Consider the following 142,498-nt stretch of genomic DNA (forward strand, 5'->3'; position numbering starts at 1 on the left):
AATATACCTGTAGCTGAGAGAAGCCTCCTCTTGAGTTGCTTGTGGAAAGTTGGTATTCCTCTTGAGTCTCAGCCAGGGACTAAGCTCTCATCTCGAGTTGATTTGGGGTCCACGGAGCCCTTTCCTGTTGGTCCAGTGAGCTCAGGATCCCTCTGGACTTGAGACAGTGATCTTGGGTTTTCTCTGGAGTGCCATCAAGGAAATCAAGGCTCCTTTCACGTTTGATGTGGAACATGGAATTGCTCTGCATGCAGTGCAGGGGAATCGGGCCTCATCTCGCGGCGAGGGGGAAATCTCATGTTTTTTCTCGAGTTGCGGCCCGAACCTGGGGTATATTCTCGAGTTACGACGGGGAGGGCCCTTCCAGACACGTGTTTGTTCAGCGATGTCAGGACTCCAGCCTAGGTGCGAGGGACACCTCGGGATTCTCCTCGAGTCTTGGCATGGCAACTGGGACGCGTCTCCACGTGAGGCGGGAGACCCAGGGTCCCTTTCCACGTGCCACAGTGATCCTGGGACTCCTATCCATTTTCAAGAGGAGTACGGCATCGTCTACTTTGGAAGCATTGATCTCCGGGGACCTCTCGAGATTTCAAAGGATGTGAGGCATCCGGTCGCGATGAGGTGGAGAACTAGGTCTTTCTCTTTGGTCTCCAAAGGGTATTCAGACATCCATTCGTCTTGGGAGATGCAAGACGAGCCTGCATTCAATTCACTGCAGGGATATCCGGCCTTACTTCGAGTCAGAGCATCTCGATGTCCATTCCACTTGAGGCCACAAAATCAGGGTCCCTCTCACATACCTGTAGCTGAGAAAATCCACCTCTTGACGTGCCTGTGGAAAGTTGGTATTCCTCTTGAGTCGAAGCCAGGGACTAAGCTCTCATCTCGAGTTGATTTGGGGTCCACGGAGCCCTTTCGTGTTGCTCCAGTGACCTCAGGATCCCTCTAGACTTGAGACAGTGAACTTGGGTTTTCTCTGGAGTGCCATCAAGGAAATCAAGGCTCCTTTCACGTTTGATGTGGAACTCGGAATTGCTCTGCACGCAGTGCAGGGGAATCTGGCCTCTTGTCGCGGCGAGGGGGATGTCTCATGGTTTTTCTCGAGTTCCGGCCGGAACCTGGGGTATATTCTCAAGTTACGACAGGGAGGGCCCTTCCAGACACGTGTTTGTTCAGCGACGTCAGGACTCCTGCCTAGGTGCGAGGGACACCTCGGGATTCTCCTCGAGTCTTGGCATGGCAACTGGGACGCGTCTCCACGTGAGGCGGGAGACCCAGGGTCCCTTTCCACGTGCCACAGGGATCCTGGGACTCCTATCCATTTTCAAGAGGAGTCAGGCATCGTCTCCTTTGGAAGCATTGATCTCCGCAGACCTCTCGAGTTTTCAAAGGATGTGAGGCCTCCGGTCGCGATGAGGCGGAGAACTAGGTCTTTCTCTGTGGTCTGCACAGGGTATTCAGACATCCCTTCGCCTTGTGAGACGCAAGACGAGCCTGCATTCAATTCAATGCAGGGATATCCGGCCTTACTTCGAGTCAGAGCTTCTCGGTGTCCATTCCGCTTGAGGCCACAAACTCTGGGTCCCTCTCACATACCTGTAGCTGAGAGAAGCCTCCTCTTGAGGTGCTTTTGGAAAGTTGGTATTCCTCTTGAGTGGAATCCAGGGACTAAGCTCTAATCTCGAGTTGATTTGGGGTCCACGGAGCCCTTTCGTGTTGCTCCAGTGTCCTCAGGATCCATCTAGACTTGAGACAGTGATCTTGGGTTTTCTCTGGAGTGCCATCAAGGAAATCAAGGCTCCTTTCACGTTTGATGTGGAACACGGAATTGCTCTGCACGCAGTGCAGGGGAATTGGGCCTCATCTCGTGACGAGGGGGAAGTCTCATGGTTTTTCTCGAGTTGCGGCCGGAACCTGAGGTATATTCTCGAGTTACGACGGGGAGGGCCCTTCCAGACACGTGTTTGTTCAGCGACGTCAGGACTCCTGCCTAGGTGTGAGGGACTCCTCAGGATTCTCCTTGAGTCTTGGCATGGCAATTGGGACACGTCTCCACATGAGGCGGGAGACCCAGGGTCCCTTTCCACGTGCCACAGGGATCCTGGGACTCCTATCCATTTTCAAGAGGAGTCAGGCATCGTCTCCTTTAGAAGCATTGATCTCTGCGGACCTCACGAGTTTTCAAAGGATGTGAGGCCTCCGGTGCAATGAGGCGGAGAACTCGGTCTTTCTCTGTGTTCTCCACAGGGGATTCAGACATCCCTTCGCTTGGGAGATGCAAGACGAGCCTGCATTCACTTCACTGCAGGGATATCCGGCCTTACTTCGAGTCAGAGCATCTCGGTGTCCATTCCACTTGAGGCCACAAACTCAGGGTTCCTCTCACATACCTGTAGCTGAGAGAAGCCTCCTCTTGAGGTGCTTGTGGAAAGTTGGTATTCCTCTTGAGTCGAAGCCAGGGACTAAGCTCTCATCTCGAGTTGATTCGGGGTCCACGGAGCCCTTTCCTGTTGCTCCAGTGACCTCAGGATCCCTCTAGACTTGACACAGTGATCTTGGGCTTTCTCTGGAGTGCCATCAATTAAATCAAGGCTCCTTTCAAGTTTGATGTGGAACACGGAACTGCTCTGCATGCAGTGCAGGGGAATCGGGCCTCATCTCGCGTCGAGGGGGAAGTCTCATGGTTTTTCTCGAGTTGCGGGCGGAACCTGGGCTATATTCTCGAGTTAAGACGGGAAGGGCCCTTCCAGACATTTGTTTGTTCAGCGATGTCAGGACTCCTGCCTAGGTGCGAGGGACACCTCGGGATTCTCCTCGAGTCTTGGCATGGCTATTGGGACGCGTCTCCACGTGAGGCGCGAGTCCCAGCGTCCCTTTCCACGTGCCACAGGGATCCTGGGACTCCTATCCATTTCCAAGAAGAGTCAGGCATCGTCTCCTTTGGAAGCATTGATCTCCGCAGACCTCTCGAGTTTTCAAAGGATGTGAGGCCTCCGGTCGCGATGAGGTGGAGAACTAGGTCTTTCTCTTTGGTCTCCAAAGGGTATTCAGACATCCATTCGTCTTGGGAGATGCAAGACGAGCCTGCATTCAATTCACTGCAGGGATATCCGGCCTTACTTCGAGTCAGAGCATCTCGATGTCCATTCCACTTGAGGCCACAAAATCAGGGTCCCTCTCACATACCTGTAGCTGAGAAAATCCACCTCTTGACGTGCCTGTGGAAAGTTGGTATTCCTCTTGAGTCGAAGCCAGGGACTAAGCTCTCATCTCGAGTTGATTTGGGGTCCACGGAGCCCTTTCGTGTTGCTCCAGTGACCTCAGGATCCCTCTAGACTTGAGACAGTGATCTTGGATTTTCTCTGGAGTGCCATCAAGGAAATCAAGGCTCCTTTCACGTTTGATGTGGAACTCGGAATTGCTCTGCACGCAGTGCAGGGGAATCTGGCCTCTTGTCGCGGCGAGGGGGAAGTCTCATGGTTTTTCTCGAGTTCCGGCCGGAACCTGGGGTATATTCTCAAGTTACGACAGGGAGGGCCCTTCCAGACACGTGTTTGTTCAGCGACGTCAGGACTCCTGCCTAGGTGCGAGGGACACCTCGGGATTCTCCTCGAGTCTTGGTATGGCAACTGGGACGCGTCTCCACGTGAGGCGGGAGACCCAGGGTCCCTTTCCACGTGCCACAGGGATCCTGGGACTCCTATCCATTTTCAAGAGGAGTCAGGCATCGTCTCCTTTGGAAGCATTGATCTCCGCAGACCTCTCGAGTTTTCAAAGGATGTGAGGCCTCCGGTCGCGATGAGGCGGAGAACTAGGTCTTTCTCTGTGGTCTGCACAGGGTATTCAGACATCCCTTCGCCTTGGGAGACGCAAGACGAGCCTGCATTCAATTCACTGCAGGGATATCCGGCCTTACTTCGAGTCAGAGCTTCTCGGTGTCCATTCCACTTGAGGCCACAAACTCTGGGTCCCTCTCACATACCTATAGCTGAGAGAAGCCTCCTCTTGAGGTGCTTTTGGAAAGTTGGTATTCCTCTTGAGTGGAATCCAGGGACTAAGCTCTAATCTCGAGTTGATTTGGGGTCCACGGAGCCCTTTCGTGTTGCTCCAGTGACCTCAGGATCCATCTAGACTTGAGACAGTGATCTTGGGTTTTCTCTGGAGTGCCATCAAGGAAATCAAGGCTCCTTTCACGTTTGATGTGGAACACGGAATTGCTCTGCACGCAGTGCAGGGGAATTGGGCCTCATCTCGTGGCGAGGGGGAAGTCTCATGGTTTTTCTCGAGTTGCGGCCGGAACCTGAGGTATATTCTCGAGTTACGACGGGGAGGTCCCTTCCAGACACGTGTTTGTTCAGCGACGTCAGGACTCCTGCCTAGGTGTGAGGGACTCCTCAGGATTCTCCTTGAGTCTTGGCATGGCAATTGGGACACGTCTCCACATGAGGCGGGAGACCCAGGGTCCCTTTCCACGTGCCACAGGGATCCTGGGACTCCTATCCATTTTCAAGAGGAGTCAGGCATCGTCTCCTTTAGAAGCATTGATCTCTGCGGACCTCACGAGTTTTCAAAGGATGTGAGGCCTCCGGTGCAATGAGGCGGAGAACTCGGTCTTTCTCTGTGTTCTCCACAGGGGATTCAGACATCCCTTCGCTTGGGAGATGCAAGACGAGCCTGCATTCACTTCACTGCAGGGATATCCGGCCTTACTTCGAGTCAGAGCATCTCGGTGTCCATTCCACTTGAGGCCACAAACTCAGGGTTCCTCTCACATACCTGTAGCTGAGAGAAGCCTCCTCTTGAGGTGCTTGTGGAAAGTTGGTATTCCTCTTGAGTCGAAGCCAGGGACTAAGCTCTCATCTCGAGTTGATTCGGGGTCCACGGAGCCCTTTCCTGTTGCTCCAGTGACCTCAGGATCCCTCTAGACTTGACACAGTGATCTTGGGTTTTCTCTGGAGTGCCATCAATTAAATCAAGGCTCCTTTCAAGTTTGATGTGGAACACGGAACTGCTCTGCACGCAGTGCAGGGGAATCGGGCCTCATCTCGCGTCGAGGGGGAAGTCTCATGGTTTTTCTCGAGTTGCGGGCGGAACCTGGGCTATATTCTCGAGTTACGACGGGAAGGGCCCTTCCAGACATTTGTTTGTTCAGCGATGTCAGGACTCCTGCCTAGGTGCGAGGGACACCTCGGGATTCTCCTCGAGTCTTGGCATGGCTATTGGGACGCGTCTCCACGTGAGGCGCGAGTCCCAGCGTCCCTTTCCACGTGCCACAGGGATCCTGGGACTCCTATGCATTTTCGAGAGGAGTCAGGAATCGTCTCCTTTGGAAGCATTGATCTCCGCAGACCTCTCGAATTTTCAAAGGATGTGAGACCTCCGGTCGCGATGAGGCAGAGAACTAAGGCTTTCTCTGTGGTCTCCACATTGGATTCAGACATCCCTTTGCTTGGGAGATGCAAGACGAGCCTGCATTCAATTAACTGCTGGGATATCCGGCCTTCCTTCGAGTCAGAGCATCTCGGTGTCCATTCCACTTGAGGCCACAAACTCAGGGTCCCTCTCACATACCTGTAGCTGAGAGAAGCCTCCTCTTGAGGTGCTTGTGGAAAGTTGGAATTCCTCTTGCGGCGAAGCCAGGGACTAAGCTCTCATCTCGAGTTGATTTTGGGTCCACGGAGCCCTTTCTTGTTGCTCCAGTGACCTCAGGATCCCTCTAGACTTGAGACAGTGACTTTGGGTTTTCTCTGGAGTGCCATCAAGGTAATCAAGTCTCCTTTCACGTTTGATGTGGAACTCGGAATTGGCTGCACGCTGTGCAGGGGAATCGGGCCTCATCTTGCGGCGAGGGGGAGTCTCATGATTTTTCTCGAGTTGCGGCCGGAACCTGGCGTATATTCTCGAGTTACGACGGGGAGGGCCCTTCCAGACACGTGTTTGTTCAGCGACGTCAGGACTCCTGCCTAGGTGCGAGCGACACCACGGGATTCTCCTCGAGTCTTGGCATGTCAATTGGGATGCCTCTCCACGTGAGGCGGGACACCCAGGGTCCCCTTCCACGTGCCACAGGGATCCTGGGACTCCTATCCATTTTCAAGAGGAGTCAGGCATCATCTCCTTTGGAAGCATTGATCTCCGCGGACCTCTCGAGTTTTCAAAGGATGTGAGGCCTCCGGTCGCGATGAGGCGGCGAACTAGGTCTTTCTCTGTGGTCTCCACAGGGGATTCAGACATCCCTTCGTCTTGGGAGATGCAAGGCCAGAATGCATTTAATTCACTGAAGGGATATCCAGCCTTACTTCGAGTCAGGGCATCTCGGTGTCCATTCCACATGAGGCCACAAACTCAGGGTCCCTCTCACATACCTGTAGCTGACAGAAGACTCCTCTTGAGGTGCTTGTTGAAAGTTGGTATTCCTCTTGAGTCGAAGCCAGGGACTAAGCTCTCATCTCGAGTTGATTAGCGGTCCACGGAGCCCTTTCCTGTTGCTCCAGTGACCTCAGGATCCCTCTAGACTTGAGACAGTGATCTTGGGTTTTCTCTGGAGTGCCATCAAGGAAATCAAGGCTCCTTTCAAGTTTGATGTGGAACACGGAACTGCTCTGCACGCAGTGCAGGGGAATCGGGCCTCATCTCGCGTCGAGGGGGAAGTCTCATGGTTTTTCTCGAGTTGCGGCCGGAACCTGGGCTATATTCTCGAGTTACGACGGGGAGGGCCCTTCCAGACACGTGCTTGTTCAGCGACGTCAGGACTCCTGCCTAGGTGCGAGGGACACCTCGGGATTCTCCTCGAGTCTTGGCATGGAAATTGGAATGCCTCTCCACGTGAGGCGGGAGACGCAGGGTCCCTTTCCAGGTGCCACAGGGATCCTGGGACTCCTATCCATTTTCACGTGGAGTCAGGCATCGTCTCCTTTGGAAGCATTGATCTCCGCGAACCTCTCGAGGTTTCAAAGGATGTGAGGCCTCCGGTCACGATGAGGCGGAGAACTAGGTCTTTCTCTGTGGTCTGCACATGGTATTCAGACATCCCTTCGCCTTGGGAGATGGAAGATGAGCCTGCATTCAATTCACTGCAGGGATATCCAGCCTTACTTCGAGTCAGAGCATCTCGGTGTCCATTCCACTTGAGGCCACAAACTCAGGGTCCCTCTCACATACCTGTAGCTGAGAGAAGCCTCCTCTTGAGGTGCTTGTGGAAAGTTGGTATTCCACTTGAGTCGAAGCCAGGGACAGAACTCTCATCTCAAATTAATTTGGGGTCCATGGAGCACTTTCGTGTTGCTCCAGTGACCTCAGAATCCCTCTAGTCTTGAGACAGTGATCTTGGGTTTTCTCTGGAGTGCCATCAAGGAAATCAAGGCTCCTTTCAAGTTTGATGTGGAACACGGAATTGCTTTGCACGCAGTGCAGGGGAATCGAGCCTCATCTCGCGGCGAGGGGGAAGTCTCATGGTTTTTCTCGAGTTGCGGCCGGAACCTGTGGTATATTCTTGAGTTACGACGGGGAGAGCCCTTCCAGACACATGTTTGTTCAGCGACGTCAGGACTCCTGCCTAGGTGCTAGGGACACGTCGGGATTCTCCTCGAGTCTTCGCGGCAATTGGGACGCGTCTCCACGTGAGGCGGGAGACCCAGGGTCCGTTTTCACTTGCCACAGGGATCCTGGGACTCCTATCTATTTTCAAGAGGAGTCAGGAATCGTCTACTTTGGAAGCATTGATCTCCGCAGACCTCTCGAGTTTTCAAAGGATGTCAGGCATCCGGTCCCGAAGAGGCGGAGAACTAGGTCTTTGTCTGTGGTCTCCACAGGGGATTAAGACATCCCTTTGTCTTGGGAGATGCAAGACGAGCTGCATTCAATTCACTGCAGGGATATCTGGCCTTACTTCGAGTCAGAGCATTTCGGTGTCCTTTCCACTTGAGGCCACAAACTCAGGGTTCCTCTCACATACCTGTAGCTGAGAGAAGCCTCCTCTTGAGGTGCTTGTGGAAAGTTGGTATTCCTCTTGAGTCGAAGCCAGGGACTAAGCTCTCATCTCGAGTTGATTTGGGGTCCACGGAGCCCTTTCGTGTTTATCCAGTGACCTCAGGATCCCTCTAGACTTGAGACAGTGATCTTGCTTTTTCTCTGGAGTGCCATCAAGGAAATCAAGCCTCCTTTCATGTTTGATGTGGAACACGGAATTGCTCTGCACACAGTGCTGGGGAATCGGGCCTCATCTCACGGCGAGGGGGAAGTCTCATGGTTTTTCTCGAGTTGCGGCCGGAACCTCGGGTATATTCTCGAGTTACGACGGGGAGGGCCCTTCCAGACACGTGTTTGTTCAGCGACCTCAGGACTCCTGCCTAGGTGCGAGGGACACCTCGGGATTCTCCTCGAGTCTTGGCATGGCAATTGGGACGCGTCTCCACGTGAGGCGGGAGACCCAGGATCCCTTTCCAAGTTACACAGGAGTCCTGGAACTCCTATCCATTTTCAAGAGGAGTCAGGCATCGTCTCCTTTGGAAGCATTGATCTCCGCGGTCCTCTCGAGTTTTCAAAGGATGTGACGCCTCCGGTCGCGTTGAGGCGGAGGACTAGGTCTTTCTCTGTGGTCTCCACAGGGGATTCAGACATCCCTTCGTCTTGGGAGATGCAAGACGAGCCTGCATTCAATTCACTGCAGGGATATCCGGCCTTACTTCGAGTCAGAGCATCTCGGTGTCCATTCCACCTGAGGCCACAAACTCAGGGTCCCTCTCAAATACCTGTTGCTGAGAGAAGCCTCCTCTTGAGGTGCTTGTGGAAAGTTGGTATTTCTCTTGAGTCGAATCCAGGGACTAAGCTCTCATCTCGAGTTGATTTGGGGTCAAAGGGGAAATTTCGTGTTGCTCCAGTGACCTCAGGATCCCTCTAGACTTGAGAGAGTGATCTTGGGTTTTCTCTGGAGTGCCATCAAGGAAATCAAGGGTCCTTTCACGTTTGATGTGGAACACGGAATTGCTCTGCATGCAGTGCAGGGGAATCGGGCCTCAACTCGCGGCGAGAGGGAAATCTCATGGTTTTTCTCGAGTTGCGGCCGGAACCTGGGGTATATTTTCGAGTTACGACGGGCAGGGCCCTTCCAGACACGTGTTTGTTCAGCGACGTCAGGACTCCTACCTAGGTGCGAGGGACACCTCGGGATTCACCTCGAGTCTTGGCATGGCAATTGGGACGCGTCTCCACGTGAGCCGGGAGAGCCAGTGTCCCTTTCCACGTGCCACAGGGATCCTGGGACTCCTATCCATTTTCAAGAGGAGTCAGGCATCGTCTCCTTTGGAAGCATTGATCTCCACGGACCTCTCGAGTTTTCAAAGGATGTGAGGCCTCCGGTCGCGTTGAGGCGGAGGACTAGGTATTTCTCTGTGGTCTCCACAGGGGATTCAGACAACCCTTCGTCTTGGGAGATGCAAGACGAGCCTGCATTCAATTCACTTCAGGGATATCCGCCCTTACTTCGAGTCAGAGCATCTCGGTGTCCATTCCACTTGAGGCCACAAACTCATGGTCCCTCTCACAAACCTGTAGCTGAGAGAAGCCTCCTCTTGAGGTGCTTGTGGAAAGTGGGTATTCCTCTTGAGTAGAAGCCAGCGTCTAAGCTCTCATCTCGAGTTGATTTGGGGTCCACGGAGCCCTTTTGTGTCGCTCCAGTGACCTCAGGATCCCTCTAGACTTGAGACAGTGATCTTGGGTTTTCTCTGGAGTGCCATCAAGGAAATCAAGGCTCCTTTCACGTTTGATGTGGAACACGGAATTGCTCTGCACGCAGTGCAGGGGAATCAGACCTCATCTCGCGGCGAGGGGGAAGTCTCATGGTTTTTCTCGAGTTGCGGCCGGAACCTGGGGTATATTCTCGAGTTACGAGGGGGAGGGCCCTTCCAGACACGTGTTTGTTCAGTGACGTCAGGACTCCTGGCTAGGTGCAAGGGACACCTCGGGATTCTCCTCGAGTCTTGGCATGGCAATGGGGACGCGTCTCCACGTGAGGCGGGAGACCCAGGGTCCCTTTCCACGTGCCACAGTGATCCTGGGACTCCTATCCATTTTCAAGAGGAGTCAGGCATCGTCTCCTTTTGAAGCATTGATCTCCACGGACCTCTCGAGTTTTCAAAGGATGTGAGGCCCCCGGTTCCGATGAGGCGGAGAATTACGTCTTTCTCTGTGGTCTCCACAGGGGATTCAGACATCCCTTCGTCTTGGGAGATGCAAGACGAGCCTGCATTCAATTCATGCAGGGATATCCTGCCTTACTTCGAGTCAGAGCATCTCGGTGTCCATTCCACTTGAGGCCACAAACTCAGGGTCCCACAAATATACCTGTAGCTGAGAGAATCCACCTCTTGAGGTCCTTGTGGAAAGTTGGTATTCCTCTTGAGTCTAAGCCAGGGTCTAAGCTCTCATCTCGAGTTGATTTGGGGTCCACAAAGCCCTTTCCTGTTGGTCCAGTGACCTCAGGATCCCTCTAGACTTGAGACAGTGATCTTGGGTTTTCTCTGGAGTGCCATCAAGGAAATCAAGGCTCCTTTCACGTTTGATGTGGAACACGGAATTGCTCTGCATTCACTGCAGGGGAATCGGGCCTCAACTCGCGGCGAGGGGAAAAGCTCATGGTTTTTCTCGAGTTGCGGCCGGAACCTGGGGTATATTCTCGAGTTACGACGGGGAGGGCCCTTCCAGACACGTGTTTGTTCAGCGACGTCGAACTCCTGCCTAGGTGCGAGGGTCACCTCGGGATTCTCCTCGAGTCTTGTCATGGCAATTGGGACGCGTCTCCACGGGAGACGGGAGACCCAGGGTCACTTTCAACGTGCCACAGGGATCGTGGGACTCCTATCCATTTTCAAGAAGAGTCAGGCATCGTCTCCTTTGGAAGCATTGATCTCCGCAGACCTCTTGAGTTTTCAAAGTATGTGAGGCCTCCGGTCTTGATGAGGCGGAGGACTAGGTCTTTCTCTGAGGTCTCCACAGGGGATTCAGACATCCCTTCGTCTTGGGAGATGCAAGACGAGCCTGCATTCAATTCACTGCAGGGTTATCCGGACTTACTTCGAGTCAGAGCATCTCAGTGGCCATTCCACTTGAGGCCACAAACTCAGGGTCCCTCTCACACACCTGTAGCTGAGAGAATCCTCCTCTTGAGGTGCTTATGGAAAGTTGGTATTTCTCTTGAGTCGAATCCAGGGACTAAGCTCTCATCTCGAGTTGAATTGGTGTCAAAGGGGAAATTTCGTGTTGCTCCAGTGACCTCAGGATCCCTCTAGACTTGAGAGAGTGATCTTGGGTTTTCTCTAGAGTGCCATCAAGGAAATCAAGGCTCCTTTCACGTTTGATGTGGAACAGGGAATTGCTCTGCATGCAGTGCAGGGGAATCGGGCCTCAACTCGTGGCGAGAGGGAAATCTCATGGTTTTTCTCGAGTTGCGGCCGGAACCTGGGGTATATTTTCGAGTTACGACGGGCAGGGCCCTTCCAGACACGTGTTTGTTCAGCGACGTCAGGACTCCTACCTAGGTGGGAGGGACACCTCGGGATTCACCTCGAGTCTTGGCATGGCAATTGGGACGCATCTCCACGTGAGGCGGGAGAGCCAGTGTCCCTTTCCACGTGCCACAGGGATCCTGGGACTCCTATCCATTTTCAAGAGGAGTCAGGCATCGTCTCCTTTGGAAGCATTGATCTACGCGGACCTCTCTAGTTTTCAAAGGATGTGAGGCCTCCGGTCGCGTTGAGGCGGAGGACTAGGTCTTTCTCTGTGGTCTCCACAGGGGATTCAGACAACCCTTCGTCTTGGGAGATGCAAGACGAGCCTGCATTCAATTCACTGCAGGGATATCCGGCCTTACTTCGAGTCAGAGCATCTCGGTGTCCATTCCACTTGAGGCCACAAATTCAGGGTCCCTCTCACATACCTGTAGCTGAGAGAAGCCTCCTCTTGAGGTGCTTGTGGAAAGTGGGTATTCCTCTTGAGTAGAAGCCAGCGTCTAAGCTCTCATCTCGAGTTGATTTGGGGTCCACGGAGCCCTTTTGTGTTGCTCCAGTGACCTCAGGATCCCTCTAGACTTGAGACAGTGATCTTGGGTTTTCTCTGGAGTGCCATCAAGGAAATTAAGGCTCCTTTCACGTTTGATGTGGAACACGGAATTGCTCTGCAAGCAGTGCATGGGAATCTGGCCTCATCTCGCGGCGAGGGGGAAGACTCATGGTTTTTCTCGAGTTGCGGCCCGAACCTATGGTATATTCTCGAGTTACGACGGGGAGGGCCCTTCCAGACACGTGTTTGTTCAGCGACGTCAGGACTCCTGCCTAGGTATGAGGGACTCCTCAGGATTCTCCTTGAGTCTTGGCATGGCAATTGGGACTCTCTCCACATGAGGCGGGAGACCCAGGGTCCCTTTCCACGTGCCAAAGGGATCCTGGGACTCCTATCCATTTTCAAGAGGAGTCAGGCATCGTCTCCTTTAGAAGCATTGATCTCTGCGGACCTCACGAGTTTTCAAAGGATGTGAGGCCTCCGGTCGCGATGAGGCGGAGAACTCGGTCTTTCTCTGTGATCTCCACAGGGGATTCAGACATCCCTTCGCTTGGGAGATGCAAGACGAGCCTGCATTCACTTCACTGCAGGGATATCCGGCCTTACTTCCAGTCAGAGCATCTCGGTGTCCATTCCACTTGAGGCCACAAACTCAGGGTCCGTCTCACATACCTGTAGCTGAGACAAGCCTCCTCTTGAGGTGCTTGTGGAAAGTTGGTATTCCTCTTGAGTGGAAGCCCGGGACTGAGCTCTCATGTCGAGTTGATTTGGGGTCCACGGAGCCCTTTTGTGTTGCTCCAGTGACCTCAGGATCCCTCTAGACTTGAGACAGTGACTTTGGGTTTTCTCTGGAGTGCCATCAAGGAAATCAAGGCTCCTTTCACGTTTGATGTGGAACACGGAACTGCTCTGCACGCAGTGCAGGGGAATCGGGCCTCATCTCACGTCGAGGGGGAAGTCTCATGGTTTTTCTCGAGTTGCGGCCGGAACCTGGGCTATATTCTCGAGTTACAACGGGGAGGGCCCTTCCACACATTTGTTTGTTCAGCGATGTCAGGACTCCTGCCTAGGTGCGAGGGACACCTCGGGATTCTCCTCGAGTCTTGGCATGGATATTGGGACGCGTCTCCACGTGAGGCGCGAGTCCCAGGGTCCTTTTCCACGTGCCACAGGGATCCTGGGACTCCTATCCATTTTCGAGAGGAGTCAGGCATCGTCTCCTTTGGAAGCATTGATCTCCGCGGACCTCTCGAATTTTCAAAGGATGTGAGACCTCCGGTCGCGATGAGGCGGAGAACTAAGGCTTTCTCTGTGGTCTCCACATTGGATTCAGACATCCCTTCGCTTGGGAGATGCAATTCAATTCAACGAGCCTGCATTCAATTCACTGCAGGGATATCCGGCCTTCCTTCGAGTCAGAGCATCTCGGTGTCCATTCCACTTGAGGCCACAAACTCAGGGTCCCTCTCACATAGCTTTAGCTGAGAGAAGCCTCCTCTTGAGGTGCTTATGAAAAGTTGGTATTCCTCTTGAGTCGAAGCCAGGGACTAAGCTCTCATCTCGAGTTGATTTATCGTCCACGGAGCCCTTTTGTGTTGCTCCAGTGAGCTCAGGATCCCTCTAGATTTGAGACAGTGATCTTGGGTTTTCTCTGCAGTGCCATCAAGGAAATAAAGGCTCCTTTCATGTTTGATGTGGAACACGAAATTGGTCTGCAAGCAGTGCTGGGGAATCGGCCTTAATCTCGCGGGCGAGGGGGAAGTCTCATGGTGTTTCTCGAGTTGCGGCCGAAACCTGGGGTATATTCTCGAGTTACGACGGGGAGGGCCCTTCCAGACCCGTGTTTGTTCAGCGACGTCAGGACTTCTGCCTACGTGCGAGGGACACCTCGGTATTATCCGCGAGTCTTGGCATGGCAATTGGGACGCGTCTCCTCGTGAGGCACGAGACCCAGTGTCCCTTTCCACGTCCCACAGGGATCCTGGGACTCCTATCCATTTTCAAGAGGAGTCAGGCATCGTCTCCTTTGTAAGCATTGATCTCGGCGGACCTCTTGAGATTTCAAAGGATTTCAGGCCTCCGGTCGCGATGAGGCGGAGAACTAGGTCTTTCTCTGTGGTCTCCACGGGGGATTCAGACATTCCTTCGTCTTGGTAGATGCAAGACGAGTCTGCATTCAAATCACTGCAGGGATATACGGCTTACTTCGAGTCAGAGCATCTTGGTGTCCATTCCACTTGAGGCCGCAAACTCAGGGTCCCTCTCACATACCTGTTGCTTAGAGAATCCTCCTCTTGAGGTGCTTGTGAAAAGTTGGTATTCCTCTGGAGTCGAAGCCAGGGATTAAGCTCTCATCTCGAGTTGATTTGGGGTCCAAGGAGCCCTTTCGTGTTGCTACAGTGACCTCAGGATCCCTCTAGACTTGAGACAGTGATCTTGGGTTTTCTCTGGAGTGCCATCAAGGAAATCAAGGCTCCTTTCACGTTTGATGAGGAACACGGAATTGCTTTGCATGCAGTGCAGGGGAATCGGGCCTCATCTCGCGGCGAGGGGGAAGTCTCATGGTTTTTCTCGAGTTGTGGCCGGAACCTGGGGTATATTCTCGAGGTACGACGGGGAGGGCCTTTCCAGACATGTGTTTGTTCAGCGACGTCAGGACTCCTGCCTAGGTGCGAGGGACACCTCGGGATTCTCCTCGAGTCATGGCATGGCAATTGGGACGCGTCTCCACGTGAGGCGGGAGAGCCAGTGTCCCTTTCCACGTGCCACAGGGATCCTGGGAATCCTATCCATTTTCAAGACGAGTCAGGCCTCGTCTCCTTTGGAAGCATTGATCTCCGCGGACCTCTCGAGTTTTCAAAGGATGTGAGGCCTCCAGTCGTGATGAGTCGGAGAACCAGGTCTTTCTCTCTGGTCTCCACAGGGGATTCATAAATCTCTTCGTCTTGGGAGATGCAAGACGAGCCTGCATTCAATTCACTGTTGGGATATCCGGCCTTACTTCGAGTCAGAGCATCAAGGTGTCCATTCCACTTGAGGCCACAAAATCAGGGTAACTCTCATATACTTGTAGCTGAGAGAAGCCTCCTCTTGAGGTGCTTGTGGAAAGTTGGTATTCCTCTTGAGTCGAAGCCAGGGACTAACCTCTCATCTCGAGTTGATTTGGGGTCCACGGAGCCCTTTCCTGTAGCTACAGTGACCTCAGGGTCCCTCTAGACTTGAGACAGTGATCTTGGATTTTCTCTGGAGTGCCATCAAGGAAATCAAGGCTCCTTTCTCGTTTGATTTGTCACACGGAATTGCTCTGCACGCAATGCAGGGGAATCGGGCCTCATCTCGCAGAGAGGGGGAAGTCTCATGGTTGTTCTCGAGTTGCGGCTGGAACCCGGGGTATATTCTCGAGTTACAACGGGGAGGCCCCTTCCACACACGTGTTTGTTCAGCGACGTCAGGACTCTTGCCTAGGAGTGAGGGACAACTCGGGATTCTCCTCGAGGCTTGGCATGGCAATTGGGACGCGTCTCCACGTGAGGGGGGAGACCCAGGGTCCCTTTCCACGTGCCACAGGGATCCTGGGACTCCTATCCATTTTCAAGAGGAGTCAGGTATCGTCTCCTTTGGAAGCATTGATCTCCGCGGGCCTCTCGCGTTTTCAAAGGATGTGAGGCCTCCGGTCGCGATGAGGCAGAGAACTAGGTCTTTCTCTGTGGTCTACACAGGGGATTCAGACATCCCTTCTTCTTGGGAGATGCAAGACGAGCCTGCATTCAATTCACTGCAGGGATATCAGGCCTTACTTCGAGTCAGAGCATCTCGGTGTCCATTCCACTTGAGGCCACAAACTCAGGGTCCCTCTCACATACATGTAGCTGAGAGAAGCCTCCTCTTGAGGTGCTTGTGGAAAGTTGGTATTCCTCTTGAGTCTAAGCCAGGGACTAAGCTCTCATCTCCAGTTGATTTGGGGTCCACGGAACACTTTCCTGTTGCTACAGTGACCTCAGGATCCCTCTAGACTTGAGACAGTGATCTTGGGTTTTCTCTGGACTGCCATCAAGGAAATCAAGGCTCCTTTCAGGTTTGAGGAGGATCATGGAATTGCTCTGCACGCAGTGCAGGGGAATCGGGCATCATCTCTCGGCGAGGGAGAAGTCTCATGGTTTTTCTCGAGTTGCGGTTGGAACCTGGGGTATATTCTCGAGTTACCACGGGGAGGGCCCTTCCAGACACATGTTTGTTCAGCGACGTCAGGACTCCTGCCTAGGTGGGAGGGACACCTCGGGATTCTCCTCGAGTATTGGCATGGCAATTGGGACGCGTCTCCACGTGAGGGGGGAGACCCAGGTTCCCTTTCCACGTGCCACAGGGATCCTGGGACTCCTATCCATTTTCAAGAGGAGTCAGGCATCGTCTCCTTTGGAAGCATTGATCTCTGCGGTCCTCTCGAGTTTTCAAAGTATGCGTGGCCTCCATTCGCGATGAAACGGAGAACTAGGTCTTTCTCTGTGGTCTCCACAGGGGATTCAGACACCCCTTCTTCTTGGGAGATGCAAGACGAGCCTGCATTCAATTCACTGCAGGGATATCCGGCCTTACTTCGAGTCAGAGCATCTCGGTGTCCATTCCGCTTAAGTCCACAAACTAAGGGTCCCTCTCACATACCTGTAGCTGACAGAAGCCTCCTCTTGAGGTGCTTGTGGAAACTTAGTATTCCTCTTGAGTCGAAGCCAGGGACTAAGCTCTCATCTCGAGTTGATTTGGGGTCCACGGAGCCCTTTCGTGTTGCTACAGTGACCTCAGGATCCCTCTAGACTTGAAACAGTGATCTTGGGTTTCCTCTGGAGTGCCATCAAGGAAATCATGGCTCCTTTCATGACTGATGTGGAACACGTAATTGGTCTGCAAGCAGTGCTGGGGAATCAGCCTTAATCTCGAGGGCGAGGGGGAAGTCTCATGGTGTTTCTCGAGTTGCGGCCGAAACCTGGGGTATATTCTCGAGTTACGACGGGGAGGGCCCTTCCAGACCCGTGTTTGTTCAGCGACGTCAGGACTTCTGCCTACGTGCGAGGGACACCTCGGTATTATCCGCGAGTCTTGGCATGGCAATTGGGACGCGTCTCCTCGTGAGGCACGAGACCCAGTGTCCCTTTCCACGTCCCACAGGGATCCTGGGACTCCTATCCATTTTCAAGAGGAGTCAGGCATCGTCTCCTTTGTAAGCATTGATCTCGGCGGACCTCTTGAGATTTCAAAGGATTTCAGGCCTCCGGTCGCTATGAGGCGGAGAACTAGGTCTTTCTCTGTGGTCTCCACGGGGGATTCAGACATCCCTTCGTCTTGGTAGATGCAAGACGAGTCTGCATTCAAATCACTGCAGGGATATCCGGCTTACTTCGAGTCAGAGCATCTTGGTGTCCATTCCACTTGAGGCCACGAACTCAGGGTCCCTCCCCCATACCTGTTGCTTAGAGAATCCTCCTCTTGAGGTGCTTGTGAAAAGTTGGTATTCCTCTGGAGTCGAAGCCAGGGATTAAGCTCTCATTTCGAGTTGATTTGGGGTCCACGGAGCCCTTTCGTGTTGCTACAGTGACCTCAGGATCCCTCTAGACTTGAGACAGTGATCTTGGGTTTTCTCTGGAGTGCCATCAAGGAAATCAAGGCTCCTTTCACGTTTGATGAGGAACACGGAATTGCTTTGCATGCAGTGCAGGGGAATCGGGCCTCATCTCGCGGCGAGGGGGAAGTCTCATGGTTTTTCTCGAGTTGTGGCCGGAACCTGGGGTATATTCTCGAGTTACGACGGGGAGGGCCCTTCCAGACACGTGTTTGTTCAGCGACGTCAGGACTCCTGCCTAGGTGCGAGGGACAACTCGGGATTCTCCTCGAGTCTTGGCATGGCAATTGGGACGCGTATCCACGTGAGGCGGGAGACCCAGGGTCCCTTTCCACGTGCCACAGGGATCCTGGGACTCCTATCCATTTTCAAGAGGAGTCAGGCATCGTCTCCTTTGGAAGCATTGATCTCCGCAGACCTCTCGAGTTTTCAAAGGATGTGAGGCCTCCAGTCGCGATGAGTCGGAGAACCAGGTCTTTCTCTCTGGTCTCCACAGGGGATTCATAAATCTCTTCGTCTTGGGAGATGCAAGACGAGCCTGCATTCAATTCACTGTTGGGATATCCGGCCTTACTTCGAGTCAGAGCATCAAGGTGTCCATTCCACTTGAGGCCACAAAATCAGGGTAACTCTCATATACTTGTAGCTGAGAGAAGCCTCCTCTTGAGGTGCTTGTGGAAAGTTGGTATTCCTCTTGAATCGAAGCCAGGGACTAACCTCTCATCTCGAGTTGATTTGGGGTCCACGGAGCCCTTTCCTGTAGCTACAGTGACCTCAGGGTCCCTCTAGACTTGAGACAGTGATCTTGGCTTTTCTCTGGAGTGCCATCAAGGAAATCAAGGCTCCTTTCACGTTTGATTTGTCACACGGAATTGCTCTGCACACAATGCAGGGGAATCGGGCCTCATCTCGCAGAGAGGGGGAAGTCTCATGGTTGTTCTCGAGTTGCGGCTGGAACCCGGGGTATATTCTCGAGTTACAACGGGGAGGCCCCTTCCACACACGTGTTTGTTCAGCGACGTCAGGACTCTTGCCTAGGAGTGAGGGACACCTCGGGATTCTCCTCGAGTCTTGGCATGGCAATTGGGACGCGTCTCCACGTGAGGCGGGAGACCCAGGGTCCCTTTCCACGTGCCACAGGGATCCTGGGACTCCTATCCATTTTCAAGAGGAGTCAGGCATCGTCTCCTTTGGAAGCATTGATCTCCGCGGGCCTCTCGCGTTTTCAAAGGATGTGAGGCCTCCGGTCACGATGAGGCAGAGAACTAGGTCTTTCTCTGTGGTCTCCACAGGGGATTCAGACATCCCTTCTTATTGGGAGATGCAAGACGAGCCTGCATTCAATTCACTGCAGGGATATCAGGCCTTACTTCGAGTCAGAGCATCTCGGTGTCCATTCCACTTGAGGCCACAAACTCAGGGTCCCTCTCACATACATGTAGCTGAGAGAAGCCTCCTCTTGAGGTGCTTGTGGAAAGTTGGTATTCCTCTTGAGTCGAAGCCAGGGACTAAGCTCTCATCTCCAGTTGATATGGGGTCCACGGAACACTTTCCTGTTGCTACAGTGACCTCAGGATCCCTCTAGACTGGAGACAGTGATCTTGGGTTTTCTCTGGAGTGCCATCAAAGAAATCAAGGCTCCTTTCATGTTAGATGTGGAACAGCGAATTGCTCTTCACGCAGTGCAGGGGAATAGGGCCTCATCTCGCGGCCAGGGGGAAGTCTCATGGTTGTTCTCGAGTTGCGGCCGGAACCTGGGGTATATTCTCCAGTTACGACGAGGCGGGCCCTTCCAGACAAGTGTTTGTTCAGCGACGTCTGGACTCCTGCCTAGGAGTGAGGGACACCTCGGGATTCTCCTTGAGTCTTGGCATGGCAATTGGGATGCGTCTCCACGTGAGGCAGGAGACCCAGGGTCCCTTTCCACGTGCCACAGGGATCCTGGGACTCCTATCCATTTTCAAGAGGAGTCAGGCATCGTCTCCTTTGGAAGCATTGATCTCCGCGGGCCTCTCGCGTTTTCAAAGGATGTGAGGCCTCCGGTCGCGATGAGGCAGAAAACTAGGTCTTTCTCTGTGGTCTCCACAGGGGATTCAGACATCCCTTCTTCTTGGGAGATGCAAGACGAGGCTGCATTCAATTCACTGCAGGGATATCCGGCCTTACTTCGAGTCAGAGCATCTCGGTGTCCATTCCACTTGAGGCCACAAACTCAGGGTCCCTCTCACATACCTGTAGCTGAGAGAAGCCTCCTCTTGAGGTGCTTGTGGAAAGTTGGTATTCCTCTTGAGTCGAAGCCAGGGACTAAGCTCTCATCTCGAGTTGATTTGGGGTCCACGGAGCCCTTTCGTGTTGCTCCAGTGACCTCAGGATCCCTCTAGACTTGAGACAGTGATCTTGGGTTTTCTCTGGACTGCCATCAAGGAAATCAAGGCTCCTTTCACGTTTCATGTGGAACACGGAATTGCTCTGCACGGAGTGCAGGGGAATCGGGTCTCATCGCGCGGCAAAGAGGAAGTCTCATCGTTTTTCTCGAGGTGCGGCCGGATCCTGAGGTATATTCTCGAGTTACGACGATGAGGGCCCTTCCATACACGAGTTTGTTCAGCGACGTCAGGACTCCTGCCTAAGTGCGAGGGACATCTCGGGATTCTCCTCGAGTCTTGGCATGGCAATTGGGACGCGTCTCCACGTGAGGCGGGAGACCCAGGGTCCCGTTCCACGTGCCACATGGATCCTGGGACTCCTATCCATTTTCAAGAGGAGTCAGGCATCGTCTCCTTTGGAAGCATTGATCTCCGCGGACCTCTCGAGTTTTCAAAGGATTTGAGGCCTCTGGTCGCGATGAGGCGGAGAACTTGGTCTTTCTCTGTGGTCTAAACAGGGGATTCAGAGATCCCTTCATCTTGGGAGATGCAAGACGAGCCTGCATTCAATTCACTGCCGGGATATCTGGCATTACTTTGAGTCAGGGCATCTCGGTGTCCATTCCACTGGAGGCCACAAACTCAGGGTCCCACTCACATACCTGTAGCTGAGAGAAGCCTCCTCTTGAGGTGCTTGTTGAAAGTTGGAATTCCTCTTGAGTCGAAGCCAGGGACTAAGCTCTCATCTCGAGTTGATTTGGGGTCCACGGAGCCCTTTCGTGTTGCTCCAGTGACCTCAGGATCCCTCTAGACTTGAGACAGTGACTTTGGGTTTTCTCTGGAGTGCCATCAAGGTAATCAAGGCTCCTTTCACGTTTGATGTGGAACTTGGAATTGCTCTGCACACAGTGCAGGGGAATCGGGCCTCATCTCACGGCGAGGGGGAAGTCTCATTGTTTTTCTCGAGTTGCGGCCGGAACCTGGGGTATATTCTCGAGGTACGACGGGGAGGGCCCTTCAAGACACGGGTTTGTTCAGCGACGTCAGGACTCCTGCCTAGGTGCGAGGGACACCTCGGGATTCTCCTCGAGTCTTGGCATGGAAATTGGGATGCCTCTCCACGTGAGGCGGGAGACCCAGGGTCCCTTTCCACGTGCCAGATGGATCCTGGGACTGCTATCCATTTTCCAGAGGCGTCAGGCATAATCTCCTTTGGAAGCACTGATCTCCGCGAACCTCTCGAGGTTTCAAAGGATGTGAGGCCTCCGGTCACGATGAGGCGGAGAACTAGGTCTTTCTCTGTGGTCTGCACAGGGTATTCAGACATCCCTTCGCCTTGGGAGATGCAAGACGAGCCTGCATTCAATTCACTGCAGGAATATCCGGCCTTACTTCGAGTCAGAGCATCTCGGTGTCCATTAAACTTGAGGCCACAAACTCAGGGTCCCTCTCACATACCTGTAGCTGAGAGAAGCCTCCTCTTGAGTGCTTGTGGAAAGTTGGTATTCCTCTTGAGTCGAAGCCAGGGACTAAGCTCTCATCTCCAGTTGATTTGGGGTCCACGGAACACTTTCCTGTTGCTACAGTGACCTCAGGATCCCTCTAGACTGGAGACGGTGATCTTGGGTTTTCTCTGGAGTGCCATCAAGGAAATCAAGGCTCCTTTCATGTTAGATGTGGAACAGCGAATTGCTCTGCACGCAGTGCAGGGGAATACGGCCTCATCTCGCGGCCAGGGGGAAGTCTCATGGTTGTTCTCGAGTTGCGGCCGGAACCTGGGGTATATTATCGAGTTAAGACGGGGCGGGCTCTTTCAGACAAGTGTTTGTTCAGCGACGTCTGGACTCCTGCCTAGGTGTGAGGAACACCTCGGGATTCTCCTCGAGTCTTGGCATGGGAATTGTGACGCGTCTCCACGTGAGGCAGGAGACCCAGGGTCCCTTTCCACGTGCCACAGGGATCCTGGGACTCCTATCCATTTTCAAGAGGAGTCAGACATCATCTCCTTCGGAAGTATTGATCTCCGCGGTCCTCTCGAGTTTTCAAAGGATATGAGGCCTCCGGTTGCGTTGAGGTGGAGGACTAGGTCTTTCTCTGTGGTCTCCACAGGGGATTCAGACAACCCTTCGTCTTGGGAGATGCAAGACGAGCCTGCATTCAATTCACTGCAGGGATATCCGGCCTTACTTCGAGTCAGAGCATCTCGGTGTCCATTCCACTTGAGGCCACAAACTCGGGGTCCCTCTCACATACCTGTAGCTGAGAGAAGCCTCCTCTAGAGGTGCTTGTGGATAGTTGGTATTCCTCTTGAGTCTAAGCCAGGGACTAAGCTCTCATCTCGAGTTGATTTGGGGTCCACGGAGCCCTTTCCTGTTGGTCCAGTGACCTCAGGATCCCTCTAGACTTGAGACAGTGATCTTGGGTTTTCCCTGGAGTGCCATCAAGGAAATCAAGGCTCCTTTCACGTTTGATGTGGAACACGGAATTGCTCTGCATGCAGTGCAGGGGAATCGGGCCTCAACTCGCTGCGAGGGGGAAGTCTCATGGTTTTTCTCGAGTTGCGGCCCGAACCTGGGGTATATTCTCGAGTTACGACGGGAAGGGCCCTTCCAGACACGTGTTTGTTCAGCGACGTCAGGACTCCTGCCTAGGTGCGAGGGACACCTCGGAATTCTCCTCGAGTCTTGGCATGGCAATTTGGATGCATCTCCACGTGAGGCGGGAGACCCAGGGTACCTTTCCACGTGCCACAGGGATCCTGGGACTCCTATTCATTTTCAAGAGGAGTCAGGCATCGTCTCCTTTGGAAGCATTGATCTCCGCGGACCTCTCGAGTTTTCAAAGGAAGTGAGGCCTCCTGTCGCGATGAGGCGGAGAACCCGGTCTTTCTCTGCGGTCTCCACAGGGGATACAGACATCCCTTCATCTTGGGAGATGCAAGACGAGCCTGCATTCAATTCACTGCAGGGATATCCGGCCTTACTTCGAATCAGAGCATCTCGGTGTCCATTCCACTTGAGGCCACAAAATCAGGGTCCCTCTCACATACCTGTAGCTGAGAGAAGCCTCCTCTTGAGGTGCTTGTGGAAAGTTGGTATTCCTCTTGAGTCGAAGCCAGGGACTAAGCTCTCATCTCGAGTTGATTTGGGGTCCATGGAGCCCTTTCCTGTTGGTCCAGTGACCTCAGGATCCCTCTAGACTTGAGACAGTGATCTTGGGTTTTCTCTGGAGTGCCATCAAGGGAATCAAGGCTCCTTTCACGTTTGATGTGGAACACGTAATTGCTCTGCACGCAGTGCAGGGGAATCGGGCCTCTTCTCGCGGCAAGGAGGATGTCTCATGGTTTTTCTAAGTAGCGGCCGGAACCTGGGGTATATTCTCGAGTTACGACGCGGAGGGCCCTTCCAGACACGTGTTTGTTCAGCGACGTCAGGACTACTGCCTAGGTGCGAGGGACACCTAGGGATTCTCCTCGAGTCATGGCATGGCAATTGGGACGCGTCTCCAAGTTAGGCGGGAGACCCAGTGTCCCTTTCCACGTGCCACAGTGATCCTGGGACTCCTATCCATTTTCAAGAAGAGTCAGGCATCTTCTCCTTTGGAAGCATTGATCTTCGCGGACCTCTCGAATTTTCAAAGGATGTGAGGCCTCCGGTCGCGATGAGGCGGAGAACTAGGTCTTTCTCTGTGGTCTCCACAGGGGATTCAGACATCCCTTCGTCTTGGGAGATGCAAGACGAGCCTGCATTCAATTCACTGCAGGGATATCCGGCCTTACTTCGAGTCAGAGCATCTCGGTGTCCATTCCACTTGAGGCCACAAAATCAGGGTCCCTCTCACATACATGTAGCTGAGAGAAGCCTCTTCTTGAGGTGCTTGTGGAAAGTTGGTATTCCTCTTGAGTCGAAGCCAGGGACTAAGCTCTCATATCGAGTTGATTTGGGGTCCACGGAGCCCTTTCGTGTTGCTCCAGTGACCTCAGGATCCCTCTAGACTTGAGACAGTGATCTTGGGTTTTCTCTGGAGTGCCATCAAGAAATCAAGGCTCCTTTCAAGTTTGATGTGGAACACGGAATTGTTCTGCACGCAGTGCAGGGGAATCGGGCCTCATCTCTGGGCGAGGGGGAAGTCTCATGGTGTTTCTCGAGTTGCGGCCGGAACCTGGGGTATATTCTCGAGTTATGACTGGGAGGGCCCTTCCAGACACGTGTTTGTTCACCGACGTCAGGACTTCTGACTAGGGGCGAGGGACACCTCGGGATTCTCCTCGAGTATTGGCATGGCAATTGGAACGCGTCTCCAAGTGAGGGGGGAGACCCAGGGTCCCTTTCTACGTGCCACAGTGATCCTGGGACTCCTATCCATTTTCAAGAGGAGTCAGGCATCGTCTCCTTTGGAAGCATTGATCTCCGCGGACCTCTCGAGTTTTCAAAGGATGTGAGGCCTCCGGTGGCGATGAGGCGGAGGACTAGGTCATTCTCTGTGGCCTCCACAGTGGATTCAGACATCCCTTCGTCTTGGGAGATGCAAGACGAGCCTGCATTCAATTCACTGCAGGGATATCCGGCCTTACTTCGAGTCAGAGCATCTCGCTGTCCATTCCACTTGAGGCCACAAACTCAGGGTCCCTCTCACATACCTGTAGCTGAGAGAAGCCTCCTCTTGAGGTGCTTTTGGAAAGTTGGTATTCCTCTTGAGTCGAAGCCAGGGACTAAGCTCTCATCTCGAGTTGATTTGGGGTCCAAGGGGAAATTTCGTGTTGCTCCAGTGACATCAACATCCCTCTAGAGTTGAGACAGTGATCTTGGGTTTTCTCTGGAGTGCCATCAAGGAAATCAAGGCTCCTTTCACGTTTAATGTGGAACACGGAATTGCTCTGCACGCAGTGCAGGGGAATCGGGCCTCAACTCGCGGCGACGGGTAAATATCATGGTTTTTCTCGAGTTGCGGACGGAACCTGGGGTATATTCTCGAGTTACGACGGGGAGGGCCCTTCCAGACACGTGTTTGTTCAGCGACGTCAGGACTCCTGCCTAGGTGCGAGGGACACCTCGGGATGCTCCTCGAGTCTTGGCATGGCAATTGGGACGCGTCTCCACGTGAGGTGGGAGACCCAGGGTCCCTTTCCACGTGCCACAGGGATCCTGGGGCTCCTATCCATTTTCAAGAGGAGTCAGGCATCGTCTCCTTTGGAAGCATTGATCTCCGCGGACCTCTTGAGTTTTCAAAGGATGTGAGGCCTCCTGTCGCGATGAGGCGGAGAAGTCGGCCTTTCTCTGAGGTCTCCACAGGGGATTCAGACATCCCTTCGTCTTGGGAGATGCAAGACGAGCCTCATTCAATTCACTGCAGGGATATCCGGCCTTACTTCGAGTCAGAGCATCTCGGTGTCCATTCCACTTGAGGCCACAAACTCAGGGTCCCCCTCACTTACCTGTAGCTGAGAGAAGCCTCCTCTTGAGCTGCTTGTGAAAAGTTGGTATTCCTCTTGAGTCGAAGCCAGGGACTAAGCTCTCATCTCGAGTTGATTTGGGGTCCACGGAGCCCTTTCGTGTTGCTCCAGTGACCTCAGGATCCCTCTAGACTTGAGACAGTGATATTGGGCTTTCTCTGGAGTGCCATCAAGGTAATCAAGGCTCCTTTCACGTTTGATGTGGAACACGGAATTGCTCTGCATTCAGTGCAGGGGAATCGGGCCTCAACTCGATGCGAGGGGGAAATCTCATGGTTTTTCTCGAGTTGCGGCCGGAACCTGGGGTATATTCTCGAGTTTCGACGGGGAGGGCCCTTCCAGACACGTGTTTGTTCAGTGACGTCAGGAATCCTACCTAGGTGCTAGGGACACCTCGGGATTCTCCTCCAGTCATGGCATGGCAATTGGGACAAATCTCCACATGAGGCGGGAGACCCCGGGTCCCTTTCCACGTGCCACAGGGATCCTGGGACTCCTATCCATTTTCAAGAATAGTCAGGCATCGTCTCCTTTGGAAGCATTGATCTCCGAGGACCTCTCTAGTTTTCAAAGGATGTGAGGCCTCCGGTCGCGTTGAGGCGGAGAACTAGGTCTTTCTCTGTGCTCTCCACAGGGGATTAAGACATCCCTTCGTCTTGGGAGATGCAAGACGAGCCTGCATTCAATTCACTGCAGGGATATCTGGCCTTACTTCGAGTCAGAGCATCTCGGTGTCCATTCCACTTGAGGCCACAAAGTCAGGGTCCCTCTCACATACCATTAGCTGAGAGTAGCCTCCTCTTGAGGTGCTTGTGGAAAGTTGGTATTCCTCTCGATTTGAAGTCAGGGAATAAGCTCTCATCTCGAGTTGATTTGGGGTCCACGGAGCCCTTTCGTGTTGCTCCAGTGACCTCAGGATCCCTCTAGACTTGAGACAGTGATCTTGGGTTTTCTCTGGAGTGTCATCAAGGAAATCACGGCTCCTTTCATTTTTGATGTGGAAACGGAATTGCTCTGCACGCAGGGCAGGGGAATCGGGCCTCATCTCGCGTCGATGGGGAAGTCTCATGGTTTTTCTCGAGTTGCGGCCGGAACCTGGGGTATATTCTCGAGTTACGACGGGGAGGGCCCTTCCAGACACGTGTTTGTTCAGCGACCTCAGGTCTCCTGCCTAGGTGCGAGGGACACCTCGTGATTCTCTTCGAGTCTTGGCATGGCAATTCGGACGCGTGTCCACGTGAGACGGGGGACCCAGCGTCCCTTTCCCCGTGCCAGAGGGATCCTGGGACTCCTATCCATTTTCAAGAGGAATCAGGCATCGTCTCCTTTGGAAGCATTGATCTCCGAGGACCTCTCGAGTTTTCAAAGGATGTGAGGCCTCCAGTCGCGATGAGTAGGAGGACTAGGTCTTTCTCTGTGGTCTCCACTGGGGATTCCGACATCCCTTCATCTTGGGAGATGCAAGACGAGCCTGCATTCAATTCATTGCAGGGATATCCGGCCTTACTTCGAGTCAGAGCATCTCGGTCTCCATTCCACTTGAGGCCACAAACTCAGGGGCCCTCTCACATACCTGTAGCTGAGGGAAGCCTCCTCTTGAGGTGCTTCTGGAAAGTTGGTATTCCTCTTGAGTCGAAGCCAGGGACTAAGCTCTCATCTCGAGTTGATTTGCGTTCCACGGAGCCCTTTGGTGTTGCTACAGTGACCTCAGGATCCCTCTAGACTTGAGACAGTGATCTTGGGTTTTCTCTGGAGTGTCATCAAGGAAATCAAGGCTCCTTTCACGTTTGATGTGGAACACGGAATTGCTCTGCACGCAGTGCATTGGAATCGGGCCTCATCTCGCGGCGAGGGGGAAGTCTCATGGTTTTTCTCGAGTTGCGGCCCGAACCTGGGGTATATTCTCGAGTTACGACGGGGAGGGCCCTTCCAGACACGTGTTTGTTCAGCGACATCAGGACTCCTGCCTTGGTGCGAGGGACACCTCGGGATTCTCCTGGAGTCTTGGCATGGCAATTTGGACGCGTCTCCACGTGAGGCGGGAAACCCAGGGTCCCTTTCCACGTGCCACAGGGATCCGGGGACTCCTATCCATTTTCAAGAGGAGTCAGGCATCGTCTCCTTTGGAAGCATTGATCTCCGCATACCTCTCGAATTTTCAAAGAATGTGAGGTCTCCGGTCGGGATGAGGCAGAGGACTAGGTCTTTCTCTGTGGTCTCCACAGGGGATTCAGACATCCCTTCGTCTTGGGAGATGCAAGACGAGCCTGCATTCAATTCACTGCAGGGTTCTCCGGCCTTACTTCGAGTCAGAGCATCTCGGAGTCCATTCCATTTGAGGCCACAAACTCAGGGTCCCTCTCACATACCTGTAGTTGAGAGAAGCCTCCTCTTGAGGTGCTTGTGGAAAGTTGGTATTCCTCTTGATTCGAAGCCAGGGACTAAGCTCTCATCTCGAGTTGATTTGGGGTCCCCGGAGCCCTTTCGTGTTGCTCCAGTGACCTCAGGATCCCTCTAGACTTGAGACAGTGATCTTGGGTTTTCTCTGGAGTGCCATCAAGGAAATCAAGGCTCCTTTCACGTTTGATGTGGAACACGGAATTGCTCTGCACGCAGTGCAGGGGAATCGGGTCTCATCTCGCGGCGAGGGGGAAGTCTCATGGTTTTTCTCGAGTTGCGGCCAGAACCTGGGGTATATTTTCGTTTTACGACGGGGAGGGCCCTTCCGGACACGTGTTTGTTCAGCGAAGTAAGGACTCCTGCCTAGGTGCGAAGGACACCTCGGGATTCTCCTCGAGTCTTGGCATGGCAATTGGGACGCGTCTCCACGTGAGGCGGGAGACCCAGGGTTCCTTTCCACGTGCCACAGGGATCGTGGGACTCCTATCCATTTTCAAGAAGAGTCAGGCATCGTCTCCTTTGGAAGCATTGATCTCCGCGGACCTCTCGAGTTTCAAAGGATATGAGGCCTCCGGTCGTGATGAGGCGGAGGACTAGGTCTTTCTCTGTGGTCTCCAAAGGGGATTCAGACATCCCTTCGTCTTGGGAGATGCAAGACGAGCCTGCATTCAATTCACTGCAGGGATATCCGGCCTTACTTCGAGTCAGAGCATCTCGGTGTCCTTTCCACTTGAGGCCACAAAATCAGGGTCCCTCTCACATACATGTAGCTGAGAGAAGCCTCCTCTTGAGGTGCTTGTGGAAAGTTGGTATTCCTCTTGAGTCGAAGCCAGGGACTAAGCTCACATCTCGAGTTGATTTGGGGTCCACGGAGCCCTTTCGTCTTGCTCCAGTGACCTCAGGATCCCTCTAGACTTGAGACAGTGATCTTGGGTTTTCTCTGGAGTGTCATCAAGGAAATCAAGGCTCCTTTCAAGTTTGATGTGGAACACGGAATTGCTCTGCACGCAGTTCAGGGGAATCGGGCCTCATCCTGCGGCAAGGGGGATGTCTCATGGTTTTTCTCGACTTGGGGCCGGAACCTGGGGTATATTCTCGAGTTAAGACGGGGAGGGCCCTTTCAGACACGTGTTTGTTCAGCGACGTCAGGACTCCTGCCTAGGTGCGAGGGACACCTCGGGATTCTCCTCGAGTCTTGACATGGCAATTGGGACGCGTCTCCACGTGAGGCGGGAGACCCAGGGTCCCTTTCCCCGTGCCACAAGGATCCTCGGACTCCTATCCATTTTCAAGAAGAGTCAGGCATCGTCTCCTTTGGAAGCATTTATCTCCGCGGACCTCTCGAGTTTTCAAAGGATGTGAGGCCTCCGGTCTCGATGAGGCGGTAAACTAGTTCTTTCTCTGTGGTCTCCACATGGGATTCAGACATCCCTTCGTCTTGGGAGATGCAAGACGAACCTGCATTCAGTTCACTGCAGGGATATCCGGCCTTACTTCGAGTCAGAGCATCTCGGTGTCCATTCCACTTGAGGCCACAAACTCAGGGTCCCTCTCACATACCTGTAGCTGAGAGAAGCCTCCTTTTGAGGTGCTTGTGGAAAGTTGGTATTCCTCTTGAGTCGAAACCAGGGAATAAGCTCTCATCTCTAGTTGATTTGGGGTCTCCAGAGCCCTTTCATGTTGCTCCAGTGAACTCAGGATCCCTCTAGACTTGAGACAGTGATCTTGGGTTTTCTCTGGAGTGCCATCAAGGAAATAAAGGCTCCTATCATGTTTGATGTGGAACACGGAATTGCTCTGCACGCAGTGCAGGGGAATCGGGCCTCATCTCGCGGCGAGGGGGAAGTCTCATGGTTTTTCTCGAGTTCCGGCCGGAACTTGGGGTATATTCTCGAGTTAAGACGGGGAGGGCCCTTCCAGACACGTGTTTGTTCAGCGACGTCAGGACTCCTGCCTAGGTGCGAGGGACACCTCGGGATTCTCCTCGAGTCTTGGCATGGCAATTGGGATGCGTCTCCACGTGAGGCGGGAGACCCAGGGTCCCTTTCCACGAGCCACAGGGATCCTGGGACTCCTATCCATTTTCAAGAGGAGTCAGACATCGTCTCCTTCGGAAGTATTGATCTCCGCGGTCGTCTCGAGTTTTCAAAGGATATGAGACCTCCGGTTGCGTTGAGGTGGAGGTCTAGGTCTTTCTCTGTGGTCTCCACAGGGGATTCGGACAACCCTTCGTCTTGGGAGATGCAAGACGAGCCTGCATTCAATTCACTGCAGGGATATCCGGCCTTACTTCGAGTCAGAGCATCTCGGTGTCCATTCCACTTAAGGCCACAAACTCGGGGTCCCTCTCACATACCTGTAGCTGAGAGAAGCCTCCTCTTGAGGTGCTTGTGGAAAGTTGGTATTCCTCTTGAGTCTAAGGCAGGGACTAAGCTCTCATCTCGAGTTGATTTGGGGTCCACGGAACACTTTCCTGTTGCTACAGTGACCTCAGGATCCCTCTAGACTTGAGACAGTGATCTTGGGTTTTCTCTGGAGTGCCAACAAGGAAATCAAGCCTCCTTTCACGTTTGATGTGGAACACGGATTTGCTCTGCATGCAGTGCAGGGGAATCGGACCTCAACTCGCGGCGAGGGGGAAATCTCATGGTTTTTCTCGAGTTGCGGCCCGAACCTGGGGTATATTCTCGAGTTACGACTGGAAGGGCCCTTCCAGACATGTGTTTGTTCAGCGACGTCAGGACTCCTGCCTAGGTGCGAGGGACACCTCGGGATTCTCCTCGAGTCTTGGCATGGCAATTTGGACGCGTCTCCACGTGAGGCTGGAGACCCAGGGTCCCTTTCCACGTGCCACAGGGATCTTGGGACTCCTATCCATTTTCAAGAGGAATCAGGCATCGTCTCCTTTGGAAGCATTGATCTCCGCGGACCTCTCGAGTTTTCAAAGGATGTGAGGCCTCCGGTCGCGATGAGGCGGAGAACTCGGTCTTTCTCTGAAGTCTCCACAGGGGATTCAGACATCCCTTCGTCTTGGGAGATGCAAGACGAGCCTTCATTCAATTCACTGCAGGGTTCTCCGGCCTTACTTCGAGTCAGAGCATCTCGCTGTCCATTCCAATTTGGCCACAAACTCAGGGTCCCTCTCACATACCTGTAGCTGAGAGAAGCCTCCTCTTGAGGGGCCTGTGGAAAGTTCGTATTCCTCTTGAGTCGAAGCCAGGGACTAAGCTCTCTTCTCGAGTTGATTTGGGGTCCACGGAACCCTTTCGTGTTTCTCCAGTGACCTCAGGATCCCTCTAGACTTGAGACAGTGATCTTGGGTTTTCTCTGGAGTGTCATCAAGGAAATCAAGGCTCCTTTCATTTTTGATGTGGAATACGGAATTGCTCTGCACGCAGGGCAGGGGAATCGGGACTCATATCGCGGCGAGGGGGAAGTCTCATGGTTTTTCTCGAGTTGTGGCCGGAACCTGGGGTATATTCTCGAGTTACGACGGGGAGGGCCCTTCCAGACACGTGTTTGTTCAGCGAGGTCAGGACTCCTGCCTAGGTGCGAGGGACACATCGGGATTCTCCTCGAGTCTTGGCATGGCAATTGGGACGCGTCTCCACGTGAGGCGGGAGACCCAGGGTCCCTTTCCACGTGCCACAGGGATCCTGGGACTCCTATCCATTTTCTGGAGGTGTCAGGCATCGTCTCCTTTGGAAGCATTGATCTCCGCAGACCTCTCGAGTTTTCAAAGGATTTGAGGCCTCCGGACGCGATGAGGCGGAGGAGTACTTCTTCCTCTGTGGTCTCCACAGGGGATTCAGACATCCCTTCGTCTTGGGAGATGCAAGACGACCCTGCATTCAATTCACTGCAGGGATATCCGGCCTTACTTCGAGTCAGAGCATCTCGGTGTCCATTCCACTTGAAGCCACAAACTCAGGGTCCCTCTCACATACCTGTAGCTGAGAGAAGCCTCCTCTTGAGGTGCTTGTGGAAAGTTTGTATTCCACTTGATTCGAAGCCAGGGACTAAGCTCTCATCACGAGTTGATTTGGGGTCCACGGAGCCTTTTGGTGTTGCTCCAGTGACCTCAGGATCCCTCTAGACTTGAGACAGTGATCTTGGGTTTTCTCTGGAGTGCCATTGAGGAAATCAAGTCTCCTTTCACGTTTAGTGTGGAACACGGAATTGTTCTGCACGCAGTGCAGGGGAATCGGGCCTCATCTCGCGGCGAAGGGGAAGTCTCATGGTGTTTCTCGAGTTGTGGCCGGAACCTGGGGTATATTCTCGAGTTACGACGGGGAGGGCCCTTCCAGACACGTGTTTGTTCAGCGACGTCAGGACTCCTGCCTAGGTGCGAGGGACACCTCGGGATACTCCTCGAGTCTTGGCATGGCAATTGGGACGCGTCTCCACGTGAGACGGGAGACCCAGGCTCCCTTTCCACGTGCCACAGGGATCCTGGGACTCCTATCCATTTTCAAGAGGAGTCAGGCATCGTCTCCTTTGGAAGCATTGATCTCCTCAGACATCTCGAGTTTTCAAAGGATGTGAGGCCTCCGGTCGCGTTGAGGCGGAGGACTAGGACATTCTCTGTGATCTCCACAGGGGATTCAGACATCCCTTCGTCTTGGGAGATGCAAGACGAGCCTGCATTCAATTCACTGCAGGGATATCCAGCCTTACTTCGAGTCGAGCATCTCGGTGTCCATTCCACTTAAGGCCACAAACTCGGGGTCCCTCTCACATACCTGTAGCTGAGAGAAGCCTCCTCTTGAGGTACTTGTGGAAAGTTGGTATTCCTCTTGAGTCGAAGCCAGGGACTAAGCTCACATCTCTAGCTGATTTGGGGTCCACGGAGCCCTTTCCTGTTGGTCCAGTGACCTCAGGATCCCTCTAGACTTGAGAGAGTGATCTTGGGTTTTCTCTGGAGTGCCATCAAGGAAATCAAGGATCCTTTCACGTTTGATGTGGAACACGGAATTGCTCTGCATGCAGTGCAGGGGAATCTGGCCTCATCTCGCGGCAAGGAGGATGTCTCATGGTTTTTCTAAGTAGCGGCCGGAACCTGCGGTATATTCTGATTTACGACGCGGAGGGCCCTTCCAGACACGTGTTTGTTCAGCGACGTCAGGACTCATGCCTAGGTGCGAGGGACACCTCGGGATTCTCCGCGAGTCTTGGCATGGCAATTGGGACGCGTCTCCACGTGAGGCGGGAGACCTTGGGTCCCTTTCCACGTGCCACAGGGATCCTGGGACTCCTATCCATTTTCAAGAAGAGTGAGGCATCTTCTCCTTTGGAAGCATTGATCTCCGCGGACCTCTCGAATTTTCAAAGGATGTGAGGCCTCCGGTCGCGATGAGGAGGAGAACTAGGTCTTTCTCTGTGGTCTCCACAGGGGATTCAGACAACCCTTCGTCTTGGGAGATGCAAGACGAGCCTGCATTCAATTCACTGCAGGCATATCCGGCCTTACTTAGAGTCAGAGCATCTCGCTGTCCATTCCACTTTGGCCAAAAACTCAGGGTCCCTCTCACATACCTGTAGCTGAGAGAAGCCTCCTCTTGAGTGGCCTGTGGAAAGTTCGTATTCCTCTTGAGTCGAAGCCAGGGACTAAGCTCTCATCTCGTGTTGATTTGGGGTCCCCGGAGCCCTTTAATGTTGCTCCAGTGACCTCAGGATCCCTCTAGACTTGAGACAGTGATCTTGGGTTTTCTCTGGAGTTCCATCAAGGAAATCAAGGCTCCTATCATATTTGATGTGGAACACGGAATTCCTCTGCACGCAGTGCAGGGGAATCGGGCCTCATCTCGCGGCGAGGGGGAAGTCTCATGGTTTTTCTCGAGTTGCGGCCGTAACCTGGGGTATATTCTCGAGTTACGACGGGGAGGGCCCTTCCAGACACGTGTTTGTTCAGCGACGTCAGGAGTCCTGCCTAGGTGCGAGGGACACCTCGGGATTCTCCTCGAGTCTTGGCATGGCAATTGGGACGCGCCTCCATGTGAGGCGGGAGACCCAGGGTCGCTTTCCACGTGCCACAGGGTTCCTGGGACTCCTATCCATTTTCAAGAGGAGTCAGGCATCGTCTCCTTTGGAAGCATTGATCTCCGCCCACCTCTCGAGTTTTGAAAGGATGTGAGGCCTCCGGTCGCGAGAAGGCGGAGAACTAGGTTTTTCTCTGTGGTCTCCACAGGGCATTCAGACATCCCTTCGTCTTGGGATGTGAAAGACGAGCCTGCATTCAATTCACTGCAGGGATATCCGGCCTTACTTCTAGTCAGAGCATCTCGGTGTCCATTCCACTTGAGGCCACAAACTCAGGGTCCTTCTCACATACCTGTAGCTGAGAGAAGCCTTCTCTTGAGGTGCTTGTGGAAAGTTGGTATTCCTCTTGAGTCGAAGCCAGGGACTAAGCTCTCATCTCGAGTTGATTTGGGGTCCACGGAGCCCTTTCGTGTTGCTCCAGTGACCTCAGGATCCCTCTAGACTTGAGACAGTGATCTTGGGTTTTCTCTGGAGTGCCATCAAGGAAATCAAGTCTCCTTTCACGTTTAGTGTGGAACACGGAATTGTTCTGCACGCAGTGCAGGGGAATCGGGCCTCATCTCGCGGCGAAGGGGAAGTCTCATGGTGTTTCTCGAGTTGTGGCCGGAACCTGGGGTATATTCTCGAGTTACGACGGGGAGGGCCCTTCCAGACACGTGTTTGTTCAGCGACGTCAGGACTCCTGCCTAGGTGCGAGGGACACCTCGGGATACTCCTCGAGTCTTGGCATGGCAATTGGGACGCGTCTCCACGTGAGACGGGAGACCCAGGCTCCCTTTCCACGTGCCACAGGGATCCTGGGACTCCTATCCATTTTCAAGAGGAGTCAGGCATCGTCTCCTTTGGAAGCATTGATCTCCTCAGACATCTCGAGTTTTCAAAGGATGTGAGGCCTCCGGTCGCGTTGAGGCGGAGGACTAGGACATTCTCTGTGATCTCCACAGGGGATTCAGACATCCCTTCGTCTTGGGAGATGCAAGACGAGCCTGCATTCAATTCACTGCAGGGATATCCAGCCTTACTTCGAGTCGAGCATCTCGGTGTCCATTCCACTTAAGGCCACAAACTCGGGGTCCCTCTCACATACCTGTAGCTGAGAGAAGCCTCCTCTTGAGGTGCTTGTGGAAAGTTGGTATTCCTCTTGAGTCGAAGCCAGGGACTAAGCTCACATCTCTAGCTGATTTGGGGTCCACGGAGCCCTTTCCTGTTGGTCCAGTGACCTCAGGATCCCTCTAGACTTGAGACAGTGATCTTGGGTTTTCTCTGGAGTGCCATCAAGGAAATCAAGGATCCTTTCACGTTTGATGTGGAACACGGAATTGCTCTGCATGCAGTGCAGGGGAATCTGGCCTCATCTCGCGGCAAGGAGGATGTCTCATGGTTTTTCTAAGTAGCGGCCGGAACCTGCGGTATATTCTGAGTTACGACGCGGAGGGCCCTTCCAGACACGTGTTTGTTCAGCGACGTCAGGACTCATGCCTAGGTGCGAGGGACACCTCGGGATTCTCCGCGAGTCTTGGCATGGCAATTGGGACGCGTATCCACGTGAGGCGGGAGACCTTGGGTCCCTTTCCACGTGCCACAGGGATCCTGGGACTCCTATCCATTTTCAAGAAGAGTGAGGCATCTTCTCCTTTGGAAGCATTGATCTCCGCGGACCTCTCGAATTTTCAAAGGATGTGAGGCCTCCGGTCGCGATGAGGAGGAGAACTAGGTCTTTCTCTGTGGTCTCCACAGGGGATTCAGACAACCCTTCGTCTTGGGAGATGCAAGACGAGCCTGCATTCAATTCACTGCAGGCATATCCGGCCTTACTTAGAGTCAGAGCATCTCGCTGTCCATTCGACTTTGGCCAAAAACTCAGGGTCCCTCTCACATACCTGTAGCTGAGAGAAGCCTCCTCTTGAGTGGCCTGTGGAAAGTTCGTATTCCTCTTGAGTCGAAGCCAGGGACTAAGCTCTCATCTCGTGTTGATTTGGGGTCCCCGGAGCCCTTTAATGTTGCTCCAGTGACCTCAGGATCCCTCTAGACTTGAGACAGTGATCTTGGGTTTTCTCTGGAGTTCCATCAAGGAAATCAAGGCTCCTATCATATTTGATGTGGAACACGGAATTCCTCTGCAAGCAGTGCAGGGGAATCGGGCCTCATCTCGCGGCGAGGGGGAAGTCTCATGGTTTTTCTCGAGTTGTGGCCGGAACCTGGGGTATATTCTCGAGTTACGACGGGGAGGGCCCTTCCAGACACGTGTTTGTTCAGCGACGTCAGGACTCCTGCCTAGGTGCGAGGGACACCTCGGGATTCTCCTCGAGTCTTGGCATGGCAATTGGGACGCGCCTCCATGTGAGGCGGGAGACCCAGGGTCGCTTTCCACGTGCCACAGGGTTCCTGGGACTCCTATCCATTTTCAAGAGGAGTCAGGCATCGTCTCCTTTGGAAGCATTGATCTCCGCCCACCTCTCGAGTTTTGAAAGGATGTGAGGCCTCCGGTCGCGAGAAGGCGGAGAACTAGGTTTTTCTCTGTGGTCTCCACAGGGCATTCAGACATCCCTTCGTCTTGGGATGTGAAAGACGAGCCTGCATTCAATTCACTGCAGGGATATCCGGCCTTACTTCGAGTCAGAGCATCTCGGTGTCCATTCCACTTGAGGCCACAAAATCAGGGTCCTTCTCACATACCTGTAGCTGAGAGAAGCCTTCTCTTGAGGTGCTTGTGGAAAGTTGGTATTCCTCTTGATTCGAAGCCAGGGACTAAGCTCTCATCTCGAGTTGATTTGGGGTCCACGGAGCCCTTTCGTGTTGCTCCAGTGACCTCAGGATCCCTCTAGACTTGAGACAGTGATCTTGGGTTTTCTCCACAGTGCCATCAAAGAAATCAAGGCACCTTTCACGTTTGATGTGGAACACGGAATTGCTCTGCACGCAGTGCAGGGGAATCGGGCCTCATCTCGAGGCGAGGGGGAAGTCTCATGGTTTTTCTCGAGTTGCGGCCGGAACCTCGGGTATATTCTCGAGTTACGACGGGGAGGGCCCTTCCAGACACGTGTTTGTTCAGCGACGTCAGGACTCCTGCCTAGGTGCGAGGGACACCTCGGGATTCTCCTCGAGTCTTGGCATGGCAATGGGGAAGCGTCTCCACGTGAGGCGGGAGACCCAGTGTCCCTTTCCACGTGCCACAGGGATCCTGGGACTCCTATCCATTTTCAAGAGTAGTCAGGCATCGTCTCCTTTGGAAGCATTGATCTTCGCGGACCTCTCGAATTTTCAAAGGATGTGAGGCCCCCGGTCGCTATGAGGCGGAGAATTAGGTCTTTCTCTGTGGTTTCCACAGGGGATTCAGACATCCCTTCGTCTTGCGAGATGCAAGACGAGACTGCATTCAATTCACTGCAGGGATATCCGGTCTTACTTCGAGTCAGAGCATCTCGGTGTCCATTCCATTTGAGGCTACAAATTCAGGGTCCCTCAAATATACGTGGTGCTGAGAGAAACCTCCTCTTGGGGTCCTTGTGCAAAGTTGGTATTCCTCTTGAGTCTAAGCCAGGGTCTAAGCTCTCATCTCGAGTTGATCTGGGGTCCACGAAGCCCTTTCGTGTTGCTCCAGTGACCTCAGCATCCCTCTAGACTTGAGACAGTGATCTTGGGTTTTCCCTGGAGTGCCATCAAGGAAATCAAGGCTCCTTTCACGTTTGATGTGGAACACGGAATTGCTCTGCACGCAGTCCAGGGGAATCGGGCCTCATCTAGCGGCGAGGGGGAAGTCTCATGGTTTTTCTCGAGTTGCGGCCGGAACCTCGGGTATATTCTCGAGTTACGACGGGGAGGGTCCTTCCAGACACGTGTTTGTTCAGCGACGTCAGGACTCCTGCCTAGGTGGGAGGGACACCTCGGGATTCTCCTCGAGTCTTGGCATGGCAATGGGGACGCGTCTCCACGGGAGCCAGGAGACCCAGGCTCCCTTTCAACGTGCCACAGGGTTCCTGGGACTCCTATCCATTTTCAAGAGGAGTCAGGCATCGTCTCCTTTGGAAGCGTTGATTGCCGCGGACCTCTCGAGTTTTCAAAGGATGTGAGGCCTCCGGTCGCAATCAGGCGGAAAACTAGGTCTTTCTCTGTGGTCTGCACAGGGTACTCAGACATCCTTTCGCCTTGGGAGATGCAAGACGAGCCTGCATTCAATTCACTGCAGGGATATATGGCCTTACTTCGAGTCAGAGCATCTCGGTGTCCATTCCACTTGAGGCCACAAACTCAGGGTCCCTCTCACATACCAGTAGCTGAGAGAAGCCTCCTCTTGAGGTGCTTGTCGAAAGTTGGTATTCCTCTTGAGTCCAAGCCAGGGACTAAGCTTTCATCTCGAGTTGATTTGGGGTCCACGGAGTCCTTTCGTGTTGCTCCAGTGACCTCAGGATCCCTCTAGACTTGAGACAGTGAACTTGGGTTTTCTCTGGAGTGCCATCAAGGAAATCAAGGCTCCTTTAACGTTTGATGTGGAACACGGAATTGCTCTGCATGCAGTGCAGGGGAATCAGGCCTCAACTCACGGCGAGGGGGAAATCTCATGGTTTTTCTTGAGTTGCGGCCAGAACCTGGGGTATATTCTCGAGTAACGACGGGGAGGGCCCTTCTAGACACGTGTTTGTTCAGAGACATTAGGACACCTGCCTAGGTGCGAGGGACACCTCGGGATTCTCCTCGAGACTTGGCATGGTAATTGGGACGCGTCTCCACATGAGGCGGGAGACCCAGGGTCCCTTTCCACGTGCCACAGGGATCCTTGGACTCCTATCCATTTTCAAGAGGAGTCAGGCATCGTCTCCTTTGGAAGCATTGATCATCGCGGACCTCTCGAGTTTTCAAAGGATGTGAAGCCTCCGCTCGCGATGAGGCGGATAATTAGGTCTTTCTCTGTGGTCTCCACAGGGGATTCAGACATCCCTTCGTCTTGGGAGATGCCAGACGAGCCTGCATTCACTTCACTCCAGGGATATCCGGCCTTACTTCGAGTCAGAGCATCTCGGTGTCCATTCCACTTGAGGCCACAAACTCAGGGGCCCTCTCACATACCTGTAGTTGAGAGAAGCCTCCTCCTGAGGTGCTTGTGGAAATTTGGTATTCCTCTTGAGTCGAAGCCAGGGACTAAGCTCTCATCTCGAATTGATTTGGGGTCCACGGAGCCCTTTCCTGTTGCTCCAGTGACCTCAGGATCCCTCTAGAATTGAGACAGTGATCTTGGGTTTTCTCTGGAGTGCCATCAAGGAAATCAATGTTCCTTTCATTTTTGATGTGGAATACGGAATTGCTCTGGAGGCAGTGCAGGTGAATCGGGCCTCATCTCGCGGCGAGGGGGAAGTCTCATGGTTTTTCTCGAGTTGCGGCCGGAACCTGGGGTATATTCTCGAGTTACGACGGGGAGGGCCCTTCCAGACACGTGTTTTTTCAGCGACCTCAGGACACCTGCCTAGGTGCGAGGGACACCTCGGAATTCTCCTCGAGTCTTGGCATGGCAATTGGGATGTGTCTCCACGTGAGGCGGGAGACCCAGGGTCCCTTTCCACGTGCCACACGGATCCTGGGACTCCTATCCATTTTCAAGAGGAGTCAGGCATCGTCTCCTTTGGAAGCATTGATGTCTGCAGACCTCTCGAGTTTTCAAACGATATGATGCCTCCGGTTGATTTGAGGTGGATGACTAGGTCTTTCTCTTTGGTCTCCACAGGGGATTCAGACAACACTTCGTCTTGGGAGATCAATGGCGAGCCTGCATTCAATTCACTGCAGGGATATCCGGCCTTACTTTGAGTCAGAGCATCTCGGTGTCCATTCCACTTGAGGCCACAAACTCAGGGGCCCTCTCACATACCTGTAGTTGAGAGAAGCCTCCTCCTGAGGTGCTTGTGGAAAGTTGGTATTCCTCTTGAGTCTAAGCCAGGGACTAAGCTCTCATCTCGAGTTGATTTGGGGTTCACGGAGCACTTTCGTGTTGCTCCAGTGACCTCAGGATCCCTCTAGACTTGAGACAGTGATCTTGGGTTTTCTCTGGAGTGCCATGAAGGAAATCAAGGCTCCTTTCACGTTTGATGTGGAACACGAAATTGCTCTGCATGCAGTGCAGGGGAATCGGGCCTCAACTCACGGCGAGGGGGAAATCTCATGGTTTTTCTTGAGTTGCGGCCAGAACCTGGGGTATATTCTCGAGTAACGACGGGGAGGGCCCTTCTAGACACGTGTTTGTTCAGAGACATCAGGACACCTGCCTAGGTGCGAGGGAAACCTCGGGATTCTCCTCGAGTCTTGGCATGGTAATTGGGACGCGTCTCCACATGAGGCGGGAGACCCAGGGTCCCTTTCCACGTGCCACAGGGATCCTGGGACTCCTATCCATTTTCAAGAGGAGTCAGGCATCGTCTCCTTTGGAAGCATTGATCTCCGCGGACCTCTCGAGTTTTCAAAGGATGTGAGGCCTCCGGTCGCGATGAGGCGGAGAACTCGGTCTTTCTCTGTGGTCTCCACAGGGGATTCAGACATCCCTTCGTCTTGGGAGATGCAAGACGAGCCTGCATTCAATTCACTGCAGGGATATCCGGCCTTACTTTGAGTCAGAGTATCTCGGTGTCCATTCCACTTAAGGCCACAAACTCAGGGGCCCTCTCACATACCTGTAGTTGAGAGAAGCCTCCTCCTGAGGTGCTTGTGGAAAATTGGTATTCCTCTTGAGTCGAAGCCAGGGTCTAAGCTTTCATCTCGAATTGATTTGGGGTCCACGGAGCCCTTTCCTGTTGCTCCAGTGACCTCAGGATCCCTCTAGAATTGAGACAGTGATCTTGGGTTTTCTCTGGAGTGCCATCAAGGAAATCAAGGCTCCTTTCATTTTTGATGTGGAATACGGAATTGCTCTGCACGCAGTGCAGGGGAATCGGGCCTCATCTCGCGGCGAGGGGGAAGTCTCATGGTTTATCTCGAGTTGCGGCCGGAACCTGGGGTATATTCTCGAGTTACGACGGGGAGGGCCCTTCCAGACACGTGTTTTTTCAGCGACCTCAGGACACCTGCCTAGGTGCGAGGGACACCTCGGAATTCTCCTCGAGTCTTGGCATGGCAATTGGGATGTGTCTCCACGTGAGGCGGGAGACCCAGGGTCCCTTTCCACGTGCCACACGGATCCTGGGACTCCTATCCATTTTCAAGAGGAGTCAGGCATCGTTTCCTTTGGAAGCATTGATGTCTGCAGACCTCTCGAGTTTTCAAAGGATATGATGCCTCCGGTTGCGTTGAGGTGGATGACTAGGTCTTTCTCTTTGGTCTCCACAGGGGATTCAGACAACCCTTCGTCTTGGGAGATCAAAGTCGAGCCTGCATTCAATTCACTGCAGGGATATCCGGCCTTACTTCGAGTCAGAGCATCTCGGTGTCCATTCCACTTGAGGCCACAAACTCAGGGTCCCTCTCACATACCTGTAGCTGAGAGAAGCCTCCTCTTGAGGTGCTTGTGGAAAGTTGGTATTCCTCTTGAGTCGAAGCCAGGGACTAAGCTCTCATCTCGAGTTGATTTGGGGTCCACGGAGCCCTTTCGTGTTGCTCCAGTGACCTCAGGATCCCTCTAGACTTGAGACAGTGAACTTGGGTTTTCTCTGGAGTGCCATCAAGGAAATCAAGGCTCCTTTCACGTTTGATGTGGAAAACGGAATTGCTCTGCACGCAGTGCAGGGGAATCGGGCCTCATCTCGCGGCGAGGTGGAAGTCTCATGGTTTTTCTCGAGTTGCGGCCGGAACCTTTGGTATATTCTCGAGTTACGACGGGGAGGGCCCTTCCAGACATGTGTTTGTTCAGCGACGTCAGGACTCCTGCCTAGGTGCGAGGGACACCTCGGGATTCTCCTCGAGTCTTGGCATGGCAATTGGGACGCGTCTCCACGTGAGGCGGGAGATCCAGGGTCCCTTTCCACGTGCCACAGGGATCCTGGGACTCCTATCCATTTTCAAGAAGGGTCAGGCATCTTCTCCTTTGGAAGCATTGATCTCTGCGGACCTCTCGAGTTTTCAAAGGATGTGAGGCCTCCGGTCGCGATGAGGCGGAGAACTCGGTCTTTCTCTGTGATCTCCACAGGGGATTCAGACATCCCTTCGTCTTGGGAGATGCAAGACGAGCCTGCATTCAACTCACTGTTGGGATATCCGGACTTACTTTGAGTCAGAGCATCTCGGTGTCCATTCCACTTGAGGCCACAAACTCAGGGGCCCTCTCACATACCTGTAGTTGAGAGAAGCCTCCTCCTGAGGTGCTTGTGGAAAGTTGGTATTCCTCTTGAGTCTAAGCCAGGGACTAAGCTCTCATCTCGAGTTGATTTGGGGTTCACGGAGCACTTTCGTGTTGCTCCAGTGACCTCAGGATCCCTCTAGACTTGAGACAGTGATCTTGGGTTTTCTCTGGAGTGCCATCAAGGAAATCAAGGCTCCTTTCACGTTTGATGTGGAACACGAAATTGCTCTGCATGCAGTGCAGGGGAATCGGGCCTCAACTCACGGCGAGGGGGAAATCTCATGGTTTTTCTTGAGTTGCGGCCAGAACCTGGGGTATATTCTCGAGTAACGACGGGGAGGGCCCTTCTAGACACGTGTTTGTTCAGAGACATTAGGACACCTGCCTAGGTGCGAGGGACACCTCGGGATTCTCCTCGAGTCTTGGCATGGTAATTGGGACGCGTCTCCACATGAGGCGGGAGACCCAGGGTCCCTTTCCACGTGCCACAGGGATCCTTGGACTCCTATCCATTTTCAAGAGGAGTCAGGCATCGTCTCCTTTGGAAGCATTGATCTCCGCGGACCTCTCGAGTTTTCAAAGGATGTGAGGCCTCCGCTCGCTATGAGGCGGATAATTAGGTCTTTCTCTGTGGTCTCCACAGGGGATTCAGACATCCCTTCGTCTTGGGAGATGCCAGACGAGCCTGCATTCACTTCACTCCAGGGATATCCGGCCTTACTTCGAGTCAGAGCATCTCGGTGTCCATTCCACTTGAGGCCACAAACTCAGGGACCCTCTCACATACCTGTAGCTGAGAGAAGCCTCCTCTTGAGGTGCTTGTGGATAGTTGGTATTCCTCTAGAGTCGAAGCTAGGGACTAAGCTCTCATCTCGAGTTGATTTGGGGTCCACGGAGCCCTTTCGTGTTGCTCCAGTGACCTCAGGATCCCTCTAGACTTGAGACAGTGATCTTGGGTTTTCTCTGGAGTGCCATCAAGGAAATCAAGGCTCCTTTCATTTTTGATGTGGAATACGGAATTGCTCTGCATGCAGTGCAGGGGAATCGGGCCTCAACTCGCGGCGAGGGGGAAATCTCATGGTTTTTCACGAGTTGCGGCCGGATCCTGGGGTATATTCTCGAGTTACGACGGGGACGGCCCTTCCAGACACGTGTTTGTTCAGCGTCGTCAGGACTCCTGCCTAGGTGCGAAGGACACCTCGGGATTCTCCTCGAGTCTTGGCATGGCAATTTGGACACGTCTCCACGTGAGGCGGGAGACCCAGGGTCCCTTTCCACGTGCCACAGGGATCCTGGCACTCCTATCCATTTTCAAGAGGACTCAGGCATCGTCTCCTTTGGAAGCATTGATCTCCGCGGACCTCTCGAGTTTTCAAAGGATGTGAGGCCTCCGGTCGCGATGAGGCGGAGAACTCGGTCTTTCTCTGTGGTCTCCTCAGGGGATTCAGACATCCCTTCGTCTTGGGAGATGCAAGACGAGCCTGCATTCAATTCACTGCAGGGATATCCGGCCTTACTTTGAGTCAGAGCATCACGGTGTCCATTCCACTTGAGGCCACATACTCAGGGGCCCTCTCACATACCTGTAGTTGAGAGAAGCCTCCTCCTGAGGTGCTTGTGGAAATTTGGTATTCCTCTTGAGTCGAAGCCAGGGACTAAGCTCTCATCTCGAATTGATTTGGGGTCCACGGAGCCCTTTCCTGTTGCTCCAGTGACCTCAGGATCCCTCTAGAATTGAGACAGTGATCTTGGGTTTTCTCTGGAGTGCCATCAAGGAAATCAAGGCTCCTTTCATTTTTGATGTGGAATACGGAATTGCTCTGCACGCAGTGCAGGGGAATCGGGCCTCATCTCGCGGCGAGGGGGAAGTCTCATGGTTTTTCTCGAGTTGCGGCCGGAACCTGGGGTATACTCTCGAGTTACGACGGGGAGGGCCCTTCCAGACACGTGTTTTTTCAGCGACCTCAGGACACCTGCCTAGGTGCGAGGGACACCTCGGAATTCTCCTCGAGTCTTGGCATGGCAATTGGGATGTGTCTCCACGTGAGGCGGGAGACCCAGGGTCCCTTTCCACGTGCCACACGGATCCTGGGACTCCTATCCATTTTCAAGAGGAGTCAGGCATCGTCTCCTTTGGAAGCATTGATGTCTGCAGACCTCTCGAGTTTTCAAAGGATATGATGCCTCCGGTTGCGTTGAGGTTGATGACTAGGTCTTTCTCTTTGGTCTCCACAGGGGATTCAGACAACCCTTCGTCTTGGGAGATCAAAGGCGAGCCTGCATTCAATTCACTGCAGGGATATCCGGCCTTACTTCGAGTCAGAGCATCTCGGTGTCCATTCCACTTGAGGCCACAAACTCAGGGTCCCTCTCACATACCTGTAGCTGAGAGAAGCCTCCTCTTGAGGTGCTTGTGGAAAGTTGCTATTACTCTTGAGTCGAAGCCCGGGACTAAGCTCTCATCTCGAGTTGATTTGGGGTCCACGCAGCCCTTTCGTGTTGCTCCAGTGACGTCAGGATCCCTCTAGACTTGAGACAGTGATCTTGGGTTTTCTCTGCAGTGCCATCAAGGAAATCAAGGCTCCTTTCACGTTTGATGTGCAACACAGAATTGCTCTGCACGCAGTGCAGGGAAATCGGGCCTCATCCAGCGGCGAGGGGAAGTCTCATGGTTTTTCTCGAGTTGTAGCCGGAACCTGGGTTATATTCTCGAATTACGACGGGGAGGGCCCTTCCAGACACGTGTTTGTTCAGCGACGTCAGGACTCCTGCCTAGGTGCGAGGGAAACCTCGGGATTCTCCTGGAGTCTTGGCATGGCAATTGGGACGCCTCTCCACGTGAGGCGGGAGACCCAGGGTCCCTTTCGACGTGCCACAGGGATCCTGGGACTCCTATCCATTTCCAAGAAGAGTCAGGCATCGTCTCCTTTGGAAGCATTGATCTCCGCGGACCTCTCGAGTTTTCAAAGGATGTGAGGCCTCCGATCTCGATGAGGCGGAGAACGAGGTCTTTCTCTGTGGTCTCCACAGGGGATTCAGACAACCCTTCGTCTTGGGAGATGCAAGAAGAGCCTGCATTCAATTCATTGCAGGGATATCCGGCCTTACTTCGAGTCAGAGCATCTCGGTGTCCATTCCACTTGAGGCCACAAACTCAGGGTCCCTCTCACATACCTGTAGGTGAGAGAAGCCTCCTCTTGAGTTGCTTGTGGAAAGTTGATTTTCCTCTTGAGTCGAAGCCAGGGACTAAGCTCTCATCTCGAGTTGATTTGGGGTCCACGCAGCCCTTTCGTGTTGCTCCAGTGACCTCAGGATCCCTCTAGACTTGAGACAGTGATCTTGGGTTTTCTCTGGAGTGCCATCAAGGAAATCAAGGCTCCTTTCACGTTTGATGTGGAACACGGATTGCTCTGCTCGCAGTGGAGGGGAATCGGGTCTCATCTCGAGGCAAGGGGGATGTCTCATGGTTTTTCTCAAGTTGCGGCCGAAACCTGGGGTATATTCTCGAGTTACGACGGGGAGGGCCCTTCCAGACACGTGTTTGTTCAGCGACGTCAGGACTCCTGCCTAGGTGCGAGGGACACCTCGGGATTCTCCTCGAGTCTTGGCATGGCAATTGGGACGCGTCTCCACGTGAGGCGGGAGACCCAGGGTCCCTTTCCACGTGCCACACGGATCCTGGGACTCCTATCCATTTTCAAGAGGAGTCAGGCATCGTCTCCTTTGGAAGCATTGATCTCCGCGGACCGCTAGAGTTTTCAAAGGATGTGAGGCCTCCGGTCGCGATGAGGCGGAGAACGAGGTCTTTCTCTGTGGTCTCCACAGGGGATTCAGACATCCCTTCGTCTTGGGAGATGCAAGACGAGCCTGCATTCAATCCACTGCAGGGATATCCAGCCTTACTTCGAGTCGAGCATCTCGGTGTCCTTTCCACTTGAGGCCACAAACTCAGGGTCCCTCTCACATACCTGTAGCTGAGAGAAGCCTCCTCTTGAGGTGCTTGTGGAAACTTGGTATTCCTCTTGAGTCGAAGCCAGGGAATAAGCTCTCATCTCGAGTTGATTTTGGGTCCCCGGAGCCCTTTCATGTTGCTCCAGTGACCTCAGGATCCCTCTAGACTTGAGACAGTGATCTTGGGTTTTCTCTGGAGTGCCATCAAGGAAATCAAGGCTCCTATCATGTTTGATGTGGAACACAGAATTGCTCTGCACTCAGTGCAGGGGAATCGGGCCTCATCTCGCGGCGAGGGGGAAGTCTTATGGTTTTTCTCGAGTTGCGGCCGGAACCTTGGGTATATTCTCGAGTTACGACGGGGAGGGCCCTTCCAGACACGTGTTTGTTCAGCGACGTCAGGACTCCTGCATAGGTGCAAGGGACACCTCGGGATTCTCCTCGAGTCTTGGCATGGCAATTGGGATGCGTCTCCACGTGAGGCGGGAGACCCAGGGTCCCTTTCCACGTGCCACAGGGATCCTGGGACTCCTATCCATTTTCAAGAGGAGTCAGACATCGTCTCCTTTGGAAGTATTGATCTCCGCGGTCCTCTCGAGTTTTCAAAGGATATGAGGCCTCCGGTTGCGTTGAGGTGGAGGACTAGGTCTTTCTCTGTGGTCTCCACAGGGGATTCAGACAACCCTTCTTCTTGGGAGATGCAAGACGAGCCTGCATTCAATTCACTGCAGGGATATCCGGCCTTACTTCGAATCAGAGCATCTCGGTGTCCATTCCACTTGAGGCCACAAACTCAGGGTCCCTCTCACATACCTGTAGCTGAGAGAAGCCTCCTCTTGAGGTGCTTGTGGAAAGTTGGTATTCCTCTTGAGTCGAAGGCAGGGACTAAGCTCTCATCTCGAGTTGATTTGGGGTCCACGGAGCCCTTTCGTGTTGCTCCAGTGACCTCAGGATCCCTCTAGACTTGAGACAGTGATCTTGGGTTTTCTCTGGAGTGCGATCAAGGGAATCAAGGCTCCTTTCACGTTTGATGTGGAACACGGAATTGCTCTGCACGCAGTGCAGGGGAATCGGGCCTCATCTCGTGGCAAGGAGGATGTCTCATGGTTTTTCTAAGTAGCGGCCGGAACCTGGGGTATATTCTCGAGTTACGACGCGGAGGGCCCTTCCAGACACGTGTTTGTTCAGCGACGTCAGGACTACTGCCTAGGTGCGAGGGACACCTAGGGATTCTCCTCGAGTCTTGGCATGGCAATTGGGACGCGTCTCCAAGTGAGGCGGGAGACCCAGCGTCCCTTTCAACGTGCCACAGGGATCCTGGGACTCCTATCCATTTTCAAGAAGAGTCAGGCATCTTCTCCTTTGGAAGCATTGATCTTCGCGGACCTCTCGAATTTTCAAAGGATGTGAGGCCTCCGGTCGCGATGAGGCGGAGAACTAGGTCTTTCTCTGTGGTCTCCACAGGGGATTCAGACAACCCTTCGTCTTGGGAGATGCAAGACGAGCCTGCATTCAATTCACTGCAGGCATATCCGGCCTTACTTAGAGTCAGAGCATCTCGCTGTCCATTCAACTTTGGCCACAAACTCAGGGTCCCTCTCACATACCTGTAGCTGAGAGAAACCTCCTCTTGAGGGGCCTGTGGAAAGTTCGTATTCCTCTTGAGTCGAAGCCAGGGACTAAGCTCTCATCTCGAGTTGATTTGGGGTCCACGGAACCCTTTCGTTTTGTTCCAGTGACCTCAGGATCCCTCTAGACTTGAGACAGTGATCTTGGGTTTTCTCTGGAGTACCATCAAGGAAATCAAGGCTCCTTTCATTTTTGATGTGGAATACGGAATTGCTCTGCACGCAGGGCAGGGGAATCGGGCCTCATATCGCGGCGAGGGGGAAGTCTCATGGTTTTTCTCGAGTTGTGGCCGGAACCTGGGGTATATTCTCGAGTTACGACGGGGAGGGCCCTTCCAGACACGTGTTTGTTCAGCGACGTCATGACTCCTGCCTAGGTGCGAGGGACACCTCGGGATTCTCCTCGAGTCTTGGCATGGCAATTGGGACGCGTCTCCACGTGAGACGGGAGACCCAGGGTCCCTTTTCACGTGCCACAGGGATCCGGGGACTCCTATCCATTTTCCGGGGGTGTCAGGCATCGTCTCCTTTGGAAGCATTGATCTCCGCAGACCTCTCGAGTTTTCAAAGAATGTGAGGCCTCCGGACGAGATGAGGCAGAGGACTACTTCTTTCTCTGTCTTCTCCACAGGGGATTCAGACATCCCTTCGTCTTGGGAGATGCAAGACGAGCCTGCATTCAATTCACTGCAGGGATATCCAGCCTTACTTCGAGTCAGAGCATCTCGCTGTCCATTCAACTTTGGCCACAAACTCAGGGTCCCTCTCACATACCTGTAGCTGAGAGAAGCCTCCTCTTGAGGTGCTTGTGGAAAGTTTGTATTCCTCTTGAGTCGAAGCCACGGACTAAGCTCTCATCTCGAGTTGATTTGGGGTCCACGGAGCCCTTTCGTGTTGCTCCAGTGACCTCAGGATCCCTCTAGACTTGAGACATTGATCTTGGGTTTTCTCTGGAGTACCATCAAGGAAATCAAGGCTCCTTTCATTTTTGATGTGGAATACGGAATTGCTCTGCACGCAGGGCAGGGGAATCGGGCCTCATATCGCGGCGAGGGGGAAGTCTCATGGTTTTTCTCAAGTTGTGGCCGGAACCTGGGGTATATTCTCGAGTTACGACGGGGAGGGCCCTTCCAGACACGTGTTTGTTCTGCGACGTCAGGACTCCTGCCTACGTGCGAGGGACACCTCGGGATTCTCTTCGAGTCTTGACATGGCAATTGGGACGCGTCTCCACGTGAGGCGGGAGACCCAGGGTCCCTTTCCACGTGCCACAGGGATCCGGGGACTCCTATCCATTTTCCGGGGGTGTCAGGCATCGTCTCCTTTGGAAGCATTTATCTCCGCAGACCTCTCGAGTTTTCAAAGGATGTGAGGCCTCCGGACGCGATTAGGCGGAGGACTACTTCTTTCTCTGTCGTCTCCACAGGGGATTCAGACATCCCTTCGTTTTGGGAGATGCAAGACGAGCCTGCATTCAATTCACTGCAGGGATATCCGGCCTACTTCGAGTCAGAGCATCTCGGTGTCCATTCCACTTGAGGCCACAAAATCAGGGTCCCTCTCACATACATGTAGCTGAGAGAAGCCTCTTCTTGAGGTGCTTGTGGAAAGTTGGTATTCCTCTTGAGTCGAAGCCAGGGACTAAGCTCTCATATCGAGTTGATTTGGGGTCCACGGAGCCCTTTCGTGTTGCTCCAGTGACCTCAGGATCCCTCTAGACTTGAGACAGTGATCTTGGGTTTTCTCTGGAGTGCCATCAAGGAAATCAAGGCTCCTTTCAAGTTTGATGTGGAACACGGAATTGTTCTGCACGCAGTGCAGGGGAATCGGGCCTCATCTCGGGGCGAGGGGGAAGTCTCATGGTGTTTCTCGAGTTGCGGCCGGAACCTGGGGTATATTCTCGAGTTATGACTGGGAGGGCCCTTCCAGACACGTGTTTGATCAGCGACATCAGGACTTCTGACTAGGGGCGAGGGACACCTCGGGATTCTCCTCGAGTCTTGGCATGGCAATTGGAACGCGTCTCCAAGTGAGGGGGGAGACCCAGGGTCCCTTTCTACGTGCCACAGGGATCCTGGGACTCCTATCCATTTTCAAGAGGAGTCAGGCATCGTCTCCTTTGGAAGCATTGATCTCCACGGACCTCTCGACTTTTCAAAGGATGTGAGGCCTCCGGTGGCGATGAGGCGGAGGACTAGGTCATTCTCTGTGGCCTCCACAGTGGATTCAGACATCCCTTCGTCTTGGGAGATGCAAGACGAGCCTGCATTCAATTCACTGCAGGGATATCCGGCCTTACTTCGAGTCAGAGCATCTCGCTGTCCATTCCACTTGAGGCCACAAACTCAGGGTCCCTCTCACATACCTGTAGCTGAGAGAAGCCTCCTCTTGAGGTGCTTGTGGAAAGTTGGTATTCCTCTTGAGTCGAAGCCAGGGACTAAGCTCTCATCTCGAGTTGATTTGGGGTCCAAGGGGAAATTTCGTGTTGCTCCAGTGACCTCAACATCCCTCTAGAGTTGAGACAGTGATCTTGGGTTTTCTCTGGAGTGCCATCAAGGAAATCAAGGCTCCTTTCACGTTTAATGTGGAACACGGAATTGTTCTGCACGCAGTCCAGGGGAATCGGGCCTCAACTCGCGGCGACGGGTAAATATCATGGTTTTTCTCGAGTTGCGGACGGAACCTGGGGTATATTCTCGAGTTACGACGGGGAGGGCCCTTCCAGACACGTGTTTGTTCAACGACGTCAGGACTCCTGCCTAGGGGCGAGGGACACCTCGGGATTCTCCTCGAGTCTTGGCATGGCAATTGGGACGCGTCTCCACGTGAGGCGGGAGACCCAGGGTCACTTTCCACGTGCCACAGGGATCCTGGGACTCCTATCCATTTTCAAGAGGAGTCAGGCATCGTCTCCTTTGGAAGCATTGATCTCCGCAGACCTCTTGAGGTTTCAAAGGATGTGAGGCCTCCGGTCGCGATGAGGCGGAGAACTAGGTCTTTCTCTGTGGTCTCCACAGAGGATTCAGACATCCCTTCGTCTTGGGAGATGCAAGCCGAGCCTGCATTCAATTCACTGCAGGGATATCCGGCCTTACTTCGAGTCAGAGCATCTCGGTGTCCATTCCACTTGAGGCCACAAACTCAGGGTCCCTCTCACTTACCTGTAGCTGAGAGAAGCCTCCTCTTGAGCTGCTTGTCTAAAGTTGGTATTCCTCTTGAGTCGAAGCCAGGGACTAAGCTCTCATCTCGAGTTGATTTGGGGTCCACGGAGCCCTTTCCTGTTGCTCCAGTGACCTCAGGATCCCTCTAGACTTGAGACAGTGATCTTGGGTTTTCTCTGGAGTGCCATCAAGGAAATCAATGCACCTTTCACGTTTGATGTGGAACACGGAATTGCTCTGCACGCAGTGCAGGGGAATCGGGCCTCATCTCGCGGCGCGGGGATAGTCTCATGGTTTTTCTCGAGTTGCGGCCGGAACCTGGGGTATATTCTCAAGTTTCGACGGCGAGGACCCTTCCAGACACGTGTTTGTTCAGCGACGTCAGGACTCGTGCCTAGGTGCGAGGGACACCTCGGGATTCTCCTCGAGTCTTGGCATGGCAATTGGGACGCGTCTCCACGTGAGGCGGGAGACCCAGGGTCCCTTTCCACGTGCCTCAGGGATCCTGGGACTCCTATCCATTTTCAAGAGGAGTCAGGCATCGTCTCCTTTGGAAGCATTCATCTCCACAGACCTCTCGAGTTTTCAAAGGATGTGAGGCCTCTGGTCGCGATGAGGCGAGAACTAGGTCTTTCTCTGTGGTCTCCACATGGGATTCAGACATGCCTTAGTCTTGGGAGATGCAAGACGTGCCTGCATTCAATTCACTTCAGGGATATCCGGCCTTACTTCGAGTCAGAGCGTCTCCGTGTCCATTCCACTTGAGGCCACAATCTCAGGGTCCCTCTCACATACCTGTAGCTGAGAGAAGCCTCCTCTTGAGGTGCTTGTGGAAAGTTGGTATACCACTTGAGTCGAAGCCAGGGACAAAGCTCTCATCTCGAGGGGATTTAGGGTCCACGGAGCCCTTTCGCGTTGCTACAGTGACCTCAGGATCCCTCTAGACTTGAGACAGTGATCTTGGGTTTTCTCTGGAGTGCCATCAAGGAAATCAAGGCTCCTTTCACGTTTGATGTGGAACACGGAATTGCTCTGCACGCAGTGCAGGGGAATCGGGCCTCAACTCGATGCGAGGGGGAAATCTCATGGTTTTTCTCGAGTTGCGGCCGGAACCTGGGGTATATTCTCGAGTTACGACGGGGAGGGCCCTTCCAGACACGTGTTTGTTCAGCGACGTCAGGACTCCTGCCTAGGTGCGAGGGACACCTCGGGATGCTCCTCGAGTCTTGGCATGGCAATTGGGACGCGTCTCCACGTGAGGCGGAAGACCCAGGGTCCCTTTCCACGTGCCACAGGGATCCTGGGACTCCTATCCATTTTCAAGAGGAGTCAGGCATCGTCTCCTTTGGAAGCATTGATCTCCGAGGACCTCTCTAGTTTTCAAAGGATGTGAGGCCTCCGGTCGCGTTGAGGCGGAGAACTAGCTCTTTCTCTGTGGTCTCCACAGGGGATCAGACAACCCTTCGTCTTGGGAGATGAAAGACGAGCCTGCATTCAATTCACTGCAGGGATATCCGGCCTTACTCCGAGTCAGAGCATCTCGGTGTCCATTCCACTTGAGGCCACAAACTCAGGGTCCCTCTCACATACCTGTAGCTGAGAGAAGCCTCCTCTTGAGGTGCTTGTGAAAAGTGGGTATTCCACTTGAGTCGAAGCCAGGGTCTAAGCTCTCATCTCGAGTTGATTTGGGGTCCACGGAGCCCTTTTGTGTTGGTCCAGTGACCTCAGGATCCCTCTAGACTTGAGACAGTGATCTTGGGTTTTCTCTGGAGTGCCATCAAGGAAATCAAGGCTCCTTTCACGTTTGATGTGGAACACGGAATTGCTCTGCACGCAGTGCCGGGGAATCAGGCCTCATCTCGCGGCGAGGGGGAAGTCTCATGGTTTTTCTCGAGTTGTAGCCGGAACCTGGGGTATATTCTCGAGTTACGACGGGGAGGGCCCTTCCAGACACGTGTTTGTTCAGTGACGTCAGGACTCCTGCCTAGGTGCGAGGGACACCTCGGTATTCTCCTCTTGTCTTGGCATGGCAATGGGGACGCGTCTCCACGTGAGGCGGGAGACCCAGGGTCCCTTTCCACGTGCCGCAGGGATCCTGGGACTCCTATCCATTTTCAAGAGGAGTCAGGCATTGTCTCCTTTGGAAGCATTGATCTCCGAGGACCTCTCTAGTTTTCAAAGGATGTGAGGCCTCCGGTCGCGTTGAGGCGGAGAACTAGGTCTTTCTCTGTGCTCTCCACAGGGGATTCAGACATCCCTTCGTCTTGGGAGATGCAAGACGAGCCTGCATTCAATTCACTGCAGGGATATCTGGCCTTACTTCGAGTCAGAGCATCTCGGTGTCCATTCCACTTGAGGCCACAAAGTCAGGGTCCCTCTCACATACCATTAGCTGAGAGTAGCCTCCTCTTGAGGTGCTTTTGGAAAGTTGGTATTCCTCTCGATTTGAAGGCAGGGAATAAGCTCTCATCTCGAGTTGATTTGGGGTCCACGGAGCCCTTTCGTGTTGCTCGAGTCACCTCAGGATCCCTCTAGACTTGAGACAGTGATTTTGGGTTTTCTCTGGAGTGCCATCAAGGAAATCAAGGCTCCTTTCACGTTTGATATGGAACACGGAATTGCTCTGCACACAGTGCAGGGGAATCGGGCCTCATCTCGCGGCGAGGGGGAAGTCTCATGGTTTTTCTCGAGTTGCGGCCGGAACCCGGGGTATATTCTCGAGTTACGACGGGGAGGGCCCTTCCAGACACGTGTTTGTTCAGTGACGTCAGGACTCCTGCCTAGGTGCGAGGGACACCTCGGGATTCTCCTCGAGTCTTGGCATGGCAATAGGGACGCGTCTCCACGTGAGGCGGGAGACCCAGGGTCCCTTTCCACGTGCCACAGGGATCCTGGGACTCCTATCCATTTTCAAGAGGAGTCAGGCATCGTCTCCTTTGGAAGCATTGATCTCCGCGGACCTCTCGAGTTTTCAAAGGATGTGAGGCCTTGGGTCGCGATGTGGCGGAGAACTACGTCTTTCTCTGTGGTCTCCACAGGGGATTCAGACATCCCTTCGTCTTGGGAGATGCAAGACGAGCCTGCATTCATTTCACTGGAGGGATATCCGGCCTTACTTCCAGTCAGAGCATCTCGGTGTCCATTCCACTTGAGGCAACAAACTCAGGGTCCCTCTCACATACCTGTAGCTGAGCGAAGCCTACTCTTGCGGTGGTTGTAGTAAGTTGGTATTCCACTTGAGTCGAAGCAAGGGACTAAGCTCTCATCTCGAGTTGATTTGGGGTCCACGGAGCCCTTTCCTGTTGCTCCAGTGACCTCAGGATCCCTCTAGACTTGAGACAGTGATCTTGGGTTTGCTCTGGAGTGCCATCAAGGAAATCAATGCACCTTTCACGTTTGATGTGGAACACGGAATTGCTCTGCACGCAGTGCAGGGGAATCGGGCCTCATCTCGCGGCGCGGGGATAGTCTCATGGTTTTTCTCGAGTTGCGGCCGGAACCTGGGGTATATTCTCAAGTTTCGACGGCGAGGACCCTTCCAGACACGTGTTTGTTCAGCGACGTCAGGATTCCTGCCTAGGTGCGAGGGACACCTCGGGATTCTCCTCGAGTCTTGGCATGGAAATTGGGACGCGTCTCCACGTGAGGCGGGAGACCCAGGGTCCCTTTCCACGTGCCACAGGGATCCTGGGACTCCTATCCATTTTCAAGAGGAGTCAGGCATCATCTCCTTTGGAAGCATTGATCTCCGCGGACCTCTCGAATTTTCAAAGGATGTGAGGCCTCCGGTCGCGATGAGGGTGAGAATTAGGTCTTTCTCTGTGGTCTCCACAGGGGATTCAGACTACCCTTCATCTTGCGAGATGTAAGACGAGCCTGCATTCAATTCACTGCAGGGATATCTGGCCTTACTTCGAGTCAGAGCATCACGGTGTCCATTCCATTTGAGGCCACAAACTCAGGGTCGCTCTCACATACCTGTAGCTGAGAGAAGCCTCCCCTTGAGGTGCTTGTGGAAAGTTGGTATTCCTCTTGAGTCGAAGCCAGGGACTACACTCTCATCTCGAGTTGATTTGGGGTCCACGGAGCCCTTTCGTGTTGCTCCAGTGACCTCAGGATCGCTCTAGACTTGAGACAGTCATTTTGGGTTTTCTCTGGAGTGCCAGCAAGGAAATCAAGGCTCCTTTCACGTTTGATGACGAACACGGAATTGCTCTGCACACAGTGCAAGGGAATCGGGCCTCATCTCGCGGCGAGGGGGAAGTCTCATGGTTTTTCTCGAGTTCCGGCCGGAACCTGGGGTATATTCTCGAGTTACGACGGGGAGGGCCCTTCCAGAATCGTGTTTGTTCAGCGACTTCAGGACTCCTGCCTAGGTGGGAGGGACACCCAGGATTCTCCTCGAGTCTCGGCATGGCAATTGGGACGCGTCTCCACGTCAGGCCGGAGACCCAGGGCCTCTTTCCACGTGCCACAGTGATCCTGGTTCTCCTATCCATTTACAAGAGGAGTCAGGCATCGTCTCCTTTGGAAGCATTGATCTCCGCGGACCTCTCGAGTTTTCAAAGGATGTGAGGCCTCCGGTCGCGATGAGGCGGAGAACTAGTTCTTTCTCTGTGGTCTCCACAGGGGATTCAGACATCCCTTCGTCTTGGGAGATGCAAGACGAGCCTGCATTCAATTCACTGCAGGGATATCCGGCCTTACTTCGAGTCAGAGCATCTCGGTGTCCATTCCACTTGAGGCCTCAAACTCAGGGTCCCTCGCACATACCTGTAGCTGAGAAAAGCCTCCTATAGGTGCTTGTGGAAAGTTGGTATTCCTCTTGAGTGGAAACCAGGGACTAAGCTCTCATCTCGAGTTGATTTGGGCTCCGCGGAGCCCTTTTTTGTTGCTACAGTGACCTTAGGATCCCTCTAGACTTGAGACAGTGATCTTGGGTTTTCTCTGGAGTGTCATCAAGGAAATCAAGGCTCCTTTCACGTTTGATGTGGAATACGGAATTGCTATGCACTCAGTGCAGAGAAATCGGGCCTCATCTCGCGGCGAGGCGGAAGTCTCATGGTTTTTCTCGAGTTGTAGCCGGAACCTGGGGTATATTCTCGAGTTATGATGGGGAGGGCCCTTCCAGACACGTGTTTGTTCAGTGACCTCAGGACTCGTGCCTAGGTGCGAGGGACACCTCGGGATTCTCCTCGAGTCTTGGCATGGCAATTGGGACGCGTCTCCACGTGAGGCGGGAGACCCAGGGTCCCTTTCCACGTGCCTCAGGGATCCTGGGACTCCTATCCATTTTCAAGAGGAGTCAGGCATCGTCTCCTTTGGAAGCATTCATCTCCACAGACCTCTCGAGTTTTCAAAGGATGTGAGGCCTCTAGTCGCGATGAGGCGAGAACTAGGTCTTTCTCTGTGGTCTCCACATGGGATTCAGACATGCCTTAGTCTTGGGAGATGCAAGACGAGCCTGCATTCAATTCACTTCAGGGATATCCGGCCTTACTTCGAGTCAGAGCGTCTCCGTGTCCATTCCACTTGAGGCCACAAACTCAGGGTCCCTCTCACATACCTGTAGCTGAGAGAAGCCTCCTCTTGAGGTGCTTGTGGAAAGTTGGTATACCACTTGAGTCGAAGCCAGGGACAAAGCTCTCATCTCGAGGGGATTTAGGGTCCACGGAGCCCTTTCGAGTTGCTACAGTGACCTCAGGATCCCTCTAGACTTGAGACAGTGATCTTGGGTTTTCTCTGGAGTGCCATCAAGGAAATCAAGGCACCTTTCACGTTTGATGTGGAACACGGAATTGCTCTGCACGCAGTGCAGTGGAATCGGGCCTCATCTCGCGGCGCGGGGATAGTTTCATGGTTTTTCTCGAGTTGCGGCCGGAACCTGGGGTATATTCTCAAGTTACGACGGCGAGGACCCTTCCAGACACGTGTTTGTTCAGTGATGTCAGGATTCCTGCCTAGGTGCGAGGGACACCTCGGGATTCTCCTCGAGTCTTGGCATGGAAATTGGGACGCCTCTCCACGTGAGGCGGGAGACCCAGGGTCCCTTTCCACGTGCCACAGGGATCCTGGTACTCCTATCCATTTTCAAGAGGAGTCAGGCATCATCTCCTTTGGAAGCATTGATGTCCGCGGACCTCTCGAATTTTCAAAGGATGTGAGGCCTCCGGTCGCGATGAGGGTGAGAATTAGGTCTTTCTCTGTGGTCTCCACAGGGGATTCAGACTTCCCTTCATCTTGGGAGATGCAAGACGAGCCTGCATTCAATTCACTGCAGGGATATCCGGCCTTACTTCGAGTCAGAGCATCTCAGTGTCCATTCCACTTGAGGCCACAAACTCAGGGTCCCTCGCACATACCTGTAGCTGAGAAAAGCCTCCTATAGGTGCTTGTGGAAAGTTGGTATTCCTCTTGAGCGGAAGCCAGGGACTAAGCTCCCATCTCGAGTTGATTTGGGCTCCGCGGAGCCCTTTCTTGTTGCTACAGTGACCTTAGGATCCCTCTAAACTTGAGACAGTGATCTTGGGTTTTCTCTGGAGTGTCATCAAGGAAATCAAGGCTCCTTTCACGTTTGATGTGGAACACGGAATTGCTCTGCACGTAGTGCAGGGAAATCGGGCCTCATCTCGCGGCGAGGTGGAAGTCTCATGGTTTTTCTCGAGTTGTGGCCTGAACCTGGGGTATATTCTCGAGTTATGACGGGGAGTGCCCTTTCAGACACGTGTTTGTTCAGCGACCTCAGGACTCTTGCCTAGGTGCGAGGGACACCTCGGGATTCGCCTGGAGTCTTGGCATGGCAATTGGGACGCGTCTCCATTTGAGGCGGGAGACCCAGGTTCCCTTTCCACGTGCCACAGGGATCCTGGGACTCCTATCCATTTTCAAGAGGAGTCAGGCATCGTCTCTTTGGAAGCATTGATCTCCGCGGACCTCTCGAGTTTTCAAAGGATGTGAGGCCTCCGGTCTCGATGAGGTGGAGAACTAGGTCTTTATCTGTGGTTTCCACAGGGGATTCAGACATCCCTTCGTCTTGGGAGATGCAAGACGAGCCTGCATTCAATTCACTGCAGGGATATCCGGCCTTACTTCGAGTCAGAGCATCTCGGTGTCAATTACACTAGAGGCCAAAAACTCAGGTCCCTCTCACATACCTGTAGCTGAGAGAAGCCTCCTCTTGAGGTGCTTGTGGTAAGTTGGTATTCCTCTTGAGTAGAAGCCAGGGACTAAGCTCTAATCTCGAGTTGATTTGTGGTCCACGGAGCCCTTTCTTGTTACTACAGTGACCTCAGGATCGCTCTAGACTTGAGACAGTGATTTTGGGTTTTCTCTGGAGTGCCATCAAGGAAATCAAGGCTCCTTTCACGTTTGATATGGAACACGGAATTGCTCTGCACACAGTGCAGGGGAATCGGGCCTCATCTCGCGGCGAGGGGGAAGTCTCATGGTTTTTCTCGAGTTGCGGCCGGAACCCGGGGTATATTCTCGAGTTACGACGGGGAGGGCCCTTCCAGACACGTGTTTGTTCAGTGACGTCAGGACTCCTGCCTAGGTGCGAGGGACACCTCGGGATTCTCCTCGAGTCTTGGCATGGCAATTGGGACGCGTCTCCACGTGAGGCGGGAGACCCAGGGTCCCTTTCCACGTGCCACAGGGATCCTGGGACTCCTATCCATTTTCAAGAGGAGTCAGGCATCGTCTCCTTTGGAAGCATTGATCTCCGCGGACCTCTCGAGTTTTCAAAGGATGTGAGGCCTTGGGTCGCGATGTGGCGGAGAACTACGTCTTTCTCTGTGGTCTCCACAGGGGATTCAGACATCCCTTCGTCTTGGGAGATGCAAGACGAGCCTGCATTCATTTCACTGGAGGGATATCCGGCCTTACTTCCAGTCAGAGCATCTCGGTGTCCATTCCACTTGAGGCAACAAACTCAGGGTCCCTCTCACATACCTGTAGCTGAGCGAAGCCTACTCTTGCGGTGGTTGTAGTAAGTTGGTATTCCACTTGAGTCGAAGCAAGGGACTAAGCTCTCATCTCGAGTTGATTTGGGGTCCACGGAGCCCTTTCCTGTTGCTCCAGTGACCTCAGGATCCCTCTAGACTTGAGACAGTGATCTTGGGTTTGCTCTGGAGTGCCATCAAGGAAATCAATGCACCTTTCACGTTTGATGTGGAACACGGAATTGCTCTGCACGCAGTGCAGGGGAATCGGGCCTCATCTCGCGGCGCGGGGATAGTCTCATGGTTTTTCTCGAGTTGCGGCCGGAACCTGGGGTATATTCTCAAGTTTCGACGGCGAGGACCCTTCCAGACACGTGTTTGTTCAGCGACGTCAGGATTCCTGCCTAGGTGCGAGGGACACCTCGGGATTCTCCTCGAGTCTTGGCATGGAAATTGGGACGCGTCTCCACGTGAGGCGGGAGACCCAGGGTCCCTTTCCACGTGCCACAGGGATCCTGGGACTCCTATCCATTTTCAAGAGGAGTCAGGCATCATCTCCTTTGGAAGCATTGATCTCCGCGGACCTCTCGAATTTTCAAAGGATGTGAGGCCTCCGGTCGCGATGAGGGTGAGAATTAGGTCTTTCTCTGTGGTCTCCACAGGGGATTCAGACTACCCTTCATCTTGCGAGATGTAAGACGAGCCTGCATTCAATTCACTGCAGGGATATCTGGCCTTACTTCGAGTCAGAGCATCACGGTGTCCATTCCATTTGAGGCCACAAACTCAGGGTCGCTCTCACATACCTGTAGCTGAGAGAAGCCTCCCCTTGAGGTGCTTGTGGAAAGTTGGTATTCCTCTTGAGTCGAAGCCAGGGACTACACTCTCATCTCGAGTTGATTTGGGGTCCACGGAGCCCTTTCGTGTTGCTCCAGTGACCTCAGGATCGCTCTAGACTTGAGACAGTCATTTTGGGTTTTCTCTGGAGTGCCAGCAAGGAAATCAAGGCTCCTTTCACGTTTGATGACGAACACGGAATTGCTCTGCACACAGTGCAAGGGAATCGGGCCTCATCTCGCGGCGAGGGGGAAGTCTCATGGTTTTTCTCGAGTTCCGGCCGGAACCTGGGGTATATTCTCGAGTTACGACGGGGAGGGCCCTTCCAGAATCGTGTTTGTTCAGCGACTTCAGGACTCCTGCCTAGGTGGGAGGGACACCCAGGATTCTCCTCGAGTCTCGGCATGGCAATTGGGACGCGTCTCCACGTCAGGCCGGAGACCCAGGGCCTCTTTCCACGTGCCACAGTGATCCTGGTTCTCCTATCCATTTACAAGAGGAGTCAGGCATCGTCTCCTTTGGAAGCATTGATCTCCGCGGACCTCTCGAGTTTTCAAAGGATGTGAGGCCTCCGGTCGCGATGAGGCGGAGAACTAGTTCTTTCTCTGTGGTCTCCACAGGGGATTCAGACATCCCTTCGTCTTGGGAGATGCAAGACGAGCCTGCATTCAATTCACTGCAGGGATATCCGGCCTTACTTCGAGTCAGAGCATCTCGGTGTCCATTCCACTTGAGGCCTCAAACTCAGGGTCCCTCGCACATACCTGTAGCTGAGAAAAGCCTCCTATAGGTGCTTGTGGAAAGTTGGTATTCCTCTTGAGTGGAAACCAGGGACTAAGCTCTCATCTCGAGTTGATTTGGGCTCCGCGGAGCCCTTTTTTGTTGCTACAGTGACCTTAGGATCCCTCTAGACTTGAGACAGTGATCTTGGGTTTTCTCTGGAGTGTCATCAAGGAAATCAAGGCTCCTTTCACGTTTGATGTGGAATACGGAATTGCTATGCACTCAGTGCAGAGAAATCCGGCCTCATCTCGCGGCGAGGCGGAAGTCTCATGGTTTTTCTCGAGTTGTAGCCGGAACCTGGGGTATATTCTCGAGTTATGATGGGGAGGGCCCTTCCAGACACGTGTTTGTTCAGTGACCTCAGGACTCGTGCCTAGGTGCGAGGGACACCTCGGGATTCTCCTCGAGTCTTGGCATGGCAATTGGGACGCGTCTCCACGTGAGGCGGGAGACCCAGGGTCCCTTTCCACGTGCCTCAGGGATCCTGGGACTCCTATCCATTTTCAAGAGGAGTCAGGCATCGTCTCCTTTGGAAGCATTCATCTCCACAGACCTCTCGAGTTTTCAAAGGATGTGAGGCCTCTAGTCGCGATGAGGCGAGAACTAGGTCTTTCTCTGTGGTCTCCACATGGGATTCAGACATGCCTTAGTCTTGGGAGATGCAAGACGAGCCTGCATTCAATTCACTTCAGGGATATCCGGCCTTACTTCGAGTCAGAGCGTCTCCGTGTCCATTCCACTTGAGGCCACAAACTCAGGGTCCCTCTCACATACCTGTAGCTGAGAGAAGCCTCCTCTTGAGGTGCTTGTGGAAAGTTGGTATACCACTTGAGTCGAAGCCAGGGACAAAGCTCTCATCTCGAGGGGATTTAGGGTCCACGGAGCCCTTTCGAGTTGCTACAGTGACCTCAGGATCCCTCTAGACTTGAGACAGTGATCTTGGGTTTTCTCTGGAGTGCCATCAAGGAAATCAAGGCTCCTTTCACGTTTGATGTGGATCACGGAATTGCTCTGCACGCAGTGCAGGGGAATCGGGCCTCTTCTCGCGGCGAGCGGGAAGTCTCAGGGTGTTTCTCGAGTTGCGCCCGGAACCTGGGGTATATTGTCGAGTTACGACGCGGATGGCCCTTCCAGACATCTGTTTGTTCAGCGACGTCAGGATTCGGGCCTAGGTGCGAGGGACACCTCGGGATTCTCCTCGAGTCTTGGCATGGCAATTGGGACGCGTCTCCACGTGAGGCGGGAGATCCAGGGTCTCTTTCCAAGGGCCAGATTGATCCTGGGACTCCTATCCATTTTCAAGAGGAGTCAGGCATCGTCTCCTTTGGAAGCATTGATCTCCGAGGACTTCTCGATTTTCAAAGGATGTGAGGACTCCGGTTGCTGTGTGGCGAGAACTAGGTTTTCTCTGTGCTCACCACAGGGGATTCAGACATCCCATCATTTTGGGAGATGCAAGAGGAGCCTGCATTCAATTCACTGCAGGGATATCCGGCCTTACCTCGAATGAGAGCATCTCGGTGTCCATTCCACTTGAGGCCACAAACACAGGGTCCCTCTCACATACCTGTAGCTGAGAGAAGCCTCCCCTTGAGGTGCTTGAGGAAAGTTGGTATTCGTCTTGAGTCGAAGCCAGGGACTAAGCTCTCATCTCGAGTTGATTTGGGGTCCACGGAGACCTTTCGTGTTGCTACAGTCACCTGAGGATCCCTCTAGACTTGAGACAGTGATCTTGGGTTTTCTCTGGAGTGCCATCAAGGAAATCAAGGCTCCTTTCACGTTTCATGTGGAACACGGAATTGCTCTGCACGCAGTGCAGGGTTTCAGGCCTCATCTCGCAGCGATGCGGAAGTCTCTTGGTTTTTCTCCACTTGTGGCCGGAACCTGGGGTATATTCTCGAGTTACCACGTGGGGGGCCCTTCCAGAAACGTGTTTGTTCAGCGACCTCAGGACTCCTGCCTAGGTGGGAGGGACACCCAGGATTCTCCTCGAGTCTCGGCATGGCAATTGGGACGCGTCTCCACGTCAGGCCGGAGACCCAGGGCCCCTTTCCACGTGCCACAGTGATCCTGGGTCTCCTATCCATTTACCAGAGGAGTCAGGCATCGTCTCCTTTGGAAGCATTGATCTCCGCGGACCTCTCGAGTTTTCAAAGGATGTGAGGCCTCCGGTCGCGATGAGGCGGAGAACTAGTTCTTTCTCTGTGGTCTCCACAGGGGATTCAGACATCCCTTCATCTTGGGAGATGCAAGACGAGCCTGCATTCAATTCACTGCAGGGATATCCGGCCTTACTTCGAGTCAGAGCATCTCGGTGTCCATTCCATTTGAGGCCACAAACTGAGGGTCCCTCGCACATACCTGTAGCTGAGAAAAGCCTCCTATAGGTGCTTGTGGAAAGTTGGTATTCCTCTTGAGTCGAAGCCAGGGACTAAGCTCTCATCTCGAGTTGATTTGGGCTCCGCGGAGCCCTTTCTTGTTGCTAGAGTGACCTTAGGATCCCTCTAGACTTGAGACAGTGATGTTGGGTTTTCTCTGGAGTGTCATCAAGGAACTCAAGGCTCCTTTCACGTTTGATGTGGAACACGGAATTGCTCTGCACGCAGTGCAGGGAAATCGGGCCTCATCTCGCGGCGAGGGGGAAGTCTCATGGTTTTTCTCGAGTTGTGGCCGGAACCTGGGGTATATTCTCGAGTTATGACGGGGAGGGCCCTTTCAGACACTTGTTTGCTCAGTGACCTCAGGACTCGTGCCTAGGTGCGAGGGACACCTCGGGATTCGCCTGGAGTCTTGGCATGGCAATTGGGACGCGTCTTCATGTGAGGCGGGAGACCCAGGTTCCCTTTCCACGTGCCACAGGGATTCTGGGACTCCTATCCATTTTCAAGAGGAGTCAGGCATCGTCTCCTTTGGAAGCATTGATCCCCTCGGACCTCTCGAGTTTTCAAAGGATGTGAGGCCTTCGGTCGCGATGAGGCGGAGAACTAGGTCTTTCTCTGTGGTCTCCCCTGGGGATAAAGACATCCCTTCGTCTTGGGAGATGCAAGACGAGCCTGCATTCAATTCACTGCAGGGATATCCGGCCTTACTTCGAGTCAGAGCGTCCTGGTTTCCATTCCACTTGAGGCCACAAACTCAGGGTCCCTCTCACATACCTGTAGCTGAGAGAAGCCTCCTCTTGAGGTGCTTGTGGAAAGTTGGTATTCCTCTTGAGTCGAAGCCAGGGCCTAAGCTCTCATCTCGAGTTGATTTTGGGTCCACGGAGCCCTTTCATGTTGCTCCAGTGACCTCAGGATACCTCTAGTCTTGAGACAGTGATCTTGGGTTTTCTCTGGAGTGCCATCAAGGAAATCAAGGCTCCTTTCACGTTTGATGTGGGACATGGTATTGCTCTGCACGCAGTGCAGGGGAATCGGGCCTCATCTCGCGGCGAGCGGGAAGTCTCAGGGTGTTTCTCGCGTTGCGCCCGGAACCTGGGGTATATTCTCGAGTTACGACGGGGAGGGCCCTTCCAGACACGTGTTTGTTCAGCGAAGTAAGGACTCCTGCCTAGGGGCGAGGGACACCTCGGGATTCTCCTCGAGTCTTGGCATGGCAATGGGGAAGCGTCTCCACGGGAGCCGGGAGACCAAGGGTCCCTTTCCACGTGCCACAGGGATCCTGGGACTCCTATCCATTTTCAAGAGGAGTCAGGCATCCTCTCCTTTGGAAGCATTGATCTCCGCGGACCTCTCGAGTTTTCAAAGGATGTGAGGCCTCTGGTCGCGATGAGGGGGAGAAGTCGGTCTTTTTCTGAAGTCTCCACAGGAGATTCAGACATCCATTCGTCTTGGGAGATGCAAGACGAGCCTGCATTCAATTCACTGCAGGGATATCCGGCCTTACTTCGAGTCAGAGCATCTCGGTGTCCATTCCACTTGAGGCCACAAACTCAGGGTCCCTGTCACATACCTGTAGCTGAGAGAAGCCTCCTCTTGAGGTGCTTGTGGAAAGTTGGTAGTCCTCTTGAGTAGAAGCCAGGTACGAAGCGCTCATCTCGAGTTGATTTGGGGTCCACGGAGCCCTTTGGTGTTGCTCCAGTGACCTTACGATCCCTCTAGACTTGAGACAGTGATCTTGGGTTTTCTCTGGAGTGCCATCAAGGAAATCAAGGCTCCTTTCACGTTTGCTGTGGAACACGGAATTGCTCTACACGCAGTGCAGGGGAATCGGGCCTCATCTCGCGGCGAGGGGGAAGTCTCATGGTTTTTCTCGAGTTCCGGCCGGAACCTGGGGTATATTCTCGAGTTACGACGGGGAGGGCCCTTCCAGACACGTGTTTGTTCAGCGAAGTAAGGACTCCTGCCTAGGGGCGAGGGACACCTCGGGATTCTCCTCGAGTCTTGGCATGGCAATTGGGACGCGTCTCCACGGGAGCCGGGAGACCCAGGGTCCCTTTCAACGTGCCACAGGGATCGTGGGACTCCTATCCAATTTCAAGAAGAGTCAGGCATCGTCTCCTTTGGAAGCATTGATCTCCGCGGACCTCTCGAGTTTTCAAAGGATGTGAGGCCTCCGGTCTTGATGAGGCGGAGGACTAGGTCTTTCGCTGTGGTCTCCACAGGGGATTCAGACATCCCTTCGTCTTGGGAGATGCAAGACGAGCCTGCATTCAATTCACTGCAGGGATATCCGGCCTTACTTCGAGTCAGAGCATCTCGGTGTCCATTCCACTTGAGGCCACAAACTCAGGGTCCCTCTCACATACCTGTAGCTGAGAGAAGCCTCCTCTTGAGGTGCATATGTAAAGTTGGTATTCCTCTTGAGTCGAAGACAGGGACTCAGCTCTCATCTCGAGTTGATTTGGGGTCCAAGGGGAAATTTTGTGTTGCTCCAGTGACCTCAGCATCCCTCTAGACTTGAGACAGTGATCTTGGGTTTTCTCTGGAGTGCCATCAAGGAAATCAAGCCTCCTTTCACGTTTGATGTGGAACACGGAATTGCTCTGCACGCAGTCCAGGGGAATCGGGCCTCAACTCGCGGCGAGGGGGAAATCTCATGGTTTTTCTCGAGTTGCGGACGGAATCTGGGGTATATTCTGGAGTTACGACGGGGAGGGCCCTTCCAGACACGTGTTTGTTCAGCGACGTCAGGACTCCTGCCTAGGTGCGAGGGACACCTCGGGATTCTCCTCGAGTCTTGGCATGGCAATTGGGACGCGTCTCCACGTGAGGCGGGAGACCCAGGGTCCCTTTCCACGTGCCACAGGGATCCTGGGACTCCTATCCATTTTCAAGAGGAGTCAGGCATCGTCTCCTTTGGAAGCATTGATCTCCGCGGACCTCTTGGGTTTTCAAAGGATGTGAGGCCTCCGGTCGCGTTGAGGCGGAGGACTAGGTCTTACTCTGTGGTCTCCACAGGGGATTCAGACAACCCTTCGACTTGGGAGATACAAGACGAGCCTGCATTCAATTCATGCAGGGATATCCGGCCTTACTTCGAGTCAGAGCATCTCGGTGTCCATTCCACTTGAGGCCACAAACTCAAGGTCCCTCTCACATACCTGTAGCTGAGAGAAGCCTCGTCTTGAGGTGCCTGTGAAAAGTGGGTATTCCTCTTGAGTCGAAGCCAGGGTCTAAGCTCTCATCTCGAGTTGATCTGGGGTCCACGGAGCCCTTTCGTGTTGCTCCAGTGACCTCAGGATCCCTCTAGACTCTAGACAGTGATCTTGGGTTTTCTCTGGAGTGCCATCAAGAAAATCAAGGCTCCTTTCACGTTTGATGTGGAACACGGAATTGCTCTGCACGCAGTGCAGGGGAATCGGGCCTCATCTCGCGGCGAGGGGGAAATCTCATGGTTTTTCTCGAGTTGCGGACGGAACCTGGGGTATATTCTCGAGTTACGACGGGGAGGGCCTTTCCAGACACGTGTTTGTTCAGCGACATCATGACTCCTGCCTAGGTGCGAGGGACACCTCGGGATTCTCCTCGAGTCTTGGCATGGCAATGGGGAAGCGTCTCCACGGGAGCCGGGCGACCAAGGGTCCCTTTCCACGTGCCACAGGGATCCTGGGACTCCTATCCATTTTCAAGAGGAGTCAGGCATCCTCTCCTTTGGAAGCATTGATCTCCGCGGACCTCTCGAGTTTTCAAAGGATGTGAGGCCTCTGGTCGCGATGAGGGGGAGAAGTCGGTCTTTTTCTGAAGTCTCCACAGGAGATTCAGACATCCATTCGTCTTGGGAGATGCAAGACGAGCCTGCATTCAATTCACTGCAGGGATATCCGGCCTTACTTCGAGTCAGAGCATCTCGGTGTCCATTCCACTTGAGGCCACAAACTCAGGGTCCCTGTCACATACCTGTAGCTGAGAGAAGCCTCCTCTTGAGGTGCTTGTGGAAAGTTGGTAGTCCTCTTGAGTAGAAGCCAGGTACGAAGCGCTCATCTAGAGTTGATTTGGGGTCCACGGAGCCCTTTGGTGTTGCTCCAGTGACCTTACGATCCCTCTAGACTTGAGACAGTGATCTTGGGTTTTCTCTGGAGTGCCATCAAGGAAATCAAGGCTCCTTTCACGTTTGCTGTGGAACACGGAATTGCTCTACACGCAGTGCAGGGGAATCGGGCCTCATCTCGCGGCGAGGGGGAAGTCTCATGGTTTTTCTCGAGTTCCGGCCGGAACCTGGGGTATATTCTCGAGTTACGACGGGGAGGGCCCTTCCAGACACGTGTTTGTTCAGCGAAGTAAGGACTCCTGCCTAGGGGCGAGGGACACCTCGGGATTCTCCTCGAGTCTTGGCATGGCAATTGGGACGCGTCTCCACGGGAGCCGGGAGACCCAGGGTCCCTTTCAACGTGCCACAGGGATCGTGGGACTCCTATCCAATTTCAAGAAGAGTCAGGCATCGTCTCCTTTGGAAGCATTGATCTCCGCGGACCTCTCGAGTTTTCAAAGGATGTGAGGCCTCCGGTCTTGATGAGGCGGAGGACTAGGTCTTTCTCTGTGGTCTCCACAGGGGATTCAGACATCCCTTCGTCTTGGGAGATGCAAGACGAGCCTGCATTCAATTCACTGCAGGGATATCCGGCCTTACTTCGAGTCAGAGCATCTCGGTGTCCATTCCACTTGAGGCCACAAACTCAGGGTCCCTCTCACATACCTGTAGCTGAGAGAAGCCTCCTCTTGAGGTGCTTATGGAAAGTTGGTGTTCCTCTTGAGTCGAAGCCAGGGACTAAGCTCTCATCTCGAGTTGATTTGGGGTCCAAGGGGAAATTTCGTGTTGCTCCAGTGACCTCAGCATCCCTCTAGAGTTGAGACAGTGATCTTGGGTTTTCTCTGGAGTGCCATCAAGGAAGTCAAGGCTCCTTTCACGTTTGATGTGGAACACGGAATTGCTCTGCACGCAGTCCAGGGGAATCGGGCCTCAACTCTCGGCGACGGGGAAATCTCATGGTTTTTCTCGAGTTGCGGACGGAACCTGGGGTATATTCTCGAGTAACGACGGGGAGGGCCCTTCCAGACACGTGTTTGTTCAGCGACGTCGGACTCCTGCCTAGGTGCGAGGGACACCTCGGGATTCTCCTCGAGTCTTGGCAGGGCAATTGGGACGCGTCTCCACGGGAGCCGGGAGACCCAGGGTCTCTTTCAACGTGCCACAGGGATCGTGGGACTCCTATCCATTTTCAAGAAGAGTCAGGCATCGTCTCCTTTGGAAGCATTGATCTCCGCAGACCTCTCGAGTTTTCAAAGGATGTGAGGCCTCCGGTCTTGATGAGGCGGAGGACTAGGTCTTTCTCTGTGGTCTCCACAGGGGATTCAGACATCCCTTCGTCTTGGGAGATGCAAGACGAGCCTGCATTCAATTCACTGCAGGGATATCCGGCCTTACTTCGAGTCAGAGCATCTCGGTGTCCATTCCACTTGAGGCCACAAACTCAGGGTCCCTCTCACATACCTGTAGCTGAGAGAAGCCTCCTCTTGAGGTGCTTATGGAAAGTTGGTATTCCTCTTGAGTCGAAGCCAGGGACTAAGCTCTCATCTCCAGTTGATTTGGGGTCCACGGAACACTTTCCTGTTGCTACAGTGACCTCAGGATCCCTCTAGATTGGAGACAGTGATTTTGGGTTTTCTCTGGAGTGCCATCAAGGAAATCAAGGCTCCTTTCACGTTTGATGTGGAACACGGAACTGCTCTGCACGCAGTGAAGGGGAATCAGGCCTCATCTCGCGGCGAGGGGCAAGTCTCATGGTTTTTCTCGAGTTGCGGCCGGAACCTGGGGTATATTCTCGAGTTACGACGGGGAGGGCCCTTCCAGACACGTGTTTGTTCAGCGACGTCAGGACTCCTGCCTAGGTGCGAGGGACACCTCGGGATTCTCCTCGAGTCTTGGCAAGGCAATTACGACGCCACTCCACGTGAGGCGGCAGACCCCCGGTCCCTTTCCACGTGCCACAGGAATCCTGGGACTCCTATTCATTTTCAAAAGGAGTCAGGCATCGTCTCCTTTGGAAGCATTGATCTCCGCGGACCTCTGGAGTTTTTAAAGGATGTGAGGCCCCCGGTCGCTATGAGGCGGAGAATTAGGTCTTTCTCTGTGGTCTCCACAGGGGATTCAGACATCCCTTCGTCTTGGGAGATGCAAGACGAGCCTGCATTCAATTCACTGCAGGGATATCCGGCCTTACTTCGAGTCAGAGCATCTCGGTGTCCATTCCACTTGAGGCCACAAATTCAGTTTCCCTCTCACATACCTGTAGCTGAGAGAAGCCTCCTCTTGAGGTGCTTGTGGAAAGTTGGTATTCCTCTTGAGTCTAAGCCAGGGTCTAAGCTCTCATCTCGAGTTGATTTGGGGTCCACAAAGCCCTTTCCTGTTGGTCCAGTGACCTCAGGATCCCTCTAGACTTGAGACAGTGATCTTGGGTATTTTCTGGAGTGCCATCAAGGAAATCAAGGCTCCTTTAACGTTTGATGTGGAACACGGAATTGCTCTGCATGCAGTGCAGGGGAATCGGGCCTCAACTCACGGCGAGGGGGAAATCTCATGGTTTTTCTCGAGTTGCGGCCGGAACCTGTGGTATATTCACGAGTTACGACGGGGAGGGCCCTTCCAGACACGTGTTTGTTCAGCGACGTCAGGACTCCTGCCTAGGTGCGAGGGACACCTCGGGATTCTCCTCGAGTCTTGGCATGGCAATTGGAACGCGTCTCCACGTGAGGCTGTAGACCCAGGGTCCCTTTCCACGTGCCACAGGGATCCTGGGACTCCTATCCATTTTCAAGAGGAGTCAGGCATCGTCTCCTTTGGAAGCATTGATCTCTGCAGACCTCTCGAGTTTTCAAAGGATGTGACACCTCCGTTCGCGATGAGGCAGAGGACTAGGTCTTTCTCTGTGGTCTCCACAGGGGATTCAGACATCTCTTCGTCTTGGGAGATGCAAGACGAGCCTGCATTCAATTCACTGCAGGGATATCCGGCCTTACTTCGAGTCAGAGCATCTCGGTGTCCATTCCACTTGAGGCCACAAACTCAGGGTCCCTCTCAAATACCTGTTGCTGAGAGAAGCCTCCTCTTGAGGTGCTTGTGGAAAGTTGGAATTCCTGTTGAGTCGAAGCCAGGGACTAAGCTCTCATCTCGAGTTGATTTGGGGTCCACGGAGCTCTTTCATGTTGCTCCAGTGACCTCAGGATCCCTCTAGACATGAGACAGTGATCTTGGGTTTTCTCTGGAGTGCCATCAAGGAAATCAAGGCTCCTTTCACGTTTGATGTGGAACACGGAATTGCTCTGCACGCAGTGCAGGGGAATCGGGCCTCATCTCGCGGCGAGGGGGAAGTCTCATGGTTTTTCTCGAGTTGCGGCCGGAACCTGGGGTATATTCTCGAGTTACGACATGGAGGGCCCTTCCAGACACGTGTTTGTTCAGCGACTTCAGGACTCCTGCCTAGGTGCGAGGGACACGTCGGGATTCTCCTCGAGTCTTGGCATGGCAATTGGGACGCGTCTCCACGTGAGGCAGGAGACCCAGTGTCCCTTTCGACGAGCCACAGGGATCCTGGGACTCCTATCCATTTTGAAGAGGGGTCAGGCATCGTCTCCTTTGGAAGCATTGATCTCCGCAGACCTCTCGAATTTTCAAAGGATGTGAGGCCTCCGGTCGCGATGAGGCGAAGGACTAGGTCTTTCTCTATGGTCTCCACAGGGGATTCAGACATCCCTTCGTATTGGGAGATGCAAGACGAGCCTGCATTCAATTCACTGCAGGGATATCTGGCCTTACTTCAAGTTAGAGCATTTCGATGTCCATTCCACTTGAGGCCACAAACTCATGGTCCCTCTCACATACCTGTAGCTGAGAGAAGCCTCCTCTTGAGGTGCTTGTGGAAAGTTGGTATTCCTCTTGAGTCGAAGCCAGGGACTAAGCTCTCATCTCGAGTTGATTTGGGGTCGACGGAGCCCTTTCGTGTGGCTCCAGTGACCTCATTATCCCTCTAGACTTGAAACAGAGATCTTGGGTTTTCTCTGAAGTGTCATCAAGGAAATCAAGGCTCCTTTCACGTTTGATGTGGAATACAGAATTGCTCTGGAGGCAGTGCAGGTGAATCGGGCCTCATCTCGCGGAGAGGGGGAAGTCTCATGGTTTTTCTCGAGTTGCGGCCAGAACCTGGGGTATATTCTCGAGTTACGACGGGGAGGGCCCTTCCAGACACGTGTTTGTTCAGCGACATAAGGACTACTGCCTAGGTGCGAGGGACACCTCGGGATTCTCCTCGAGTCTTGGCATGGCAATTGGGGCGCGTCTCCACGTGAGGCGGGAGACCCAGGGTCCCTTTCCACGTGCCACAGGGATCCTGGGACTCCTATCCATTTTCAAGAGGAGTCAGTCATCGTCTCCTTTGGAAGCATTGATCTCCGCGGACCTCTCGAGTTTTCAAAGGATGTGACACCTCCGTTCGCGTTGAGGCAGAGGACTAGGTCTTTCTCTATGGTCTCCACAGGGGATTCAGACATCCCTTCGTCTTGGGAGATGCAAGACGAGCCTGCATTCAATTTACTGCAGGGATATCCGGCCTTACATCGAGTCAGAGCATCTCGGTGTCCATTCCAATTGAGGCCACAAACTCAGGGTCCCTCTCACATACATGTAGCTGAGAGAAGCCTCCTCTTGAGGTGCTTGTGGAAAGTTGGTATTCCTCTTGAGTCGAAGCCAGGGACTAAGCTCTCATCTCGAGTTGATTTGGGGTCCACGGAGACCTTTCGTGTTGCTCCAGTGACCTCATTATCCCTCTAGACTTGAGACAGTGATCTTGGGTTTTCTCTGGAGTGTCATCAAGGAAATCAAGGCTCCTTTCACGTTTGATGTGGAACACGGAATTGCTCTGGACGCAGTGCAAGGGAATCGGGCCTCAACTCACGGCGAGGGGGAAATCTCATGGTTTTTCTCGAGTTGCGGCCGGAACCTGGGGTATATTGAGGAGTTACGACGGGGAGGGCCCTTCCAGACACGTGTTTGTTCAGCGACGTCAGGACTCCTGCCTAGGTGCGAGGGACACCTCAGGATTCTCCTCGAGTCTTGGCATGGCAACTGGGACGCGTCTCCACATGAGGCGGGAGACCCAGGTTCCCTTTTGACGTGCCACAGGGATCCTGGGACTCCTATCCATTTTCAAGAGGAGTCAGGCATCGTCTCCTTTGGAAGCATTATTCTCCGCGGACCTCTCGAGTTTTCAAAGGATGTGAGGTCTCCGCTCGCGATGAGGCGTAGAATTAGGTCTTTCTCTGTGGTCTTCACAGGGGAATCAGACATCCCTTCGTCTTGGGAGATGCAAGACGAGCCTGCATTCAATTCACTGCAGGGATATCCAGCCTTACTTCGAGTCAGAGCATCTCGGTGTCCATTCCACTTGAGGCCACAAATTCAGGGTCCCTCTCACATACCTGTAGCTGAGAGAAACCACCTCTTGAAGTGCTTGTGGAAAGTTGGTATTCCTCTTGAGTCGAAGCCAGGGACTAAGCTCTCATCTCGAGTTGATTTGGGGTCCATGGAGCCCTTTCGTGTTGCTCCAGTGACCTCAGGATCCCTCTAGACTTGAGACAGTGATCTTGGGTTTTCTCTGGAGTGCCATCAAGGAAATCAAGGCTCCTTTCACGTTTGATGTGGAACACGGAATTGCTCTGCACGCAGAGCAGGGGAATCGGGCCTCATGTCGCGGCGAGGGGGAAGTATCATGGTTTTTCTCGAGTTCCGGCCGGAACCTGGGGTATATTCTCGAGTTACAACGAGGAGGGCTCTTCCAGACACGTGTTTGTTCAGCGACGTCAGGACTCCTGCCTAGGTGCGAGGGACACCTCGGGATTCTCCTCGAGTCTTGGCATGGCAATTGGGACGCGTCTCCACGTGAGGCGGGAGACCCAGGGTCCCTTTCCACGTGCCACAGGAATCCTGGGACTCCTATCCATTTTCAAGAGGAGTCAGGCATCGTCACCTTTGGAAGCATTCATCTCCGCGGACCTCTCGAATTTTCAAAGGATGTGAGGCCTCCGGTCGCGATGAGGCGGAGTACTAGGTCTTTCTCTGTGGTCTCCACAGGGGTTTCAGACATCCCTTCGTCTTGGGAGATGCAAGACGAGCCTGCATTCAATTCACTGCAGAGATATCCGGCCTTACATCGAGTTAGAGCATCTCGGGTCCATTCAATTTGACGCCAAAAACTCAGGGTCCTTCTCACATACCTGTAGCTGAGAGAAGCCTGCTCTTGAGGTGCTTGTGGAAAGTTGGTATTCCTCTTGAGTCGAAGCCAGGGAGTAAGCTCTCATCTCGAGTTGATTTGGGGTCCACAGAGCCCTTTCGTGCTGGTACAGTGACCTCAGGATCCCTCTAGACTTGAGACAGTGACTTTGGGTTTTCTCTGGAGTGCCATCAAGGAAATCAAGGCTCCTTTCTGGTTCGATGTGGAACACGGAATTGCTCTGCAAGCAGTGCAGGGGAATCGGGCCTCATCTGGCGACGAGGGGGAAGTCTCATGGTTTTTCTCGAGTTGCGGCCAAAACCTGGGGTATATTCTCGAGTTATGATGGGGAGGGCCCTTCCAGACACGTGTTTGTTCAGCGACGTCAGGACTCCTGCCTAGGTGCGAGGGACAACTCGGGATTCTCCTCGAGTCTTGGCATGGCAATTGGGACGAGTCTCCACGGGAGCCGGGAGACCCAGAGTCCCTTTCCACGTACCACAGGGATCCTGGTACTCCTATCCATTTTCAAGAGGAGTAAGGCATCGTCTCCTTTGGAAGCATTGATCTCCGCGGACCTCTCGAGTTTTCAACGGATGTGAGGCTCCGGTCGAGATGAGGCGGAGAACTAGGTCTTTCTCTGTGGTCTCCACAGGGGATTCAGACATCCCTTCGTCTTGGGAGATGCAAGACGAGCCTTCATTCAATTCCCTGCAGGGATATCCGGCCTTACTTCGAGTCAGAGCATCTCGGTGTCCATTCCACTTGAGGCCACAAACTCAGGGTCCCTCTCACATACCTGTAGCTGAGAGCAGCCTCCTCTTGAGGTGCTTGTGGAAAGTTGGTATTCCACTTGAGTTGAAGCCAGGGACTAATCTCTCATCTCGAATTGATTTGGGGTCCACGGATCCCTTTCGTGTTGCTCCAGTGACCTCAGGATCCCTCTACACTTGAGACAGTGATCTTGGGTTTTCTCTGGAGTGGCATCAAGGAAATCAAGGCTCGTTTCACGTTTGATGTGGAACACGGAATTGCTCTGCACGCAGTGCAGGGGAATCGGGCCTCATCTCGCGGCGAGGGGGAAGTCCTAAGGTTTTTCTCGAGTTGCGGCCGGAACCTGTGGTATATTCTCGAGTTACGACGGGGAGGGCCGTTCCAGACACGTGTTTGTTCAGCGACGTCAGGACTCCTGCCTAGGTGTGAAGGACACCTCGGGATTCTCCTCGAGTCTTGGCATGGCAATTGGGACGCGTCTCCACATGAAGCGGAAGACCCAGTGTCCCCGTCCATGTGGACAGGGATCCTGGGACTCCTAACCATTTTCAAGAGGAGTCAGGCATCGTCTCCTTTGGAAGCATTGATCTCCGCGGACTTCTCGAATTTTCAAAGGATGTGAGGCCTCTGGTCTCGATGAGGCGGAGGACTAGGTCTTTCTCTGTAGTCTCCACAGGGGATTCAGACATCCCTTCGTCTTGGGAGATGCAAGACGAGCTTGCATTCAATTCACTGCAGGGATATCCGGCCTTAGTTCGAGTCAGAGCATCTCGGTGTCCATTCCACTTGAGGACACAAACTCAGGGTACCTCTCGCATACATGTAGCTGAGAGAAGCCTCCTCTTGAGGGGCTTGTGGAAAGTTGGTATTCCTCTTGAGTCGAAGCCAGGGACTAAGCTCTCATCTCGAGTTGATTTGGGGTCCACGGAGCCCTTTCGTGTTGCTCCAGTGACCTTAGGATCCCTCTAGACTTGAGACAGTGATCTTGGGTTTTCTCTGGAGTGCCATCAAGGTAATCAAGGCTCCTTTCACGTTTGATGTGGAACACGGAATTGCTCTACACGCAGTGCAGGGGAATCGGGCCTCATCTCGCGGCGAGGGGGAAGTCTCATGGTTTTTCTCGAGTTGCGGCCGGAACCTGGGGTATATTCTCGAGTAACGACGGGGAGGGCCCTTCCAGACACGTGTTTGTTCAGCGACGTCGGACTCCTGCCTAGGTGCGAGGGACACCTCGGGATTCTCCTCGAGTCTTGGCAGGGCAATTGGGACGCGTCTCCACGGGAGCCGGGAGACCCAGGGTCTCTTTCAACGTGCCACAGGGATCGTGGGACTCCTATCCATTTTCAAGAAGAGTCAGGCATCGTCTCCTTTGGAAGCATTGATCTCCGCAGACCTCTCGAGTTTTCAAAGGATGTGAGGCCTCCGGTCTTGATGAGGCGGAGGACTAGGTCTTTCTCTGTGGTCTCCACAGGGGATTCAGACATCCCTTCGTCTTGGGAGATGCAAGACGAGCCTGCATTCAATTCACTGCAGGGATATCCGGCCTTACTTCGAGTCAGAGCATCTCGGTGTCCATTCCACTTGAGGCCACAAACTCAGGGTCCCTCTCACATACCTGTAGCTGAGAGAAGCCTCCTCTTGAGGTGCTTATGGAAAGTTGGTATTCCTCTTGAGTCGAAGCCAGGGACTAAGCTCTCATCTCGAATTGATTTGAGGTCCAAGGGGAAATTTCGTGTTGCTCCAGTGACCTCAGCATCCCTCTAGAATTGAGAGAGTGATCTTGGGTTTTCTCTGGAGTGCCATCAAGGAAATCAAGGCTCCTTTCACGTTTGATGTGGAACACGGAACTGCTCTGCACGCAGTGAAGGGGAATCAGGCCTCATCTCGCGGCGAGGGGCAAGTCTCATGGTTTTTCTCGAGTTGCGGCCGGAACCTGGGGTATATTCTCGAGTTACGACGGGGAGGGCCCTTCCAGACACGTGTTTGTTCAGCGACGTCAGGACTCCTGCCTAGGTGCGAGGGACACCTCGGGATTCTCCTCGAGTCTTGGCAAGGCAATTACGACGCCACTCCACGTGAGGCGGCAGACCCCCGGTCCCTTTCCACGTGCCACAGGAATCCTGGGACTCCTATTCATTTTCAAAAGGAGTCAGGCATCGTCTCCTTTGGAAGCATTGATCTCCGCGGACCTCTGGAGTTTTTAAAGGATGTGAGGCCCCCGGTCGCTATGAGGCGGAGAATTAGGTCTTTCTCTGTGGTCTCCACAGGGGATTCAGACATCCCTTCGTCTTGGGAGATGCAAGACGAGCCTGCATTCAATTCACTGCAGGGATATCCGGCCTTACTTCGAGTCAGAGCATCTCGGTGTCCATTCCACTTGAGGCCACAAATTCAGTTTCCCTCTCACATACCTGTAGCTGAGAGAAGCCTCCTCTTGAGGTGCTTGTGGAAAGTTGGTATTCCTCTTGAGTCTAAGCCAGGGTCTAAGCTCTCATCTCGAGTTGATTTGGGGTCCACAAAGCCCTTTCCTGTTGGTCCAGTGACCTCAGGATCCCTCTAGACTTGAGACAGTGATCTTGGGTATTTTCTGGAGTGCCATCAAGGAAATCAAGGCTCCTTTAACGTTTGATGTGGAACACGGAATTGCTCTGCATGCAGTGCAGGGGAATCGGGCCTCAACTCGCGGCGAGGGGGAAATCTCATGGTTTTTCTCGAGTTGCGGCCGGAACCTGTGGTATATTCACGAGTTACGACGGGGAGGGCCCTTCCAGACACGTGTTTGTTCAGCGACGTCAGGACTCCTGCCTAGGTGCGAGGGACACCTCGGGATTCTCCTCGAGTCTTGGCATGGCAATTGGAACGCGTCTCCACGTGAGGCTGTAGACCCAGGGTCCCTTTCCACGTGCCACAGGGATCCTGGGACTCCTATCCATTTTCAAGAGGAGTCAGGCATCGTCTCCTTTGGAAGCATTGATCTCTGCAGACCTCTCGAGTTTTCAAAGGATGTGACACCTCCGTTCGCGTTGAGGCAGAGGACTAGGTCTTTCTCTGTGGTCTCCACAGGGGATTCAGACATCTCTTCGTCTTGGGAGATGCAAGACGAGCCTGCATTCAATTCACTGCAGGGATATCCGGCCTTACTTCGAGTCAGAGCATCTCGGTGTCCATTCCACTTGAGGCCACAAACTCAGGGTCCCTCTCAAATACCTGTTGCTGAGAGAAGCCTCCTCTTGAGGTGCTTGTGGAAAGTTGGAATTCCTGTTGAGTCGAAGCCAGGGACTAAGCTCTCATCTCGAGTTGATTTGGGGTCCACGGAGCTCTTTCATGTTGCTCCAGTGACCTCAGGATCCCTCTAGACATGAGACAGTGATCTTGGGTTTTCTCTGGAGTGCCATCAAGGAAATCAAGGCTCCTTTCACGTTTGATGTGGAACACGGAATTGCTCTGCACGCAGTGCAGGGGAATCGGGCCTCATCTCGCGGCGAGGGGGAAGTCTCATGGTTTTTCTCGAGTTGCGGCCGGAACCTGGGGTATATTCTCGAGTTACGACGGGGAGGGCCCTTCCAGACACGTGTTTGTTCAGCGACTTCAGGACTCCTGCCTAGGTGCGAGGGACACGTCGGGATTCTCCTCGAGTCTTGGCATGGCAATTGGGACGCGTCTCCACGTGAGGCAGGAGACCCAGTGTCCCTTTCGACGAGCCACAGGGATCCTGGGACTCCTATCCATTTTGAAGAGGGGTCAGGCATCGTCTCCTTTGGAAGCATTGATCTCCGCAGACCTCTCGAATTTTCAAAGGATGTGAGGCCTCCGGTCGCGATGAGGCGAAGGACTAGGTCTTTCTCTATGGTCTCCACAGGGGATTCAGACATCCCTTCGTATTGGGAGATGCAAGACGAGCCTGCATTCAATTCACTGCAGGGATATCTGGCCTTACTTCAAGTTAGAGCATTTCGATGTCCATTCCACTTGAGGCCACAAACTCATGGTCCCTCTCACATACCTGTAGCTGAGAGAAGCCTCCTCTTGAGGTGCTTGTGGAAAGTTGGTATTCCTCTTGAGTCGAAGCCAGGGACTAAGCTCTCATCTCGAGTTGATTTGGGGTCGACGGAGCCCTTTCGTGTGGCTCCAGTGACCTCATTATCCCTCTAGACTTGAAACAGAGATCTTGGGTTTTCTCTGGAGTGTCATCAAGGAAATCAAGGCTCCTTTCACGTTTGATGTGGAATACAGAATTGCTCTGGAGGCAGTGCAGGTGAATCGGGCCTCATCTCGCGGAGAGGGGGAAGTCTCATGGTTTTTCTCGAGTTGCGGCCAGAACCTGGGGTATATTCTCGAGTTACGACGGGGAGGGCCCTTCCAGACACGTGTTTGTTCAGCGACATAAGGACTACTGCCTAGGTGCGAGGGACACCTCGGGATTCTCCTCGAGTCTTGGCATGGCAATTGGGGCGCGTCTCCACGTGAGGCGGGAGACCCAGGGTCCCTTTCCACGTGCCACAGGGATCCTGGGACTCCTATCCATTTTCAAGAGGAGTCAGTCATCGTCTCCTTTGGAAGCATTGATCTCCGCGGACCTCTCGAGTTTTCAAAGGATGTGACACCTCCGTTCGCGTTGAGGCAGAGGACTAGGTCTTTCTCTATGGTCTCCACAGGGGATTCAGACATCCCTTCGTCTTGGGAGATGCAAGACGAGCCTGCATTCAATTTACTGCAGGGATATCCGGCCTTACTTCGAGTCAGAGCATCTCGGTGTCCATTCCAATTGAGGCCACAAACTCAGGGTCCCTCTCACATACATGTAGCTGAGAGAAGCCTCCTCTTGAGGTGCTTGTGGAAAGTTGGTATTCCTCTTGAGTCGAAGCCAGGGACTAAGCTCTCATCTCGAGTTGATTTGGGGTCGACGGAGACCTTTCGTGTTGCTCCAGTGACCTCATTATCCCTCTAGACTTGAGACAGTGATCTTGGGTTTTCTCTGGAGTGTCATCAAGGAAATCAAGGCTCCTTTCACGTTTGATGTGGAACACGGAATTGCTCTGGACGCAGTGCAAGGGAATCGGGCCTCAACTCACGGCGAGGGGGAAATCTCATGGTTTTTCTCGAGTTGCGGCCAGAACCTGGGATATATTCTCGAGTTACGACGGGGAGGGCCCTTCCAGACACGTGTTTGTTCAGCGACATAAGGACTACTGCCTAGGTGCGAGGGACACCTCGGGATTCTCCTCGAGTCTTGGCATGGCAATTGGGACGCGTCTCCACGTGAGGCGGGAGACCCAGGGTCCCTTTCCACGTGCCACAGGGATCCTGGGACTCCTATCCATTTTCAAGAGGAGTCAGGCATCGTCTCCTTTGGAAGCATTGATCTCCGCGGACCTCTCGAGTTTTCAAAGGATGTGAGGCCTCCGGTTGCGTTGAGGTGGAGGACTAGGTCTTTCTCTGTCGTCTCCACAGGGGATTCAGACATCCCGTCGTCTTGGGCGATGCAAGATGAGCCTGCATTCAATTCACTGCAGGGATATCCGGCCTTACTTCGAGTCAGAGCATCTCGGTGTCCATTCAACTTGAGGCCACAAATTCAGGGTCTCTCTCACATACATGTAGCTGAGGGAAGCCTTCTCTTGAGGTGCTTGTGGAAAGTTGGTATTCCTCTTGAGTCGAAGCCAGGGACTAAGCTCTCATCTCGAGTTGATTTGGGGTCCACGGAGCCCTTTCGTGTTGCTCCAGTGACCTCAGGATCCCTCTAGACTTGAGACAGTGATCTTGGGTTTTCTCTGGAGTGCCATCAAGCAAATCAAGGATCCTTTCACGTTTGATGTGGAAAACCGAATTGCTCTGCACGCAGTGCAGGGGAATCGGGCCTCATCTCAAGGCGAGGGGAAAGTCTCATGTTTTTTCTCGAGTTGCGGCCGGAACCTGGGGTATATTGAGGAGTTACGACGGGGAGGGCCCTTCCAGACACGTGTTTGTTCAGCGACGTCAGGACTCCTGCCAAGGTGCGAGGGACACCTCGGGATTCTCCTCGAGTCTTGGCATGGCAACTGGGACGCGTCTCCACATGAGGCGGGAGACCCAGGTTCCCTTTTGACGTGCCACAGGGATCCTGGGACTCCTATCCATTTTCAAGAGGAGTCAGGCATCGTCTCCTTTGGAAGCATTATTCTCCGCGGACCTCTCGAGTTTTCAAAGGATGTGAGGTCTCCGCTCGCGATGAGGCGGAGAATTAGGTCTTTCTCTGTGGTCTTCACAGGGGAATCAGACATCCCTTCGTCTTGGGAGATGCAAGACGAGCCTGCATTCAATTCACTGCAGGGATATCCAGCCTTACTTCGAGTCAGAGCATCTCGGTGTCCATTCCACTTGAGGCCACAAATTCAGGGTCCCTCTCACATACCTGTAGCTGAGAGAAACCACCTCTTGAAGTGCTTGTGGAAAGTTGGTATTCCTCTTGAGTCGAAGCCAGGGACTAAGCTCTCATCTCGAGTTGATTTGGGGTCCATGGAGCCCTTTCGTGTTGCTCCAGTGACCTCAGGATCCCTCTAGACTTGAGACAGTGATCTTGGGTTTTCTCTGGAGTGCCATCAAGGAAATCAAGGCTCCTTTCACGTTTGATGTGGAACACGGAATTGCTCTGCACGCAGAGCAGGGGAATCGGGCCTCATGTCGCGGCGAGGGGGAAGTATCATGGTTTTTCTCGAGTTCCGGCCGGAACCTGGGGTATATTCTCGAGTTACAACGAGGAGGGCTCTTGAAGACACGTGTTTGTTCAGCGACGTCAGGACTCCTGCCTAGGTGCGAGGGACACCTCGGGATTCTCCTCGAGTCTTGGCATGGCAATTGGGACGCGTCTCCACGTGAGGCGGGAGACCCAGGGTCCCTTTCCACGTGCCACAGGAATCCTGGGACTCCTATCCATTTTCAAGAGGAGTCAGGCATCGTCACCTTTGGAAGCATTCATCTCCGCGGACCTCTCGAATTTTCAAAGGATGTGAGGCCTCCGGTCGCGATGAGGCGGAGTACTAGGTCTTTCTCTGTGGTCTCCACAGGGGTTTCAGACATCCCTTCGTCTTGGGAGATGCAAGACGAGCCTGCATTCAATTCACTGCAGAGATATCCGGCCTTACATCGAGTTAGAGCATCTCGGGTCCATTCAATTTGACGCCAAAAACTCAGGGTCCTTCTCACATACCTGTAGCTGAGAGAAGCCTGCTCTTGAGGTGCTTGTGGAAAGTTGGTATTCCTCTTGAGTCGAAGCCAGGGAGTAAGCTCTCATCTCGAGTTGATTTGGGGTCCACGGAGCCCTTTCGTTCTGGTACAGTGACCTCAGGATCCCTCTAGACTTGAGACAGTGACTTTGGGTTTTCTCTGGAGTGCCATCAAGGAAATCAAGGCTCCTTTCTGGTTCGATGTGGAACACGGAATTGCTCTGCAAGCAGTGCAGGGGAATCGGGCCTCATCTGGCGACGAGGGGGAAGTCTCATGGTTTTTCTCGAGTTGCGGCCAAAACCTGGGGTATATTCTCGAGTTATGATGGGGAGGGCCCTTCCAGACACGTGTTTGTTCAGCGACGTCAGGACTCCTGCCTAGGTGCGAGGGACAACTCGGGATTCTCCTCGAGTCTTGGCATGGCAATTGGGACGAGTCTCCACGGGAGCCGGGAGACCCAGAGTCCCTTTCCACGTACCACAGGGATCCTGGTACTCCTATCCATTTTCAAGAGGAGTAAGGCATCGTCTCCTTTGGAAGCATTGATCTCCGCGGACCTCTCGAGTTTTCAACGGATGTGAGGCTCCGGTCGAGATGAGGCGGAGAACTAGGTCTTTCTCTGTGGTCTCCACAGGGGATTCAGACATCCCTTCGTCTTGGGAGATGCAAGACGAGCCTTCATTCAATTCCCTGCAGGGATATCCGGCCTTACTTCGAGTCAGAGCATCTCGGTGTCCATTCCACTTGAGGCCACAAACTCAGGGTCCCTCTCACATACCTGTAGCTGAGAGCAGCCTCCTCTTGAGGTGCTTGTGGAAAGTTGGTATTCCACTTGAGTTGAAGCCAGGGACTAATCTCTCATCTCGAATTGATTTGGGGTCCACGGATCCCTTTCGTGTTGCTCCAGTGACCTCAGGATCCCTCTACACTTGAGACAGTGATCTTGGGTTTTCTCTGGAGTGGCATCAAGGAAATCAAGGCTCGTTTCACGTTTGATGTGGAACACGGAATTGCTCTGCACGCAGTGCAGGGGAATCGGGCCTCATCTCGCGGCGAGGGGGAAGTCCTAAGGTTTTGCTCGAGTTGCGGCCGGAACCTGTGGTATATTCTCGAGTTACGACGGGGAGGGCCGTTCCAGACACGTGTTTGTTCAGCGACGTCAGGACTCCTGCCTAGGTGTGAAGGACACCTCGGGATTCTCCTCGAGTCTTGGCATGGCAATTGGGACGCGTCTCCACATGAAGCGGAAGACCCAGTGTCCCCGTCCATGTGGACAGGGATCCTGGGACTCCTAACCATTTTCAAGAGGAGTCAGGCATCGTCTCCTTTGGAAGCATTGATCTCCGCGGACTTCTCGAATTTTCAAAGGATGTGAGGCCTCTGGTCTCGATGAGGCGGAGGACTAGGTCTTTCTCTGTAGTCTCCACAGGGGATTCAGACATCCCTTCGTCTTGGGAGATGCAAGACGAGCTTGCATTCAATTCACTGCAGGGATATCCGGCCTTAGTTCGAGTCAGAGCATCTCGGTGTCCATTCCACTTGAGGACACAAACTCAGGGTACCTCTCGCATACATGTAGCTGAGAGAAGCCTCCTCTTGAGGGGCTTGTGGAAAGTTGGTATTCCTCTTGAGTCGAAGCCAGGGACTAAGCTCTCATCTCGAGTTGATTTGGGGTCCACGGAGCCCTTTCGTGTTGCTCCAGTGACCTTAGGATCCCTCTAGACTTGAGACAGTGATCTTGGGTTTTCTCTGGAGTGCCATCAAGGTAATCAAGGCTCCTTTCACGTTTGATGTGGAACACGGAATTGCTCTACACGCAGTGCAGGGGAATCGGGCCTCATCTCGCGGCGAGGGGGAAGTCTCATGGTTTTTCTCGAGTTGCGGCCGGAACCTGGGGTATATTCTCGAGTAACGACGGGGAGGGCCCTTCCAGACACGTGTTTGTTCAGCGACGTCGGACTCCTGCCTAGGTGCGAGGGACACCTCGGGATTCTCCTCGAGTCTTGGCAGGGCAATTGGGACGCGTCTCCACGGGAGCCGGGAGACCCAGGGTCTCTTTCAACGTGCCACAGGGATCGTGGGACTCCTATCCATTTTCAAGAAGAGTCAGGCATCGTCTCCTTTGGAAGCATTGATCTCCGCAGACCTCTCGAGTTTTCAAAGGATGTGAGGCCTCCGGTCTTGATGAGGCGGAGGACTAGGTCTTTCTCTGTGGTCTCCACAGGGGATTCAGACATCCCTTCGTCTTGGGAGATGCAAGACGAGCCTGCATTCAATTCACTGCAGGGATATCCGGCCTTACTTCGAGTCAGAGCATCTCGGTGTCCATTCCACTTGAGGCCACAAACTCAGGGTCCCTCTCACATACCTGTAGCTGAGAGAAGCCTCCTCTTGAGGTGCTTATGGAAAGTTGGTATTCCTCTTGAGTCGAAGCCAGGGACTAAGCTCTCATCTCGAATTGATTTGAGGTCCAAGGGGAAATTTCGTGTTGCTCCAGTGACCTCAGCATCCCTCTAGAATTGAGAGAGTGATCTTGGGTTTTCTCTGGAGTGCCATCAAGGAAATCAAGGCTCCTTTCACGTTTGATGTGGAACACGGAACTGCTCTGCACGCAGTGAAGGGGAATCAGGCCTCATCTCGCGGCGAGGGGCAAGTCTCATGGTTTTTCTCGAGTTGCGGCCGGAACCTGGGGTATATTCTCGAGTTACGACGGGGAGGGCCCTTCCAGACACGTGTTTGTTCAGCGACGTCAGGACTCCTGCCTAGGTGCGAGGGACACCTCGGGATTCTCCTCGAGTCTTGGCAAGGCAATTACGACGCCACTCCACGTGAGGCGGCAGACCCCCGGTCCCTTTCCACGTGCCACAGGAATCCTGGGACTCCTATTCATTTTCAAAAGGAGTCAGGCATCGTCTCCTTTGGAAGCATTGATCTCCGCGGACCTCTGGAGTTTTTAAAGGATGTGAGGCCCCCGGTCGCTATGAGGCGGAGAATTAGGTCTTTCTCTGTGGTCTCCACAGGGGATTCAGACATCCCTTCGTCTTGGGAGATGCAAGACGAGCCTGCATTCAATTCACTGCAGGGATATCCGGCCTTACTTCGAGTCAGAGCATCTCGGTGTCCATTCCACTTGAGGCCACAAATTCAGTTTCCCTCTCACATACCTGTAGCTGAGAGAAGCCTCCTCTTGAGGTGCTTGTGGAAAGTTGGTATTCCTCTTGAGTCTAAGCCAGGGTCTAAGCTCTCATCTCGAGTTGATTTGGGGTCCACAAAGCCCTTTCCTGTTGGTCCAGTGACCTCAGGATCCCTCTAGACTTGAGACAGTGATCTTGGGTATTTTCTGGAGTGCCATCAAGGAAATCAAGGCTCCTTTAACGTTTGATGTGGAACACGGAATTGCTCTGCATGCAGTGCAGGGGAATCGGGCCTCAACTCGCGGCGAGGGGGAAATCTCATGGTTTTTCTCGAGTTGCGGCCGGAACCTGTGGTATATTCACGAGTTACGACGGGGAGGGCCCTTCCAGACACGTGTTTGTTCAGCGACGTCAGGACTCCTGCCTAGGTGCGAGGGACACCTCGGGATTCTCCTCGAGTCTTGGCATGGCAATTGGAACGCGTCTCCACGTGAGGCTGTAGACCCAGGGTCCCTTTCCACGTGCCACAGGGATCCTGGGACTCCTATCCATTTTCAAGAGGAGTCAGGCATCGTCTCCTTTGGAAGCATTGATCTCTGCAGACCTCTCGAGTTTTCAAAGGATGTGACACCTCCGTTCGCGTTGAGGCAGAGGACTAGGTCTTTCTCTGTGGTCTCCACAGGGGATTCAGACATCTCTTCGTCTTGGGAGATGCAAGACGAGCCTGCATTCAATTCACTGCAGGGATATCCGGCCTTACTTCGAGTCAGAGCATCTCGGTGTCCATTCCACTTGAGGCCACAAACTCAGGGTCCCTCTCAAATACCTGTTGCTGAGAGAAGCCTCCTCTTGAGGTGCTTGTGGAAAGTTGGAATTCCTGTTGAGTCGAAGCCAGGGACTAAGCTCTCATCTCGAGTTGATTTGGGGTCCACGGAGCTCTTTCATGTTGCTCCAGTGACCTCAGGATCCCTCTAGACATGAGACAGTGATCTTGGGTTTTCTCTGGAGTGCCATCAAGGAAATCAAGGCTCCTTTCACGTTTGATGTGGAACACGGAATTGCTCTGCACGCAGTGCAGGGGAATCGGGCCTCATCTCGCGGCGAGGGGGAAGTCTCATGGTTTTTCTCGAGTTGCGGCCGGAACCTGGGGTATATTCTCGAGTTACGACGGGGAGGGCCCTTCCAGACACGTGTTTGTTCAGCGACTTCAGGACTCCTGCCTAGGTGCGAGGGACACGTCGGGATTCTCCTCGAGTCTTGGCATGGCAATTGGGACGCGTCTCCACGTGAGGCAGGAGACCCAGTGTCCCTTTCGACGAGCCACAGGGATCCTGGGACTCCTATCCATTTTGAAGAGGGGTCAGGCATCGTCTCCTTTGGAAGCATTGATCTCCGCAGACCTCTCGAATTTTCAAAGGATGTGAGGCCTCCGGTCGCGATGAGGCGAAGGACTAGGTCTTTCTCTATGGTCTCCACAGGGGATTCAGACATCCCTTCGTATTGGGAGATGCAAGACGAGCCTGCATTCAATTCACTGCAGGGATATCTGGCCTTACTTCAAGTTAGAGCATTTCGATGTCCATTTCACTTGAGGCCACAAACTCATGGTCCCTCTCACATACCTGTAGCTGAGAGAAGCCTCCTCTTGAGGTGCTTGTGGAAAGTTGGTATTCCTCTTGAGTCGAAGCCAGGGACTAAGCTCTCATCTCGAGTTGATTTGGGGTCGACGGAGCCCTTTCGTGTGGCTCCAGTGACCTCATTATCCCTCTAGACTTGAAACAGAGATCTTGGGTTTTCTCTGGAGTGTCATCAAGGAAATCAAGGCTCCTTTCACGTTTGATGTGGAATACAGAATTGCTCTGGAGGCAGTGCAGGTGAATCGGGCCTCATCTCGCGGAGAGGGGGAAGTCTCATGGTTTTTCTCGAGTTGCGGCCAGAACCTGGGGTATATTCTCGAGTTACGACGGGGAGGGCCCTTCCAGACACGTGTTTGTTCAGCGACATAAGGACTACTGCCTAGGTGCGAGGGACACCTCGGGATTCTCCTCGAGTCTTGGCATGGCAATTGGGGCGCGTCTCCACGTGAGGCGGGAGACCCAGGGTCCCTTTCCACGTGCAACAGTGACCCTTGGACTCCTATCCATTTTCAAGAGGAGTCAGGCATCGTCTCCTTTAGAAGCATTGATCTCTGCAGACCTCTCGAGTTTTCAAAGGATGTGAGGCCTCCGGTCACGATGAGGCGGAGGACTAGGTCTTTCTCTGTGGTCTCCACAGGGGAATCAGTCATCCCTTCGTCTTGGGAGATGCAAGACGAGCCTGCATTCAATTCACTGCAGGGATATCCGGCCTTACTTCGAGTCAGAGCATCTCGGTGTCCATTCCACTTGAGGCCACAAACTCAGGTTCCCTCTCACATACCTGTAGCTGAGAGAATCCACCTCTTGACGTGCTTGTGGAAAGTTGGTATTCCTCTTGAGTCGAAGCCAGGGACTAAGCTCTCATCTCGAGTTGATTTGCGGTCCACGGAGCCCTTTCGTGTTGCTCCAGTGACCTCAGGATCCATCTAGACTTGAGATAGAGATCTTGGGTTTTCTCTGGAGTGCCATCAAGGAAATCAAGGCTCCTTTCATGTTTGATGTGGAACACGGAATTGGTCTGCACGCAGTGCAGGGGAATTGGGCCTCATCTAGTGGCGAGGGGGAAGTCTCATGGTTTTTCTCGAGTTGCGGCCGGAACCTGGGGTATATTCTCGAGTTACGACGGGGAGGGCCCTTCCAGACACGTGTTTGTTCAGCGACGTCAGGACTCCTGCCTAGGTATGAGGGACTACTCAGGATTCTCCTTGAGTCTTGGCATGGCGATTGGGACACTCTCCACATGAGGCGGGAGACCCAGGGTCCCTTTCCACGTGCCAAAGGGATCCTGGGACTCCTATCTATTTTCAAGAGGAGTCAGGCATCGTCTCCTTTAGAAGCATTGATCTCTGCGGACCTCACGAGTTTTCAAAGGATGTGAGGCCTCCGGTCGCGATGAGGCGGAGAACTCGGTCTTTCTCTGTGATCTCCACAGGGGATTGAGACATCCCTTCGCTTGGGAGATGCAAGACGAGCCTGCATTCACTTCACTGCAGGAATATCCGGCCTTACTTCGAGTCAGAGCATCTCGGTGTCCATTCCACTTGAGGCCACAAACTCAGGGTCCGTCTCACATACCTGTAGCTGAGACAAGCCTCCTCTTGAGGTGCTTGTGGAAAGTTGGTATTCCTCTTGAGTGGAAGCCCGGGACTGAGCTCTCATCTCGAGTTGATTTGGGGTCCACGGATCCCTTTCGTGTTGCTCCAGTGACCTCAGGATCCCTCTAGACTTCAGACAGTGACTTTGGGTTTTCTCTGGAGTGCCATCAAGGAAATCAAGGCTCCTTTCAGGTTTGATGTGGAACACGGAACTGCTCTGCACGCAGTGCAGGGGAATCGGGCCTCATCTCGCGTCGAGGGGGAAGTCTCATGGTTTTTCTCGAGTTGCGGCCGGAACCTGGGGTATATTCTCGAGTTACAACGAGGAGGGCCCTTCCAGACATTTGTTTGTTCAGCGATGTCAGGACTCCTGCCTAGGTGCGAGGGACACCTCGGGATTCTCCTCGAGTCTTGGCATGGATATTGGGACGCATCTCCACGTGAGGCGCGAGTCCCAGGGTCCTTTTCCACGTGCCACAGGGATCCTGGGACTCCTATCAATTTTCGAGAGGAGTCAGGCATCGTCTCCTTTGGAAGCATTGATCTCCGCGGACCTCTCGAATTTTCAAAGGATGTGAGCCCTCCGGTCGCGATGAGGCGGAGAACTAAGGCTTTCTCTGTGGTCTCCACATTGGATTCAGACATCCCTTCGCTTGGGAGATGCAATTCAATTCAACGAGCCTGCATTCAATTCACTGCAGCGATATCCGGCCTTCCTTCGAGTCAGAGCATCTCGGTGTCCATTCCACTTGAGGCCACAAACTCAGGGTCCCTCTCACATACCTTTAGCTGAGAGAAGCCTCCTCTTGAGATGCTTTTGAAAAGTTGGTATTCCTCTTGAGTCGAAGCCAGGGACTAAGCTCTCATCTCGAGTTGATTTATCGTCCACGGAGCCCTTTTGTGTTGCTCCAGTGACCTCAGGATCCCTCTTAGACTTGAGACAGTGATCTTGGGTTTTCTCTGCAGTGCCATCAAGGAAATAAAGGCTCCTTTCATGTTTGATGTGGAACACGGAATTGCTCTGCACGCAGTGCAGGGGAATCTGGCCTCATCTCGCGGCGAGGGGGAAGACTCATGGTTTTTCTCGAGTTGCGGCCTGAACCTGTGGTATATTCTGGAGTTACGAAGGGGAGGGCCCTTCCAAACACGTGCTTGTTCAGCGAGGTCAGGACTCCTGCCTAGGTGCGAGGGACACCTCGGGATTCTCCTCGAGTCTTGGCATGGCAATTGGGACGCCTCTCTATGTGAGGCGGGAGCCCCAGGTTCCCTTTCCACGTGCCACAGGAATCCTGGGACTCCTATCCATTCTCAAGAGGAGTCAGGCATCGTCTCCTTTGGAAGCGTTTATCTCCGCGGACCTCTCGAGTTTTCAAAGGATGTGAGGCCTCCGGTCGCGATGAGGCGGAGAACTAGGTCTTTCTCTGTGGCCTCCACAGGGGATTCAGACATCCCTTCGTCTTGGGAGATGCAAGACGAGCCTGCATTCAATTCACTGCAGGGATATCCGGCCTTCCTTCGAGTCAGAGCATCTCGGTGTCCATTCCACTTGAGGCCACAAACTCAGGGTCCCTCTCACATACCTGTTGCTTAGAGAATCCTCCTCTTGAGGTGCTTGTGAAAAGTTGGTATTCCTCTGGAGTCGAAGCCAGGGATTAAGCTCTCATCTCGAGTTGATTTGGGGTCCACGGAGCCCTTTCGTGTTGCTACAGTGACCTCAGGATCCCTCTAGACTTGAGACAGTGATCTTGGGTTTTCTCTGGAGTGCCATCAAGGAAATCAAGGCTCCTTTCACGTTTGATGTGGAACACGGAATTGCTCTGCACGCAGTGCAGGGGAATCGGGCCTCATCTCGCGGCGAGGGGGAAGTCTCATGGTTTTTCTCGAGTTGTGGCCGGAACCTGGGGTATATTCTCGAGGTACGACGGGGAGGGCCCTTCCAGACATGTGTTTGCTCAGCGACGTCAGGACTCCTGCCTAGGTGCGAGGGACACCTCGGGATTCTCCTCGAGTCTTGCCATGGCAATTGGGACGCGTCTCCACGTGAGGCGGTGGACCCAGGGTCCCTTTCCACGTGCCACAGGGATCCTGGGACTCCTATCCATTTTCAAGAGGAGTCAGGCATCGTCTCCTTTTGAAGCATTGATCTCCGCGGACCTCTCGAGTTTTCAAAGGATGTGAGGCCTCCAGTCGCGATGAGTCGGAGAACCAGGTCATTCTCTCTGGTCTCCACAGGGGATTCATAAATCTCTTCGTCTTGGGAGATGCAAGACGAGCCTGCATTCAATTCACTGTTGGGATATCCGGCCTTACTTCGAGTCAGAGCATCAAGGTGTCCATTCCACTTGAGGCCACAAAATCAGGGTAACTCTCATATACTTGTAGCTGAGAGAATCCTCCTCTTGAGGTGCTTGTGGAAAGTTGGTATTCCTCTTGAGTCAAAGCCAGGGACTAAGCTCTCATCTCGAGTTGATTTGGGGTCCACAGAGCCCTTTCCTGTAGCTACAGTGACCTCAGGGTCCCTCTAGACTTGAGACAGTGATCTTGGCTTTTCTCTGGAGTGCCATCAAGGAAATCAAGGCTCCTTTCTCGTTTGATTTGTCACACGGAATTGCTCTGCATGCAATGCAGGGGATTCGGGCCTCATCTCGCAGAGAGGGGGAAGTCTCATGGTTGTTCTCGAGTTGCAGCTGGAACCCGGGGTATATTCTCGAGTTACAACGGGGAGGCCCCTTCCACCCACGTGTTTGTTCAGCGACGTCAGGACTCTTGCCTAGGAGTGAGGGACACCTCGGGATTCTCCTCGAGGCTTGGCATGGCAATTGGGACGCGTCTCCACGTGAGGCAGGAGACCCAGGGTCCCTTTCCACGTGCCACAGGGATCCTGGGACTCCTATCGATTTTCAAGAGGAGTCAGGCATCGTCTCCTTTGGAAGCATTGATCTCCGCGGGCCTCTCGCGTTTTCAAAGGATGTGAGGCCTCCGGTCGCGATGAAGCAGAGAACTAGGTCTTTCTCTGTGGTCTCCACAGGGGATTCAGACATCCCTTCTTCTTGGGAGATGCAAGACGAGACTGCATTCATTTCACTGCAGGGATATCAGGCCTTACTTCGAGTCAGAGCATCTCGGTGTCCATTCCACTTGAGGCCACAAACTCAGGGTCCCTCTCACATACATGTAGCTGAGAGAAGCCTCCTCTTGAGGTGCTTGTGGAAAGTTGGTATTCCTCTTGAGTCGAAGCCAGGGACTAAGCTCTCATCTCCAGTTGATTTGGGGTCCACGGAACACTTTCCTGTTGCTACAGTGACCTCAGGATCCCTCTAGACTTGAGACAGTGATCTTGGGTTTTCTCTGGACTGCCATCAAGGAAATCAAGGCTCCTTTCACGTTTGATGTGGAACACGGAATTGTTCTGCACGCAGTGCAGGGGAACCGGGCCTCATCTCGCGGCAAAGGGGAAGTCTCATGGTTTTTCTCGAGTTGCGGCCGGAACCTGCGGTATATTCTCGAGTTACATCTGGGAGGCCCTTCCAGACAAGAGTTTGTTCAGTGACGTCAGGACTCCTGCCTAGGTGCGAGGGACACCTCGAGATTCTCCTCGAGTCTTGGCAAGGAAATTGGGATGCCTCTCCACGTGAGGCGGGAGACCCAGGGTCCCTTTCCACGTGCCACAGTGATCTTGGGACTCCTATCCATTTTCACGTGGAGTCAGGCATCGTCTCCTTTGGAAGCATTGATCTCCGCGGACATCTCGAGTTTTCAAGGGATGTGAGGCCTCCCGTCGTGATAGTCGGAGAACTAGGTCTTTCTCTGTGGTCAGCACAGGGTATTCAGACATCCCTTCGTCTTGCGAGATGCCAGATGAGCCTGCATTCAATTCACTGCAGGGATATCTGGCCTTACTTCGAGTCACAGCATCTCGGTGTCCATTCCACTTGAGGCCACAAACTCAGGGTCCCTTCACATACCTATAGCTGAGAGAAGCCTCCTCTTGCGGTGGTAGTGGAAAGTTGGTATTCCTCTTGAGTCAAAGCCACGGACTACGCTCTCATCTCGAGTTGATTTGGGGTCCACGGAGCCCTTTCGAGATGCTCCAGTGACTTCAGGATCCTTCTAGACTTGAGACAGTGATCTTGGGTTTTCTCTGGAGTGCCATCAAGGAAATCAAGGCTCCTTTCACGTTTGATGTGGAACACGGAATTTCTCTGCACGCAGTGCAGGGGAATCGGGCCTCATCTCGCGGCGAGGGGGAAGTCTCATTATTTTTCTCGAGTTGCGGCGGGAAACTGGGGTATATTCTCGAGTTACGACGGGGAGGGCCCTTCAAGACACGGGTTTGTTCAGCGACGTCAGGACTCCTGCCTAGGTGCGAGGGACACCTCGGGATTCTCCTCGAGGCTTGGCATGGAAATTGTGATGCCTCTCCATGTGAGGCGGGAGACCCAGGGTCCCTTTCCACGTGACAGAGGGATCCTGGGACTCCTATTCATTTTCAAGAGGAGTCAGGCATCGTCTCCTTTGGAAGCATTGATCTCCGCGAACCTCTCGAGGTTTCAAAGGATGTGAGGCATCCGGTCACGATGAGGCGGAGAACTAGGTCTTTCTCTGTGGTCTGCACAGGGTATTCAGACATCCCTTCGCCTTGGGAGATGCAAGAGGAGCCTGCATTCAATTCACTGCAGGGATGTCCATCCTTACTTCGAGTCAGAGCATCTCGGTGTCCATTCCACTTGAGGCCACAATCTCAGGGTCCCTCTCACATACCTGTAGCTGAGAGTAGCCTCCTCTTGAGGTGCTTGTGGAAAGTTGGTATTCCACTTGAGTCGAAGCCAGGGACTAAGCTCTCATCTCCAGTTGATTTGGGGTCCACGGAGCACTTTCCTGTTGCTACAGTGACCTCAGGATCCCTCTAGACTGGAGACAGTGATCTTGGGTTTTCTCTGGAGTGCCATCAAGGAAATCAAGGCTCCTTTCATGTTAGATGTGGAACAGCGAATTGCTCTGCACGCAGTGCAGGGGAATAGGGCCTCATCTCGCGGCGAGGGGGAAGTCTCATGGTTGTTCTCGAGTTGCGGCCGGAACCTGGGGTATATTATCGAGTTACGACGGGGCGGGCTCTTCCAGACAAGTGTTTGTTCAGCGACGTCTGGACTCCTGCCTAGGTGTGAGGGACACCTCGGGATTCTCCTCGAGTCTTGGCATGGCAATTGGGACGCGTCTCCACGTGAGGCAGGAGACCCAGGGTCCCTTTCCACGTGCCACAGGGATCCTGGGACTCCTATCCATTTTCAAGAGGAGTCAGGCATCGTCTCCTTTGGAAGCATTGATCTCCGCGGGCCTCTCGAGTTTTCAAAGGATGTGAGGCCTCCGGTCGCGATGAGGCAGAGAACTAGGTCTTTCTCTGTGGTCTCCACAGGGGATTCAGACATCCCTTCGTCTTGGGAGATTCAAGACGAGCCTGCATTCAATTCACTGCAGGGATATACGGCCTTACTTCGAGTCAGAGCATTTCGGTGTCCATTCCACTTGAGGCCACCAACTCAGGGTCCCTCTCACATACCTGTCGCTGAGAGAAGCCTCCTCTTGAGGTGCTTGTGGAAAGTTGGTGTTCCTCTTGAGTGGAAGCCAGGGACTAAGCTCTCATCTCGAGTTGATTTGGGGTCTACGGAGCCCTTTCGTGTTGCTCCAGTGACCTCAGGATCCTTCTAGACTTGAAACAGTGATCTTGGGTATTCTCTGGAGTGCATTCAAGGAAATCAAGGCTCCTTTCACGTTTGATGTGGAACATGGAATTGTTCTGCACCCAGTGCAGGGGAATCGGGCCTCATCTCGCGGCAAAGGGGAAGTCTCATGGTTTTTCTCGAGTTGCGGCCGGAACCTGCGGTATATTCTCGAGTTACATCTGGGAGGCCCTTCCAGACACGAGTTTGTTCAGCGACGTCAGGACTCCTGCCTAGGTGCGAGGGACACCTCGTGACTCCCCTCGAGTCTTGGCATGGCAATTGGGACACGTTTCCACGTGAAGTGGGAGACCCAGAGTCCCTTTCCACGTGCCACAGGGATCCTGGGACTCCTATCCATTTCCAAGAGGAGTCAGGCATCGTCTCCTTTGGAAGCATTGATCTCCGCGGACCTCTCGAGTTTTCAAAGGATGTGAGGCCTACGGTCGCGATGAGGCGGAGAACTAGGGCTTTCTCTGTGGTCTGCAATGGGTATTCAGACATCCCTTCGCCTTGGGAGACGCAAGAAGAGCCTGCATTCAATTCACTGCAGGGATATCCGGCGTTACTTCGAGTCAGAGCATCTCGGTGTCCATTCCGCTTGAGGCCACAAACTCAGGGTCCCTGTCACATACCTGTAGCTGAGAGAAGCCTCCTCTTGAGGTGCTTGTGGAAAGTTGGTATTCCTCTTGAGTGGAAGCCAGGGACTAAGCTCTAATCTCGAGTTGATTTGGGGTCCACGGAGCCCTTTCGTGTTGCTCCATTGACCTCAGGATCCATCTAGACTTGAGACAGAGATCTTGGGTTTTCTCTGGAGTGCCATCAAGGAAATCAAGGCTCCTTTCACGTTTGATGTGGAACACGGAATTGCTCTGCACGCAGTGCAGGGGAATCGGGCCTCATCTCGCGGCGAGGGGGAAGTCTCATTGTTTTTCTCGAGTTACGGCCGGAACCTGGGGTATATTCTCGAGTTACGACGGGGAGGGCCCTTCCAGACACGGGTTTATTCAGCGACGTCAGGACTCCTGCCTAGGTGCGAGGGACACCTCGGGATTCACCTCGAGTCTTGGCAAGGAAATTGGGATGCCTCTCCACGTGATGCGGGAGACCCAGGGTCCCTTTCCACGTGCCACAGGGATCCTGGGACTCCTATCCATTTTCAAGAGGAGTCAGGCATCGTCTCCTTTGGAAGCATTGATCTCCACGGACCTCTCGAGTTTTCAAAGGATGTGAGGCCTCTGTTCGCGATGAGGCGGAGAACTAGGTCTTTCTCTGTGGTCTGCACAGGGTACTCAGACATCCCTTCGTCTTGGGAGATGCAAGACGAGCCTGCATTCAATTCACTGCAGGGATATCCGGCCTTACTTCGAGTCAGAGCATCTCGGTGTCCATTCCACTTGAGGCCACAAACTCAGGGTCCCTCTCACTTACCAGTAGCTGAGAGAAGCCTCCTCTTGAGGTGCTTGTGGAAAGTTGGTATTCCTCTTGAGTCCAAGCCAGGAACTAAGCTTTCATCTCGAGTTGATTTGGGGTCCACGGAGTCCTTTCGTGTTGCTCCAGTGACCTCAGGATCCCTCTAGACTTGAGACAGTGATCTTGGGTTTTGTCTGGAGTGCCATCAAGGAAATCAAGGCTCCTTTCACGTTTGATGTGGAACACCGAATTGCTCTGCACCCAGTGCAGGGGAATCGGGCCTCATCTCGCGGAGAAAGGGAAGTCTCATGGTTTTTCTCGAGTTGAGGCCGGAACCTGGGGTATATTCTCGAGTTACGACTGGGAGGGCCCTTCCAGACACGAGTTTGTTCAGCGACGTCAGGACTCCTGCCTAGGTGCGAGGGACACCTCGGGATTCCCCTCGAGTCTTGGCATGGCAATTGGGACACGTCTCCACGTGAGGCGGGAGACCCAGAGTCCCTTTCCACGTGCCACAGGGTTCCTGAGACTCCTATCTATTTTCAAGAGGAGTCAGGCATCGTCTCCTTTGGAAGAATTGATTTCCGCGGACCTCTCGAGTTTTCAAAGGATGTGAGGCCTCCGGTCGCGATGAGGCGGAGAACTAGGTCTTTCTCTGTGGTCTGCACAGGGTATTCAGACATCCCTTCGCCTTGGGAGACGCAAGACGAGCCTGCATTCAATTCACTGCAGGGATATCCGGCCTTACTTCGAGTCAGAGCATCTCGGTGTCCATTCCGCTTGAGTCCACAAACTAAGGGTCCCTCTCACATACCTGTAGCTGAGAGAAGCCTCCTCTTTAGGTGCTTGTGGAAAGTTGGTATTCCTCTTGAGTGGAAGCCAGGGACTAAGCTCTCATCTCGAGTTGATTTGGGGTCCACGGAGCCCTTTCGTGTTGCTCCAGTGACCTCAGGATCCATCTAGACTTGAGACAGAGATCTTGGGTTTTCTCTGGAGTGCCATCAAGGAAATCAAGGCTCCTTTCACGTTTGATGTGGAATACGGAATTTCTCTGCACGCAGTGCAGTGGAATCGGGCCTCATCTCGCGGCGAGGGGGAATTCTCATTGTTTCTCTCGAGTTGCGGCCGGAACCTCTGGTATATTCTCGAGTTACGACGGGGAGGGCCCTTCCAGACACGGGTTTGTTCAGCGACGTCAGGACTCCTGCCTAGGAGCGAGGGACAACTCGGGATTCTCCTCAAGTCTTGGCAAGGAAATTGGGATGCCTCTCAACTTGAGTTGGGAGACCCAGGGTCCCTTTCCACGTGCCAGAGGGATCCTGGGACTCCTATCCATTTTCAAGAGGAGTCAGGCATCGCCTCCTTTGGAAGCATTGATCTCCGCAAACCTCTCGAGGTTTCAAAGGATGTGAGGCCTCTGGTCGCGATGAGGCGGAGAACTAGGTCTTTCTCTGTGGTCTGCACAGGGTATTCAGACATCCCTTCGCCTTGGGAGATGCAAGACGAGCCTGCATTCAATTCACTGCAGGGATATCCGGCCTTACTTCGAGTCAGAGCATCTCGGTGTCCATTCCACTTGAGGCGACAAACTCAGAGTCCCTCTCACATACCTGTAGCTGAGAGAAGCCTCCTCTTGAGGTGCTTGTGGAAAGTTGGTATTCCTCTTGAGTCGAAGCCAGGGACTAAGCTCACATCTCGAGTTGATTTGGGGTCCATGGAGCCCTTTCGTGTTGCTCCATTGACCTCAGGATCCCTCTAGACTTGAGACAGTGATCTTGGGTTTTCTCTGGAGTGCCATCAAGGAAATCAAGGCTCCTTTCACGCTTGATGTGGAACACGGAATTTCTCTGCATGCAGTGCAAGGGGAATCGCGCCTCATCTCGCGGAGAGGGGGAAGTCTCATGGTTTTTCTCGAGGTGCGGCCGGAACCTGGGGTATATTCTCGAGTTACGACGGGGAGGGCCCTTCCAGACACGTGTTTGTTCAGCGCCGTCAGGACTCCTGCCTAGGTGTGAGGGACAACTCGGGATTTTCCTCGAGTCGTGGAATGGCAATTGGGACGCGTCTCAACGTGAGGCGGGAGACCCAGGGTCCCTTTCCACGTGCCACAGGGATCCTGGGATTCCTATCCATTTTCAAGAGGAGTCAGGCATCGTCTCCTTTGGAAGCATTGATCTCCTCGGATCCCTCGAGTTTTCAAAGGATGTGAGGCCTCCGGTCGCGATGAGGAGGAGAACTAGGTCTTTCTCTGTGGTCTGCACAGGGTACTCAGACATCCTTTCGCCTTGGGAGATGCAAGACGAGCCTGCATTCACTTCACTGCAGGAATATCCGGCCTTACTTCGAGTCAGAGCATCTCGGTGTCCATTCCACTTGAGGCCACAAACTCAGGGTCCGTCTCACATACCTGTAGCTGAGACAAGCCTCCTCTTGAGGTGCTTGTGGAAAGTTGGTATTCCTCTTGAGTGGAAGCCCGGGACTGAGCTCTCATCTCGAGTTGATTTGGGGTCCACGGATCCCTTTCGTGTTGCTCCAGTGACCTCAGGATCCCTCTAGACTTCAGACAGTGACTTTGGGTTTTCTCTGGAGTGCCATCAAGGAAATCAAGGCTCCTTTCAGGTTTGATGTGGAACACGGAACTGCTCTGCACGCAGTGCAGGGGAATCGGGCCTCATCTCGCGTCGAGGGGGAAGTCTCATGGTTTTTCTCGAGTTGCGGCCGGAACCTGGGGTATATTCTCGAGTTACAACGAGGAGGGCCCTTCCAGACATTTGTTTGTTCAGCGATGTCAGGACTCCTGCCTAGGTGCGAGGGACACCTCGGGATTCTCCTCGAGTCTTGGCATGGATATTGGGACGCATCTCCACGTGAGGCGCGAGTCCCAGGGTCCTTTTCCACGTGCCACAGGGATCCTGGGACTCCTATCAATTTTCGAGAGGAGTCAGGCATCGTCTCCTTTGGAAGCATTGATCTCCGCGGACCTCTCGAATTTTCAAAGGATGTGAGCCCTCCGGTCGCGATGAGGCGGAGAACTAAGGCTTTCTCTGTGGTCTCCACATTGGATTCAGACATCCCTTCGCTTGGGAGATGCAATTCAATTCAACGAGCCTGCATTCAATTCACTGCAGCGATATCCGGCCTTCCTTCGAGTCAGAGCATCTCGGTGTCCATTCCACTTGAGGCCACAAACTCAGGGTCCCTCTCACATACCTTTAGCTGAGAGAAGCCTCCTCTTGAGATGCTTTTGAAAAGTTGGTATTCCTCTTGAGTCGAAGCCAGGGACTAAGCTCTCATCTCGAGTTGATTTATCGTCCACGGAGCCCTTTTGTGTTGCTCCAGTGACCTCAGGATCCCTCTTAGACTTGAGACAGTGATCTTGGGTTTTCTCTGCAGTGCCATCAAGGAAATAAAGGCTCCTTTCATGTTTGATGTGGAACACGGAATTGCTCTTCACGCAGTGCAGGGGAATCTGGCCTCATCTCGCGGCGAGGGGGAAGACTCATGGTTTTTCTCGAGTTGCGGCCTGAACCTGTGGTATATTCTGGAGTTACGAAGGGGAGGGCCCTTCCAGACACGTGCTTGTTCAGCGAGGTCAGGACTCCTGCCTAGGTGCGAGGGACACCTCGGGATTCTCCTCGAGTCTTGGCATGGCAATTGGGACGCCTCTCTATGTGAGGCGGGAGCCCCAGGTTCCCTTTCCACGTGCCACAGGAATCCTGGGACTCCTATCCATTCTCAAGAGGAGTCAGGCATCGTCTCCTTTGGAAGCGTTTATCTCCGCGGACCTCTCGAGTTTTCAAAGGATGTGAGGCCTCCGGTCGCGATGAGGCGGAGAACTAGGTCTTTCTCTGTGGCCTCCACAGGGGATTCAGACATCCCTTCGTCTTGGGAGATGCAAGACGAGCCTGCATTCAATTCACTGCAGGGATATCCGGCCTTCCTTCGAGTCAGAGCATCTCGGTGTCCATTCCACTTGAGGCCACAAACTCAGGGTCCCTCTCACATACCTGTTGCTTAGAGAATCCTCCTCTTGAGGTGCTTGTGAAAAGTTGGTATTCCTCTGGAGTCGAAGCCAGGGATTAAGCTCTCATCTCGAGTTGATTTGGGGTCCACGGAGCCCTTTCGTGTTGCTACAGTGACCTCAGGATCCCTCTAGACTTGAGACAGTGATCTTGGGTTTTCTCTGGAGTGCCATCAAGGAAATCAAGGCTCCTTTCACGTTTGATGTGGAACACGGAATTGCTCTGCACGCAGTGCAGGGGAATCGGGCCTCATCTCGCGGCGAGGGGGAAGTCTCATGGTTTTTCTCGAGTTGTGGCCGGAACCTGGGGTATATTCTCGAGGTACGACGGGGAGGGCCCTTCCAGACATGTGTTTGCTCAGCGACGTCAGGACTCCTGCCTAGGTGCGAGGGACACCTCGGGATTCTCCTCGAGTCTTGCCATGGCAATTGGGACGCGTCTCCACGTGAGGCGGTGGACCCAGGGTCCCTTTCCACGTGCCACAGGGATCCTGGGACTCCTATCCATTTTCAAGAGGAGTCAGGCATCGTCTCCTTTTGAAGCATTGATCTCCGCGGACCTCTCGAGTTTTCAAAGGATGTGAGGCCTCCAGTCGCGATGAGTCGGAGAACCAGGTCATTCTCTCTGGTCTCCACAGGGGATTCATAAATCTCTTCGTCTTGGGAGATGCAAGACGAGCCTGCATTCAATTCACTGTTGGGATATCCGGCCTTACTTCGAGTCAGAGCATCAAGGTGTCCATTCCACTTGAGGCCACAAAATCAGGGTAACTCTCATATACTTGTAGCTGAGAGAATCCTCCTCTTGAGGTGCTTGTGGAAAGTTGGTATTCCTCTTGAGTCAAAGCCAGGGACTAAGCTCTCATCTCGAGTTGATTTGGGGTCCACAGAGCCCTTTCCTGTAGCTACAGTGACCTCAGGGTCCCTCTAGACTTGAGACAGTGATCTTGGCTTTTCTCTGGAGTGCCATCAAGGAAATCAAGGCTCCTTTCTCGTTTGATTTGTCACACGGAATTGCTCTGCATGCAATGCAAGGGATTCGGGCCTCATCTCGCAGAGAGGGGGAAGTCTCATGGTTGTTCTCGAGTTGCAGCTGGAACCCGGGGTATATTCTCGAGTTACAACGGGGAGGCCCCTTCCACCCACGTGTTTGTTCAGCGACGTCAGGACTCTTGCCTAGGAGTGAGGGACACCTCGGGATTCTCCTCGAGGCTTGGCATGGCAATTGGGACGCGTCTCCACGTGAGGCAGGAGACCCAGGGTCCCTTTCCACGTGCCACAGGGATCCTGGGACTCCTATCGATTTTCAAGAGGAGTCAGGCATCGTCTCCTTTGGAAGCATTGATCTCCGCGGGCCTCTCGCGTTTTCAAAGGATGTGAGGCCTCCGGTCGCGATGAAGCAGAGAACTAGGTCTTTCTCTGTGGTCTCCACAGGGGATTCAGACATCCCTTCTTCTTGGGAGATGCAAGACGAGACTGCATTCATTTCACTGCAGGGATATCAGGCCTTACTTCGAGTCAGAGCATCTCGGTGTCCATTCCACTTGAGGCCACAAACTCAGGGTCCCTCTCACATACATGTAGCTGAGAGAAGCCTCCTCTTGAGGTGCTTGTGGAAAGTTGGTATTCCTCTTGAGTCGAAGCCAGGGACTAAGCTCTCATCTCCAGTTGATTTGGGGTCCACGGAACACTTTCCTGTTGCTACAGTGACCTCAGGATCCCTCTAGACTTGAGACAGTGATCTTGGGTTTTCTCTGGACTGCCATCAAGGAAATCAAGGCTCCTTTCACGTTTGATGTGGAACACGGAATTGTTCTGCACGCAGTGCAGGGGAACCGGGCCTCATCTCGCGGCAAAGGGGAAGTCTCATGGTTTTTCTCGAGTTGCGGCCGGAACCTGCGGTATATTCTCGAGTTACATCTGGGAGGCCCTTCCAGACAAGAGTTTGTTCAGTGACGTCAGGACTCCTGCCTAGGTGCGAGGGACACCTCGAGATTCTCCTCGAGTCTTGGCAAGGAAATTGGGATGCCTCTCCACGTGAGGCGGGAGACCCAGGGTCCCTTTCCACGTGCCACAGTGATCTTGGGACTCCTATCCATTTTCACGTGGAGTCAGGCATCGTCTCCTTTGGAAGCATTGATCTCCGCGGACATCTCGAGTTTTCAAGGGATGTGAGGCCTCCCGTCGTGATAGTCGGAGAACTAGGTCTTTCTCTGTGGTCAGCACAGGGTATTCAGACATCCCTTCGTCTTGCGAGATGCCAGATGAGCCTGCATTCAATTCACTGCAGGGATATCTGGCCTTACTTCGAGTCACAGCATCTCGGTGTCCATTCCACTTGAGGCCACAAACTCAGGGTCCCTTCACATACCTATAGCTGAGAGAAGCCTCCTCTTGCGGTGGTAGTGGAAAGTTGGTATTCCTCTTGAGTCAAAGCCACGGACTACGCTCTCATCTCGAGTTGATTTGGGGTCCACGGAGCCCTTTCGAGATGCTCCAGTGACTTCAGGATCCTTCTAGACTTGAGACAGTGATCTTGGGTTTTCTCTGGAGTGCCATCAAGGAAATCAAGGCTCCTTTCACGTTTGATGTGGAACACGGAATTTCTCTGCACGCAGTGCAGGGGAATCGGGCCTCATCTCGCGGCGAGGGGGAAGTCTCATTGTTTTTCTCGAGTTGCGGCGGGAAACTGGGGTATATTCTCGAGTTACGACGGGGAGGGCCCTTCAAGACACGGGTTTGTTCAGCGACGTCAGGACTCCTGCCTAGGTGCGAGGGACACCTCGGGATTCTCCTCGAGGCTTGGCATGGAAATTGTGATGCCTCTCCATGTGAGGCGGGAGACCCAGGGTCCCTTTCCACGTGACAGAGGGATCCTGGGACTCCTATTCATTTTCAAGAGGAGTCAGGCATCGTCTCCTTTGGAAGCATTGATCTCCGCGAACCTCTCGAGGTTTCAAAGGATGTGAGGCATCCGGTCACGATGAGGCGGAGAACTAGGTCTTTCTCTGTGGTCTGCACAGGGTATTCAGACATCCCTTCGCCTTGGGAGATGCAAGAGGAGCCTGCATTCAATTCACTGCAGGGATGTCCATCCTTACTTCGAGTCAGAGCATCTCGGTGTCCATTCCACTTGAGGCCACAATCTCAGGGTCCCTCTCACATACCTGTAGCTGAGAGTAGCCTCCTCTTGAGGTGCTTGTGGAAAGTTGGTATTCCACTTGAGTCGAAGCCAGGGACTAAGCTCTCATCTCCAGTTGATTTGGGGTCCACGGAGCACTTTCCTGTTGCTACAGTGACCTCAGGATCCCTCTAGACTGGAGACAGTGATCTTGGGTTTTCTCTGGAGTGCCATCAAGGAAATCAAGGCTCCTTTCATGTTAGATGTGGAACAGCGAATTGCTCTGCACGCAGTGCAGGGGAATAGGGCCTCATCTCGCGGCGAGGGGGAAGTCTCATGGTTGTTCTCGAGTTGCGGCCGGAACCTGGGGTATATTATCGAGTTACGACGGGGCGGGCTCTTCCAGACAAGTGTTTGTTCAGCGACGTCTGGACTCCTGCCTAGGTGTGAGGGACACCTCGGGATTCTCCTCGAGTCTTGGCATGGCAATTGGGACGCGTCTCCACGTGAGGCAGGAGACCCAGGGTCCCTTTCCACGTGCCACAGGGATCCTGGGACTCCTATCCATTTTCAAGAGGAGTCAGGCATCGTCTCCTTTGGAAGCATTGATCTCCGCGGACCTCTCGAGTTTTCAAAGGATGTGAGGCCTCCGGTCGCGATGAGGCAGAGAACTAGGTCTTTCTCTGTGGTCTCCACAGGGGATTCAGACATCCCTTCGTCTTGGGAGATTCAAGACGAGCCTGCATTCAATTCACTGCAGGGATATACGGCCTTACTTCGAGTCAGAGCATTTCGGTGTCCATTCCACTTGAGGCCACCAACTCAGGGTCCCTCTCACATACCTGTCGCTGAGAGAAGCCTCCTCTTGAGGTGCTTGTGGAAAGTTGGTGTTCCTCTTGAGTGGAAGCCAGGGACTAAGCTCTCATCTCGAGTTGATTTGGGGTCTACGGAGCCCTTTCGTGTTGCTCCAGTGACCTCAGGATCCTTCTAGACTTGAAACAGTGATCTTGGGTATTCTCTGGAGTGCATTCAAGGAAATCAAGGCTCCTTTCACGTTTGATGTGGAACATGGAATTGTTCTGCACCCAGTGCAGGGGAATCGGGCCTCATCTCGCGGCAAAGGGGAAGTCTCATGGTTTTTCTCGAGTTGCGGCCGGAACCTGCGGTATATTCTCGAGTTACATCTGGGAGGCCCTTCCAGACACGAGTTTGTTCAGCGACGTCAGGACTCCTGCCTAGGTGCGAGGGACACCTCGTGACTCCCCTCGAGTCTTGGCATGGCAATTGGGACACGTTTCCACGTGAAGTGGGAGACCCAGAGTCCCTTTCCACGTGCCACAGGGATCCTGGGACTCCTATCCATTTCCAAGAGGAGTCAGGCATCGTCTCCTTTGGAAGCATTGATCTCCGCGGACCTCTCGAGTTTTCAAAGGATGTGAGGCCTACGGTCGCGATGAGGCGGAGAACTAGGGCTTTCTCTGTGGTCTGCAAAGGGTATTCAGACATCCCTTCGCCTTGGGAGACGCAAGAAGAGCCTGCATTCAATTCACTGCAGGGATATCCGGCGTTACTTCGAGTCAGAGCATCTCGGTGTCCATTCCGCTTGAGGCCACAAACTCAGGGTCCCTGTCACATACCTGTAGCTGAGAGAAGCCTCCTCTTGAGGTGCTTGTGGAAAGTTGGTATTCCTCTTGAGTGGAAGCCAGGGACTAAGCTCTAATCTCGAGTTGATTTGGGGTCCACGGAGCCCTTTCGTGTTGCTCCATTGACCTCAGGATCCATCTAGACTTGAGACAGAGATCTTGGGTTTTCTCTGGAGTGCCATCAAGGAAATCAAGGCTCCTTTCACGTTTGATGTGGAACACGGAATTGCTCTGCACGCAGTGCAGGGGAATCGGGCCTCATCTCGCGGCGAGGGGGAAGTCTCATTGTTTTTCTCGAGTTACGGCCGGAACCTGGGGTATATTCTCGAGTTACGACGGGGAGGGCCCTTCCAGACACGGGTTTATTCAGCGACGTCAGGACTCCTGCCTAGGTGCGAGGGACACCTCGGGATTCACCTCGAGTCTTGGCAAGGAAATTGGGATGCCTCTCCACGTGATGCGGGAGACCCAGGGTCCCTTTCCACGTGCCACAGGGATCCTGGGACTCCTATCCATTTTCAAGAGGAGTCAGGCATCGTCTCCTTTGGAAGCATTGATCTCCACGGACCTCTCGAGTTTTCAAAGGATGTGAGGCCTCTGTTCGCGATGAGGCGGAGAACTAGGTCTTTCTCTGTGGTCTGCACAGGGTACTCAGACATCCCTTCGTCTTGGGAGATGCAAGACGAGCCTGCATTCAATTCACTGCAGGGATATCCGGCCTTACTTCGAGTCAGAGCATCTCGGTGTCCATTCCACTTGAGGCCACAAACTCAGGGTCCCTCTCACTTACCAGTAGCTGAGAGAAGCCTCCTCTTGAGGTGCTTGTGGAAAGTTGGTATTCCTCTTGAGTCCAAGCCAGGAACTAAGCTTTCATCTCGAGTTGATTTGGGGTCCACGGAGTCCTTTCGTGTTGCTCCAGTGACCTCAGGATCCCTCTAGACTTGAGACAGTGATCTTGGGTTTTGTCTGGAGTGCCATCAAGGAAATCAAGGCTCCTTTCACGTTTGATGTGGAACACCGAATTGCTCTGCACCCAGTGCAGGGGAATCGGGCCTCATCTCGCGGAGAAAGGGAAGTCTCATGGTTTTTCTCGAGTTGAGGCCGGAACCTGGGGTATATTCTCGAGTTACGACTGGGAGGGCCCTTCCAGACACGAGTTTGTTCAGCGACGTCAGGACTCCTGCCTAGGTGCGAGGGACACCTCGGGATTCCCCTCGAGTCTTGGCATGGCAATTGGGACACGTCTCCACGTGAGGCGGGAGACCCAGAGTCCCTTTCCACGTGCCACAGGGTTCCTGAGACTCCTATCTATTTTCAAGAGGAGTCAGGCATCGTCTCCTTTGGAAGAATTGATTTCCGCGGACCTCTCGAGTTTTCAAAGGATGTGAGGCCTCCGGTCGCGATGAGGCGGAGAACTAGGTCTTTCTCTGTGGTCTGCACAGGGTATTCAGACATCCCTTCGCCTTGGGAGACGCAAGACGAGCCTGCATTCAATTCACTGCAGGGATATCCGGCCTTACTTCGAGTCAGAGCATCTCGGTGTCCATTCCGCTTGAGTCCACAAACTAAGGGTCCCTCTCACATACCTGTAGCTGAGAGAAGCCTCCTCTTTAGGTGCTTGTGGAAAGTTGGTATTCCTCTTGAGTGGAAGCCAGGGACTAAGCTCTCATCTCGAGTTGATTTGGGGTCCACGGAGCCCTTTCGTGTTGCTCCAGTGACCTCAGGATCCATCTAGACTTGAGACAGAGATCTTGGGTTTTCTCTGGAGTGCCATCAAGGAAATCAAGGCTCCTTTCACGTTTGATGTGGAATACGGAATTTCTCTGCACGCAGTGCAGTGGAATCGGGCCTCATCTCGCGGCGAGGGGGAATTCTCATTGTTTCTCTCGAGTTGCGGCCGGAACCTCTGGTATATTCTCGAGTTACGACGGGGAGGGCCCTTCCAGACACGGGTTTGTTCAGCGACGTCAGGACTCCTGCCTAGGAGCGAGGGACAACTCGGGATTCTCCTCAAGTCTTGGCAAGGAAATTGGGATGCCTCTCAACTTGAGTTGGGAGACCCAGGGTCCCTTTCCACGTGCCAGAGGGATCCTGGGACTCCTATCCATTTTCAAGAGGAGTCAGGCATCGCCTCCTTTGGAAGCATTGATCTCCGCAAACCTCTCGAGGTTTCAAAGGATGTGAGGCCTCTGGTCGCGATGAGGCGGAGAACTAGGTCTTTCTCTGTGGTCTGCACAGGGTATTCAGACATCCCTTCGCCTTGGGAGATGCAAGACGAGCCTGCATTCAATTCACTGCAGGGATATCCGGCCTTACTTCGAGTCAGAGCATCTCGGTGTCCATTCCACTTGAGGCGACAAACTCAGAGTCCCTCTCACATACCTGTAGCTGAGAGAAGCCTCCTCTTGAGGTGCTTGTGGAAAGTTGGTATTCCTCTTGAGTCGAAGCCAGGGACTAAGCTCACATCTCGAGTTGATTTGGGGTCCATGGAGCCCTTTCGTGTTGCTCCATTGACCTCAGGATCCCTCTAGACTTGAGACAGTGATCTTGGGTTTTCTCTGGAGTGCCATCAAGGAAATCAAGGCTCCTTTCACGCTTGATGTGGAACACGGAATTTCTCTGCATGCAGTGCAAGGGGAATCGCGCCTCATCTCGCGGAGAGGGGGAAGTCTCATGGTTTTTCTCGAGGTGCGGCCGGAACCTGGGGTATATTCTCGAGTTACGACGGGGAGGGCCCTTCCAGACACGTGTTTGTTCAGCGCCGTCAGGACTCCTGCCTAGGTGTGAGGGACAACTCGGGATTTTCCTCGAGTCGTGGAATGGCAATTGGGACGCGTCTCAACGTGAGGCGGGAGACCCAGGGTCCCTTTCCACGTGCCACAGGGATCCTGGGATTCCTATCCATTTTCAAGAGGAGTCAGGCATCGTCTCCTTTGGAAGCATTGATCTCCTCGGATCCCTCGAGTTTTCAAAGGATGTGAGGCCTCCGGTCGCGATGAGGAGGAGAACTAGGTCTTTCTCTGTGGTCTGCACAGGGTACTCAGACATCCTTTCGCCTTGGGAGATGCAAGACGAGCCTGCATTCACTTCACTGCAGGAATATCCGGCCTTACTTCGAGTCAGAGCATCTCGGTGTCCATTCCACTTGAGGCCACAAACTCAGGGTCCGTCTCACATACCTGTAGCTGAGACAAGCCTCCTCTTGAGGTGCTTGTGGAAAGTTGGTATTCCTCTTGAGTGGAAGCCCGGGACTGAGCTCTCATCTCGAGTTGATTTGGGGTCCACGGATCCCTTTCGTGTTGCTCCAGTGACCTCAGGATCCCTCTAGACTTCAGACAGTGACTTTGGGTTTTCTCTGGAGTGCCATCAAGGAAATCAAGGCTCCTTTCAGGTTTGATGTGGAACACGGAACTGCTCTGCACGCAGTGCAGGGGAATCGGGCCTCATCTCGCGTCGAGGGGGAAGTCTCATGGTTTTTCTCGAGTTGCGGCCGGAACCTGGGGTATATTCTCGAGTTACAACGAGGAGGGCCCTTCCAGACATTTGTTTGTTCAGCGATGTCAGGACTCCTGCCTAGGTGCGAGGGACACCTCGGGATTCTCCTCGAGTCTTGGCATGGATATTGGGACGCATCTCCACGTGAGGCGCGAGTCCCAGGGTCCTTTTCCACGTGCCACAGGGATCCTGGGACTCCTATCAATTTTCGAGAGGAGTCAGGCATCGTCTCCTTTGGAAGCATTGATCTCCGCGGACCTCTCGAATTTTCAAAGGATGTGAGCCCTCCGGTCGCGATGAGGCGGAGAACTAAGGCTTTCTCTGTGGTCTCCACATTGGATTCAGACATCCCTTCGCTTGGGAGATGCAATTCAATTCAACGAGCCTGCATTCAATTCACTGCAGCGATATCCGGCCTTCCTTCGAGTCAGAGCATCTCGGTGTCCATTCCACTTGAGGCCACAAACTCAGGGTCCCTCTCACATACCTTTAGCTGAGAGAAGCCTCCTCTTGAGATGCTTTTGAAAAGTTGGTATTCCTCTTGAGTCGAAGCCAGGGACTAAGCTCTCATCTCGAGTTGATTTATCGTCCACGGAGCCCTTTTGTGTTGCTCCAGTGACCTCAGGATCCCTCTTAGACTTGAGACAGTGATCTTGGGTTTTCTCTGCAGTGCCATCAAGGAAATAAAGGCTCCTTTCATGTTTGATGTGGAACACGGAATTGCTCTTCACGCAGTGCAGGGGAATCTGGCCTCATCTCGCGGCGAGGGGGAAGACTCATGGTTTTTCTCGAGTTGCGGCCTGAACCTGTGGTATATTCTGGAGTTACGAAGGGGAGGGCCCTTCCAGACACGTGCTTGTTCAGCGAGGTCAGGACTCCTGCCTAGGTGCGAGGGACACCTCGGGATTCTCCTCGAGTCTTGGCATGGCAATTGGGACGCCTCTCTATGTGAGGCGGGAGCCCCAGGTTCCCTTTCCACGTGCCACAGGAATCCTGGGACTCCTATCCATTCTCAAGAGGAGTCAGGCATCGTCTCCTTTGGAAGCGTTTATCTCCGCGGACCTCTCGAGTTTTCAAAGGATGTGAGGCCTCCGGTCGCGATGAGGCGGAGAACTAGGTCTTTCTCTGTGGCCTCCACAGGGGATTCAGACATCCCTTCGTCTTGGGAGATGCAAGACGAGCCTGCATTCAATTCACTGCAGGGATATCCGGCCTTCCTTCGAGTCAGAGCATCTCGGTGTCCATTCCACTTGAGGCCACAAACTCAGGGTCCCTCTCACATACCTGTTGCTTAGAGAATCCTCCTCTTGAGGTGCTTGTGAAAAGTTGGTATTCCTCTGGAGTCGAAGCCAGGGATTAAGCTCTCATCTCGAGTTGATTTGGGGTCCACGGAGCCCTTTCGTGTTGCTACAGTGACCTCAGGATCCCTCTAGACTTGAGACAGTGATCTTGGGTTTTCTCTGGAGTGCCATCAAGGAAATCAAGGCTCCTTTCACGTTTGATGTGGAACACGGAATTGCTCTGCACGCAGTGCAGGGGAATCGGGCCTCATCTCGCGGCGAGGGGGAAGTCTCATGGTTTTTCTCGAGTTGTGGCCGGAACCTGGGGTATATTCTCGAGGTACGACGGGGAGGGCCCTTCCAGACATGTGTTTGCTCAGCGACGTCAGGACTCCTGCCTAGGTGCGAGGGACACCTCGGGATTCTCCTCGAGTCTTGCCATGGCAATTGGGACGCGTCTCCACGTGAGGCGGTGGACCCAGGGTCCCTTTCCACGTGCCACAGGGATCCTGGGACTCCTATCCATTTTCAAGAGGAGTCAGGCATCGTCTCCTTTTGAAGCATTGATCTCCGCGGACCTCTCGAGTTTTCAAAGGATGTGAGGCCTCCAGTCGCGATGAGTCGGAGAACCAGGTCATTCTCTCTGGTCTCCACAGGGGATTCATAAATCTCTTCGTCTTGGGAGATGCAAGACGAGCCTGCATTCAATTCACTGTTGGGATATCCGGCCTTACTTCGAGTCAGAGCATCAAGGTGTCCATTCCACTTGAGGCCACAAAATCAGGGTAACTCTCATATACTTGTAGCTGAGAGAATCCTCCTCTTGAGGTGCTTGTGGAAAGTTGGTATTCCTCTTGAGTCAAAGCCAGGGACTAAGCTCTCATCTCGAGTTGATTTGGGGTCCACAGAGCCCTTTCCTGTAGCTACAGTGACCTCAGGGTCCCTCTAGACTTGAGACAGTGATCTTGGCTTTTCTCTGGAGTGCCATCAAGGAAATCAAGGCTCCTTTCTCGTTTGATTTGTCACACGGAATTGCTCTGCATGCAATGCAGGGGATTCGGGCCTCATCTCGCAGAGAGGGGGAAGTCTCATGGTTGTTCTCGAGTTGCAGCTGGAACCCGGGGTATATTCTCGAGTTACAACGGGGAGGCCCCTTCCACCCACGTGTTTGTTCAGCGACGTCAGGACTCTTGCCTAGGAGTGAGGGACACCTCGGGATTCTCCTCGAGGCTTGGCATGGCAATTGGGACGCGTCTCCACGTGAGGCAGGAGACCCAGGGTCCCTTTCCACGTGCCACAGGGATCCTGGGACTCCTATCGATTTTCAAGAGGAGTCAGGCATCGTCTCCTTTGGAAGCATTGATCTCCGCGGGCCTCTCGCGTTTTCAAAGGATGTGAGGCCTCCGGTCGCGATGAAGCAGAGAACTAGGTCTTTCTCTGTGGTCTCCACAGGGGATTCAGACATCCCTTCTTCTTGGGAGATGCAAGACGAGACTGCATTCATTTCACTGCAGGGATATCAGGCCTTACTTCGAGTCAGAGCATCTCGGTGTCCATTCCACTTGAGGCCACAAATTCGGGGTCCCTCTCACATACATGTAGCCGAGAGAAGCCTCCCCTTGAGGTGCTTGTGGAAAGTTGGTATTCCTCTTGAGTCGAAGCCAGGGACTACGCTCTCATCTCAAGTTAATTTGGGGTCCATGGAGCACTTTCGTGTTGCACCAGTGACCTCAGGATCCCTCTAGTCTTGAGACAGTGATCTTGGGTTTTCTCTGGAGTGCGATCAAGGAAATCAAGGCTCCTTTCAAGTTTGATGTGGGACACGGAATTGCTCTGCACGCAGTGCAGGGGAACCGAGCCTCATCTCGCGGCGAGGGGGAAATCTCATGGTTTTCTGGAGTTGCGGCCGGAACCTGGTGTATATTCTCGAGTTACGACGGGGAGGGCCATTCCAGACACGTGTGTGTTCAGCGACGTCAGGACTCCTGCCTAGGTGCGAGGGACACGTCTAGATTCCCCTCGAGTCTTGGCATGGCAATTGGGACGCATCTCCACGTGAGGCGGGAGACCCAGTGTCCCTTTCCACGTGCCACAGGGATCCTGGGACTCCTATCCATTTTCAAGAGGAGTCAGGCTTCGTCTCCTTTGGAAGCATTGATCTCCGCGGACCTCTCGAGTTTTCAAAGGATGTGAGGCCTCTGGTCGCGTTGAGTTGGGGAATTAGGTCTTTCTCTGTGGTCTCCACAGGGGATTCAGACATCCCTTCGTCTTGGGAGATGCTAGACGAGCCTGCATTCAATTCACTGCAGGGATATCCGGCCTTACTTCGAGTCAGAGCATCTCGGTGTCCATTCCACTTGAGGCGACAAACTCAGGGTCCCTCTCACATACCTGTAGCTGAGAGAAGCCTCCTCTTGAGGTGCTTGTGGAAAGTTTGTATTCCTCTTGAGTCGAAGCCAGGGACTAAGCTCTCATCTCAAGTTAATTTGGGGTCCATGGAGCCCTTTCGTGTTGCTCCATTGACCTCAGGATCCCTCTCGACTTGAGACAGTGATCTTGGGTATTCTCTGGAGTGCCATCAAGGAAATCAAGGCTCCTTTCAAGTTTGATGTGGAACACGGAATTGCTCTGCACGCAGTGCAGGGAAACCGAGCCTCATCTCGCGGCGAGGGGGAAGTCTAATGGTTTTTCTCGAGTTCCATCCGGAACATGGGGTATATTCTCGACTTACAATGGGGAGGGCCCTTCCAGACACGTGTTTGTTCAGCGACGTCAGGACTCCTGCCTAGGTGGGAGGGACTCACGGGATTCTCCTCGAGTCTTGGCATGCCAATTGGGACGCGTCTCCACGCGAGGCGGCAGACCCAGGGTCCCTTTCCACGTGCCACAGGGAACCTGCGACTCCTATCCATTTTCAAGAGGAGTCAGGCATCGTCTCCTTTGGAAGCATTGATCTCCGCGGACCTCTCGAGTTTTCAAAGGATGTGAGGCCTCCGGTCGCGAAGAGGCGGAGAACTAGGTCTTTCTCTGTGGTCTCCACAGGGGATTCAGACATCCCTTCGTATTGGGAGATGCAAGACGAGCCTGCATTCAATTCACTGCAGGGATATCCAGCCTTACTTCGAGTTAGAGCATCTCGGTGTCCATTCCACTTGAGGCCACAAACTCAGGGTCCCTATCACATACCAGTAGCTGAGAGAAGCCTCCTCTTGAGGTACTTGTGGAAATTTGGTATTCCCCTTGAGTCGAAGCCAGGGACTAAGCTCTCATCTCAACTTGATTTGGGGTCCACGGAAACCTTTCATGTTGCTACAGTGACCTCTGGATCCCTCTAGACATGAGACAGTGATCTTGGGTCTCCTCTGGAGTGCCATCAAGGAAATCAAGGCTCCTTTCATGTTTGTTGTGGAACACGGAATTTCTCTGCACGCAGTGCAGGGGAATCGGGCCTCATCTCGCGGCGAGGGGGAAGTCTCATTGTTTTTCTCGAGTTGCGGCCGGAACCTGAGGTATATTCTCGAGTTACGACGGGGAGGGCCCTTCCAGACATGGGTTTGTTCAGCGACGTCAGGACTCCTGCCTAGGTGCGAGGGACACCTCGAGATTCTCCTCGAGTCTTGGCAAGGAAATTGGGATGCCTCTCCACGTGAGGCGGGAGACCCAGGGTCCCTTTCCACGTGCCACAGTGATCTTGGGACTCCTGTCCATTTTCACGTGGAGTCAGGCATCGTCTCCTTTGGAAGCATTGATCTCCGCGGACATCTCGAGTTTTCAAGGAATGTGAGGCCTCCCGTCGTGATAGTCGGAGAACTAGGTCTTTCTCTGTGGTCAGCACAGGGTATTCAGACATCCCTTCGTCTTGCGAGATGCCAGATGAGCCTGCATTCAATTCACTGCAGGGATATCTGGCCTTACTTCGAGTCACAGCATCTCGGTGTCCATTCCACTTGAGGCCACAAACTCAGGGTCCCTTCACATACCTATAGCTGAGAGAAGCCTCCTCTTGCGGTGGTAGTGGAAAGTTGGTATTCCTCTTGAGTCAAAGCCACGGACTACGCTCTCATCTCGAGTTGATTTGGGGTCCACGGAGCCCTTTCGAGATGCTCCAGTGACTTCAGGATCCTTCTAGACTTGAGACAGTGATCTTGGGTTTTCTCTGGAGTGCCATCAAGGAAATCAAGGCTCCTTTCACGTTTGATGTGGAACACGGAATTTCTCTGCACGCAGTGCAGGGGAATCGGGCCTCATCTCGCGGCGAGGGGGAAGTCTCATTGTTTTTCTCGAGTTGCGGCGGGAAACTGGGGTATATTCTCGAGTTACGACGGGGAGGGCCCTTCAAGACACGGGTTTGTTCAGCGACGTCAGGACTCCTGCCTAGGTGCGAGGGACACCTCGGGATTCTCCTCGAGGCTTGGCATGGAAATTGTGATGCCTCTCCATGTGAGGCGGGAGACCCAGGGTCCCTTTCCACGTGACAGAGGGATCCTGGGACTCCTATTCATTTTCAAGAGGAGTCAGGCATCGTCTCCTTTGGAAGCATTGATCTCCGCGAACCTCTCGAGGTTTCAAAGGATGTGAGGCATCCGGTCACGATGAGGCGGAGAACTAGGTCTTTCTCTGTGGTCTGCACAGGGTATTCAGACATCCCTTCGCCTTGGGAGATGCAAGAGGAGCCTGCATTCAATTCACTGCAGGGATGTCCATCCTTACTTCGAGTCAGAGCATCTCGGTGTCCATTCCACTTAAGGCCACAATCTCAGGGTCCCTCTCACATACCTGTAGCTGAGAGTAGCCTCCTCTTGAGGTGCTTGTGGAAAGTTGGTATTCCACTTGAGTCGAAGCCAGGGACTAAGCTCTCATCTCCAGTTGATTTGGGGTCCACGGAGCACTTTCCTGTTGCTACAGTGACCTCAGGATCCCTCTAGACTGGAGACAGTGATCTTGGGTTTTCTCTGGAGTGCCATCAAGGAAATCAAGGCTCCTTTCATGTTAGATGTGGAACAGCGAATTGCTCTGCACGCAGTGCAGGGGAATAGGGCCTCATCTCGCGGCGAGGGGGAAGTCTCATGGTTGTTCTCGAGTTGCGGCCGGAACCTGGGGTATATTATCGAGTTACGACGGGGCGGGCTCTTCCAGACAAGTGTTTGTTCAGCGACGTCTGGACTCCTGCCTAGGTGTGAGGGACACCTCGGGATTCTCCTCGAGTCTTGGCATGGCAATTGGGATGCGTCTCCACGTGAGGCAGGAGACCCAGGGTCCCTTTCCACGTGCCACAGGGATCCTGGGACTCCTATCCATTTTCAAGAGGAGTCAGGCATCGTTTCCTTTGGAAGCATTGATCTCCGCGGGCCTCTCGAGTTTTCAAAGGATGTGAGGCCTCCGGTCGCGATGAGGCAGAGAACTAGGTCTTTCTCTGTGGTCTCCACAGGGGATTCAGACATCCCTTCGTCTTGGGAGATTCAAGACGAGCCTGCATTCAATTCACTGCAGGGATATACGGCCTTACTTCGAGTCAGAGCATTTCGGTGTCCATTCCACTTGAGGCCACCAACTCAGGGTCCCTCTCACATACCTGTCGCTGAGAGAAGCCTCCTCTTGAGGTGCTTGTGGAAAGTTGGTGTTCCTCTTGAGTGGAAGCCAGGGACTAAGCTCTCATCTCGAGTTGATTTGGGGTCCACGGAGCCCTTTCGTGTTGCTCCAGTGACCTCAGGATCCTTCTAGACTTGAAACAGTGATCTTGGGTATTCTCTGAAGTGCATTCAAGGAAATCAAGGCTCCTTTCACGTTTGATGTGGAACATGGAATTGTTCTGCACACAGTGCAGGGGAATCGGGCCTCATCTCGCGGCAAAGGGGAAGTCTCATGGTTTTTCTCGAGTTGCGGCCGGAACCTGCAGTATATTCTCGAGTTACATCTGGGAGGCCCTTCCAGACACGAGTTTGTTCAGCGACGTCAGGACTCCTGCCTAGGTGCGAGGGACACCTCGTGATTCCCCTCGAGTCTTGGCATGGCAATTGGGACACGTTTCCACGTGAGGCGGGAGACCCAGAGTCCCTTTCCACGTGCCACAGGGATCCTGGGACTCCTATCCATTTTCAAGAGGAGTCAGGCATCGTCTCCTTTGGAAGCATTGATCTCCGCGGACCTCTCGAGTTTTCAAAGGATGTGAGGCCTACGGTCGCGATGAGGCGGAGAACTAGGGCTTTCTCTGTGGTCTGCAAAGGGTATTCAGACATCCCTTCGCCTTGGGAGACGCAAGAAGAGCCTGCATTCAATTCACTGCAGGGATATCCGGCGTTACTTCGAGTCAGAGCATCTCGGTGTCCATTCCGCTTGAGGCCACAAACTCAGGGTCCCTGTCACATACCTGTAGCTGAGAGAAGCCTCCTCTTGAGGTGCTTGTGGAAAGTTGGTATTCCTCTTGAGTGGAAGCCAGGGACTAAGCTCTAATCTCGAGTTGATTTGGGGTCCACGGAGCCCTTTCGTGTTGCTCCATTCACCTCAGGATCCATCTAGACTTGAGACAGAGATCTTGGGTTTTCTCTGGAGTGCCATCAAGGAAATCAAGGCTCCTTTCACGTTTGATGTGGAACACGGAATTGCTCTGCACGCAGTGCAGGGGAATCGGGCCTCATCTCGCGGAGAGGGGGAAGTCTCATTGTTTTTCTCGAGTTGCGGCCGGAACCTGGGGTATATTCTCGAGTTACGACGGGGAGGGCCCTTCCAGACACGGGTTTATTCAGCGACGTCAGGACTCCTGCCTAGGTGCGAGGGACACCTCGGGATTCACCTCGAGTCTTGGCAAGGAAATTGGGATGCCTCTCCACGTGAGGCGGGAGACCCAGGGTCCCTTTCCACGTTCCACAGGGATCCTGGGACTCCTATCCATTTTCAAGAGGAGTCAGGCATCGTCTCCTTTGGAAGCATTGATCTCCACGGACCTCTCGAGTTTTCAAAGGATGTGAGGCCTCTGTTCGCGATGAGGCGGAGAACTAGGTCTTTCTCTGTGGTCTGCACAGGGTACTCAGACATCCCTTCGTCTTGGGAGATGCAAGACGAGCCTGCATTCAATTCACTGCAGGGATATCCGGCCTTACTTCGAGTCAGAGCATCTCGGTGTCCATTCCACTTGAGGCCACAAACTCAGGGTCCCTCTCACTTACCAGTAGCTGAGAGAAGCCTCCTCTTGAGGTGCTTGTGGAAAGTTGGTATACCTCTTGAGTCCAAGCCAGGAACTAAGCTTTCATCTCGAGTTGATTTGGGGTCCACGGAGTCCTTTCGTGTTGCTCCAGTGACCTCAGGATCCCTCTAGACTTGAGACAGTGATCTTGGGTTTTGTCTGGAGTGCCATCAAGGAAATCAAGGCTCCTTTCACGTTTGATGTGGAACACCGAATTGCTCTGCACCCAGTGCAGGGGAATCGGGCCTCATCTCGCGGAGAAAGGGAAGTCTCATGGTTTTTCTCGAGTTGAGGCCGGAACCTGGGGTATATTCTCGAGTTACGACTGGGAGGGCCCTTCCAGACACGAGTTTGTTCAGCGACGTCAGGACTCCTGCCTAGGTGCGAGGGACACCTCGGGATTCCCCTCGAGTCTTGGCATGGCAATTGGGACACGTCTCCACGTGAGGCGGGAGACCCAGAGTCCCTTTCCACGTGCCACAGGGTTCCTGAGACTCCTATCTATTTTCAAGAGGAGTCAGGCATCGTCTCCTTTGGAAGAATTGATTTCCGCGGACCTCTCGTGTTTTCAAAGGATGTGAGGCCTCCGGTCATGATGAGGCGGAGAACTAGGTCTTTCTCTGTGGTCTGCACAGGGTATTCAGACATCCCTTCGCCTTGGGAGACGCAAGACGAGCCTGCATTCAATTCACTGCAGGGATATCCGGCCTTACTTCGAGTCAGAGCATCTCGGTGTCCATTCCGCTTGAGTCCACAAACTAAGGGTCCCTCTCACATACCTGTAGCTGAGAGAAGCCTCCTCTTTAGGTGCTTGTGGAAAGTTGGTATTCCTCTTGAGTGGAAGCCAGGGACTAAGCTCTCATCTCGAGTTGATTTGGGGTCCACGGAGCCCTTTCGTGTTGCTCCAGTGACCTCAGGATCCATCTAGACTTGAGACAGAGATCTTGGGTTTTCTCTGGAGTGCCATCAAGGAAATCAAGGCTCCTTTCACGTTTGATGTGGAATACGGAATTTCTCTGCACGCAGTGCAGGGGAATCGGGCCTCATCTCGCGGCGAGGGGGAATTCTCATTGTTTCTCTCGAGTTGCGGCCGGAACCTCTGGTATATTCTCGAGTTACGACGGGGAGGTCCCTTCCAGACACGGGTTTGTTCAGCGACGTCAGGACTCCTGCCTAGGAGCGAGGGAGAACTCGGGATTCTCCTCAAGTCTTGGCAAGGAAATTGGGATGCCTCTCAACTTGAGTTGGGAGACCCAGGGTCCCTTTCCACGTGCCAGAGGGATCCTGGGACTCCTATCCATTTTCAAGAGGAGTCAGGCATCGCCTCCTTTGGAAGCATTGATCTCCGCGAACCTCTCGAGGTTTCAAAGGATGTGAGGCCTCTGGTCGCGATGAGGCGGAGAACTAGGTCTTTCTCTGTGGTCTGCACAGGGTATTCAGACATCCCTTCGCCTTGGGAGATGCAAGACGAGCCTGCATTCAATTCACTGCAGGGATATCCGGCCTTACTTCGAGTCAGAGCATCTCGGTGTCCATTCCACTTGAGGCGACAAACTCAGAGTCCCTCTCACATACCTGTAGCTGAGAGAAGCCTCCTCTTGAGGTGCTTGTGGAAAGTTGGTATTCCTCTTGAGTCGAAGCCAGGGACTAAGCTCACATCTCGAGTTGATTTGGGGTCCATGGAGCCCTTTCGTGTTGCTCCATTGACCTCAGGATCCCTCTAGACTTGAGACAGTGATCTTGGGTTTTCTCTGGAGTGCCATCAAGGAAATCAAGGCTCCTTTCACGCTTGATGTGGAACACGGAATTTCTCTGCATGCAGTGCAAGGGGAATCGCGCCTCATCTCGCGGCAAGGGGGAAGTCTCATGGTTTTTCTCGAGGTGCGGCCGGAACCTGGGGTATATTCTCGAGTTACGACGGGGAGGGCCCTTCCAGACACGTGTTTGTTCAGCGCCGTCAGGACTCCTGCCTAGGTGTGAGGGACAACTCGGGATTTTCCTCGAGTCGTGGAATGGCAATTGGGACGCGTCTCAACGTGAGGCGGGAGACCCAGGGTCCCTTTCCACGTGCCACAGGGATCCTGGGATTCCTATCCATTTTCAAGAGGAGTCAGGCATCGTCTCCTTTGGAAGCATTGATCTCCTCGGATCCCTCGAGTTTTCAAAGGATGTGAGGCCTCCGGTCGCGATGAGGAGGAGAACTAGGTCTTTCTCTGTGGTCTGCACAGGGTACTCTGACATCCTTTCGCCTTGGGAGATGCAAGACGAGCCTGCATTCAATTCACGGCAGGGACATTCGGCCTTACTTCGAGTCAGAGTATCTCGGTGTCCATTCCACTTGAGGCCACAAATTCGGGGTCCCTCTCACATACCTGTAGCCGAGAGAAGCCTCCCCTTGAGGTGCTTGTGGAAAGTTGGTATTCCTCTTGAGTCGAAGCCAGGGACTACGCTCTCATCTCAAGTTAATTTGGGGTCCATGGAGCACTTTCGTGTTGCACCAGTGACCTCAGGATCCCTCTAGTCTTGAGACAGTGATCTTGGGTTTTCTCTGGAGTGCGATCAAGGAAATCAAGGCTCCTTTCAAGTTTGATGTGGGACACGGAATTGCTCTGCACGCAGTGCAGGGGAACCGAGCCTCATCTCGCGGCGAGGGGGAAATCTCATGGTTTTCTGGAGTTGCGGCCGGAACCTGGTGTATATTCTCGAGTTACGACGGGGAGGGCCATTCCAGACACGTGTTTGTTCAGCGACGTCAGGACTCCTGCCTAGGTGCGAGGGACACGTCTAGATTCCCCTCGAGTCTTGGCATGGCAATTGGGACGCATCTCCACGTGAGGCGGGAGACCCAGTGTCCCTTTCCACGTGCCACAGGGATCCTGGGACTCCTATCCATTTTCAAGAGGAGTCAGGCATCGTCTCCTTTGGAAGCATTGATCTCCGCGGACCTCTCGAGTTTTCAAAGGATGTGAGGCCTCTGGTCGCGTTGAGTCGGGGAATTAGGTCTTTCTCTGTGGTCTCCACAGGGGATTCAGACATCCCTTCGTCTTGGGAGATGCTAGACGAGCCTGCATTCAATTCACTGCAGGGATATCCGGCCTTACTTCGAGTCAGAGCATCTCGGTGTCCATTCCACTTGAGGCGACAAACTCAGGGTCCCTCTCACATACCTGTAGCTGAGAGAAGCCTCCTCTTGAGGTGCTTGTGGAAAGTTTGTATTCCTCTTGAGTCGAAGCCAGGGACTAAGCTCTCATCTCAAGTTAATTTGGGGTCCATGGAGCCCTTTCGTGTTGCTCCATTGACCTCAGGATCCCTCTAGACTTGAGACAGTGATCTTGGGTATAATCTGGAGTGCCATCAAGGAAATCAAGGCTCCTTTCAAGTTTGATGTGGAACACGGAATTGCTCTGCACGCAGTGCAGGGGAACCGAGCCTCATCTCGCGGCGAGGGGGAAGTCTAATGGTTTTTCTCGAGTTCCATCCGGAACATGGGGTATATTCTCGACTTACAATGGGGAGGGCCCTTCCAGACACGTGTTTGTTCAGCGACGTCAGGACTCCTGCCTAGGTGGGAGGGACTCACGGGATTCTCCTCGAGTCTTGGCATGCCAATTGGGATGCGTCTCCACGTGAGGCGGGAGACCCAGGGTCCCTTTCCACGTGCCACAGGGAACCTGCGACTCCTATCCATTTTCAAGAGGAGTCAGGCATCGTCTCCTTTGGAAGCATTGATCTCCGCGGACCTCTCGAGTTTTCAAAGGATGTGAGGCCTCCGGTCGCGAAGAGGCGGAGAACTAGGTCTTTCTCTGTGGTCTCCACAGGGGATTCAGACATCCCTTCGTATTGGGAGATGCAAGACGAGCCTGCATTCAATTCACTGCAGGGATATCCAGCCTTACTTCGAGTCAGAGCATCTCGGTGTCCATTCCACTTGAGGCCACAAACTCAGGGTCCCTATCACATACCAGTAGCTGAGAGAAGCCTCCTCTTGAGGTACTTGTGGAAATTTGGTATTCCTCTTGAGTCGAAGCCAGGGACTAAGCTCTCATCTCAACTTGATTTGGGGTCCACGGAAACCTTTCATGTTGCTACAGTGACCTCTGGATCCCTCTAGACATGAGACAGTGATCTTGGGTCTCCTCTGGAGTGCCATCAAGGAAATCAAGGCTCCTTTCATGTTTGTTGTGGAACACGGAATTGCTCTGCACGCAGTGCAGGGGAATCGGGCCTCATCTCGCGGCGAGGGGGAAGTCTCATTGTTTTTCTCGAGTTGCGGCCGGAACCTGGGGTATATTCTCGAGTTACGACGGGGAGGGCCCTTCCAGACACGGGTTTATTCAGCGACGTCAGGACTCCTGCCTAGGTGCGAGGGACACCTCGGGATTCTCCTCGAGTCTTGGCAAGGAAATTGGGATGCCTCTTCACGTGAGGCGTGAGACCAAGTGTCCCTTTCCACGTGCCACAGGGATCCTGGGACTCCTATCCATTTTCAAGAGGAGTCAGGCATCGTCTCCTTTGGAAGCATTGATCTCCACGGACCTCTCGAGTTTTCAAAGGATGTGAGGCCTCTGGTCGCGATGAGGCGGAGAACTAGGTCTTTCTCTGTGGTCTCCACAGGGGATTCAGACATCCCTTCGTCTTGGGAGATGCAAGACGAGCCTGCATTCAATTCACTGCAGGGATATCCGGCCTTACTTCGAGTCAGAGCATCACGGTGTCCATTCCACTTGAGGCCACAAACTCAGGGTCCCTCTCACATACCTGTAGCTGAGAGAAGCCTCCTCTTGAGGTGCTTGTGGAAAGTTGGTATTCCTCTTGAGTCGAAGCCAGGGACTAAGCTCACATCTCGAGTTGATTTGGGGTCCACGGAGCCCTTTCGTGTTGCTCCAATGACCTCAGGATCCCTCTAGACTTGAGACAGTGATCTTGGGTTTTCTCTGGAGTGCCATCAAGGAAATCAAGGCTCCTTTCAAGTTTGAGGTGGAACACGGAACTGCTCTGCCCGCAGTGCAGGGGAATCGGGCCTCATCTCGCGGCGAGGGGGAAGTCTCATGGTTTTTCTCGAGTTGCGGCCGGATCCTGGTGTATATTCTCGAGTTACGACGGGGAGGGCCCTTCCAGACACGTGTTTGTTCAGCGACGTCAGGACTCCTGCCTTGGTGCGAGGGACACCTCGGGATTCTCCTTGAGTCTTGGCATGGCAATTGGGACGCGTCTCCACGTGAGGCGGGAGACGCAGGGTCCCTTTCCTCGTGCCACAGGGATCCTGGGACTCCTATCCAGTTTCAAGAGGAGTCAGGCATCGTCTCCTTTGGAAGCATTGATCTCTGAAGACCTCTCGAGTTTTCAAAGGATGTGAGGCCTCCGGTCGCAATGAGGCGGAGACTTGGTCTTTCTCTGCGGTCTCCACAGGGGATTCAGACATCCCTTCATCTTGGTAGATGCAAGACGAGCCTGCATTCAATTCACTGCAGGGATATCTGGCCTTATTTCGAGTCAGAGCATCTCGGTGTCCATTCCACTTGAGGCCACAAATTCAGGGTCCCTCTCACATACCTGTAGCTGAGAAAAGCCTCCTCTTGAGGTGCTTTTGGAAAGTTGGTATTCCTCTTGAGTCGAAGCCAGGGACTAATCTCTCATCTCGATTTGATTTGGGGTCCACGGAGCCCTTTCTTTTTGCTCCAGTGTCCTCAGGATCCCTCTAGACTTGGGACAGTGATCTTGGGTTTTCTCTGGAGTGCAATCAAGGAAATCAAGTCTCCTTTCTCGTTTCATGTGGAACATGGAATTGCTCTGCACGCAGTGCAGGGGAATCGGGCCTCATCTCGCAGAGAGGCGGAAGTCTCACGGTTTTTCTCGAGTCGCGGCCGGAACCTGGGGTATATTCTCGAGTTACGACGGGGAGTGCCCTTCCAGACACGTGTTTGTTCAGCGACGTCAGGCCTCCTGCCTAGGTGCGAGGGACACCTCGGGATTCTCCTCGAGTCTTGGCATGGCAATTGGGTCGTGTCTCCACGTGAGGCGGGAGACCCAGGGTCCCTTTCCATGTGCCACAGGGATCCTGGGACTCCTATCCATTTTCAACAAGAGTCAGGCATCTTCTCCTTTGGAAGCATTGATCTCCGGGGACCTCTCGAGTTTTCAATGGATGTGAGGCCTCCGCTCGCGATGAGGCAGAGAACTAGGTCTTTCTCTGTGTCTCCACAGTGGATTTAGACATCCCTTCGTCTTGGGAGATGCAAGACGAGCCTGCATTCAATTCACTGCAGGGATATCCAGCCTTACTTCATGTCAGACCATATCGGTGTCCATTCCACTTGAGGCCACAAACTCAGGGTCCCTCTCAAATACCTGTTCCTGAGAGAAGCCTCCTCTTGAGGTGCTTGTGGAAAGTTGGTATTCCTGTTGAGTCGAAGCCAGGGACTAAGCTCTCATCTCGAGTTGATTTGGGGTCCACGGAGCTCTTTCGTGTTGCTCCAGTGACCTCAGGATCCATCTAGACTTGAGACAGAGATCTTGGGTTTTCTCTGGAGTGCCATCAAGGAAATCAAGGCTCCTTTCACGTTTGATGTGGAACACGGAATTGCTCTGCACGCAGTGCAGGGGAATCGGGCCTCATCTCGCGGCAAGGGGGAAGTCTCATGGTTTTTCTGGAATTGCGGCCGGAACCTGGGGTATATTCTCGAGTTACGACGGGGAGGGCCCTTCCAGACACGTGTTTGTTCAGCGACGTCAGGACTCCTGCCTAGGTGCGAGGGACACCTCGGGATTCCCCTCGAGTCTTGGCATGGCAATTGGGACACGTCTCCACGTGAGGCGGGAGACCCAGAGTCCCTTCCACGTGGCACAGGGTTCCTGAGACTCCTATCTATTTTCAAGAGGAGTCAGGCATCGTCTCCTTTGGAAGAATTGATTTCCGCGGACCTCTCGAGTTTTCAAAGGATGTGAGGCCTCCGGTCGCGATGAGGCGGAGAACTAGGTCTTTCTCTGTGGTCTGCACAGGGTATTCAGACATCCCTTCGCCTTGGGAGACGCAAGACGAGCCTGCATTCAATTCACTGCAGGGATATCCGGCCTTACTTCGAGTCAGAGCATCTCGGTGTCCATTCCGCTTGAGTCCACAAACTAAGGGTCCCTCTCACATACCTGTAGCTGAGAGAAGCCTCCTCTTTAGGTGCTTGTGGAAAGTTGGTATTCCTCTTGAGTGGAAGCCAAGGACTAAGCTCTCATCTCGAGTTGATTTGGGGTCCACGGAGCCCTTTCGTGTTGCTCCAGTGACCTCAGGATCCATCTAGACTTGAGACAGAGATCTTGGGTTTTCTCTGGAGTGCCATCAAGGAAATCAAGGCTCCTTTCACGTTTGATGTGGAACACGGAATTTCTCTGCACGCAGTGCAGGGGAATCGGGCATCATCTCGCGGCGAGGGGGAATTCTCATTGTTTCTCTCGAGTTGCGGCCGGAACCTCTGGTATATTCTCGAGTTACGACGGGGAGGGCCCTTCCAGACACGGGTTTGTTCAGCGACGTCAGGACTCCTGCCTAGGTGCGAGGGACAACTCGGGATTCTCCTCAAGTCTTGGCAAGGAAATTGGGATGCCTCTCAACTTGAGGTGGGAGACCCAGGGTCCCTTTCCACGTGCCAGAGGGATCCTGGGACTCCTATCCATTTTCAAGAGGAGTCAGGCATCGCCTCCTTTGGAAGCATTGATCTCCGCGAACCTCTCGAGGTTTCAAAGGATGTGAGGCCTCTGGTCGCGATGAGGCGGAGAACTAGGTCTTTCTCTGTGGTCTGCACAGGGTATTCAGACATCCCTTCGCCTTGGGAGATGCAAGACGAGCCTGCATTCAATTCACTGCAGGGATATCCGGCCTTACTTCGAGTCAGAGCATCTCGGTGTCCATTCCACTTGAGGCGACAAACTCAGAGTCCCTCTCACATACCTGTAGCTGAGAGAAGCCTCCTCTTGAGGTGCTTGTGGAAAGTTGGTATTCCTCTTGAGTCGAAGCCAGGGACTAAGCTCACATCTCGAGTTGATTTGGGGTCCACGGAGCCCTTTCGTGTTGCTCCATTGACCTCAGGATCCCTCTAGACTTGAGACAGTGATCTTGGGTTTTCTCTGGAGTGCCATCAAGGAAATCAAGGCTCCTTTCACGCTTGATGTGGAACACGGAATTTCTCTGCATGCAGTGCAAGGGGAATCGGGCCTCATCTCGCGGAGAGGGGGAAGTCTCATGGTTTTTCTCGAGGTGCGGCCGGAACCTGGGGTATATTCTCGAGTTACGACGGGGAGGGCCCTTCCAGACACGTGTTTGTTCAGCGCCGTCAGGACTCCTGCCTAGGTGTGAGGGACAACTCGGGATTTTCCTCGAGTCGTGGAATGGCAATTGGGACGCGTCTCAACGTGAGGCGGGAGACCCAGGGTCCCTTTCCACGTGCCACAGGGATCCTGGGATTCCTATCCATTTTCAAGAGGAGTCAGGCATCGTCTCCTTTGGAAGCATTGATCTCCTCGGATCCCTCGAGTTTTCAAAGGATGTGAGGCCTCCGGTCGCGATGAGGAGGAGAACTAGGTCTTTCTCTGTGGTCTGCACAGGGTACTCAGACATCCTTTCGCCTTGGGAGATGCAAGACGAGCCTGCATTCAATTCACTGCAGGGACATTCGGCCTTACTTCGAGTCAGAGTATCTCGGTGTCCATTCCACTTGAGGCCACAAATTCGGGGTCCCTCTCACATACCTGTAGCCGAGAGAAGCCTCCCCTTGAGGTGCTTGTGGAAAGTTGGTATTCCTCTTGAGTCGAAGCCAGGGACTACGCTCTCATCTCAAGTTAATTTGGGGTCCATGGAGCACTTTCGTGTTGCTCCAGTGACCTCAGGATCCCTCTAGTCTTGAGACAGTGATCTTGGGTTTTCTCTGGAGTGCGATCAAGGAAATCAAGGCTCCTTTCAAGTTTGATGTGGAACACGGAATTGCTCTGCACGCAGTGCAGGGGAACCGAGCCTCATCTCGCGGCGAGGGGGAAGTCTAATGGTTTTTCTCGAGTTCCGTCCGGAACATGGGGTATATTCTCGACTTACAATGGGGAGGGCCCTTCCAGACACGTGTTTGTTCAGCGACGTCAGGACTCCTGCCTAGGTGGGAGGGACTCCCGGGATTCTCCTCGAGTCTTGGCATGCCAATTGGGACGCGTCTCCACGTGAGGCGGCAGACCCATGGTCCCTTTCCACGTGCCACAGGGAACCTGCGACTCCTATCCATTTTCAAGAGGAGTCAGGCATCGTCTCCTTTGGAAGCATTGATCTCAGCGGACCTCTCGAGTTTTCAAAGGATGTGAGGCCTCCGGTCGCGAAGAGGCGGAGAACTAGGTCTTTCTCTGTGGTCTCCACAGGGGATTCAGACATCCCTTCGTATTGGGAGATGCAAGACGAGCCTGCATTCAATTCACTGCAGGGATATCCAGCCTTACTTCGAGTCAGAGCATCTCGGTGTCCATTCCACTTGAGGCCACAAACTCAGGGTCCCTATCACATACCAGTAGCTGAGAGAAGCCTCCTCTTGAGGTACTTGTGGAAATTTGGTATTCCCCTTGAGTCGAAGCCAGGGACTAAACTCTCATCTCAACTTGATTTGGGGTCCACGGAAACCTTTCATGTTGCTACAGTGACCTCTGGATCCCTCTAGACATGAGACAGTGATCTTGGGTCTCCTCTGGAGTGCCATCAAGGAAATCAAGGCTCCTTTCATGTTTGTTGTGGAACACGGAATTGCTCTGCACGCAGTGCAGGGGAATCGGGCCTCATCTCGCGGCGAGGGGGAAGTCTCATTGTTTTTCTCGAGTTGCGGCCGGAACCTGGGGTATATTCTCGAGTTACGACGGGGAGGGCCCTTCCAGACACGGGTTTATTCAGCGACGTCAGGACTCCTGCCTAGGTGCGAGGGACACCTCGGGATTCACCTCGAGTCTTGGCAAGGAAATTGGGATGCCTCTCCACGTGAGGCGGGAGACCCAGGGTCCCTTTCCACGTGCCACAGGGATCCTGGGACTCCTATCCATTTTCAAGAGGAGTCAGGCATCGTCTCCTTTGGAAGCATTGATCTCCACGGACCTCTCGAGTTTTCAAAGGATGTGAGGCCTCTGTTCGCGATGAGGCGGAGAACTAGGTCTTTCTCTGTGGTCTGCACAGGGTACTCAGACATCCCTTCGTCTTGGGAGATGCAAGACGAGCCTGCATTCAATTCACTGCAGGGATATCCGGCCTTACTTCGAGTCAGAGCATCTCGGTGTCCATTCCACTTGAGGCCACAAACTCAGGGTCCCTCTCACTTACCAGTAGCTGAGAGAAGCCTCCTCTTGAGGTGCTTGTGGAAAGTTGGTATACCTCTTGAGTCCAAGCCAGGAACTAAGCTTTCATCTCGAGTTGATTTGGGGTCCACGGAGTCCTTTCGTGTTGCTCCAGTGACCTCAGGATCCCTCTAGACTTGAGACAGTGATCTTGGGTTTTGTCTGGAGTGCCATCAAGGAAATCAAGGCTCCTTTCACGTTTGATGTGGAACACCGAATTGCTCTGCACCCAGTGCAGGGGAATCGGGCCTCATCTCGCGGAGAAAGGGAAGTCTCATGGTTTTTCTCGAGTTGAGGCCGGAACCTGGGGTATATTCTCGAGTTACGACTGGGAGGGCCCTTCCAGACACGAGTTTGTTCAGCGACGTCAGGACTCCTGCCTAGGTGCGAGGGACACCTCGGGATTCCCCTCGAGTCTTGCCATGGCAATTGGGACACGTCTCCACGTGAGGCGGGAGACCCAGAGTCCCTTTCCACGTGCCACAGAGTTCCTGAGACTCCTATCTATTTTCAAGAGGAGTCAGGCATCGTCTCCTTTGGAAGAATTGATTTCCGCGGACCTCTCGAGTTTTCAAAGGATGTGAGGCCTCCGGTCATGATGAGGCGGAGAACTAGGTCTTTCTCTGTGGTCTGCACAGGGTATTCAGACATCCCTTCGCCTTGGGAGACGCAAGACGACCCTGCATTCAATTCACTGCAGGGATATCCGGCCTTACTTCGAGTCAGAGCATCTCGGTGTCCATTCCGCTTGAGTCCACAAACTAAGGGTCCCTCTCACATACCTGTAGCTGAGAGAAGCCTCCTCTTTAGGTGCTTGTGGAAAGTTGGTATTCCTCTTGAGTGGAAGCCAGGGACTAAGCTCTCATCTCGAGTTGATTTGGGGTCCACGGAGCCCTTTCGTGTTGCTCCAGTGACCTCAGGATCCATCTAGACTTGAGACAGAGATCTTGGGTTTTCTCTGGAGTGCCATCAAGGAAATCAAGGCTCCTTTCACGTTTGATGTGGAATACGGAATTTCTCTGCACGCAGTGCAGGGGAATCGGGCCTCATCTCGCGGCGAGGGGGAATTCTCATTGTTTCTCTCGAGTTGCGGCCGGAACCTCTGGTATATTCTCGAGTTACGACGGGGAGGGCCCTTCCAGACACGGGTTTGTTCAGCGACGTCAGGACTCCTGCCTAGGAGCGAGGGACAACTCGGGATTCTCCTCAAGTCTTGGCAAGGAAATTGGGATGCCTCTCAACTTGAGTTGGGAGACCCAGGGTCCCTTTCCACGTGCCAGAGGGATCCTGGGACTCCTATCCCTTTTCAAGAGGAGTCAGGCATCGCCTCCTTTGGAAGCATTGATCTCCGCAAACCTCTCGAGGTTTCAAAGGATGTGAGGCCTCTGGTCGCGATGAGGCGGAGAACTAGGTCTTTCTCTGTGGTCTGCACAGGGTATGAAGACATCCCTTCGCCTTGGGAGATGCAAGACGAGCCTGCATTCAATTCACTGCAGGGATATCCGGCCTTACTTCGAGTCAGAGCATCTCGGTGTCCATTCCACTTGAGGCGACAAACTCAGAGTCCCTCTCACATACCTGTAGCTGAGAGAAGCCTCCTCTTGAGGTGCTTGTGGAAAGTTGGTATTCCTCTTGAGTCGAAGCCAGGGACTAAGCTCACATCTCGAGTTGATTTGGGGTCCATGGAGCCCTTTCGTGTTGCTCCATTGACCTCAGGATCCCTCTAGACTTGAGACAGTGGTCTTGGGTTTTCTCTGGAGTGCCATCAAGGAAATCAAGGCTCCTTTCACGCTTGATGTGGAACACGGAATTTCTCTGCATGCAGTGCAAGGGGAATCGCGCCTCATCTCGCGGAGAGGGGGAAGTCTCATGGTTTTTCTCGAGGTGCGGCCGGAACCTGGGGTATATTCTCGAGTTACGACGGGGAGGGCCCTTCCAGACACGTGTTTGTTCAGCGCCGTCAGGACTCCTGCCTAGGTGTGAGGGACAACTCGGGATTTTCCTCGAGTCGTGGAATGGCAATTGGGACGCGTCTCAACGTGAGGCGGGAGACCCAGGGTCCCTTTCCACGTGCCACAGGGATCCTGGGATTCCTATCCATTTTCAAGAGGAGTCAGGCATCGTCTCCTTTGGAAGCATTGATCTCCTCGGATCCCTCGAGTTTTCAAAGGATGTGAGGCCTCCGGTCGCGATGAGGAGGAGAACTAGGTCTTTCTCTGTGGTCTGCACAGGGTACTCAGACATCCTTTCGCCTTGGGAGATGCAAGACGAGCCTGCATTCAATTCACTGCAGGGACATTCGGCCTTACTTCGAGTCAGAGTATCTCGGTGTCCATTCCACTTGAGGCCACAAATTCGGGGTCCCTCTCACATACCTGTAGCCGAGAGAAGCCTCCCCTTGAGGTGCTTGTGGAAAGTTGGTATTCCTCTTGAGTCGAAGCCAGGGACTACGCTCTCATCTCAAGTTAATTTGGGGTCCATGGAGCACTTTCGTGTTGCACCAGTGACCTCAGGATCCCTCTAGTCTTGAGAGAGTGATCTTGGGTTTTCTCTGGAGTGCGATCAAGGAAATCAAGGCTCCTTTCAAGTTTGATGTGGGACACGGAATTGCTCTGCACGCAGTGCAGGGGAACCGAGCCTCATCTCGCGGCGAGGGGGAAATCTCATGGTTTTCTGGAGTTGCGGCCGGAACCTGGTGTATATTCTCGAGTTACGACGGGGAGGGCCATTCCAGACACGTGTTTGTTCAGCGACGTCAGGACTCCTGCCTAGGTGCGAGGGACACGTCTAGATTCCCCTCGAACTTGGCATGGCAATTGGGACGCATCTCCACGTGAGGCGGGAGACCCAGTGTCCCTTTCCACGTGCCACAGGGATCCTGGGACTCCTATCCATTTTCAAGAGGAGTCAGGCTTCGTCTCCTTTGGAAGCATTGATCTCCGCGGACCTCTCGAGTTTTCAAAGGATGTGAGGCCTCTGGTCGCGTTGAGTCGGGGAATTAGGTCTTTCTCTGTGGTCTCCACAGGGGATTCAGACATCCCTTCGTCTTGGGAGATGCTAGACGAGCCTGCATTCAATTCACTGCAGGGATATCCGGCCTTACTTCGAGTCAGAGCATCTCGGTGTCCATTCCACTTGAGGCGACAAACTCAGGGTCCCTCTCACATACCTGTAGCTGAGAGAAGCCTCCTCTTGAGGTGCTTGTGGAAAGTTTGTATTCCTCTTGAGTCGAAGCCAGGGACTAAGCTCTCATCTCAAGTTAATTTGGGGTCCATGGAGCCCTTTCGTGTTGCTCCATTGACCTCAGGATCCCTCTAGACTTGAGACAGTGATCTTGGGTATTCTCTGGAGTGCCATCAAGGAAATCAAGGCTCCTTTCAAGTTTGATGTGGAACACGGAATTGCTCTGCACGCAGTGCAGGGGAACCGAGCCTCATCTCGCGGCGAGGGGGAAGTCTAATGGTTTTTCTCGAGTTCCATCCGGAACATGGGGTATATTCTCGACTTACAATGGGGAGGGCCCTTCCAGACACGTGTTTGTTCAGCGACGTCAGGACTCCTGCCTAGGTGGGAGGGACTCACGGGATTCTCCTCGAGTCTTGGCATGCCAATTGGGATGCGTCTCCACGTGAGGCGGGAGACCCAGGGTCCCTTTCCACGTGCCACAGGGAACCTGCGACTCCTATCCATTTTCAAGAGGAGTCAGGCATCGTCTCCTTTGGAAGCATTGATCTCCGCGGACCTCTCGAGTTTTCAAAGGATGTGAGGCCTCCGGTCGCGAAGAGGCGGAGAACTAGGTCTTTCTCTGTGGTCTCCACAGGGGATTCAGACATCCCTTCGTATTGGGAGATGCAAGACGAGCCTGCATTCAATTCACTGCAGGGATATCCAGCCTTACTTCGAGTCAGAGCATCTCGGTGTCCATTCCACTTGAGGCCACAAACTCAGGGTCCCTATCACATACCAGTAGCTGAGAGAAGCCTCCTCTTGAGGTACTTGTGGAAATTTGGTATTCCCCTTGAGTCGAAGCCAGGGACTAAGCTCTCATCTCAACTTGATTTGGGGTCCACGGAAACCTTTCATGTTGCTACAGTGACCTCTGGATCCCTCTAGACATGAGACAGTGATCTTGGGTCTCCTCTGGAGTGCCATCAAGGAAATCAAGGCTCCTTTCATGTTTGTTGTGGAACACGGAATTGCTCTGCACGCAGTGCAGGGGAATCGGGCCTCATCTCGCGGCGAGGGGGAAGTCTCATTGTTTTTCTCGAGTTGCGGCCGGAACCTGGGGTATATTCTCGAGTTACGACGGGGAGGGCCCTTCCAGACACGGGTTTATTCAGCGACGTCAGGACTCCTGCCTAGGTGCGAGGGACACCTCGGGATTCTCCTCGAGTCTTGGAAAGGAAATTGGGATGCCTCTTCACGTGAGGCGTGAGACCAAGTGTCCCTTTCCACGTGCCACAGGGATCCTGGGACTCCTATCCATTTTCAAGAGGAGTCAGGCATCGTCTCCTTTGGAAGCATTGATCTCCACGGACCTCTCGAGTTTTCAAAGGATGTGAGGCCTCTGGTCGCGATGAGGCGGAGAACTAGGTCTTTCTCTGTGGTCTCCACAGGGGATTCAGACATCCCTTCGTCTTGGGAGATGCAAGACGAGCCTGCATTCAATTCACTGCAGGGATATCCGGCCTTACTTCGAGTCAGAGCATCACGGTGTCCATTCCACTTGAGGCCACAAACTCAGGGTCCCTCTCACATACCTGTAGCTGAGAGAAGCCTCCTCTTGAGGTGCTTGTGGAAAGTTGGTATTCCTCTTGAGTCGAAGCCAGGGACTAAGCTCACATCTTGAGTTGATTTGGGGTCCACGGAGCCCTTTCGTGTTGCTCCAATGACCTCAGGATCCCTCTAGACTTGAGACAGTGATCTTGGGTTTTCTCTGGAGTGCCATCAAGGAAATCAAGGCTCCTTTCAAGTTTGAGGTGGAACACGGAACTGCTCTGCCCGCAGTGCAGGGGAATCGGGCCTCATCTCGCGGCGAGGGGGAAGTCTCATGGTTTTTCTCGAGTTGCGGCCGGATCCTGGGGTATATTCTCGAGTTACGACGGGGAGGGCCCTTCCAGACACGTGTTTGTTCAGCGACGTCAGGACTCCTGCCTTGGTGCGAGGGACACCTCGGGATTCTCCTTGAGTCTTGGCATGGCAATTGGGACGCGTCTCCACGTGAGGCGGGAGACGCAGGGTCCCTTTCCTCGTGCCACAGGGATCCTGGGACTCCTATCCAGTTTCAAGAGGAGTCAGGCATCGTCTCCTTTGGAAGCATTGATCTCTGAAGACCTCTCGAGTTTTCAAAGGATGTGAGGCCTCCGGTCGCAATGAGGCGGAGACTTGGTCTTTCTCTGCGGTCTCCACAGGGGATTCAGACATCCCTTCATCTTGGTAGATGCAAGACGAGCCTGCATTCAATTCACTGCAGGGATATCTGGCCTTATTTCGAGTCAGAGCATCTCGGTGTCCATTCCACTTGAGGCCACAAATTCAGGGTCCCTCTCACATACCTGTAGCTGAGAGAAGCCTCCTCTTGAGGTGCTTTTGGAAAGTTGTTATTCCTCTTGAGTTGAAGCCAGGGACTAATCTCTCATCTCGATTTGATTTGGGGTCCACGGAGCCCTTTCTTTTTGCTCCAGTGTCCTCAGGATCCCTCTAGACTTGGGACAGTGATCTTGGGTTTTCTCTGGAGTGCAATCAAGGAAATCAAGTCTCCTTTCTCGTTTCATGTGGAACATGGAATTGCTCTGCACGCAGTGCAGGGGAATCGGGCCTCATCTCGCAGAGAGGCGGAAGTCTCACGGTTTTTCTCGAGTCGCGGCCGGAACCTGGGGTATATTCTCGAGTTACGACGGGGAGTGCCCTTCCAGACACGTGTTTGTTCAGCGACGTCAGGCCTCCTGCCTAGGTGCGAGGGACACCTCGGGATTCTCCTCGAGTCTTGGCATGGCAATTGGGTCGTGTCTCCACGTGAGGCGGGAGACCCAGGGTCCCTTTCCATGTGCCACAGGGATCCTGGGACTCCTATCCATTTTCAACAAGAGTCAGGCATCTTCTCCTTTGGAAGCATTGATCTCCGGGGACCTCTCGAGTTTTCAATGGATGTGAGGCCTCCGCTCGCGATGAGGCAGAGAACTAGGTCTTTCTCTGTGTCTCCACAGTGGATTTAGACATCCCTTCGTCTTGGGAGATGCAAGACGAGCCTGCATTCAATTCACTGCAGGGATATCCAGCCTTACTTCATGTCAGACCATATCGGTGTCCATTCCACTTGAGGCCACAAACTCAGGGTCCCTCTCAAATACCTGTTCCTGAGAGAAGCCTCCTCTTGAGGTCCTTGTGGAAAGTTGGTATTCCTGTTGAGTCGAAGCCAGGGACTAAGCTCTCATCTCGAGTTGATTTGGGGTCCACGGAGCTCTTTTGTGTTGCTCCAGTGACCTCAGAATCCCTCTAGACATGAGACAGTGATCTTGGGTTTTCTCTGGAGTGCCATCAAGGAAATCAAGGCTCCTTTCACGTTTGATGTGGAACACGGAATTGCTCTGCACGCAGTGCAGGGGAATCGGGCCTCATCTCGCGGCAAGGGGGAAGTCTCATGGTTTTTCTGGAATTGCGGCCGGAACCTGGGGTATATTCTCGAGTTACGACGGGGAGGGCCCTTCCAGACACGTGTTTGTTCAGCGACGTCAGGACTCCTGCCTAGGTGCGAGGGACACCTCGGGATTCCCCTCGAGTCTTGGCATGGCAATTGGGACACGTCTCCACGTGAGGCGGGAGACCCAGAGTCCCTTCCACGTGGCACAGGGTTCCTGAGACTCCTATCTATTTTCAAGAGGAGTCAGGCATCGTCTCCTTTGGAAGAATTGATTTCCGCGGACCTCTCGAGTTTTCAAAGGATGTGAGGCCTCCGGTCGCGATGAGGCGGAGAACTAGGTCTTTCTCTGTGGTCTGCACAGGGTATTCAGACATCCCTTCGCCTTGGGAGACGCAAGACGAGCCTGCATTCAATTCACTGCAGGGATATCCGGCCTTACTTCGAGTCAGAGCATCTCGGTGTCCATTCCGCTTGAGTCCACAAACTAAGGGTCCCTCTCACATACCTGTAGCTGAGAGAAGCCTCCTCTTTAGGTGCTTGTGGAAAGTTGGTATTCCTCTTGAGTGGAAGCCAAGGACTAAGCTCTCATCTCGAGTTGATTTGGGGTCCACGGAGCCCTTTCGTGTTGCTCCAGTGACCTCAGGATCCATCTAGACTTGAGACAGAGATCTTGGGTTTTCTCTGGAGTGCCATCAAGGAAATCAAGGCTCCTTTCCCGTTTGATGTGGAACACGGAATTTCTCTGCACGCAGTGCAGGGGAATCGGGCATCATCTCGCGGCGAGGGGGAATTCTCATTGTTTCTCTCGAGTTGCGGCCGGAACCTCTGGTATATTCTCGAGTTACGACGGGGAGGGCCCTTCCAGACACGGGTTTGTTCAGCGACGTCAGGACTCCTGCCTAGGTGCGAGGGACAACTCGGGATTCTCCTCAAGTCTTGGCAAGGAAATTGGGATGCCTCTCAACTTGAGGTGGGAGACCCAGGGTCCCTTTCCACGTGCCAGAGGGATCCTGGGACTCCTATCCATTTTCAAGAGGAGTCAGGCATCGCCTCCTTTGGAAGCATTGATCTCCGCGAACCTCTCGAGGTTTCAAAGGATGTGAGGCCTCTGGTCGCGATGAGGCGGAGAACTAGGTCTTTCTCTGTGGTCTGCACAGGGTATTCAGACATCCCTTCGCCTTGGGAGATGCAAGACGAGCCTGCATTCAATTCACTGCAGGGATATCCGGCCTTACTTCGAGTCAGAGCATCTCGGTGTCCATTCCACTTGAGGCGACAAACTCAGAGTCCCTCTCACATACCTGTAGCTGAGAGAAGCCTCCTCTTGAGGTGCTTGTGGAAAGTTGGTATTCCTCTTGAGTCGAAGCCAGGGACTAAGCTCACATCTCGAGTTGATTTGGGGTCCACGGAGCCCTTTCGTGTTGCTCCATTGACCTCAGGATCCCTCTAGACTTGAGACAGTGATCTTGGGTTTTCTCTGGAGTGCCATCAAGGAAATCAAGGCTCCTTTCACGCTTGATGTGGAACACGGAATTTCTCTGCATGCAGTGCAAGGGGAATCGGGCCTCATCTCGCGGAGAGGGGGAAGTCTCATGGTTTTTCTCGAGGTGCGGCCGGAACCTGGGGTATATTCTCGAGTTACGACGGGGAGGGCCCTTCCAGACACGTGTTTGTTCAGCGCCGTCAGGACTCCTGCCTAGGTGTGAGGGACAACTCGGGATTTTCCTCGAGTCCTGGAATGGCAATTGGGACGCGTCTCAACGTGAGGCGGGAGACCCAGGGTCCCTTTCCACGTGCCACAGGGATCCTGGGATTCCTATCCATTTTCAAGAGGAGTCAGGCATCGTCTCCTTTGGAAGCATTGATCTCCTCGGATCCCTCGAGTTTTCAAAGGATGTGAGGCCTCCGGTCGCGATGAGGAGGAGAACTAGGTCTTTCTCTGTGGTCTGCACAGGGTACTCAGACATCCTTTCGCCTTGGGAGATGCAAGACGAGCCTGCATTCAATTCACTGCAGGGACATTCGGCCTTACTTCGAGTCAGAGTATCTCGGTGTCCATTCCACTTGAGGCCACAAATTCGGGGTCCCTCTCACATACCTGTAGCCGAGAGAAGCCTCCCCTTGAGGTGCTTGTGGAAAGTTGGTATTCCTCTTGAGTCGAAGCCAGGGACTACGCTCTCATCTCAAGTTAATTTGGGGTCCATGGAGCACTTTCGTGTTGCTCCAGTGACCTCAGGATCCCTCTAGTCTTGAGACAGTGATCTTGGGTTTTCTCTGGAGTGTGATCAAGGAAATCAAGGCTCCTTTCAAGTTTGATGTGGAACACGGAATTGCTCTGCACGCAGTGCAGGGGAACCGAGCCTCATCTCGCGGCGAGGGGGAAGTCTAATGGTTTTTCTCGAGTTCCGTCCGGAACATGGGGTATATTCTCGACTTACAATGGGGAGGGCCCTTCCAGACACGTGTTTGTTCAGCGACGTCAGGACTCCTGCCTAGGTGGGAGGGACTCCCGGGATTCTCCTCGAGTCTTGGCATGCCAATTGGGACGCGTCTCCACGTGAGGCGGCAGACCCATGGTCCCTTTCCACGTGCCACAGGGAACCTGCGACTCCTATCCATTTTCAAGAGGAGTCAGGCATCGTCTCCTTTGGAAGCATTGATCTCAGCGGACCTCTCGAGTTTTCAAAGGATGTGAGGCCTCCGGTCGCGAAGAGGCGGAGAACTAGGTCTTTCTCTGTGGTCTCCACAGGGGATTCAGACATCCCTTCGTATTGGGAGATGCAAGACGAGCCTGCATTCAATTCACTGCAGGGATATCCAGCCTTACTTCGAGTCAGAGCATCTCGGTGTCCATTCCACTTGAGGCCACAAACTCAGGGTCCCTATCACATACCAGTAGCTGAGAGAAGCCTCCTCTTGAGGTACTTGTGGAAATTTGGTATTCCCCTTGAGTCGAAGCCAGGGACTAAACTCTCATCTCAATTTGATTTGGGGTCCACGGAAACCTTTCATGTTGCTACAGTGACCTCTGGATCCCTCTAGACATGAGACAGTGATCTTGGGTCTCCTCTGGAGTGCCATCAAGGAAATCAAGGCTCCTTTCATGTTTGTTGTGGAACACGGAATTGCTCTGCACGCAGTGCAGGGGAATCGGGCCTCATCTCGCGGCGAGGGGGAAGTCTCATTGTTTTTCTCGAGTTGCGGCCGGACCCTGGGGTATATTCTCGAGTTACGACGGGGAGGGCCCTTCCAGACACGGGTTTATTCAGCGACGTCAGGACTCCTGCCTAGGTGCGAGGGACACCTCGGGATTCTCCTCGAGTCTTGGCAAGGAAATTGGGATGCCTCTCCACGTGAGGCGTGAGACCCAGTGTCCCTTTCCACGTGCCACAGGGATCCTGGGACTCCTATCCATTTTCAAGAGGAGTCAGGCATCGTCTCCTTTGGAAGCATTGATCTCCACGGACCTCTCGAGTTTTCAAAGGATGTGAGGCCTCTGGTCGCGATGAGGCGGAGAACTAGGTCTTTCTCTGTGGTCTCCACAGGGGATTCAGACATCCCTTCGTCTTGGGAGATGCAAGACGAGCCTGCATTCAATTCACTGCAGGGATATCCGGCCTTACTTCGAGTCAGAGCATCTCGGTGTCCCTTCCACTTGAGGCCACAAACTCAGGGTCCCTCTCACATACCTGTAGCTGAGAGAAGCCTCCTCTTGAGGTGCTTGTGGAAAGTTGGTATTCCTCTTGAGTCGAAGCCAGGGACTAAGCTCACATCTCAAGTTGATTTGGGGTCCACGGAGCCCTTTCGTGTTGCTCCAATGACCTCAGGATCCCTCTAGACTTGAGACAGTGATCTTGGGTTTTCTCTGGTGTGCCATCAAGGAAATCAAGGCTCCTTTCAAGTTTGAGGTGGAACACGGAACTGCTCTGCCCGCAGTGCAGGGGAATCGGGCCTCATCTCGCGGCGAGGGGGAAGTCTCATGGTTTTTCTCGAGTTGCGGCCGGAACCTGGGGTATATTCTCGAGTTACGACGGGGAGGGCCCTTCCAGACACGTGTTTGTTCAGCGACGTCAGGACTCCTGCCTTGGTGCGAGGGACACCTCGGGATTCTCCTTGAGTCTTGGCATGGCAATTGGGACGCGTCTCCACGTGAGGCGGGAGACGCAGGGTCCCTTTCCTCGTGCCACAGGGATCCTGGGATTCCTATCGATTTTCAAGAGGAGTCAGGCATCGTCTCCTTTGGAAGCATTGATCTCTGAAGACCTCTCGAGTTTTCAAAGGATGTGAGGCCTCCGGTCGCAATGAGGCGGAGACTTGGTCTTTCTCTGCGGTCTCCACAGGGGATTCAGACATCCCTTCATCTTGGTAGATGCAAGACGAGCCTGCATTCAATTCACTGCAGGGATATCAGGCCTTATTTCGAGTCAGAGCATCTCGGTGTCCATTCCGCTTGAGTCCACAAACTAAGGGTCCCTCTCACATACCTGTAGCTGAGAGAAGCCTCCTCTTTAGGTGCTTGTGGAAAGTTGGTATTCCTCTTGAGTGGAAGCCAAAGACTAAGCTCTCATCTCGAGTTGATTTGGGGTCCACGGAGCCCTTTCGTGTTGCTCCAGTGACCTCAGGATCCATCTAGACTTGAGACAGAGATCTTGGGTTTTCTCTGGAGTGCCATCAAGGAAATCAAGGCTCCTTTCACGTTTGATGTGGAACACGGAATTTCTCTGCACGCAGTGCAGGGGAATCGGGCATCATCTCGCGGCGAGGGGGAATTCTCATTGTTTCTCTCGAGTTGCGGCCGGAACCTCTGGTATATTCTCGAGTTACGACGGGGAGGGCCCTTCCAGACACGGGTTTGTTCAGCGACGTCAGGACTCCTGCCTAGGTGCGAGGGACAACTCGGGATTCTCCTCAAGTCTTGGCAAGGAAATTGGGATGCCTCTCAACTTGAGGTGGGAGACCCAGGGTCCCTTTCCACGTGCCAGAGGGATCCTGGGACTCCTATCCATTTTCAAGAGGAGTCAGGCATCGCCTCCTTTGGAAGCATTGATCTCCGCGAACCTCTCGAGGTTTCAAAGGATGTGAGGCCTCTGGTCGCGATGAGGCGGAGAACTAGGTCTTTCTCTGTGGTCTGCACAGGGTATTCAGACATCCCTTCGCCTTGGGAGATGCAAGACGAGCCTGCATTCAATTCACTGCAGGGATATCCGGCCTTACTTCGAGTCAGAGCATCTCGGTGTCCATTCCACTTGAGGCGACAAACTCAGAGTCCCTCTCACATACCTGTAGCTGAGAGAAGCCTCCTCTTGAGGTGCTTGTGGAAAGTTGGTATTCCTCTTGAGTCGAAGCCAGGGACTAAGCTCACATCTCGAGTTGATTTGGGGTCCACGGAGCCCTTTCGTGTTGCTCCATTGACCTCAGGATCCCTCTAGACTTGAGACAGTGATCTTGGGTTTTCTCTGGAGTGCCATCAAGGAAATCAAGGCTCCTTTCACGCTTGATGTGGAACACGGAATTTCTCTGCATGCAGTGCAAGGGGAATCGGGCCTCATCTCGCGGAGAGGGGGAAGTCTCATGGTTTTTCTCGAGGTGCGGCCGGAACCTGGGGTATATTCTCGAGTTACGACGGGGAGGGCCCTTCCAGACACGTGTTTGTTCAGCGCCGTCAGGACTCCTGCCTAGGTGTGAGGGACAACTCGGGATTTTCCTCGAGTCCTGGAATGGCAATTGGGACGCGTCTCAACGTGAGGCGGGAGACCCAGGGTCCCTTTCCACGTGCCACAGGGATCCTGGGATTCCTATCCATTTTCAAGAGGAGTCAGGCATCGTCTCCTTTGGAAGCATTGATCTCCTCGGATCCCTCGAGTTTTCAAAGGATGTGAGGCCTCCGGTCGCGATGAGGAGGAGAACTAGGTCTTTCTCTGTGGTCTGCACAGGGTACTCAGACATCCTTTCGCCTTGGGAGATGCAAGACGAGCCTGCATTCAATTCACTGCAGGGACATTCGGCCTTACTTCGAGTCAGAGTATCTCGGTGTCCATTCCACTTGAGGCCACAAATTCGGGGTCCCTCTCACATACCTGTAGCCGAGAGAAGCCTCCCCTGGAGGTGCTTGTGGAAAGTTGGTATTCCTCTTGAGTCGAAGCCAGAGACTACGCTCTCATCTCAAGTTAATTTGGGGTCCATGGAGCACTTTCGTGTTGCTCCAGTGACCTCAGGATCCCTCTAGTCTTGAGACAGTTATCTTGGGTTTTCTCTGGAGTGCGATCAAGGAAATCAAGGCTCCTTTCAAGTTTGATGTGGAACACGGAATTGCTCTGCACGCAGTGCAGGGGAACCGAGCCTCATCTCGCGGCGAGGGGGAAGTCTAATGGTTTTTCTCGAGTTCCGTCCGGAACATGGGGTATATTCTCGACTTACAATGGGGAGGGCCCTTCCAGACACGTGTTTGTTCAGCGACGTCAGGACTCCTGCCTAGGTGGGAGGGACTCCCGGGATTCTCCTCGAGTCTTGGCATGCCAATTGGGACGCGTCTCCACGTGAGGCGGCAGACCCATGGTCCCTTTCCACGTGCCACAGGGAACCTGCGACTCCTATCCATTTTCAAGAGGAGTCAGGCATCGTCTCCTTTGGAAGCATTGATCTCAGCGGACCTCTCGAGTTTTCAAAGGATGTGAGGCCTCCGGTCGCGAAGAGGCGGAGAACTAGGTCTTTCTCTGTGGTCTCCACAGGGGATTCAGACATCCCTTCGTATTGGGAGATGCAAGACGAGCCTGCATTCAATTCACTGCAGGGATATCCAGCCTTACTTCGAGTCAGAGCATCTCGGTGTCCATTCCACTTGAGGCCACAAACTCAGGGTCCCTATCACATACCAGTAGCTGAGAGAAGCCTCCTCTTGAGGTACTTGTGGAAATTTGGTATTCCCCTTGAGTCGAAGCCAGGGACTAAACTCTCATCTCAACTTGATTTGGGGTCCACGGAAACCTTTCATGTTGCTACAGTGACCTCTGGATCCCTCTAGACATGAGACAGTGATCTTGGGTCTCCTCTGGAGTGCCATCAAGGAAATCAAGGCTCCTTTCATGTTTGTTGTGGAACACGGAATTGCTCTGCACGCAGTGCAGGGGAATCGGGCCTCATCTCGCGGCGAGGGGGAAGTCTCATTGTTTTTCTCGAGTTGCTGCAGGACCCTGGGGTATATTCTCGAGTTACGACGGGGAGGGCCCTTCCAGACACGGGTTTATTCAGCGACGTCAGGACTCCTGCCTAGGTGCGAGGGACACCTCGGGATTCTCCTCGAGTCTTGGCAAGGAAATTGGGATGCCTCTCCACGTGAGGCGTGAGACCCAGTGTCCCTTTCCACGTGCCACAGGGATCCTGGGACTCCTATCCATTTTCAAGAGGAGTCAGGCATCGTCTCCTTTGGAAGCATTGATCTCCACGGACCTCTCGAGTTTTCAAAGAATGTGAGGCCTCTGGTCGCGATGAGGCGGAGAACTAGGTCTTTCTCTGTGGTCTCCACAGGGGATTCAGACATCCCTTCGTCTTGGGAGATGCAAGACGAGCCTGCATTCAATTCACTGCAGGGATATCCGGCCTTACTTCGAGTCAGAGCATCTCGGTGTCCCTTCCACTTGAGGCCACAAACTCAGGGTCCCTCTCACATACCTGTAGCTGAGAGAAGCCTCCTCTTGAGGTGCTTGTGGAAAGTTGGTATTCCTCTTGAGTCGAAGCCAGGGACTAAGCTCACATCTCAAGTTGATTTGGGGTCCACGGAGCCCTTTCGTGTTGCTCCAATGACCTCAGGATCCCTCTAGACTTGAGACAGTGATCTTGGGTTTTCTCTGGAGTGCCATCAAGGAAATCAAGGCTCCTTTCAAGTTTGAGGTGGAACACGGAACTGCTCTGCCCGCAGTGCAGGGGAATCGGGCCTCATCTCGCGGCGAGGGGGAAGTCTCATGGTTTTTCTCGAGTTGCGGCCGGAACCTGGGGTATATTCTCGAGTTACGACGGGGAGGGCCCTTCCAGACACGTGTTTGTTCAGCGACGTCAGGACTCCTGCCTTGGTGCGAGGGACACCTCGGGATTCTCCTTGAGTCTTGGCATGGCAATTGGGACGCGTCTCCACGTGAGGCGGGAGACGCAGGGTCCCTTTCCTCGTGCCACAGGGATCCTGGGACTCCTATCGATTTTCAAGAGGAGTCAGGCATCGTCTCCTTTGGAAGCATTGATCTCTGAAGACCTCTCGAGTTTTCAAAGGATGTGAGGCCTCCGGTCGCAATGAGGCGGAGACTTGGTCTTTCTCTGCGGTCTCCACAGGGGATTCAGACATCCCTTCATCTTGGTAGATGCAAGACGAGCCTGCATTCAATTCACTGCAGGGATATCTGGCCTTATTTCGAGTCAGAGCATCTCGGTGTCCATTCCACTTGAGGCCACAAATTCAGGGTCCCTCTCACATACCTGTAGCTGAGAAAAGCCTCCTCTTGAGGTGCTTTTGGAAAGTTGGTATTCCTCTTGAGTCGAAGCCAGGGACTAATCTCTCATCTCGATTTGATTTGGGGTCCACGGAGCCCTTTCTTTTTGCTCCAGTGTCCTCAGGATCCCTCTAGACTTGGGACAGTGATCTTGGGTTTTCTCTGGAGTGCAATCAAGGAAATCAAGTCTCCTTTCTCGTTTCATGTGGAACATGGAATTGCTCTGCACGCAGTGCAGGGGAATCGGGCCTCATCTCGCAGAGAGGCGGAAGTCTCACGGTTTTTCTCGAGTCGCGGCCGGAACCTGGGGTATATTCTCGAGTTACGACGGGGAGTGCCCTTCCAGACACGTGTTTGTTCAGCGACGTCAGGCCTCCTGCCTAGGTGCGAGGGACACCTCGGGATTCTCCTCGAGTCTTGGCATGGCAATTGGGTCGTGTCTCCACGTGAGGCGGGAGACCCAGGGTCCCTTTCCATGTGCCACAGGGATCCTGGGACTCCTATCCATTTTCAACAAGAGTCAGGCATCTTCTCCTTTGGAAGCATTGATCTCCGGGGACCTCTCCAGTTTTCAAAGGATGTGAGGCCTCTGGTCGCGATGAGGCGGAGAACTTGGTCTTTCTCTGTGGTCTCCACAGTGGATTTAGACATCCCTTCGTCTTGGGAGATGCAAGACGAGCCTGCATTCAATTCACTGCAGGGATATCCAGCCTTACTTCATGTCAGACCATATCGGTGTCCATTCCACTTGAGGCCACAAACTCAGGGTCCCTCTCACATACCTGTAGCTGAGAGAAGCCTCCTCTTGTGGTGCTTGTAGAAGGTTGGTATTCCTCTTGAGTCGAAGCCAGGGACTAAGCTCTCATCTCGAGTTGATTTGGGGTCCACGGAGCCCTTTCGTGTTCCTACAGTGACCTCAGGATCCCTCTAGACCTGAGAGAGTGATCTTGGGATTTCTCTAGAGTGCCATCAAGGAAATCAAGGCTCCTTTCATGTTTGATGTGGAACAAGCAATTGCTCTGTACGCAGTGCAGGGGAATCTGGCCTCATGTCGCGGCGAGGGGGAAGTGTCATGTTTTTTCTCAAGTTGCCGCCGGAACCTGGGCTATATTCTGGAGTAACGACGGGGAGGGCCCTTCGAGAAACCTGTTTGTTCAGCGACGTCAGGACTCCTGCCTAGGTGCGAGGGACAACTCGGGATTCTCCTCGAGTCTTGGCATGGCAATTGGGACGCGTCTCCACGTGAGGCGGGAGACCCAGGGTCCCTTTCCACGTGCCACAGGGATCCTGGGACTCCTATCCATTTTCAAGAGGAGTGAGGCATCGTCTCCTTTGGAAGCATTGATCTCCGCGGACCTCTCGAGTTTTCAAAGGATGTGAGGCATCCGGTCTCGATGAAGCGGAGAATTAGGTCTTTCTCTGTGGTCTCCACAGGGGATTCAGACATCCCTTCGTCTTGGGAGATGCAAGACGAGCCTGCTTTCAATTCACTGCAGGGATATCCGGCCTTACTTCGAGTCAGAGCATCTCGGTGTCCATTCCACTTGAGGCCACAAACTCAGGGTCCCTCTCACATACCAGCAGCTGAGAGAAGCCTCCTCTTGAGGTGCTTGTGGAAAGTTGGTATTCCTCTTGAGTCGAAGCC

Source organism: Dama dama, chromosome 25 (genome assembly GCF_033118175.1).
Source record: "Dama dama isolate Ldn47 chromosome 25, ASM3311817v1, whole genome shotgun sequence".
Taxonomy (NCBI): domain Eukaryota; kingdom Metazoa; phylum Chordata; class Mammalia; order Artiodactyla; family Cervidae; genus Dama; species Dama dama.